This window comes from Salvia hispanica, chromosome 2 (genome assembly GCF_029641045.1).
Source record: "Salvia hispanica isolate PSC_SH4W2 chromosome 2, Shi_PSC_v1, whole genome shotgun sequence".
Lineage (NCBI taxonomy): Eukaryota > Viridiplantae > Streptophyta > Magnoliopsida > Lamiales > Lamiaceae > Salvia > Salvia hispanica.
Window position 1 is genome coordinate 49,805,509 of NC_142693.1, and position 144,179 is coordinate 49,949,687.

The following is a 144,179-nucleotide window of genomic DNA, read 5'->3' on the forward strand; positions in this document are numbered from 1 at the left end:
AACTTGAAAAGAATATTATCTCAACAGTACAATAACTCAAAAGAAAGATAACTACTCAGCGGAAGCATTCGAGAGAAGGAATATGCCACGTGTGAAGACATGACACATTCTGAACACTTATATTTCCTGCACATTTTTAAAACATATGCAGGGCTGAGTACCTGATGTACCCAGTGAACACGTGCCAAAATAATTCAACAAAATATTGTGTCAGCATTTAAAAGTGAACTCGGTGTTTTACAAAAGACCAAGTCACCAAAACATTTCTTGCTCAAAAGTATGGCTGAAGCCCATTTTTCTCTCTCCTCATACCATATCTGAACCTCATATGTGAAACGAGAACGTGGCCACATTCTCGATCACCGCACCGGCCAACTCGAAAGCTAGCTCACGATCCCCTCTGTTTACACTAGCTTGAATAGGGACTCACTCCCCAGACAAACCCGAATTCGATTAAACTCAAAACTTCTAGTAGGGACTCACTCCCCACTAGGGCGATCAGATAACTCATACTCGAAAGATATTGCGTAAATTTAAAAGTTAGCCTACACAATAATGTAGGATAGAAAGGCCACCTCGTTCTCTTAATATTCTTAACTTGAAAATTCTCACTCTGCCTTAACTCGTTTGCGAAAATAAACCCTGCAGAAAAATCTTGGTCTCTACTCACGGCTTTCTCCCTACTCCTCTATTTTCTCTCTCTCATATTTGAATGTGATGAAACGTGAAATCGTGTGGAGAGTATATATATATAAAACGGATTGCTATTGTTGGGGGAAAGATATATCAAAAAGATCCGATTTTTAGTTGGAGATATTTAAGGCGGTGGGATAAGGATGAAGTCGTTTAGAATTGGGAGTGGAAGAAAGATTTGAAGGAAATTTGGGCTTCTCCCAGATACACTCAAAAGGATTGGGCTCGGATGTATTACTAAAATAAAAGAAGATAGGCCCTAAATTTTATTCTTTGACCACTCTTTTTATATTTGAGAAAAAAATATAATTTCTAATTTCTCCTCAAGAATCGTGTATCATTCCTCGATAAAAGTAAACAAAGGTGCAAAAATTTCCCAGTGCTCAAACGACATCCCTTTAAGAACAAAAAGAAAGGTGGAAAAAGTCGGGGTGTTACAATCTACCCATCTTAACAAAAATTTCATTCCGAAATTTGGTTACGTCCTTCGAATAGCATTATTCTCCATCATCTTGTCTTTCCATTTCCAAGCAGCATCCTCGTATTGATAAAACTAATAACTATAGTTAAAGGTTGTATCTTCATAATATTTTTGTAATGTCACAAATGTCATTCTCGTAGAATATTTTAATCATCCCCGTGCATGCTCTAAAGGTTCCCTCTGTCGTGTCGCCACTTTTAGCAAATTACACAAGATTAGCCTATACAAATTTAAATCGCGAGTACGATCTCTCGTCGTTGCATGGTTACATCACTTGGCATCTCCTCTTGTCTCACACTCTTTCTCGTCTGATTTTTTTTTTCATTTTGAACTTCTTTTCTTCTTGAACTCCTTATCACACGCAACATCGTTTTGTATTCTCCTTGTTTTTAAGGTTCAGGGAAAATGATAGGAAATTGTAACTACCCATCTTAACTCGAGCTCAACTACAGATTTTAGTTAATCTTATCACTCAGGAAAGTGGGGTTGCAGCTGAAACTTCTTAACAAAATTCGAGCATGTTCATCGTAGCCTATCTCTTAGTTACTCTATGTTCGCACGCAAAGCTCATTGTCTCATACTTCACTTCCATCAACAATTTCATAATCTACCTCATACCTCAACATCTACAAACCATTACATGAAAACGTCATTCATATCTCACATAATTAAACATGCATAAACACATAACACCTCGCATCCTATGTCGCAGCACCTTCGCGTTTCTCGTCCACTTCCACAATCCAAGCTCTTCGAAAGAAACAAAAGTTACTCGTTTTCTCTTGAAACTCAAAATATATTTGAAACTCACACATTTTCTCCAAACTCAAAAGCCTTTACTCTCAAACTTTAAAAGGTTTTGACTCGAAACAAACATCATCATAAAACTCTCAACTTATCTTAAAAAAAATTGAACTGTCTCTCTCACTTTCAAACTCAAAATTCAAACTCAACCCAAACTCAAACTCAAACTCATCATTCCTCTTCAAAACTCGCTCTTTTCTTAAACATAGCAAATACTCTTCTCAGTTTGAAATCAGTCCCTCACGGAAAGATTTTACTTCCTCATTCTTACAAAAATTTTCTCTTCTTTCTTTCTCAAAAATTTTCTACTTCCTTTTCTCATTAAAATAAATTACCTCTTTCTCGGTTGAGCGTGGTGAGCCTTCAATACTAAAACTGTTTAGTCTAGTGAAACGAAACTAGACTAACGCTGAAAAAGACTCTCGGGTCCAGAGCGGAAAGAAAAATTGCTCTGATACCAATTTGTCACGACCGCATTTTCTAAGGATAGAAAACACGGTTGAATCGCGACTAGGGGAGGATTAAAGAAGAGGGGAAGAAAGGGGAAAACAACGAAACTCGACCATAGCTCGAAATAAATGGGAATAGCTCGAATAAAATCAGAGTGTCTCAACAATCAACAACTTGAAAAGAATATTATCTCAACAGTACAATAACTCAAAAGAAAGATAACTACTCAGCGGAAGCATTCGAGAGAAGGAATATGCCACGTGTGAAGACATGACACATTCTGAACACTTATATTTCCTGCACATTTTTAAAACATATGCAGGGCTGAGTACCTGATGTACCCAGTGAACACGTGCCAAAATAATTCAACAAAATATTGTGTCAGCATTTAAAAGTGAACTCGGTGTTTTACAAAAGACCAAGTCACCAAAACATTTCTTGCTCAAAAGTATGGCTGAAGCCCATTTTTCTCTCTCCTCATACCATATCTGAACCTCATATGTGAAACGAGAACGTGGCCACATTCTCGATCACCGCACCAGCCAACTCGAAAGCTAGCGCACGATCCCCTCTGTTTACACTAGCTTGAATAGGGACTCACTCCCCAGACAAACCCGAATTCGATTAAACTCAAAACTTCTAGTAGGGACTCACTCCCCACTAGGGCGATCAGATAACTCATACTCGAAAGATATTGCGTAAATTTAAAAGTTAGCCTACACAATAATGTAGGATAGAAAGGCCACCTCGTTCTCTTAATATTCTTAACTTGAAAATTCTCACTCTGCCTTAACTCGTTTGCGAAAATAAACCTTGCAGAAAAATCTTGGTCTCTACTCACGGCTTTCTCCCTACTCCTCTATTTTCTCTCTCTCATATTTGAATGTGATGAAACGTGAAATCGTGTGGAGAGTATATATATATAAAACGGATTGCTATTGTTGGGGGAAAGATATATCAAAAAGATCCGATTTTTAGTTGGAGATATTTAAGGCGGTGGGATAAGGATGAAGTCGTTTAGAATTGGGAGTGGAAGAAAGATTTGAAGGAAATTTGGGCTTCTCCCAGATACACTCAAAAGGATTGGGCTCGGATGTATTACTAAAATAAAAGAAGATAGGCCCTAAATTTTATTCTTTGACCACTCTTTTTATATTTGAGAAAAAAATATAATTTCTAATTTCTCCTCAAGAATCGTGTATCATTCCTCGATAAAAGTAAACAAAGGTGCAAAAATTTCCCAGTGCTCAAACGACATCCCTTTAAGAACAAAAAGAAAGGTGGAAAAAGTCGGGGTGTTACAATCTACCCATCTTAACAAAAATTTCATTCCGAAATTTGGTTACGTCCTTCGAATAGCATTATTCTCCATCATCTTGTCTTTCCATTTCCAAGCAGCATCCTCGTATTGATAAAACTAATAACTATAGTTAAAGGTTGTATCTTCATAATATTTTTGTAATGTCACAAATGTCATTCTCGTAGAATATTTTAATCATCCCCGTGCATGCTCTAAAGGTTCCCTCTGTCGTGTCGCCACTTTTAGCAAATTACACAAGATTAGCCTATACAAATTTAAATCGCGAGTACGATCTCTCGTCGTTGCATGGTTACATCACTTGGCATCTCCTCTTGTCTCACACTCTTTCTCGTCTGAATTTTTTTTTCATTTTGAACTTCTTTTCTTCTTGAACTCCTTATCACACGCAACATCGTTTTGTATTCTCCTTGTTTTTAAGGTTCAGGGAAAATGATAGGAAATTGTAACTACCCATCTTAACTCGAGCTCAACTACAGATTTTAGTTAATCTTATCACTCAGGAAAGTGGGGTTGCAGCTGAAACTTCTTAACAAAATTCGAGCATGTTCATCCTAGCCTATCTCTTAGTTACTCTATGTTCGCACGCAAAGCTCATTGTCTCATACTTCACTTCCATCAACAATTTCATAATCTACCTCATACCTCAACATCTACAAACCATTACATGAAAACGTCATTCATATCTCACATAATTAAACATGCATAAACACATAACACCTCGCATCCTATGTCGCAGCACCTTCGCGTTTCTCGTCCACTTCCACAATCCAAGCTCTTCGAAAGAAACAAAAGTTACTCGTTTTCTCTTGAAACTCAAAATATATTTGAAACTCACACATTTTCTCCAAACTCAAAAGCCTTTACTTTCAAACTTTAAAAGGTTTTGACTCGAAACAAACATCATCATAAAACTCTCAACTTATCTTAAAAAAAATTGAACTGTCTCTCTCACTTTCAAACTCAAAATTCAAACTCAACCCAAACTCAAACTCAAACTCATCATTCCTCTTCAAAACTCGCTCTTTTCTTAAACATAGCAAATACTCTTCTCAGTTTGAAATCAGTCCCTCACGGAAAGATTTTACTTCCTCATTCTTACAAAAATTTTCTCTTCTTTCTTTCTCAAAAATTTTCTACTTCCTTTTCTCATTAAAATAAATTACCTCTTTCTCGGTTGAGCGTGGTGAGCCTTCAATACTAAAACTGTTTAGTCTAGTGAAACGAAACTAGACTAACGCTGAAAAAGACTCTCGGGTCCAGAGCGGAAAGAAAAATTGCTCTGATACCAATTTGTCACGACCGCATTTTCTAAGGATAGAAAACACGGTTGAATCGCGACTAGGGGAGGATTAAAGAAGAGGGGAAGAAAGGGGAAAACAACGAAACTCGACCATAGCTCGAAATAAATGGGAATAGCTCGAATAAAATCAGAGTGTCTCAACAATCAACAACTTGAAAAGAATATTATCTCAACAGTACAAGAACTCAAAAGAAAGATAACTATTCAGCGGAAGCATTCGAGAGAAGGAATATGCCACGTGTGAAGACATGACACATTCTGAACACTTATATTTCCTGCACATTTTTAAAACATATGCAGGGCTGAGTACCTGATGTACCCAGTGAACACGTGCCAAAATAATTCAACAAAATATTGTGTCAGCATTTAAAAGTGAACTCGGTGTTTTACAAAAGACCAAGTCACCAAAACATTTCTCGCTCAAAAGTATGGCTGAAGCCCATTCTTCTCTCTCCTCATACCATATCTGAACCTCATATGTGAAACGAGAACGTGGCCACATTCTCGATCACCGCATCGGCCAACTCGAAAGCTAGCGCACGATCCCCTCTGTTTACACTAGCTTGAATAGGGACTCACTCCCCAGACAAACCCGAATTCGATTAAACTCAAAACTTCTAGTAGGGACTCACTCCCCACTAGGGCGATCAGATAGTGGCACATCCTTAAAAACAAAATACGGCATGACACAACATATTTGAATTTTAAGCACATAACTCATACTCGAAAGATATTGCGTAAATTTAAAAGTTAGCCTACACATAATGTAGGATAGAAAGGCCACCTCGTTCTCTTAATATTCTTAACTTGAAAATTCTCACTCTGCCTTAACTCGCTTGCAAAAATAAACCCTGCAGAAAAATCTTGGTCTCTACTCACGGCTTTCTCCCTACTCCTCTATTTTCTCTCTCTCAGATTTGAATGTGATGAAACGTGAAATCGTGTGGAGAGTATATATATATAAAACGGATTGCTATTGTTGGGGGAAAGATATATCAAAAAGATTCGATTTTTAGTTGGAGATATTTAAGGCGGTGGGATAAGGATGAAGCCGTTTAGAATTGGGAGTGGAAGAAAGATTTGAAGGAAATTTGGGCTTCTCCCAGAATACACTCAAAAGGATTGGGCTCGGATGTATTACTAAAATAAACAAAGATAGGCCCTAAATTTTATTCTTTGACCACTCATTTATATTTGAGAAAAAAATATAATTTCTAATTTCTCCTCAAGAATCGTGTATCATTCCTCGATAAAAGTAAACAAAGGTGCAAAAATTTCCCGTTGCTCAAACGACATCCCTTTAAGAACAAAAAGAAAGGTGGAAAAAGTCGGGGTGTTACAATCTACCCATCTTAACAAAAATTTCATCCCGAAATTTGGTTACGTCCTTCGAATTGCATTATTCTCCATCATCTTGTCTTTCCATTTCCAAGCAGCTTCCTCGTATTGATAAAACTAATAACTATAGTTAAAGGTTGTATCTTCATAATATTTTTGTAATGTCACAAATGTCATTCTCGTAGAATATTTTAATCATCCCCGTGCATGCTCTAAAGGTTCCCTCTGTCGTGTCGCCACTTTTAGCAAATTACGCAAGATTAGCCTATACAAATTTAAATCACGAGTACGATCTCTCGTCGTTGCATGGTTACATCACTTGGCATCTCCTCTTGTCTCACACTCTTTCTCGTCTGAAATTTTTTTTCATTTTGAACTTCTTTTCTTCTTGAACTCCTTATCACACGCAACATCGTTTTGTATTCTCCTTGTTTTTAAGGTTCAGGGAAAATGATAGGAAATTGTAACTACCCATCTTAACTCGAGCTCAACTACAGATTTTAGTTAATCTTATCACTCAGGAAAGTGGGGTTGCAGCTGAAACTTCTTAACAAAATTCGAGCATGTTCATCCTAGCCTATCTCTTAGTTACTCTATGTTCGCACGCAAAGCTCATTGTCTCATACTTCACTTCCATCAACAATTTCATAATCTACCTCATACCTCAACATCTACAAACCATTACATGAAAACGTCATTCATATCTCACATAATTAAACATGCATAAACACATAACACCTCGCATCCTATGTCGCAGCACCTTCGCGTTTCTCGTCCACTTCCACAATCCAAGCTCTTCGAAAGAAACAAAAGTTACTCGTTTTCTCTTAAAACTCAAAATATATTTGAAACTCACACATTTTCTCCAAACTCAAAAGCCTTTACTTTCAAACTTTAAAAGGTTTTGACTCGAAACAAACATCATCATAAAACTCTCAACTTATCTTAAAAAAAATTGAACTGTCTCTCTCACTTTCAAACTCAAAATTCAAACTCAACCCAAACTCAAACTCAAACTCATCATTCCTCTTCAAAACTCGCTCTTTACTTAAACATAGCAAATACTCTTCTCAGTTTGAAATCAGTCCCTCACGGAAAGATTTTACTTCCTCATTCTTACAAAAATTTTCTCTTCTTTCTTTCTCAAAAATTTTCTACTTCCTTTTCTCATTAAAATAAATTACCTCTTTCTCGGTTGAGCGTGGTGAGCCTTCAATACTAAAACTGTTTAGTCTAGTGAAACGAAACTAGACTAACGCTGAAAAAGACTCTCGGGTCCAGAGCGGAAAGAAAAATTGCTCTGATACCAATTTGTCACGACCGCATTTTCTAAGGATAGAAAACACGGTTGAATCGCGACTAGGGGAGGATTAAAGAAGAGGGGAAGAAAGGGGAAAACAACGAAACTCGACCATAGCTCGAAATAAATGGGAATAGCTCGAATAAAATTAGAGTGTCTCAACAATCAACAATTTGAAAAGAATATTATCTCAACAGTACAAGAACTCAAAAGAAAGATAACTACTCAGCAGAAGCATTCGAGAGAAGGAATATGCCACGTGTGAAGACATGACACATTCTGAACACTTATATTTCCTGCACATTTTTAAAACATATGCAGGGCTGAGTACCTGATGTACCCAGTGAACACGTGCCAAAATAATTCAACAAAATATTGTGTCAGCATTTAAAAGTGAACTCGGTGGTTTACAAAAGACCAAGTCACCAAAACATTTCTCGCTCAAAAGTATGGCTGAAGCCCATTCTTCTCTCTCCTCATACCATATCTGAACCTCATATGTGAAACGAGAACGTGGCCACATTCTCGATCACCGCACCGGCCAACTCGAAAGCTAGCGCACGATCCCCTCTGTTTACACTAGCTTGAATAGGGACTCACTCCCTAGACAAACCCGAATTCGATTAAACTCAAAACTTCTAGTAGGGACTCACTCCCCACTAGGGCGATCAGATAGTGGCACATCCTTAAAAACAAAATACGGCATGACACAACATATTTGAATTTTAAGCACATAACTCATACTCGAAAGATAGTGCGTAAATTTAAAAGTTAGCCTACACATAATGTAGGATAGAAAGGCCACCTCGTTCTCTTTATATTCTTAACTTGAAAATTCTCACTCTGCCTTAACTCGCTTGCGAAAATAAACCCTGCAGAAAAATCTTGGTCTCTACTCACGGCTTTCTCCCTACTCCTCTATTTTCTCTCTCTCAGATTTGAATGTGATGAAACGTGAAATCGTGTGGAGAGTATATATATATAAAACGGATTGCTATTGTTGGGGGAAAGATATATCAAAAAGATCCGATTTTTAGTTGGAGATATTTAAGGCGGTGGGATAAGGATGAAACCGTTTAGAATTGGGAGTGGAAGAAAGATTTGAAGGAAATTTGGGCTTCTCCCAGAATACACTCAAAAGGATTGGGCTCGGATGTATTACTAAAATAAACAAAGATAGGCCCTAAATTTTATTCTTTGACCACTCATTTATATTTGAGAAAAAAATATAATTTCTAATTTCTCCTCAAGAATCGTGTATCATTCCTCGATAAAAGTAAACAAAGGTGCAAAAATTTCCCGGTGCTCAAACGACATCCCTTTAAGAACAAAAAGAAAGGTGGAAAAAGTCGGGGTGTTACAATCTACCCATCTTAACAAAAATTTCATCCCGAAATTTGGTTACGTCCTTCGAATTGCATTATTCTCCATCATCTTGTCTTTCCATTTCCAAGCAGCTTCCTCGTATTGATAAAACTAATAACTATAGTTAAAGGTTGTATCTTCATAATATTTTTGTAATGTCACAAATGTCATTCTCGTAGAATATTTTAATCATCCCCGTGCATGCTCTAAAGGTTCCCTCTGTCTTGTCGCCACTTTTAGCAAATTACGCAAGATTAGCCTATACAAATTTAAATCACGAGTACGATCTCTCGTCGTTGCATGGTTACATCACTTGGCATCTCCTCTTGTCTCACACTCTTTCTCGTCTGAAATTTTTTTTCATTTTGAACTTCTTTTCTTCTTGAACTCCTTATCACACGCAACATCGTTTTGTATTCTCCTTGTTTTTAAGGTTCAGGGAAAATGATAGGAAATTGTAACTACCCATCTTAACTCGAGCTCAACTACAGATTTTAGTTAATCTTATCACTCAGGAAAGTGGGGTTGCAGCTGAAACTTCTTAACAAAATTCGAGCATGTTCATCCTAGCCTATCTCTTAGTTACTCTATGTTCGCACGCAAAGCTCATTGTCTCATACTTCACTTCCATCAACAATTTCATAATCTACCTCATACCTCAACATCTACAAACCATTACATGAAAACGTCATTCATATCTCACATAATTAAACATGCATAAACACATAACACCTCGCATCCTATGTCGCAGCACCTTCGCGTTTTTCGTCCACTTCCACAATCCAAGCTCTTCGAAAGAAACAAAAGTTACTCGTTTTCTCTTGAAACTCAAAATATATTTGAAACTCACACATTTTCTCCAAACTCAAAAGCCTTTACTTTCAAACTTTAAAAGGTTTTGACTCGAAACAAACATCATCATAAAACTCTCAACTTATCTTAAAAAAAATTGAACTGTCTCTCTCACTTTCAAACTCAAAATTCAAACTCAACCCAAACTCAAACTCAAACTCATCATTCCTCTTCAAAACTCGCTCTTTTCTTAAACATAGCAAATACTCTTCTCAGTTTGAAATCAGTCCCTCACGGAAAGATTTTACTTCCTCATTCTTACAAAAATTTTCTCTTCTTTCTTTCTCAAAAATTTTCTACTTCCTTTTCTCATTAAAATAAATTACCTCTTTCTCGGTTGAGCGTGGTGAGCCTTCAATACTAAAACTGTTTAGTCTAGTGAAACGAAACTAGACTAACGCTGAAAAAGACTCTCGGGTCCAGAGCGGAAAGAAAAATTGCTCTGATACCAATTTGTCACGACCGCATTTTCTAAGGATAGAAAACACGGTTGAATCGCGACTAGGGGAGGATTAAAGAAGAGGGGAAGAAAGGGGAAAACAACGAAACTCGACCATAGCTCGAAATAAATGGGAATAGCTCGAATAAAATCAGAGTGTCTCAACAATCAACAACTTGAAAAGAATATTATCTCAACAGTACAAGAACTCAAAAGAAAGATAACTACTCAGCGGAAGCATTCGAGAGAAGGAATATGCCACGTGTGAAGACATGACACATTCTGAACACTTATATTTCCTGCACATTTTTAAAACATATGCAGGGCTGAGTACCTGATGTACCCAGTGAACACATGCCAAAATAATTCAACAAAATATTGTGTCAGCATTTAAAAGTGAACTCGGTGTTTTACAAAAGACCAAGTCACCAAAACATTTCTCGCTCAAAAGTATGGCTGAAGCCCATTCTTCTCTCTCCTCATACCATATCTGAACCTCATATGTGAAACGAGAACGTGGCCACATTCTCGATCACTGCACCGGCCAACTCGAAAGCTAGCGCACGATCCCCTCTGTTTACACTAGCTTGAATAGGGACTCACTCCCTAGACAAACCCGAATTCGATTAAACTCAAAACTTCTAGTAGGGACTCACTCCCCACTAGGGCGATCAGATAGTGGCACATCCTTAAAAACAAAATACGGCATGACACAACATATTTGAATTTTAAGCACATAACTCATACTCGAAAGATATTGCGTAAATTTAAAAGTTAGCCTACACATAATGTAGGATAGAAAGGCCACCTCGTTCTCTTAATATTCTTAACTTGAAAATTCTCACTCTGCCTTAACTCGCTTGCGAAAATAAACCCTGCAGAAAAATCTTGGTCTCTACTCACGGCTTTCTCCCTACTCCTCTATTTTCTCTCTCTCAGATTTGAATGTGATGAAACGTGAAATCGTGTGGAGAGTATATATATATAAAACGGATTGCTATTGTTGGGGGAAAGATATATCAAAAAGATTCGATTTTTAGTTGGAGATATTTAAGGCGGTGGGATAAGGATGAAGCCGTTTAGAATTGGGAGTGGAAGAAAGATTTGAAGGAAATTTGGGCTTCTCCCAGAATACACTCAAAAGGATTGGGCTCGGATGTATTACTAAAATAAACAAAGATAGGCCCTAAATTTTATTCTTTGACCACTCATTTATATTTGAGAAAAAAATATAATTTCTAATTTCTCCTCAAGAATCGTGTATCATTCCTCGATAAAAGTAAACAAAGGTGCAAAAATTTCCCGGTGCTCAAACGACATCCCTTTAAGAACAAAAAGAAAGGTGGAAAAAGTCGGGGTGTTACAATCTACCCATCTTAACAAAAATTTCATCCCGAAATTTGGTTACGTCCTTCGAATTGCATTATTCTCCATCATCTTGTCTTTCCATTTCCAAGCAGCTTCCTCGTATTGATAAAACTAATAACTATAGTTAAAGGTTGTATCTTCATAATATTTTTGTAATGTCACAAATGTCATTCTCGTAGAATATTTTAATCATCCCCGTGCATGCTCTAAAGGTTCCCTCTGTCGTGTCGCCACTTTTAGCAAATTACGCAAGATTAGCCTATACAAATTTAAATCACGAGTACGATCTCTCGTCGTTGCATGGTTACATCACTTGGCATCTCCTCTTGTCTCACACTCTTTCTCGTCTGAAATTTTTTTTCATTTTGAACTTCTTTTCTTCTTGAACTCCTTATCACACGCAACATCGTTTTGTATTCTCCTTGTTTTTAAGGTTCAGGGAAAATGATAGGAAATTGTAACTACCCATCTTAACTCGAGCTCAACTACAGATTTTAGTTAATCTTATCACTCAGGAAAGTGGGGTTGCAGCTGAAACTTCTTAACAAAATTCGAGCATGTTCATCCTAGCCTATCTCTTAGTTACTCTATGTTCGCACGCAAAGCTCATTGTCTCATACTTCACTTCCATCAACAATTTCATAATCTACCTCATACCTCAACATCTACAAACCATTACATGAAAACGTCATTCATATCTCACATAATTAAACATGCATAAACACATAACACCTCGCATCCTATGTCGCAGCACCTTCGCGTTTTTCGTCCACTTCCACAATCCAAGCTCTTCGAAAGAAACAAAAGTTACTCGTTTTCTCTTGAAACTCAAAATATATTTGAAACTCACACATTTTCTCCAAACTCAAAAGCCTTTACTTTCAAACTTTAAAAGGTTTTGACTCGAAACAAACATCATCATAAAACTCTCAACTTATCTTAAAAAAAATTGAACTGTCTCTCTCACTTTCAAACTCAAAATTCAAACTCAACCCAAACTCAAACTCAAACTCATCATTCCTCTTCAAAACTCGCTCTTTTCTTAAACATAGCAAATACTCTTCTCAGTTTGAAATCAGTCCCTCACGGAAAGATTTTACTTCCTCATTCTTACAAAAATTTTCTCTTCTTTCTTTCTCAAAAATTTTCTACTTCCTTTTCTCATTAAAATAAATTACCTCTTTCTCGGTTGAGCGTGGTGAGCCTTCAATACTAAAACTGTTTAGTCTAGTGAAACGAAACTAGACTAACGCTGAAAAAGACTCTCGGGTCCAGAGCGGAAAGAAAAATTGCTCTGATACCAATTTGTCACGACCGCATTTTCTAAGGATAGAAAACACGGTTGAATCGCGACTAGGGGAGGATTAAAGAAGAGGGGAAGAAAGGGGAAAACAACGAAACTCGACCATAGCTCGAAATAAATGGGAATAGCTCGAATAAAATCAGAGTGTCTCAACAATCAACAACTTGAAAAGAATATTATCTCAACAGTACAAGAACTCAAAAGAAAGATAACTACTCAGCGGAAGCATTCGAGAGAAGGAATATGCCACGTGTGAAGACATGACACATTCTGAACACTTATATTTCCTGCACATTTTTAAAACATATGCAGGGCTGAGTACCTGATGTACCCAGTGAACACGTGCCAAAATAATTCAACAAAATATTGTGTCAGCATTTAAAAGTGAACTCGGTGTTTTACAAAAGACCAAGTCACCAAAACATTTCTCGCTCAAAAGTATGGCTGAAGCCCATTCTTCTCTCTCCTCATACCATATCTGAACCTCATATGTGAAACGAGAACGTGGCCACATTCTCGATCACTGCACCGGCCAACTCGAAAGCTAGCGCACGATCCCCTCTGTTTACACTAGCTTGAATAGGGACTCACTCCCTAGACAAACCCGAATTCGATTAAACTCAAAACTTCTAGTAGGGACTCACTCCCCACTAGGGCGATCAGATAGTGGCACATCCTTAAAAACAAAATACGGCATGACACAACATATTTGAATTTTAAGCACATAACTCATACTCGAAAGATATTGCGTAAATTTAAAAGTTAGCCTACACATAATGTAGGATAGAAAGGCCACCTCGTTCTCTTAATATTCTTAACTTGAAAATTCTCACTCTGCCTTAACTCGCTTGCGAAAATAAACCCTGCAGAAAAATCTTGGTCTCTACTCACGGCTTTCTCCCTACTCCTCTATTTTCTCTCTCTCAGATTTGAATGTGATGAAACGTGAAATCGTGTGGAGAGTATATATATATAAAACGGATTGCTATTGTTGGGGGAAAGATATATCAAAAAGATTCGATTTTTAGTTGGAGATATTTAAGGCGGTGGGATAAGGATGAAGCCGTTTAGAATTGGGAGTGGAAGAAAGATTTGAAGGAAATTTGGGCTTCTCCCAGAATACACTCAAAAGGATTGGGCTCGGATGTATTACTAAAATAAACAAAGATAGGCCCTAAATTTTATTCTTTGACCACTCATTTATATTTGAGAAAAAAATATAATTTCTAATTTCTCCTCAAGAATCGTGTATCATTCCTCGATAAAAGTAAACAAAGGTGCAAAAATTTCCCGGTGCTCAAACGACATCCCTATAAGAACAAAAAGAAAGGTGGAAAAAGTCGGGGTGTTACAATCTACCCATCTTAACAAAAATTTCATCCCGAAATTTGGTTACGTCCTTCGAATTGCATTATTCTCCATCATCTTGTCTTTCCATTTCCAAGCAGCTTCCTCGTATTGATAAAACTAATAACTATAGTTAAAGGTTGTATCTTCATAATATTTTTGTAATGTCACAAATGTCATTCTCGTAGAATATTTTAATCATCCCCGTGCATGCTCTAAAGGTTCCCTCTGTCGTGTCGCCACTTTTAGCAAATTACGCAAGATTAGCCTATACAAATTTAAATCACGAGTACGATCTCTCGTCGTTGCATGGTTACATCACTTGGCATCTCCTCTTGTCTCACACTCTTTCTCGTCTGAAATTTTTTTTCATTTTGAACTTCTTTTCTTCTTGAACTCCTTATCACACGCAACATCGTTTTGTATTCTCCTTGTTTTTAAGGTTCAGGGAAAATGATAGGAAATTGTAACTACCCATCTTAACTCGAGCTCAACTACAGATTTTAGTTAATCTTATCACTCAGGAAAGTGGGGTTGCAGCTGAAACTTCTTAACAAAATTCGAGCATGTTCATCCTAGCCTATCTCTTAGTTACTCTATGTTCGCACGCAAAGCTCATTGTCTCATACTTCACTTCCATCAACAATTTCATAATCTACCTCATACCTCAACATCTACAAACCATTACATGAAAACGTCATTCATATCTCACATAATTAAACATGCATAAACACATAACACCTCGCATCCTATGTCGCAGCACCTTCGCGTTTTTCGTCCACTTCCACAATCCAAGCTCTTCGAAAGAAACAAAAGTTACTCGTTTTCTCTTGAAACTCAAAATATATTTGAAACTCACACATTTTCTCCAATCTCAAAAGCCTTTACTTTCAAACTTTAAAAGGTTTTGACTCGAAACAAACATCATCATAAAACTCTCAACTTATCTTAAAAAAAATTGAACTGTCTCTCTCACTTTCAAACTCAAAATTCAAACTCAACCCAAACTCAAACTCAAACTCATCATTCCTCTTCAAAACTCGCTCTTTTCTTAAACATAGCAAATACTCTTCTCAGTTTGAAATCAGTCCCTCACGGAAAGATTTTACTTCCTCATTCTTACAAAAATTTTCTCTTCTTTCTTTCTCAAAAATTTTCTACTTCCTTTTCTCATTAAAATAAATTACCTCTTTCTCGGTTGAGCGTGGTGAGCCTTCAATACTAAAACTGTTTAGTCTAGTGAAACGAAACTAGACTAACGCTGAAAAAGACTCTCGGGTCCAGAGCGGAAAGAAAAATTGCTCTGATACCAATTTGTCACGACCGCATTTTCTAAGGATAGAAAACACGGTTGAATCGCGACTAGGGGAGGATTAAAGAAGAGGGGAAGAAAGGGGAAAACAACGAAACTCGACCATAGCTCGAAATAAATGGGAATAGCTCGAATAAAATCAGAGTGTCTCAACAATCAACAACTTGAAAAGAATATTATCTCAACAGTACAAGAACTCAAAAGAAAGATAACTACTCAGCGGAAGCATTCGAGAGAAGGAATATGCCACGTGTGAAGACATGACACATTCTGAACACTTATATTTCCTGCACATTTTTAAAACATATGCAGGGCTGAGTACCTGATGTACCCAGTGAACACGTGCCAAAATAATTCAACAAAATATTGTGTCAGCATTTAAAAGTGAACTCGGTGTTTTACAAAAGACCAAGTCACCAAAACATTTCTCGCTCAAAAGTATGGCTGAAGCCCATTCTTCTCTCTCCTCATACCATATCTGAACCTCATATGTGAAACGAGAACGTGGCCACATTCTCGATCACTGCACCGGCCAACTCGAAAGCTAGCGCACGATCCCCTCTGTTTACACTAGCTTGAATAGGGACTCACTCCCTAGACAAACCCGAATTCGATTAAACTCAAAACTTCTAGTAGGGACTCACTCCCCACTAGGGCGATCAGATAGTGGCACATCCTTAAAAACAAAATACGGCATGACACAACATATTTGAATTTTAAGCACATAACTCATACTCGAAAGATATTGCGTAAATTTAAAAGTTAGCCTACACATAATGTAGGATAGAAAGGCCACCTCGTTCTCTTAATATTCTTAACTTGAAAATTCTCACTCTGCCTTAACTCGCTTGCGAAAATAAACCCTGCAGAAAAATCTTGGTCTCTACTCACGGCTTTCTCCCTACTCCTCTATTTTCTCTCTCTCAGATTTGAATGTGATGAAACGTGAAATCGTGTGGAGAGTATATATATATATAAAACGGATTGCTATTGTTGGGGGAAAGATATATCAAAAAGATTCGATTTTTAGTTGGAGATATTTAAGGCGGTGGGATAAGGATGAAGCCGTTTAGAATTGGGAGTGGAAGAAAGATTTGAAGGAAATTTGGGCTTCTCCCAGAATACACTCAAAAGGATTGGGCTCGGATGTATTACTAAAATAAACAAAGATAGGCCCTAAATTTTATTCTTTGACCACTCATTTATATTTGAGAAAAAAATATAATTTCTAATTTCTCCTCAAGAATCGTGTATCATTCCTCGATAAAAGTAAACAAAGGTGCAAAAATTTCCCGGTGCTCAAACGACATCCCTTTAAGAACAAAAAGAAAGGTGGAAAAAGTCGGGGTGTTACAATCTACCCATCTTAACAAAAATTTCATCCCGAAATTTGGTTACGTCCTTCGAATTGCATTATTCTCCATCATCTTGTCTTTCCATTTCCAAGCAGCTTCCTCGTATTGATAAAACTAATAACTATAGTTAAAGGTTGTATCTTCATAATATTTTTGTAATGTCACAAATGTCATTCTCGTAGAATATTTTAATCATCCCCGTGCATGCTCTAAAGGTTCCCTCTGTCTTGTCGCCACTTTTAGCAAATTACGCAAGATTAGCCTATACAAATTTAAATCACGAGTACGATCTCTCGTCGTTGCATGGTTACATCACTTGGCATCTCCTCTTGTCTCACACTCTTTCTCGTCTGAAATTTTTTTTCATTTTGAACTTCTTTTCTTCTTGAACTCCTTATCACACGCAACATCGTTTTGTATTCTCCTTGTTTTTAAGGTTCAGGGAAAATGATAGGAAATTGTAACTACCCATCTTAACTCGAGCTCAACTACAGATTTTAGTTAATCTTATCACTCAGGAAAGTGGGGTTGCAGCTGAAACTTCTTAACAAAATTCGAGCATGTTCATCCTCGCCTATCTCTTAGTTACTCTATGTTCGCACGCAAAGCTCATTGTCTCATACTTCACTTCCATCAACAATTTCATAATCTACCTCATACCTCAACATCTACAAACCATTACATGAAAACGTCATTCATATCTCACATAATTAAACATGCATAAACACATAACACCTCGCATCCTATGTCGCAGCACCTTCGCGTTTCCCGTCCACTTCCACAATCCAAGCTCTTCGAAAGAAACAAAAGTTACTCGTTTTCTCTTGAAACTCAAAATATATTTGAAACTCACACATTTTCTCCAAACTCAAAAGCCTTTACTTTCAAACTTTAAAAGGTTTTGACTCGAAACAAACATCATCATAAAACTCTCAACTTATCTTAAAAAAAATTGAACTGTCTCTCTCACTTTCAAACTCAAAATTCAAACTCAACCCAAACTCAAACTCAAACTCATCATTCCTCTTCAAAACTCGCTCTTTTCTTAAACATAGCAAATACTCTTCTCAGTTTGAAATCAGTCCCTCACGGAAAGATTTTACTTCCTCATTCTTACAAAAATTTTCTCTTCTTTCTTTCTCAAAAATTTTCTGCTTCCTTTTCTCATTAAAATAAATTACCTCTTTCTCGGTTGAGCGTGGTGAGCCTTCAATACTAAAACTGTTTAGTCTAGTGAAACGAAACTAGACTAACGCTGAAAAAGACTCTCGGGTCCAGAGCGGAAAGAAAAATTGCTCTGATACCAATTTGTCACGACCGCATTTTCTAAGGATAGAAAACACGGTTGAATCGCGACTAGGGGAGGATTAAAGAAGAGGGGAAGAAAGGGGAAAACAACGAAACTCGACCATAGCTCGAAATAAATGGGAATAGCTCGAATAAAATCAGAGTGTCTCAACAATCAACAACTTGAAAAGAATATTATCTCAACAGTACAAGAACTCAAAAGAAAGATAACTACTCAGCGGAAGCATTCGAGAGAAGGAATATGCCACGTGTGAAGACATGACACATTCTGAACACTTATATTTCCTGCACATTTTTAAAACATATGCAGGGCTGAGTACCTGATGTACCCAGTGAACACGTGCCAAAATAATTCAACAAAATATTGTGTCAGCATTTAAAAGTGAACTCAGTGTTTTACAAAAGACCAAGTCACCAAAACATTTCTCGCTCAAAAGTATGGCTGAAGCCCATTTTTCTCTCTCCTCATACCATATCTGAACCTCATATGTGAAACGAGAACGTGGCCACATTCTCGATCACCGCACCGGCCAACTCGAAAGCTAGCGCACGATCCCCTCTGTTTACACTAGCTTGAATAGGGACTCACTCCCCAGACAAACCCGAATTCGATTAAACTCAAAACTTCTAGTAGGGACTCACTCCCCACTAGGGCGATCAGATAACTCATACTCGAAAGATATTGCGTAAATTTAAAAGTTAGCCTACACAATAATGTAGGATAGAAAGGCCACCTCGTTCTCTTAATATTCTTAACTTGAAAATTCTCACTCTGCCTTAACTCGTTTGCGAAAATAAACCCTGCAGAAAAATCTTGGTCTCTACTCACGGCTTTCTCCCTACTCCTCTATTTTCTCTCTCTCAGATTTTAATGTGATGAAACGTGAAATCGTGTGGAGAGTATATATATATAAAACGGATTGCTATTGTTGGGGGAAAGATATATCAAAAAGATCCGATTTTTAGTTGGAGATATTTAAGGCGGTGGGATAAGGATGAAACCGTTTAGAATTGGGAGTGGAAGAAAGATTTGAAGGAAATTTGGGCTTCTCCCAGAATACACTCAAAAGGATTGGGCTCGGATGTATTACTAAAATAAACAAAGATAGGCCCTAAATTTTATTCTTTGACCACTCATTTATATTTGAGAAAAAAATATAATTTCTAATTTCTCCTCAAGAATCGTGTATCATTCCTCGATAAAAGTAAACAAAGGTGCAAAAATTTCCCGGTGCTCAAACGACATCCCTTTAAGAACAAAAAGAAAGGTGGAAAAAGTCGGGGTGTTACAATCTACCCATCTTAACAAAAATTTCATCCCGAAATTTGGTTACGTCCTTCGAATTGCATTATTCTCCATCATCTTGTCTTTCCATTTCCAAGCAGCTTCCTCGTATTGATAAAACTAATAACTATAGTTAAAGGTTGTATCTTCATAATATTTTTGTAATGTCACAAATGTCATTCTCGTAGAATATTTTAATCATCCCCGTGCATGCTCTAAAGGTTCCCTCTGTCTTGTCGCCACTTTTAGCAAATTACGCAAGATTAGCCTATACAAATTTAAATCACGAGTACGATCTCTCGTCGTTGCATGGTTACATCACTTGGCATCTCCTCTTGTCTCACACTCTTTCTCGTCTGAAATTTTTTTTCATTTTGAACTTCTTTTCTTCTTGAACTCCTTATCACACGCAACATCGTTTTGTATTCTCCTTGTTTTTAAGGTTCAGGGAAAATGATAGGAAATTGTAACTACCCATCTTAACTCGAGCTCAACTACAGATTTTAGTTAATCTTATCACTCAGGAAAGTGGGGTTGCAGCTGAAACTTCTTAACAAAATTCGAGCATGTTCATCCTCGCCTATCTCTTAGTTACTCTATGTTCGCACGCAAAGCTCATTGTCTCATACTTCACTTCCATCAACAATTTCATAATCTACCTCATACCTCAACATCTACAAACCATTACATGAAAACGTCATTCATATCTCACATAATTAAACATGCATAAACACATAACACCTCGCATCCTATGTCGCAGCACCTTCGCGTTTCCCGTCCACTTCCACAATCCAAGCTCTTCGAAAGAAACAAAAGTTACTCGTTTTCTCTTGAAACTCAAAATATATTTGAAACTCACACATTTTCTCCAAACTCAAAAGCCTTTACTTTCAAACTTTAAAAGGTTTTGACTCGAAACAAACATCATCATAAAACTCTCAACTTATCTTAAAAAAAATTGAACTGTCTCTCTCACTTTCAAACTCAAAATTCAAACTCAACCCAAACTCAAACTCAAACTCATCATTCCTCTTCAAAACTCGCTCTTTTCTTAAACATAGCAAATACTCTTCTCAGTTTGAAATCAGTCCCTCACGGAAAGATTTTACTTCCTCATTCTTACAAAAATTTTCTCTTCTTTCTTTCTCAAAAATTTTCTGCTTCCTTTTCTCATTAAAATAAATTACCTCTTTCTCGGTTGAGCGTGGTGAGCCTTCAATACTAAAACTGTTTAGTCTAGTGAAACGAAACTAGACTAACGCTGAAAAAGACTCTCGGGTCCAGAGCGGAAAGAAAAATTGCTCTGATACCAATTTGTCACGACCGCATTTTCTAAGGATAGAAAACACGGTTGAATCGCGACTAGGGGAGGATTAAAGAAGAGGGGAAGAAAGGGGAAAACAACGAAACTCGACCATAGCTCGAAATAAATGGGAATAGCTCGAATAAAATCAGAGTGTCTCAACAATCAACAACTTGAAAAGAATATTATCTCAACAGTACAAGAACTCAAAAGAAAGATAACTACTCAGCGGAAGCATTCGAGAGAAGGAATATGCCACGTGTGAAGACATGACACATTCTGAACACTTATATTTCCTGCACATTTTTAAAACATATGCAGGGCTGAGTACCTGATGTACCCAGTGAACACGTGCCAAAATAATTCAACAAAATATTGTGTCAGCATTTAAAAGTGAACTCAGTGTTTTACAAAAGACCAAGTCACCAAAACATTTCTCGCTCAAAAGTATGGCTGAAGCCCATTTTTCTCTCTCCTCATACCATATCTGAACCTCATATGTGAAACGAGAACGTGGCCACATTCTCGATCACCGCACCGGCCAACTCGAAAGCTAGCGCACGATCCCCTCTGTTTACACTAGCTTGAATAGGGACTCACTCCCCAGACAAACCCGAATTCGATTAAACTCAAAACTTCTAGTAGGGACTCACTCCCCACTAGGGCGATCAGATAACTCATACTCGAAAGATATTGCGTAAATTTAAAAGTTAGCCTACACAATAATGTAGGATAGAAAGGCCACCTCGTTCTCTTAATATTCTTAACTTGAAAATTCTCACTCTGCCTTAACTCGTTTGCGAAAATAAACCCTGCAGAAAAATCTTGGTCTCTACTCACGGCTTTCTCCCTACTCCTCTATTTTCTCTCTCTCAGATTTTAATGTGATGAAACGTGAAATCGTGTGGAGAGTATATATATATAAAACGGATTGCTATTGTTGGGGGAAAGATATATCAAAAAGATCCGATTTTTAGTTGGAGATATTTAAGGCGGTGGGATAAGGATGAAACCGTTTAGAATTGGGAGTGGAAGAAAGATTTGAAGGAAATTTGGGCTTCTCCCAGAATACACTCAAAAGGATTGGGCTCGGATGTATTACTAAAATAAACAAAGATAGGCCCTAAATTTTATTCTTTGACCACTCATTTATATTTGAGAAAAAAATATAATTTCTAATTTCTCCTCAAGAATCGTGTATCATTCCTCGATAAAAGTAAACAAAGGTGCAAAAATTTCCCGGTGCTCAAACGACATCCCTTTAAGAACAAAAAGAAAGGTGGAAAAAGTCGGGGTGTTACAATCTACCCATCTTAACAAAAATTTCATCCCGAAATTTGGTTACGTCCTTCGAATTGCATTATTCTCCATCATCTTGTCTTTCCATTTCCAAGCAGCTTCCTCGTATTGATAAAACTAATAACTATAGTTAAAGGTTGTATCTTCATAATATTTTTGTAATGTCACAAATGTCATTCTCGTAGAATATTTTAATCATCCCCGTGCATGCTCTAAAGGTTCCCTCTGTCTTGTCGCCACTTTTAGCAAATTACGCAAGATTAGCCTATACAAATTTAAATCACGAGTACGATCTCTCGTCGTTGCATGGTTACATCACTTGGCATCTCCTCTTGTCTCACACTCTTTCTCGTCTGAAATTTTTTTTCATTTTGAACTTCTTTTCTTCTTGAACTCCTTATCACACGCAACATCGTTTTGTATTCTCCTTGTTTTTAAGGTTCAGGGAAAATGATAGGAAATTGTAACTACCCATCTTAACTCGAGCTCAACTACAGATTTTAGTTAATCTTATCACTCAGGAAAGTGGGGTTGCAGCTGAAACTTCTTAACAAAATTCGAGCATGTTCATCCTAGCCTATCTCTTAGTTACTCTATGTTCGCACGCAAAGCTCATTGTCTCATACTTCACTTCCATCAACAATTTCATAATCTACCTCATACCTCAACATCTACAAACCATTACATGAAAACGTCATTCATATCTCACATAATTAAACATGCATAAACACATAACACCTCGCATCCTATGTCGCAGCACCTTCGCGTTTTTCGTCCACTTCCACAATCCAAGCTCTTCGAAAGAAACAAAAGTTACTCGTTTTCTCTTGAAACTCAAAATATATTTGAAACTCACACATTTTCTCCAAACTCAAAAGCCTTTACTTTCAAACTTTAAAAGGTTTTGACTCGAAACAAACATCATCATAAAACTCTCAACTTATCTTAAAAAAAATTGAACTGTCTCTCTCACTTTCAAACTCAAAATTCAAACTCAACCCAAACTCAAACTCAAACTCATCATTCCTCTTCAAAACTCGCTCTTTTCTTAAACATAGCAAATACTCTTCTCAGTTTGAAATCAGTCCCTCACGGAAAGATTTTACTTCCTCATTCTTACAAAAATTTTCTCTTCTTTCTTTCTCAAAAATTTTCTACTTCCTTTTCTCATTAAAATAAATTACCTCTTTCTCGGTTGAGCGTGGTGAGCCTTCAATACTAAAACTGTTTAGTCTAGTGAAACGAAACTAGACTAACGCTGAAAAAGACTCTCGGGTCCAGAGCGGAAAGAAAAATTGCTCTGATACCAATTTGTCACGACCGCATTTTCTAAGGATAGAAAACACGGTTGAATCGCGACTAGGGGAGGATTAAAGAAGAGGGGAAGAAAGGGGAAAACAACGAAACTCGACCATAGCTCGAAATAAATGGGAATAGCTCGAATAAAATCAGAGTGTCTCAACAATCAACAACTTGAAAAGAATATTATCTCAACAGTACAAGAACTCAAAAGAAAGATAACTACTCAGCGGAAGCATTCGAGAGAAGGAATATGCCACGTGTGAAGACATGACACATTCTGAACACTTATATTTCCTGCACATTTTTAAAACATATGCAGGGCTGAGTACCTGATGTACCCAGTGAACACGTGCCAAAATAATTCAACAAAATATTGTGTCAGCATTTAAAAGTGAACTCGGTGTTTTACAAAAGACCAAGTCACCAAAACATTTCTCGCTCAAAAGTATGGCTGAAGCCCATTCTTCTCTCTCCTCATACCATATCTGAACCTCATATGTGAAACGAGAACGTGGCCACATTCTCGATCACCGCACCGGCCAACTCGAAAGCTAGCGCACGATCCCCTCTGTTTACACTAGCTTGAATAGGGACTCACTCCCTAGACAAACCCGAATTCGATTAAACTCAAAACTTCTAGTAGGGACTCACTCCCCACTAGGGCGATCAGATAGTGGCACATCCTTAAAAACAAAATACGGCATGACACAACATATTTGAATTTTAAGCACATAACTCATACTCGAAAGATATTGCGTAAATTTAAAAGTTAGCCTACACATAATGTAGGATAGAAAGGCCACCTCGTTCTCTTAATATTCTTAACTTGAAAATTCTCACTCTGCCTTAACTCGCTTGCGAAAATAAACCCTGCAGAAAAATCTTGGTCTCTACTCACGGCTTTCTCCCTACTCCTCTATTTTCTCTCTCTCAGATTTGAATGTGATGAAACGTGAAATCGTGTGGAGAGTATATATATATAAAACGGATTGCTATTGTTGGGGGAAAGATATATCAAAAAGATCCGATTTTTAGTTGGAGATATTTAAGGCGGTGGGATAAGGATGAAGCCGTTTCGAATTGGGAGCGGAAGAAAGATTTGAAGGAAATTTGGGCTTCTCCCAGAATACACTCAAAAGGATTGGGCTCGGATGTATTACTAAAATAAACAAAGATAGGCCCTAAATTTTATTCTTTGACCACTCATTTATATTTGAGAATAAAATATAATTTCTAATTTCTCCTCAAGAATCGTGTATCATTCCTCGATAAAAGTAAACAAAGGTGCAAAAATTTCCCGGTGCTCAAACGACATCCCTTTAAGAACAAAAAGAAAGGTGGAAAAAGTCGGGGTTTACAATCTACCCATCTTAACAAAAATTTCATCCCGAAATTTGGTTACGTCCTTCGAATTGCATTATTCTCCATCATCTTGTCTTTCCATTTCCAAGCAGCTTCCTCGTATTGATAAAACTAATAACTATAGTTAAAGGTTGTATCTTCATAATATTTTTGTAATGTCACAAATGTCATTCTCGTAGAATATTTTTATCATCCCCGTGCATGCTCTAAAGGTTCCCTCTGTCGTGTCGCCACTTTTAGCAAATTACGCAAGATTAGCCTATACAAATTTAAATCACGAGTACGATCTCTCGTCGTTGCATGGTTACATCACTTGGCATCTCCTCTTGTCTCACACTCTTTCTCGTCTGAAATTTTTTTTCATTTTGAACTTCTTTTCTTCTTGAACTCCTTATCACACGCAACATCGTTTTGTATTCTCCTTGTTTTTAAGGTTCAGGGAAAATGATAGGAAATTGTAACTACCCATCTTAACTCGAGCTCAACTACAGATTTTAGTTAATCTTATCACTCAGGAAAGTGGGGTTGCAGCTGAAACTTCTTAACAAAATTCGAGCATGTTCATCCTCGCCTATCTCTTAGTTACTCTATGTTCGCACGCAAAGCTCATTGTCTCATACTTCACTTCCATCAACAATTTCATAATCTACCTCATACCTCAACATCTACAAACCATTACATGAAAACGTCATTCATATCTCACATAATTAAACATGCATAAACACATAACACCTCGCATCCTATGTCGCAGCACCTTCGCGTTTCCCGTCCACTTCCACAATCCAAGCTCTTCGAAAGAAACAAAAGTTACTCGTTTTCTCTTGAAACTCAAAATATATTTGAAACTCACACATTTTCTCCAAACTCAAAAGCCTTTACTTTCAAACTTTAAAAGGTTTTGACTCGAAACAAACATCATCATAAAACTCTCAACTTATCTTAAAAAAAATTGAACTGTCTCTCTCACTTTCAAACTCAAAATTCAAACTCAACCCAAACTCAAACTCAAACTCATCATTCCTCTTCAAAACTCGCTCTTTTCTTAAACATAGCAAATACTCTTCTCAGTTTGAAATCAGTCCCTCACGGAAAGATTTTACTTCCTCATTCTTACAAAAATTTTCTCTTCTTTCTTTCTCAAAAATTTTCTGCTTCCTTTTCTCATTAAAATAAATTACCTCTTTCTCGGTTGAGCGTGGTGAGCCTTCAATACTAAAACTGTTTAGTCTAGTGAAACGAAACTAGACTAACGCTGAAAAAGACTCTCGGGTCCAGAGCGGAAAGAAAAATTGCTCTGATACCAATTTGTCACGACCGCATTTTCTAAGGATAGAAAACACGGTTGAATCGCGACTAGGGGAGGATTAAAGAAGAGGGGAAGAAAGGGGAAAACAACGAAACTCGACCATAGCTCGAAATAAATGGGAATAGCTCGAATAAAATCAGAGTGTCTCAACAATCAACAACTTGAAAAGAATATTATCTCAACAGTACAAGAACTCAAAAGAAAGATAACTACTCAGCGGAAGCATTCGAGAGAAGGAATATGCCACGTGTGAAGACATGACACATTCTGAACACTTATATTTCCTGCACATTTTTAAAACATATGCAGGGCTGAGTACCTGATGTACCCAGTGAACACGTGCCAAAATAATTCAACAAAATATTGTGTCAGCATTTAAAAGTGAACTCAGTGTTTTACAAAAGACCAAGTCACCAAAACATTTCTCGCTCAAAAGTATGGCTGAAGCCCATTTTTCTCTCTCCTCATACCATATCTGAACCTCATATGTGAAACGAGAACGTGGCCACATTCTCGATCACCGCACCGGCCAACTCGAAAGCTAGCGCACGATCCCCTCTGTTTACACTAGCTTGAATAGGGACTCACTCCCCAGACAAACCCGAATTCGATTAAACTCAAAACTTCTAGTAGGGACTCACTCCCCACTAGGGCGATCAGATAACTCATACTCGAAAGATATTGCGTAAATTTAAAAGTTAGCCTACACAATAATGTAGGATAGAAAGGCCACCTCGTTCTCTTAATATTCTTAACTTGAAAATTCTCACTCTGCCTTAACTCGTTTGCGAAAATAAACCCTGCAGAAAAATCTTGGTCTCTACTCACGGCTTTCTCCCTACTCCTCTATTTTCTCTCTCTCAGATTTTAATGTGATGAAACGTGAAATCGTGTGGAGAGTATATATATATAAAACGGATTGCTATTGTTGGGGGAAAGATATATCAAAAAGATCCGATTTTTAGTTGGAGATATTTAAGGCGGTGGGATAAGGATGAAACCGTTTAGAATTGGGAGTGGAAGAAAGATTTGAAGGAAATTTGGGCTTCTCCCAGAATACACTCAAAAGGATTGGGCTCGGATGTATTACTAAAATAAACAAAGATAGGCCCTAAATTTTATTCTTTGACCACTCATTTATATTTGAGAAAAAAATATAATTTCTAATTTCTCCTCAAGAATCGTGTATCATTCCTCGATAAAAGTAAACAAAGGTGCAAAAATTTCCCGGTGCTCAAACGACATCCCTTTAAGAACAAAAAGAAAGGTGGAAAAAGTCGGGGTGTTACAATCTACCCATCTTAACAAAAATTTCATCCCGAAATTTGGTTACGTCCTTCGAATTGCATTATTCTCCATCATCTTGTCTTTCCATTTCCAAGCAGCTTCCTCGTATTGATAAAACTAATAACTATAGTTAAAGGTTGTATCTTCATAATATTTTTGTAATGTCACAAATGTCATTCTCGTAGAATATTTTAATCATCCCCGTGCATGCTCTAAAGGTTCCCTCTGTCTTGTCGCCACTTTTAGCAAATTACGCAAGATTAGCCTATACAAATTTAAATCACGAGTACGATCTCTCGTCGTTGCATGGTTACATCACTTGGCATCTCCTCTTGTCTCACACTCTTTCTCGTCTGAAATTTTTTTTCATTTTGAACTTCTTTTCTTCTTGAACTCCTTATCACACGCAACATCGTTTTGTATTCTCCTTGTTTTTAAGGTTCAGGGAAAATGATAGGAAATTGTAACTACCCATCTTAACTCGAGCTCAACTACAGATTTTAGTTAATCTTATCACTCAGGAAAGTGGGGTTGCAGCTGAAACTTCTTAACAAAATTCGAGCATGTTCATCCTAGCCTATCTCTTAGTTACTCTATGTTCGCACGCAAAGCTCATTGTCTCATACTTCACTTCCATCAACAATTTCATAATCTACCTCATACCTCAACATCTACAAACCATTACATGAAAACGTCATTCATATCTCACATAATTAAACATGCATAAACACATAACACCTCGCATCCTATGTCGCAGCACCTTCGCGTTTTTCGTCCACTTCCACAATCCAAGCTCTTCGAAAGAAACAAAAGTTACTCGTTTTCTCTTGAAACTCAAAATATATTTGAAACTCACACATTTTCTCCAAACTCAAAAGCCTTTACTTTCAAACTTTAAAAGGTTTTGACTCGAAACAAACATCATCATAAAACTCTCAACTTATCTTAAAAAAAATTGAACTGTCTCTCTCACTTTCAAACTCAAAATTCAAACTCAACCCAAACTCAAACTCAAACTCATCATTCCTCTTCAAAACTCGCTCTTTTCTTAAACATAGCAAATACTCTTCTCAGTTTGAAATCAGTCCCTCACGGAAAGATTTTACTTCCTCATTCTTACAAAAATTTTCTCTTCTTTCTTTCTCAAAAATTTTCTACTTCCTTTTCTCATTAAAATAAATTACCTCTTTCTCGGTTGAGCGTGGTGAGCCTTCAATACTAAAACTGTTTAGTCTAGTGAAACGAAACTAGACTAACGCTGAAAAAGACTCTCGGGTCCAGAGCGGAAAGAAAAATTGCTCTGATACCAATTTGTCACGACCGCATTTTCTAAGGATAGAAAACACGGTTGAATCGCGACTAGGGGAGGATTAAAGAAGAGGGGAAGAAAGGGGAAAACAACGAAACTCGACCATAGCTCGAAATAAATGGGAATAGCTCGAATAAAATCAGAGTGTCTCAACAATCAACAACTTGAAAAGAATATTATCTCAACAGTACAAGAACTCAAAAGAAAGATAACTACTCAGCGGAAGCATTCGAGAGAAGGAATATGCCACGTGTGAAGACATGACACATTCTGAACACTTATATTTCCTGCACATTTTTAAAACATATGCAGGGCTGAGTACCTGATGTACCCAGTGAACACGTGCCAAAATAATTCAACAAAATATTGTGTCAGCATTTAAAAGTGAACTCGGTGTTTTACAAAAGACCAAGTCACCAAAACATTTCTCGCTCAAAAGTATGGCTGAAGCCCATTCTTCTCTCTCCTCATACCATATCTGAACCTCATATGTGAAACGAGAACGTGGCCACATTCTCGATCACCGCACCGGCCAACTCGAAAGCTAGCGCACGATCCCCTCTGTTTACACTAGCTTGAATAGGGACTCACTCCCTAGACAAACCCGAATTCGATTAAACTCAAAACTTCTAGTAGGGACTCACTCCCCACTAGGGCGATCAGATAGTGGCACATCCTTAAAAACAAAATACGGCATGACACAACATATTTGAATTTTAAGCACATAACTCATACTCGAAAGATATTGCGTAAATTTAAAAGTTAGCCTACACATAATGTAGGATAGAAAGGCCACCTCGTTCTCTTAATATTCTTAACTTGAAAATTCTCACTCTACCTTAACTCGCTTGCGAAAATAAACCCTGCAGAAAAATCTTGGTCTCTACTCACGGCTTTCTCCCTACTCCTCTATTTTCTCTCTCTCAGATTTGAATGTGATGAAACGTGAAATCGTGTGGAGAGTATATATATATAAAACGGATTGCTATTGTTGGGGGAAAGATATATCAAAAAGATCCGATTTTTAGTTGGAGATATTTAAGGCGGTGGGATAAGGATGAAGCCGTTTCGAATTGGGAGCGGAAGAAAGATTTGAAGGAAATTTGGGCTTCTCCCAGAATACACTCAAAAGGATTGGGCTCGGATGTATTACTAAAATAAACAAAGATAGGCCCTAAATTTTATTCTTTGACCACTCATTTATATTTGAGAATAAAATATAATTTCTAATTTCTCCTCAAGAATCGTGTATCATTCCTCGATAAAAGTAAACAAAGGTGCAAAAATTTCCCGGTGCTCAAACGACATCCCTTTAAGAACAAAAAGAAAGGTGGAAAAAGTCTGGGTGTTACAATCTACCCATCTTAACAAAAATTTCATCCCGAAATTTGGTTACGTCCTTCGAATAGCATTATTCTCCATCATCTTGTCTTTCCATTTCCAAGCAGCTTCCTCGTATTGATAAAACTAATAACTGTAGTTAAAGGTTGTATCTTCATAATATTTTTGTAATGTCACAAATGTCATTCTCGTAGAATATTTTAATCATCCCCGTGCATGCTCTAAAGGTTCCCTCTGTCGTGTCGCCACTTTTAGCAAATTAAGCAAGATTAGCCTATACAAATTTAAATCGCGAGTACGATCTCTCGTCGTTGCATGGTTACATCACTTGGCATCTCCTCTTGTCTCACACTCTTTCTCGTCTGAAATTTTTTTTCATTTTGAACTTCTTTTCTTCTTGAACTCCTTATCACACGCAACATCGTTTTGTATTCTCCTTGTTTTTAAGGTTCGGGGAAAATGATAGGAAATTGTAACTACCCATCTTAACTCGAGCTCAACTACAGATTTTAGTTAATCTTGTCACTCAGGAAAGTGGGGTTGCAGCTGAAACTTCTTAACAAAATTCGAGCATGTTCATCCTAGCCTATCTCTTAGTTACTCTATGTTCGCACGCAAAGCTCATTGTCTCATACTTCACTTCCATCAACAATATCATAATCTACCTCATACCTCAACATCTACAAACCATTACATAAAAACGTCATTCATATCTCACATAATTAAACATGCATAAACACATAGCACCTCGCATCCTATGTCGCAGCACCTTCGCGTTTCCCGTCCACTTCCACAATCCAAGCTCTTCGAAAGAAACAAAAGTTACTCGTTTTCTCTTGAAACTCAAAATATATTTGAAACTCACACATTTTCTCCAAAATCAAAAGCCTTTACTTTCAAACTTTAAAAGGTTTTGACTCGAAACAAACATCATCATAAAACTCTCAACTTATCTTAAAAAAAATTGAACTGTCTCTCTCACTTTCAAACTCAAAATTCAAACTCAACCCAAACTCAAACTCAAACTCATCATTCCTCTTCAAAACTCGCTCTTTTCTTAAACATAGCAAATACTCTTCTCAGTTTGAAATCAGTCCCTCACGGAAAGATTTTACTTCCTCATTCTTACAAAAATTTTCTCTTCTTTCTTTCTCAAAAATTTTCTACTTCCTTTTCTCATTAAAATAAATTACCTCTTTCTCGGTTGAGCGTGGTGAGCCTTCAATACTAAAACTGTTTAGTCTAGTGAAACGAAACTAGACTAACGCTGAAAAAGACTCTCGGGTCCAGAGCGGAAAGAAAAATTGCTCTGATACCAATTTGTCACGACCGCATTTTCTAAGGATAGAAAACACGGTTGAATCGCGACTAGGGGAGGATTAAAGAAGAGGGGAAGAAAGGGGAAAACAATGAAACTCGACCATAGCTCGAAATAAATGGGAATAGCTCGAATAAAATCAGAGTGTCTCAACAATCAACAACTTGAAAAGAATATTATCTCAACAGTACAAGAACTCAAAAGAAAGATAACTACAAAGCGGAAGCATTCGAGAGAAGGAATATGCCACGTGTGAAGACATGACACATTCTGAACACTTATATTTCCTGCACATTTTTAAAACATATGCCTGATGTACCCAGTGAACACGTGCCAAAATAATTCAACAAAATATTGTGTCAGCATTTAAAAGTGAACTCGGTGTTTTACAAAAGACCAAGTCACCAAAACATTTCTCGCTCAAAAGTATGGCTGAAGCCCATTTTTCTCTCTCCTCATACCATATCTGAACCTCATATGTGAAACGAGAACGTGGCCACATTCTCGATCACCGCACCGGCCAACTCGAAAGCTAGCGCACGATCCCCTCTGTTTACACTAGCTTAAATAGGGACTCACTCCCTAGACAAACCCGAATTCGATTAAACTCAAAACTTCTAGTAGGGACTCACTCCCCACTAGGGCGATCGGATAGTGGCACATCCTTAAAAACAAAATACGGCATGACACAACATATTTGAATTTTAAGCACATAACTCATACTCGAAAGATATTGCGTAAATTTAAAAGTTAGCCGACACAATAATGTAGGATAGAAAGGCCACCTCGTTCTCTTAATATTCTTAACTTGAAAATTCTCACTCTGCCTTAACTCGCTTGCGAAAATAAACCCTGCAGAAAAATCTTGGTCTCTACTCACGGCTTTCTCCCTACTCCTCTATTTTCTCTCTCTCAGATTTGAATGTGATGAAACGTGAAATCGTGTGGAGAGTATATATATATAAAACGGATTGCTATTGTTGGGGGAAAGATATATCAAAAAGATCCGATTTTTAGTTGGAGATATTTAAGGCGGTGGGATAAGGATGAAGCCGTTTAGAATTGGGAGTGGAAGAAAGATTTGAAGGAAATTTGGGCTTCTCCCAGAATACACTCAAAAGGATTTGGCTCGGATGTATTACTAAAATAAACCAAGATAGGCCCTAAATTTTATTCTTTGACCACTCATTTATATTTGAGAAAAAAATATAATTTCTAATTTCTCCTCAAGAATCGTGTATCATTCCTCGATAAAAGTAAACAAAGGTGCAAAAATTTCCCGGTGCTCAAACGACATCCCTTTAAGAACAAAAAGAAAGGTGGAAAAAGTCTGGGTGTTACAATCTACCCATCTTAACAAAAATTTCATCCCGAAATTTGGTTACGTCCTTCGAATAGCATTATTCTCCATCATCTTGTCTTTCCATTTCCAAGCAGCTTCCTCGTATTGATAAAACTAATAACTGTAGTTAAAGGTTGTATCTTCATAATATTTTTGTAATGTCACAAATGTCATTCTCGTAGAATATTTTAATCATCCCCGTGCATGCTCTAAAGGTTCCCTCTGTCGTGTCGCCACTTTTAGCAAATTACGCAAGATTAGCCTATACAAATTTAAATCGCGAGTACGATCTCTCGTCGTTGCATGGTTACATCACTTGGCATCTCCTCTTGTCTCACACTCTTTCTCGTCTGAAATTTTTTTTCATTTTGAACTTCTTTTCTTCTTGAACTCCTTATCACACGCAACATCGTTTTGTATTCTCCTTGTTTTTAAGGTTCGGGGAAAATGATAGGAAATTGTAACTACCCATCTTAACTCGAGCTCAACTACAGATTTTAGTTAATCTTGTCACTCAGGAAAGTGGGGTTGCAGCTGAAACTTCTTAACAAAATTCGAGCATGTTCATCCTAGCCTATCTCTTAGTTACTCTATGTTCGCACGCAAAGCTCATTGTCTCATACTTCACTTCCATCAACAATTTCATAATCTACCTCATACCTCAACATCTACAAACCATTACATAAAAAACGTCATTCATATCTCACATAATTAAACATGCATAAACACATAGCACCTCGCATCCTATGTCGCAGCACCTTCGCGTTTCCCGTCCACTTCCACAATCCAAGCTCTTCGAAAGAAACAAAAGTTACTCGTTTTCTCTTGAAACTCAAAATATATTTGAAACTCACACATTTTCTCCAAAATCAAAAGCCTTTACTTTCAAACTTTAAAAGGTTTTGACTCGAAACAAACATCATCATAAAACTCTCAACTTATCTTAAAAAAAATTGAACTGTCTCTCTCACTTTCAAACTCAAAATTCAAACTCAACCCAAACTCAAACTCAAACTCATCATTCCTCTTCAAAACTCGCTCTTTTCTTAAACATAGCAAATACTCTTCTCAGTTTGAAATCAGTCCCTCACGGAAAGATTTTACTTCCTCATTCTTACAAAAATTTTCTCTTCTTTCTTTCTCAAAAATTTTCTACTTCCTTTTCTCATTAAAATAAATTACCTCTTTCTCGGTTGAGCGTGGTGAGCCTTCAATACTAAAACTGTTTAGTCTAGTGAAACGAAACTAGACTAACGCTGAAAAAGACTCTCGGGTCCAGAGCGGAAAGAAAAATTGCTCTGATACCAATTTGTCACGACCGCATTTTCTAAGGATAGAAAACACGGTTGAATCGCGACTAGGGGAGGATTAAAGAAGAGGGGAAGAAAGGGGAAAACAATGAAACTCGACCATAGCTCGAAATAAATGGGAATAGCTCGAATAAAATCAGAGTGTCTCAACAATCAACAACTTGAAAAGAATATTATCTCAACAGTACAAGAACTCAAAAGAAAGATAACTACAAAGCGGAAGCATTCGAGAGAAGGAATATGCCACGTGTGAAGACATGACACATTCTGAACACTTATATTTCCTGCACATTTTTAAAACATATGCCTGATGTACCCAGTGAACACGTGCCAAAATAATTCAACAAAATATTGTGTCAGCATTTAAAAGTGAACTCGGTGTTTTACAAAAGACCAAGTCACCAAAACATTTCTCGCTCAAAAGTATGGCTGAAGCCCATTTTTCTCTCTCCTCATACCATATCTGAACCTCATATGTGAAACGAGAACGTGGCCACATTCTCGATCACCGCACCGGCCAACTCGAAAGCTAGCGCACGATCCCCTCTGTTTACACTAGCTTAAATAGGGACTCACTCCCTAGACAAACCCGAATTCGATTAAACTCAAAACTTCTAGTAGGGACTCACTCCCCACTAGGGCGATCGGATAGTGGCACATCCTTAAAAACAAAATACGGCATGACACAACATATTTGAATTTTAAGCACATAACTCATACTCGAAAGATATTGCGTAAATTTAAAAGTTAGCCGACACAATAATGTAGGATAGAAAGGCCACCTCGTTCTCTTAATATTCTTAACTTGAAAATTCTCACTCTGCCTTAACTCGCTTGCGAAAATAAACCCTGCAGAAAAATCTTGGTCTCTACTCACGGCTTTCTCCCTACTCCTCTATTTTCTCTCTCTCAGATTTGAATGTGATGAAACGTGAAATCGTGTGGAGAGTATATATATATAAAACGGATTGCTATTGTTGGGGGAAAGATATATCAAAAAGATCCGATTTTTAGTTGGAGATATTTAAGGCGGTGGGATAAGGATGAAGCCGTTTAGAATTGGGAGTGGAAGAAAGATTTGAAGGAAATTTGGGCTTCTCCCAGAATACACTCAAAAGGATTTGGCTCGGATGTATTACTAAAATAAACCAAGATAGGCCCTAAATTTTATTCTTTGACCACTCATTTATATTTGAGAAAAAAATATAATTTCTAATTTCTCCTCAAGAATCGTGTATCATTCCTCGATAAAAGTAAACAAAGGTGCAAAAATTTCCCGGTGCTCAAACGACATCCCTTTAAGAACAAAAAGAAAGGTGGAAAAAGTCTGGGTGTTACAATCTACCCATCTTAACAAAAATTTCATCCCGAAATTTGGTTACGTCCTTCGAATAGCATTATTCTCCATCATCTTGTCTTTCCATTTCCAAGCAGCTTCCTCGTATTGATAAAACTAATAACTGTAGTTAAAGGTTGTATCTTCATAATATTTTTGTAATGTCACAAATGTCATTCTCGTAGAATATTTTAATCATCCCCGTGCATGCTCTAAAGGTTCCCTCTGTCGTGTCGCCACTTTTAGCAAATTACGCAAGATTAGCCTATACAAATTTAAATCGCGAGTACGATCTCTCGTCGTTGCATGGTTACATCACTTGGCATCTCCTCTTGTCTCACACTCTTTCTCGTCTGAAATTTTTTTTCATTTTGAACTTCTTTTCTTCTTGAACTCCTTATCACACGCAACATCGTTTTGTATTCTCCTTGTTTTTAAGGTTCGGGGAAAATGATAGGAAATTGTAACTACCCATCTTAACTCGAGCTCAACTACAGATTTTAGTTAATCTTGTCACTCAGGAAAGTGGGGTTGCAGCTGAAACTTCTTAACAAAATTCGAGCATGTTCATCCTAGCCTATCTCTTAGTTACTCTATGTTCGCACGCAAAGCTCATTGTCTCATACTTCACTTCCATCAACAATTTCATAATCTACCTCATACCTCAACATCTACAAACCATTACATAAAAAACGTCATTCATATCTCACATAATTAAACATGCATAAACACATAGCACCTCGCATCCTATGTCGCAGCACCTTCGCGTTTCCCGTCCACTTCCACAATCCAAGCTCTTCGAAAGAAACAAAAGTTACTCGTTTTCTCTTGAAACTCAAAATATATTTGAAACTCACACATTTTCTCCAAAATCAAAAGCCTTTACTTTCAAACTTTAAAAGGTTTTGACTCGAAACAAACATCATCATAAAACTCTCAACTTATCTTAAAAAAAATTGAACTGTCTCTCTCACTTTCAAACTCAAAATTCAAACTCAACCCAAACTCAAACTCAAACTCATCATTCCTCTTCAAAACTCGCTCTTTTCTTAAACATAGCAAATACTCTTCTCAGTTTGAAATCAGTCCCTCACGGAAAGATTTTACTTCCTCATTCTTACAAAAATTTTCTCTTCTTTCTTTCTCAAAAATTTTCTACTTCCTTTTCTCATTAAAATAAATTACCTCTTTCTCGGTTGAGCGTGGTGAGCCTTCAATACTAAAACTGTTTAGTCTAGTGAAACGAAACTAGACTAACGCTGAAAAAGACTCTCGGGTCCAGAGCGGAAAGAAAAATTGCTCTGATACCAATTTGTCACGACCGCATTTTCTAAGGATAGAAAACACGGTTGAATCGCGACTAGGGGAGGATTAAAGAAGAGGGGAAGAAAGGGGAAAACAACGAAACTCGACCATAGCTCGAAATAAATGGGAATAGCTCGAATAAAATCAGAGTGTCTCAACAATCAACAACTTGAAAAGAATATTATCTCAACAGTACAAGAACTCAAAAGAAAGATAACTACAAAGCGGAAGCATTCGAGAGAAGGAATATGCCACGTGTGAAGACATGACACATTCTGAACACTTATATTTCCTGCACATTTTTAAAACATATGCCTGATGTACCCAGTGAACACGTGCCAAAATAATTCAACAAAATATTGTGTCAGCATTTAAAAGTGAACTCGGTGTTTTACAAAAGACCAAGTCACCAAAACATTTCTCGCTCAAAAGTATGGCTGAAGCCCATTTTTCTCTCTCCTCATACCATATCTGAACCTCATATGTGAAACGAGAACGTGGCCACATTCTCGATCACCGCACCGGCCAACTCGAAAGCTAGCGCACGATCCCCTCTGTTTACACTAGCTTGAATAGGGACTCACTCCCTAGACAAACCCGAATTCGATTAAACTCAAAACTTCTAGTAGGGACTCACTCCCCACTAGGGCGATCGGATAGTGGCACATCCTTAAAAATAAAATACGGCATGACACAACATATTTGAATTTTAAGCACATAACTCATACTCGAAAGATATTGCGTAAATTTAAAAGTTAGCCTACACAATAATGTAGGATAGAAAGGCCACCTCGTTCTCTTAATATTCTTAACTTGAAAATTCTCACTCTGCCTTAACTCGCTTGCGAAAATAAACCCTGCAGAAAAATCTTGGTCTCTACTCGCGGCTTTCACCCTACTCCTCTATTTTCTCTCTCTCAGATTTGAATGTGATGAAACGTGAAATCGTGTGGAGAGTATATATATATAAAACGGATTGCTATTGTTGGGGGAAAGATATATCAAAAAGATCCGATTTTTAGTTGGAGATATTTAAGGCGGTGGGATAAGGATGAAGCCGTTTAGAATTGGGAGTGGAAGAAAGATTTGAAGGAAATTTGGGCTTCTCCCAGAATACACTCAAAAGGATTGGGCTCGGATGTATTACTAAAATAAACCAAGATAGGCCCTAAATTTTATTCTTTGACCACTCATTTATATTTGAGAAAAAAATATAATTTCTAATTTCTCCTCAAGAATCGTGTATCATTCCTCGATAAAAGTAAACAAAGGTGCAAAAATTTCCCGGTGCTCAAACGACATCCCTTTAAGAACAAAAAGAAAGGTGGAAAAAGTCTGGGTGTTACAATCTACCCATCTTAACAAAAATTTCATCCCGAAATTTGGTTACGTCCTTCGAATAGCATTATTCTCCATCATCTTGTCTTTCCATTTCCAAGCAGCTTCCTCGTATTGATAAAACTAATAACTGTAGTTAAAGGTTGTATCTTCATAATATTTTTGTAATGTCACAAATGTCATTCTCGTAGAATATTTTAATCATCCCCGTGCATGCTCTAAAGGTTCCCTCTGTCGTGTCGCCACTTTTAGCAAATTACGCAAGATTAGCCTATACAAATTTAAATCGCGAGTACGATCTCTCGTCGTTGCATGGTTACATCACTTGGCATCTCCTCTTGTCTCACACTCTTTCTCGTCTGAAATTTTTTTTCATTTTGAACTTCTTTTCTTCTTGAACTCCTTATCACACGCAACATCGTTTTGTATTCTCCTTGTTTTTAAGGTTCGGGGAAAATGATAGGAAATTGTAACTACCCATCTTAACTCGAGCTCAACTACAGATTTTAGTTAATCTTGTCACTCAGGAAAGTGGGGTTGCAGCTGAAACTTCTTAACAAAATTCGAGCATGTTCATCCTAGCCTATCTCTTAGTTACTCTATGTTCGCACGCAAAGCTCATTGTCTCATACTTCACTTCCATCAACAATTTCATAATCTACCTCATACCTCAACATCTACAAACCATTACATAAAAAACGTCATTCATATCTCACATAATTAAACATGCATAAACACATAGCACCTCGCATCCTATGTCGCAGCACCTTCGCGTTTCCCGTCCACTTCCACAATCCAAGCTCTTCGAAAGAAACAAAAGTTACTCGTTTTCTCTTGAAACTCAAAATATATTTGAAACTCACACATTTTCTCCAAACTCAAAAGCCTTTACTCTCAAACTTTAAAAGGTTTTGACTCGAAACAAACATCATCATAAAACTCTCAACTTATCTTAAAAAAAATTGAACTGTCTCTCTCACTTTCAAACTCAAAATTCAAACTCAACCCAAACTCAAACTCAAACTCATCATTCCTCTTCAAAACTCGCTCTTTTCTTAAACATAGCAAATACTCTTCTCAGTTTGAAATCAGTCCCTCACGGAAAGATTTTACTTCCTCATTCTTACAAAAATTTTCTCTTCTTTCTTTCTCAAAAATTTTCTACTTCCTTTTCTCATTAAAATAAATTACCTCTTTCTCGGTTGAGCGTGGTGAGCCTTCAATACTAAAACTGTTTAGTCTAGTGAAACGAAACTAGACTAACGCTGAAAAAGACTCTCGGGTCCAGAGCGGAAAGAAAAATTGCTCTGATACCAATTTGTCACGACCGCATTTTCTAAGGATAGAAAACACGGTTGAATCGCGACTAGGGGAGGATTAAAGAAGAGGGGAAGAAAGGGGAAAACAACGAAACTCGACCATAGCTCGAAATAAATGGGAATAGCTCGAATAAAATCAGAGTGTCTCAACAATCAACAACTTGAAAAGAATATTATCTCAACAGTACAAGAACTCAAAAGAAAGATAACTACAAAGCGGAAGCATTCGAGAGAAGGAATATGCCACGTGTGAAGACATGACACATTCTGAACACTTATATTTCCTGCACATTTTTAAAACATATGCCTGATGTACCCAGTGAACACGTGCCAAAATAATTCAACAAAATATTGTGTCAGCATTTAAAAGTGAACTCGGTGTTTTACAAAAGACCAAGTCACCAAAACATTTCTCGCTCAAAAGTATGGCTGAAGCCCATTTTTCTCTCTCCTCATACCATATCTGAACCTCATATGTGAAACGAGAACGTGGCCACATTCTCGATCACCGCACCGGCCAACTCGAAAGCTAGCGCACGATCCCCTCTGTTTACACTAGCTTGAATAGGGACTCACTCCCTAGACAAACCCGAATTCGATTAAACTCAAAACTTCTAGTAGGGACTCACTCCCCACTAGGGCGATCGGATAGTGGCACATTGAAGAGTTGATTTTCTTGCTTGCTGTATCCTATCAATTTCTAATTACACACTTCCTAGATCCAGTAAATCAACTAGATCACAAGGTCTAGAGACTCACAAGACTGGAAGTCTGGTCGTTGGTACGCAAGCAAACCTTCAAAACCCTCAACCACAGATACTAAACTAGCACAGGGAAGTAGGGATCGATCCCACAGAGATGGACTCGTAAAATACATGCGTAGAGATTTGGAAACTATTTTTGGGTTGGCTGCTGCCACGCATATTTTGGGTTGAGGAATTTAACTAAGTGAATTTGGAAATAAAGTATGCTATGCTAACTGCTAGATCTAGGCAAAAAATGAATTATGTATAAGAACTAAATCAAATCAACTACTAGATCTGGGACTTCTACGAACATCTCTAGACCAAGGAGATTAAAACAAGTGGGGACCAAACTCTGAAAAAGGTAAGTACGGACAGAATCGAATCTGCAGCCTAACTAACTAAAGCACCAACTGAAAATGACTTCATCTTCTTCAACAAACACAAATAAATGCAGAGATCGAGAAAAACAAACTCAGATGTAGATCGGAGGCATAATTTTAACGGTAAACGAAACAACGACGGAAATCACACTACTAGACGAAGCAAACCAAGCAGAACAAAATCCCCATAATTTCATGCAGAAATTCACCTCCCCTGTTCAGATCCATACTTCGGATGCTAAATCCACTCCGGATCCAAGCATCAGAACAACAAACCAACCAAACACAACTCCATAGCCATGATTCTCAAATCTATTAAGATATTCAGCAACAAATTCAAGATAGCATCTCAAATAAACACTCCGAAATAGCAAGCATCATAATAATCAACACGAAATCTAACTTCATCAAAGCAAATCAAATGTAAACAGAACGGATAAACTGATTCAGCAACAAAACAACAAGCTCGACTTCCAAACGTGAAGTTCGAGACGGAACAGAGTAGTAAACAGAAATTAAGAGAACAATTGTTTCTTCGCCCTCAAGGGACGGTGGTGCACTGATACGTAATTCACGAAAACGAAAACCACCCCAAATTTCCCATATCCCTAGTGTGTGTGCTGAGAGCGTGACTGTGTGTGGAGTGTAACCGATCTGTCATTCTTGTTGCGCACTCCTTTATTTATAAGCTTCGAGGTGGGGCCCAGCGAGGTATTGATTGACTTGATTGCCCTCAGCTTTTGGCTTCCTTCCTCTAGCTTTTCCTCGTGATTCCGTTCCTGCTCCTCGCTAGATATCCTCCTCCAGCATCTCCTGGATCTAGCGCTACACACACACCTGGCTTAACAAAACTTGTTAGATCCAGCAGAAATGTGATGTTTTTCACTACATAACCAATGCATGAAATTAGCCTTATCACACATCCTTAAAAATAAAATACGGCATGACACAACATATTTGAATTTTAAGCACATAACTCATACTCGAAAGATATTGCGTAAATTTAAAAGTTAGCCTACACAATAATGTAGGATAGAAAGGCCACCTCGTTCTCTTAATATTCTTAACTTGAAAATTCTCACTCTGCCTTAACTCGCTTGCGAAAATAAACCCTGCAGAAAAATCTTGGTCTCTACTCGCGGCTTTCACCCTACTCCTCTATTTTCTCTCTCTCAGATTTGAATGTGATGAAACGTGAAATCGTGTGGAGAGTATATATATATAAAACGGATTGCTATTGTTGGGGGAAAGATATATCAAAAAGATCCGATTTTTAGTTGGAGATATTTAAGGCGGTGGGATAAGGATGAAGCCGTTTAGAATTGGGAGTGGAAGAAAGATTTGAAGGAAATTTGGGCTTCTCCCAGAATACACTCAAAAGGATTGGGCTCGGATGTATTACTAAAATAAACCAAGATAGGCCCTAAATTTTATTCTTTGACCACTCATTTATATTTGAGAAAAAAATATAATTTCTAATTTCTCCTCAAGAATCGTGTATCATTCCTCGATAAAAGTAAACAAAGGTGCAAAAATTTCCCGGTGCTCAAACGACATCCCTTTAAGAACAAAAAGAAAGGTGGAAAAAGTCTGGGTGTTACAATCTACCCATCTTAACAAAAATTTCATCCCGAAATTTGGTTACGTCCTTCGAATAGCATTATTCTCCATCATCTTGTCTTTCCATTTCCAAGCAGCTTCCTCGTATTGATAAAACTAATAACTGTAGTTAAAGGTTGTATCTTCATAATATTTTTGTAATGTCACAAATGTCATTCTCGTAGAATATTTTAATCATCCCCGTGCATGCTCTAAAGGTTCCCTCTGTCGTGTCGCCACTTTTAGCAAATTACGCAAGATTAGCCTATACAAATTTAAATCGCGAGTACGATCTCTCGTCGTTGCATGGTTACATCACTTGGCATCTCCTCTTGTCTCACACTCTTTCTCGTCTGAAATTTTTTTTCATTTTGAACTTCTTTTCTTCTTGAACTCCTTATCACACGCAACATCGTTTTGTATTCTCCTTGTTTTTAAGGTTCGGGGAAAATGATAGGAAATTGTAACTACCCATCTTAACTCGAGCTCAACTACAGATTTTAGTTAATCTTGTCACTCAGGAAAGTGGGGTTGCAGCTGAAACTTCTTAACAAAATTCGAGCATGTTCATCCTAGCCTATCTCTTAGTTACTCTATGTTCGCACGCAAAGCTCATTGTCTCATACTTCACTTCCATCAACAATTTCATAATCTACCTCATACCTCAACATCTACAAACCATTACATAAAAACGTCATTCATATCTCACATAATTAAACATGCATAAACACATAGCACCTCGCATCCTATGTCGCAGCACCTTCGCGTTTCCCGTCCACTTCCACAATCCAAGCTCTTCGAAAGAAACAAAAGTTACTCGTTTTCTCTTGAAACTCAAAATATATTTGAAACTCACACATTTTCTCCAAAATCAAAAGCCTTTACTTTCAAACTTTAAAAGGTTTTGACTCGAAACAAACATCATCATAAAACTCTCAACTTATCTTAAAAAAAATTGAACTGTCTCTCTCACTTTCAAACTCAAAATTCAAACTCAACCCAAACTCAAACTCAAACTCATCATTCCTCTTCAAAACTCGCTCTTTTCTTAAACATAGCAAATACTCTTCTCAGTTTGAAATCAGTCCCTCACGGAAAGATTTTACTTCCTCATTCTTACAAAAATTTTCTCTTCTTTCTTTCTCAAAAATTTTCTACTTCCTTTTCTCATTAAAATAAATTACCTCTTTCTCGGTTGAGCGTGGTGAGCCTTCAATACTAAAACTGTTTAGTCTAGTGAAACGAAACTAGACTAACGCTGAAAAAGACTCTCGGGTCCAGAGCGGAAAGAAAAATTGCTCTGATACCAATTTGTCACGGCCGCATTTTCTAAGGATAGAAAACACGGTTGAATCGCGACTAGGGGAGGATTAAAGAAGAGGGGAAGAAAGGGGAAAACAACGAAACTCGACCATAGCTCGAAATAAATGGGAATAGCTCGAATAAAATCAGAGTGTCTCAACAATCAACAACTTGAAAAGAATATTATCTCAACAGTACAAGAACTCAAAAGAAAGATAACTACAAAGCGGAAGCATTCGAGAGAAGGAATATGCCACGTGTGAAGACATGACACATTCTGAACACTTATATTTCCTGCACATTTTTAAAACATATGCCTGATGTACCCAGTGAACACGTGCCAAAATAATTCAACAAAATATTGTGTCAGCATTTAAAAGTGAACTCGGTGTTTTACAAAAGACCAAGTCACCAAAACATTTCTCGCTCAAAAGTATGGCTGAAGCCCATTTTTCTCTCTCCTCATACCATATCTGAACCTCATATGTGAAACGAGAACGTGGCCACATTCTCGATCACCGCACCGGCCAACTCGAAAGCTAGCGCACGACCCCCTCTGTTTACACTAGCTTGAATAGGGACTCACTCCCTAGACAAACCCGAATTCGATTAAACTCAAAACTTCTAGTAGGGACTCACTCCCCACTAGGGCGATCGGATAGTGGCACATCCTTAAAAATAAAATACGGCATGACACAACATATTTGAATTTTAAGCACATAACTCATACTCGAAAGATATTGCGTAAATTTAAAAGTTAGCCTACACAATAATGTAGGATAGAAAGGCCACCTCGTTCTCTTAATATTCTTAACTTGAAAATTCTCACTCTGCCTTAACTCGCTTGCGAAAATAAACCCTGCAGAAAAATCTTGGTCTCTACTCGCGGCTTTCACCCTACTCCTCTATTTTCTCTCTCTCAGATTTGAATGTGATGAAACGTGAAATCGTGTGGAGAGTATATATATATAAAACGGATTGCTATTGTTGGGGGAAAGATATATCAAAAAGATCCGATTTTTAGTTGGAGATATTTAAGGCGGTGGGATAAGGATGAAGCCGTTTAGAATTGGGAGTGGAAGAAAGATTTGAAGGAAATTTGGGCTTCTCCCAGAATACACTCAAAAGGATTGGGCTCGGATGTATTACTAAAATAAACCAAGATAGGCCCTAAATTTTATTCTTTGACCACTCATTTATATTTGAGAAAAAAATATAATTTCTAATTTCTCCTCAAGAATCGTGTATCATTCCTCGATAAAAGTAAACAAAGGTGCAAAAATTTCCCGGTGCTCAAACGACATCCCTTTAAGAACAAAAAGAAAGGTGGAAAAAGTCTGGGTGTTACAATCTACCCATCTTAACAAAAATTTCATCCCGAAATTTGGTTACGTCCTTCGAATAGCATTATTCTCCATCATCTTGTCTTTCCATTTCCAAGCAGCTTCCTCGTATTGATAAAACTAATAACTGTAGTTAAAGGTTGTATCTTCATAATATTTTTGTAATGTCACAAATGTCATTCTCGTAGAATATTTTAATCATCCCCGTGCATGCTCTAAAGGTTCCCTCTGTCGTGTCGCCACTTTTAGCAAATTACGCAAGATTAGCCTATACAAATTTAAATCGCGAGTACGATCTCTCGTCGTTGCATGGTTACATCACTTGGCATCTCCTCTTGTCTCACACTCTTTCTCGTCTGAAATTTTTTTTCATTTTGAACTTCTTTTCTTCTTGAACTCCTTATCACACGCAACATCGTTTTGTATTCTCCTTGTTTTTAAGGTTCGGGGAAAATGATAGGAAATTGTAACTACCCATCTTAACTCGAGCTCAACTACAGATTTTAGTTAATCTTGTCACTCAGGAAAGTGGGGTTGCAGCTGAAACTTCTTAACAAAATTCGAGCATGTTCATCCTAGCCTATCTCTTAGTTACTCTATGTTCGCACGCAAAGCTCATTGTCTCATACTTCACTTCCATCAACAATTTCATAATCTACCTCATACCTCAACATCTACAAACCATTACATAAAAACGTCATTCATATCTCACATAATTAAACATGCATAAACACATAGCACCTCGCATCCTATGTCGCAGCACCTTCGCGTTTCCCGTCCACTTCCACAATCCAAGCTCTTCGAAAGAAACAAAAGTTACTCGTTTTCTCTTGAAACTCAAAATATATTTGAAACTCACACATTTTCTCCAAAATCAAAAGCCTTTACTTTCAAACTTTAAAAGGTTTTGACTCGAAACAAACATCATCATAAAACTCTCAACTTATCTTAAAAAAAATTGAACTGTCTCTCTCACTTTCAAACTCAAAATTCAAACTCAACCCAAACTCAAACTCAAACTCATCATTCCTCTTCAAAACTCGCTCTTTTCTTAAACATAGCAAATACTCTTCTCAGTTTGAAATCAGTCCCTCACGGAAAGATTTTACTTCCTCATTCTTACAAAAATTTTCTCTTCTTTCTTTCTCAAAAATTTTCTACTTCCTTTTCTCATTAAAATAAATTACCTCTTTCTCGGTTGAGCGTGGTGAGCCTTCAATACTAAAACTGTTTAGTCTAGTGAAACGAAACTAGACTAACGCTGAAAAAGACTCTCGGGTCCAGAGCGGAAAGAAAAATTGCTCTGATACCAATTTGTCACGGCCGCATTTTCTAAGGATAGAAAACACGGTTGAATCGCGACTAGGGGAGGATTAAAGAAGAGGGGAAGAAAGGGGAAAACAACGAAACTCGACCATAGCTCGAAATAAATGGGAATAGCTCGAATAAAATCAGAGTGTCTCAACAATCAACAACTTGAAAAGAATATTATCTCAACAGTACAAGAACTCAAAAGAAAGATAACTACAAAGCGGAAGCATTCGAGAGAAGGAATATGCCACGTGTGAAGACATGACACATTCTGAACACTTATATTTCCTGCACATTTTTAAAACATATGCCTGATGTACCCAGTGAACACGTGCCAAAATAATTCAACAAAATATTGTGTCAGCATTTAAAAGTGAACTCGGTGTTTTACAAAAGACCAAGTCACCAAAACATTTCTCGCTCAAAAGTATGGCTGAAGCCCATTTTTCTCTCTCCTCATACCATATCTGAACCTCATATGTGAAACGAGAACGTGGCCACATTCTCGATCACCGCACCGGCCAACTCGAAAGCTAGCGCACGATCCCCTCTGTTTACACTAGCTTGAATAGGGACTCACTCCCTAGACAAACCCGAATTCGATTAAACTCAAAACTTCTAGTAGGGACTCACTCCCCACTAGGGCGATCGGATAGTGGCACATCCTTAAAAATAAAATACGGCATGACACAACATATTTGAATTTTAAGCACATAACTCATACTCGAAAGATATTGCGTAAATTTAAAAGTTAGCCTACACAATAATGTAGGATAGAAAGGCCACCTCGTTCTCTTAATATTCTTAACTTGAAAATTCTCACTCTGCCTTAACTCGCTTGCGAAAATAAACCCTGCAGAAAAATCTTGGTCTCTACTCGCGGCTTTCTCCCTACTCCTCTATTTTCTCTCTCTCAGATTTGAATGTGATGAAACGTGAAATCGTGTGGAGAGTATATATATATAAAACGGATTGCTATTGTTGGGGGAAAGATATATCAAAAAGATCCGATTTTTAGTTGGAGATATTTAAGGCGGTGGGATAAGGATGAAGCCGTTTAGAATTGGGAGTGGAAGAAAGATTTGAAGGAAATTTGGGCTTCTCCCAGAATACACTCAAAAGGATTGGGCTCGGATGTATTACTAAAATAAACCAAGATAGGCCCTAAATTTTATTCTTTGACCACTCATTTATATTTGAGAAAAAAATATAATTTCTAATTTCTCCTCAAGAATCGTGTATCATTCCTCGATAAAAGTAAACAAAGGTGCAAAAATTTCCCGGTGCTCAAACGACATCCCTTTAAGAACAAAAAGAAAGGTGGAAAAAGTCGGGGTGTTACAATCTACCCATCTTAACAAAAATTTCATCCCGAAATTTGGTTACGTCCTTCGAATAGCATTATTCTCCATCATCTTGTCTTTCCATTTCCAAGCAGCTTCCTCGTATTGATAAAACTAATAACTGTAGTTAAAGGTTGTATCCTCATAATATTTTTGTAATGTCACAAATGTCATTCTCGTAGAATATTTTAATCATCCCCGTGCATGCTCTAAAGGTTCCCTCTGTCGTGTCGCCACTTTTAGCAAATTACGCAAGATTAGCCTATACAAATTTAAATCGCGAGTACGATCTCTCGTCGTTGCATGGTTACATCACTTGGCATCTCCTCTTGTCTCACACTCTTTCTCGTCTGAAATTTTTTTTCATTTTGAACTTCTTTTCTTCTTGAACTCCTTATCACACGCAACATCGTTTTGTATTCTCCTTGTTTTTAAGGTTCGGGGAAAATGATAGGAAATTGTAACTACCCATCTTAACTCGAGCTCAACTACAGATTTTAGTTAATCTTGTCACTCAGGAAAGTGGGGTTGCAGCTGAAACTTCTTAACAAAATTCGAGCATGTTCATCCTAGCCTATCTCTTAGTTACTCTATGTTCGCACGCAAAGCTCATTGTCTCATACTTCACTTCCATCAACAATTTCATAATCTACCTCATACCTCAACATCTACAAACCATTACATAAAAACGTCATTCATATCTCACATAATTAAACATGCATAAACACATAGCACCTCGCATCCTATGTCGCAGCACCTTCGCGTTTCCCGTCCACTTCCACAATCCAAGCTCATCGAAAGAAACAAAAGTTACTCGTTTTCTCTTGAAACTCAAAATATATTTGAAACTCACACATTTTCTCCAAACTCAAAAGCCTTTACTCTCAAACTTTAAAAGGTTTTGACTCGAAACAAACATCATCATAAAACTCTCAACTTATCTTAAAAAAAATTGAACTGTCTCTCTCACTTTCAAACTCAAAATTCAAACTCAACCCAAACTCAAACTCAAACTCATCATTCCTCTTCAAAACTCGCTCTTTTCTTAAACATAGCAAATACTCTTCTCAGTTTGAAATCAGTCCCTCACGGAAAGATTTTACTTCCTCATTCTTACAAAAATTTTCTCTTCTTTCTTTCTCAAAAATTTTCTACTTCCTTTTCTCATTAAAATAAATTACCTCTTTCTCGGTTGAGCGTGGTGAGCCTTCAATACTAAAACTGTTTAGTCTAGTGAAACGAAACTAGACTAACGCTGAAAAAGACTCTCGGGTCCAGAGCGGAAAGAAAAATTGCTCTGATACCAATTTGTCACGGCCGCATTTTCTAAGGATAGAAAACACGGTTGAATCGCGACTAGGGGAGGATTAAAGAAGAGGGGAAGAAAGGGGAAAACAACGAAACTCGACCATAGCTCGAAATAAATGGGAATAGCTCGAATAAAATCAGAGTGTCTCAACAATCAACAACTTGAAAAGAATATTATCTCAACAGTACAAGAACTCAAAAGAAAGATAACTACAAAGCGGAAGCATTCGAGAGAAGGAATATGCCACGTGTGAAGACATGACACATTCTGAACACTTATATTTCCTGCACATTTTTAAAACATATGCCTGATGTACCCAGTGAACACGTGCCAAAATAATTCAACAAAATATTGTGTCAGCATTTAAAAGTGAACTCGGTGTTTTACAAAAGACCAAGTCACCAAAACATTTCTCGCTCAAAAGTATGGCTGAAGCCCATTTTTCTCTCTCCTCATACCATATCTGAACCTCATATGTGAAACGAGAACGTGGCCACATTCTCGATCACCGCACCGGCCAACTCGAAAGCTAGCGCACGATCCCCTCTGTTTACACTAGCTTGAATAGGGACTCACTCCCTAGACAAACCCGAATTCGATTAAACTCAAAACTTCTAGTAGGGACTCACTCCCCACTAGGGCGATCGGATAGTGGCACATCCTTAAAAATAAAATACGGCATGACACAACATATTTGAATTTTAAGCACATAACTCATACTCGAAAGATATTGCGTAAATTTAAAAGTTAGCCTACACAATAATGTAGGATAGAAAGGCCACCTCGTTCTCTTAATATTCTTAACTTGAAAATTCTCACTCTGCCTTAACTCGCTTGCGAAAATAAACCCTGCAGAAAAATCTTGGTCTCTACTCGCGGCTTTCTCCCTACTCCTCTATTTTCTCTCTCTCAGATTTGAATGTGATGAAACGTGAAATCGTGTGGAGAGTATATATATATAAAACGGATTGCTATTGTTGGGGGAAAGATATATCAAAAAGATCCGATTTTTAGTTGGAGATATTTAAGGCGGTGGGATAAGGATGAAGCCGTTTAGAATTGGGAGTGGAAGAAAGATTTGAAGGAAATTTGGGCTTCTCCCAGAATACACTCAAAAGGATTGGGCTCGGATGTATTACTAAAATAAACCAAGATAGGCCCTAAATTTTATTCTTTGACCACTCATTTATATTTGAGAAAAAAATATAATTTCTAATTTCTCCTCAAGAATCGTGTATCATTCCTCGATAAAAGTAAACAAAGGTGCAAAAATTTCCCGGTGCTCAAACGACATCCCTTTAAGAACAAAAAGAAAGGTGGAAAAAGTCGGGGTGTTACAATCTACCCATCTTAACAAAAATTTCATCCCGAAATTTGGTTACGTCCTTCGAATAGCATTATTCTCCATCATCTTGTCTTTCCATTTCCAAGCAGCTTCCTCGTATTGATAAAACTAATAACTGTAGTTAAAGGTTGTATCCTCATAATATTTTTGTAATGTCACAAATGTCATTCTCGTAGAATATTTTAATCATCCCCGTGCATGCTCTAAAGGTTCCCTCTGTCGTGTCGCCACTTTTAGCAAATTACGCAAGATTAGCCTATACAAATTTAAATCGCGAGTACGATCTCTCGTCGTTGCATGGTTACATCACTTGGCATCTCCTCTTGTCTCACACTCTTTCTCGTCTGAAATTTTTTTTCATTTTGAACTTCTTTTCTTCTTGAACTCCTTATCACACGCAACATCGTTTTGTATTCTCCTTGTTTTTAAGGTTCGGGGAAAATGATAGGAAATTGTAACTACCCATCTTAACTCGAGCTCAACTACAGATTTTAGTTAATCTTGTCACTCAGGAAAGTGGGGTTGCAGCTGAAACTTCTTAACAAAATTCGAGCATGTTCATCCTAGCCTATCTCTTAGTTACTCTATGTTCGCACGCAAAGCTCATTGTCTCATACTTCACTTCCATCAACAATTTCATAATCTACCTCATACCTCAACATCTACAAACCATTACATAAAAACGTCATTCATATCTCACATAATTAAACATGCATAAACACATAGCACCTCGCATCCTATGTCGCAGCACCTTCGCGTTTCCCGTCCACTTCCACAATCCAAGCTCATCGAAAGAAACAAAAGTTACTCGTTTTCTCTTGAAACTCAAAATATATTTGAAACTCACACATTTTCTCCAAACTCAAAAGCCTTTACTCTCAAACTTTAAAAGGTTTTGACTCGAAACAAACATCATCATAAAACTCTCAACTTATCTTAAAAAAAATTGAACTGTCTCTCTCACTTTCAAACTCAAAATTCAAACTCAACCCAAACTCAAACTCAAACTCATCATTCCTCTTCAAAACTCGCTCTTTTCTTAAACATAGCAAATACTCTTCTCAGTTTGAAATCAGTCCCTCACGGAAAGATTTTACTTCCTCATTCTTACAAAAATTTTCTCTTCTTTCTTTCTCAAAAATTTTCTACTTCCTTTTCTCATTAAAATAAATTACCTCTTTCTCGGTTGAGCGTGGTGAGCCTTCAATACTAAAACTGTTTAGTCTAGTGAAACGAAACTAGACTAACGCTGAAAAAGACTCTCGGGTCCAGAGCGGAAAGAAAAATTGCTCTGATACCAATTTGTCACGGCCGCATTTTCTAAGGATAGAAAACACGGTTGAATCGCGACTAGGGGAGGATTAAAGAAGAGGGGAAGAAAGGGGAAAACAACGAAACTCGACCATAGCTCGAAATAAATGGGAATAGCTCGAATAAAATCAGAGTGTCTCAACAATCAACAACTTGAAAAGAATATTATCTCAACAGTACAAGAACTCAAAAGAAAGATAACTACAAAGCGGAAGCATTCGAGAGAAGGAATATGCCACGTGTGAAGACATGACACATTCTGAACACTTATATTTCCTGCACATTTTTAAAACATATGCCTGATGTACCCAGTGAACACGTGCCAAAATAATTCAACAAAATATTGTGTCAGCATTTAAAAGTGAACTCGGTGTTTTACAAAAGACCAAGTCACCAAAACATTTCTCGCTCAAAAGTATGGCTGAAGCCCATTTTTCTCTCTCCTCATACCATATCTGAACCTCATATGTGAAACGAGAACGTGGCCACATTCTCGATCACCGCACCGGCCAACTCGAAAGCTAGCGCACGATCCCCTCTGTTTACACTAGCTTGAATAGGGACTCACTCCCTAGACAAACCCGAATTCGATTAAACTCAAAACTTCTAGTAGGGACTCACTCCCCACTAGGGCGATCGGATAGTGGCACATCCTTAAAAATAAAATACGGCATGACACAACATATTTGAATTTTAAGCACATAACTCATACTCGAAAGATATTGCGTAAATTTAAAAGTTAGCCTACACAATAATGTAGGATAGAAAGGCCACCTCGTTCTCTTAATATTCTTAACTTGAAAATTCTCACTCTGCCTTAACTCGCTTGCGAAAATAAACCCTGCAGAAAAATCTTGGTCTCTACTCGCGGCTTTCTCCCTACTCCTCTATTTTCTCTCTCTCAGATTTGAATGTGATGAAACGTGAAATCGTGTGGAGAGTATATATATATAAAACGGATTGCTATTGTTGGGGGAAAGATATATCAAAAAGATCCGATTTTTAGTTGGAGATATTTAAGGCGGTGGGATAAGGATGAAGCCGTTTAGAATTGGGAGTGGAAGAAAGATTTGAAGGAAATTTGGGCTTCTCCCAGAATACACTCAAAAGGATTGGGCTCGGATGTATTACTAAAATAAACCAAGATAGGCCCTAAATTTTATTCTTTGACCACTCATTTATATTTGAGAAAAAAATATAATTTCTAATTTCTCCTCAAGAATCGTGTATCATTCCTCGATAAAAGTAAACAAAGGTGCAAAAATTTCCCGGTGCTCAAACGACATCCCTTTAAGAACAAAAAGAAAGGTGGAAAAAGTCGGGGTGTTACAATCTACCCATCTTAACAAAAATTTCATCCCGAAATTTGGTTACGTCCTTCGAATAGCATTATTCTCCATCATCTTGTCTTTCCATTTCCAAGCAGCTTCCTCGTATTGATAAAACTAATAACTGTAGTTAAAGGTTGTATCCTCATAATATTTTTGTAATGTCACAAATGTCATTCTCGTAGAATATTTTAATCATCCCCGTGCATGCTCTAAAGGTTCCCTCTGTCGTGTCGCCACTTTTAGCAAATTACGCAAGATTAGCCTATACAAATTTAAATCGCGAGTACGATCTCTCGTCGTTGCATGGTTACATCACTTGGCATCTCCTCTTGTCTCACACTCTTTCTCGTCTGAAATTTTTTTTCATTTTGAACTTCTTTTCTTCTTGAACTCCTTATCACACGCAACATCGTTTTGTATTCTCCTTGTTTTTAAGGTTCGGGGAAAATGATAGGAAATTGTAACTACCCATCTTAACTCGAGCTCAACTACAGATTTTAGTTAATCTTGTCACTCAGGAAAGTGGGGTTGCAGCTGAAACTTCTTAACAAAATTCGAGCATGTTCATCCTAGCCTATCTCTTAGTTACTCTATGTTCGCACGCAAAGCTCATTGTCTCATACTTCACTTCCATCAACAATTTCATAATCTACCTCATACCTCAACATCTACAAACCATTACATAAAAACGTCATTCATATCTCACATAATTAAACATGCATAAACACATAGCACCTCGCATCCTATGTCGCAGCACCTTCGCGTTTCCCGTCCACTTCCACAATCCAAGCTCATCGAAAGAAACAAAAGTTACTCGTTTTCTCTTGAAACTCAAAATATATTTGAAACTCACACATTTTCTCCAAACTCAAAAGCCTTTACTCTCAAACTTTAAAAGGTTTTGACTCGAAACAAACATCATCATAAAACTCTCAACTTATCTTAAAAAAAATTGAACTGTCTCTCTCACTTTCAAACTCAAAATTCAAACTCAACCCAAACTCAAACTCAAACTCATCATTCCTCTTCAAAACTCGCTCTTTTCTTAAACATAGCAAATACTCTTCTCAGTTTGAAATCAGTCCCTCACGGAAAGATTTTACTTCCTCATTCTTACAAAAATTTTCTCTTCTTTCTTTCTCAAAAATTTTCTACTTCCTTTTCTCATTAAAATAAATTACCTCTTTCTCGGTTGAGCGTGGTGAGCCTTCAATACTAAAACTGTTTAGTCTAGTGAAACGAAACTAGACTAACGCTGAAAAAGACTCTCGGGTCCAGAGCGGAAAGAAAAATTGCTCTGATACCAATTTGTCACGGCCGCATTTTCTAAGGATAGAAAACACGGTTGAATCGCGACTAGGGGAGGATTAAAGAAGAGGGGAAGAAAGGGGAAAACAACGAAACTCGACCATAGCTCGAAATAAATGGGAATAGCTCGAATAAAATCAGAGTGTCTCAACAATCAACAACTTGAAAAGAATATTATCTCAACAGTACAAGAACTCAAAAGAAAGATAACTACAAAGCGGAAGCATTCGAGAGAAGGAATATGCCACGTGTGAAGACATGACACATTCTGAACACTTATATTTCCTGCACATTTTTAAAACATATGCCTGATGTACCCAGTGAACACGTGCCAAAATAATTCAACAAAATATTGTGTCAGCATTTAGAAGTGAACTCGGTGTTTTACAAAAGACCAAGTCACCAAAACATTTCTCGCTCAAAAGTATGGCTGAAGCCCATTTTTCTCTCTCCTCATACCATATCTGAACCTCATATGTGAAACGAGAACGTGGCCACATTCTCGATCACCGCACCGGCCAACTCGAAAGCTAGCGCACGATCCCCTCTGTTTACACTAGCTTGAATAGGGACTCACTCCCTAGACAAACCCGAATTCGATTAAACTCAAAACTTCTAGTAGGGACTCACTCCCCACTAGGGCGATCGGATAGTGGCACATCCTTAAAAATAAAATACGGCATGACACAACATATTTGAATTTTAAGCACATAACTCATACTCGAAAGATATTGCGTAAATTTAAAAGTTAGCCTACACAATAATGTAGGATAGAAAGGCCACCTCGTTCTCTTAATATTCTTAACTTGAAAATTCTCACTCTGCCTTAACTCGCTTGCGAAAATAAACCCTGCAGAAAAATCTTGGTCTCTACTCGCGGCTTTCTCCCTACTCCTCTATTTTCTCTCTCTCAGATTTGAATGTGATGAAACGTGAAATCGTGTGGAGAGTATATATATATAAAACGGATTGCTATTGTTGGGGGAAAGATATATCAAAAAGATCCGATTTTTAGTTGGAGATATTTAAGGCGGTGGGATAAGGATGAAGCCGTTTAGAATTGGGAGTGGAAGAAAGATTTGAAGGAAATTTGGGCTTCTCCCAGAATACACTCAAAAGGATTGGGCTCGGATGTATTACTAAAATAAACCAAGATAGGCCCTAAATTTTATTCTTTGACCACTCATTTATATTTGAGAAAAAAATATAATTTCTAATTTCTCCTCAAGAATCGTGTATCATTCCTCGATAAAAGTAAACAAAGGTGCAAAAATTTCCCGGTGCTCAAACGACATCCCTTTAAGAACAAAAAGAAAGGTGGAAAAAGTCGGGGTGTTACAATCTACCCATCTTAACAAAAATTTCATCCCGAAATTTGGTTACGTCCTTCGAATAGCATTATTCTCCATCATCTTGTCTTTCCATTTCCAAGCAGCTTCCTCGTATTGATAAAACTAATAACTGTAGTTAAAGGTTGTATCCTCATAATATTTTTGTAATGTCACAAATGTCATTCTCGTAGAATATTTTAATCATCCCCGTGCATGCTCTAAAGGTTCCCTCTGTCGTGTCGCCACTTTTAGCAAATTACGCAAGATTAGCCTATACAAATTTAAATCGCGAGTACGATCTCTCGTCGTTGCATGGTTACATCACTTGGCATCTCCTCTTGTCTCACACTCTTTCTCGTCTGAAATTTTTTTTCATTTTGAACTTCTTTTCTTCTTGAACTCCTTATCACACGCAACATCGTTTTGTATTCTCCTTGTTTTTAAGGTTCGGGGAAAATGATAGGAAATTGTAACTACCCATCTTAACTCGAGCTCAACTACAGATTTTAGTTAATCTTGTCACTCAGGAAAGTGGGGTTGCAGCTGAAACTTCTTAACAAAATTCGAGCATGTTCATCCTAGCCTATCTCTTAGTTACTCTATGTTCGCACGCAAAGCTCATTGTCTCATACTTCACTTCCATCAACAATTTCATAATCTACCTCATACCTCAACATCTACAAACCATTACATAAAAACGTCATTCATATCTCACATAATTAAACATGCATAAACACATAGCACCTCGCATCCTATGTCGCAGCACCTTCGCGTTTCCCGTCCACTTCCACAATCCAAGCTCATCGAAAGAAACAAAAGTTACTCGTTTTCTCTTGAAACTCAAAATATATTTGAAACTCACACATTTTCTCCAAACTCAAAAGCCTTTACTCTCAAACTTTAAAAGGTTTTGACTCGAAACAAACATCATCATAAAACTCTCAACTTATCTTAAAAAAAATTGAACTGTCTCTCTCACTTTCAAACTCAAAATTCAAACTCAACCCAAACTCAAACTCAAACTCATCATTCCTCTTCAAAACTCGCTCTTTTCTTAAACATAGCAAATACTCTTCTCAGTTTGAAATCAGTCCCTCACGGAAAGATTTTACTTCCTCATTCTTACAAAAATTTTCTCTTCTTTCTTTCTCAAAAATTTTCTACTTCCTTTTCTCATTAAAATAAATTACCTCTTTCTCGGTTGAGCGTGGTGAGCCTTCAATACTAAAACTGTTTAGTCTAGTGAAACGAAACTAGACTAACGCTGAAAAAGACTCTCGGGTCCAGAGCGGAAAGAAAAATTGCTCTGATACCAATTTGTCACGGCCGCATTTTCTAAGGATAGAAAACACGGTTGAATCGCGACTAGGGGAGGATTAAAGAAGAGGGGAAGAAAGGGGAAAACAACGAAACTCGACCATAGCTCGAAATAAATGGGAATAGCTCGAATAAAATCAGAGTGTCTCAACAATCAACAACTTGAAAAGAATATTATCTCAACAGTACAAGAACTCAAAAGAAAGATAACTACAAAGCGGAAGCATTCGAGAGAAGGAATATGCCACGTGTGAAGACATGACACATTCTGAACACTTATATTTCCTGCACATTTTTAAAACATATGCCTGATGTACCCAGTGAACACGTGCCAAAATAATTCAACAAAATATTGTGTCAGCATTTAAAAGTGAACTCGGTGTTTTACAAAAGACCAAGTCACCAAAACATTTCTCGCTCAAAAGTATGGCTGAAGCCCATTTTTCTCTCTCCTCATACCATATCTGAACCTCATATGTGAAACGAGAACGTGGCCACATTCTCGATCACCGCACCGGCCAACTCGAAAGCTAGCGCACGATCCCCTCTGTTTACACTAGCTTGAATAGGGACTCACTCCCTAGACAAACCCGAATTCGATTAAACTCAAAACTTCTAGTAGGGACTCACTCCCCACTAGGGCGATCGGATAGTGGCACATCCTTAAAAATAAAATACGGCATGACACAACATATTTGAATTTTAAGCACATAACTCATACTCGAAAGATATTGCGTAAATTTAAAAGTTAGCCTACACAATAATGTAGGATAGAAAGGCCACCTCGTTCTCTTAATATTCTTAACTTGAAAATTCTCACTCTGCCTTAACTCGCTTGCGAAAATAAACCCTGCAGAAAAATCTTGGTCTCTACTCGCGGCTTTCTCCCTACTCCTCTATTTTCTCTCTCTCAGATTTGAATGTGATGAAACGTGAAATCGTGTGGAGAGTATATATATATAAAACGGATTGCTATTGTTGGGGGAAAGATATATCAAAAAGATCCGATTTTTAGTTGGAGATATTTAAGGCGGTGGGATAAGGATGAAGCCGTTTAGAATTGGGAGTGGAAGAAAGATTTGAAGGAAATTTGGGCTTCTCCCAGAATACACTCAAAAGGATTGGGCTCGGATGTATTACTAAAATAAACCAAGATAGGCCCTAAATTTTATTCTTTGACCACTCATTTATATTTGAGAAAAAAATATAATTTCTAATTTCTCCTCAAGAATCGTGTATCATTCCTCGATAAAAGTAAACAAAGGTGCAAAAATTTCCCGGTGCTCAAACGACATCCCTTTAAGAACAAAAAGAAAGGTGGAAAAAGTCTGGGTGTTACAATCTACCCATCTTAACAAAAATTTCATCCCGAAATTTGGTTACGTCCTTCGAATAGCATTATTCTCCATCATCTTGTCTTTCCATTTCCAAGCAGCTTCCTCGTATTGATAAAACTAATAACTGTAGTTAAAGGTTGTATCCTCATAATATTTTTGTAATGTCACAAATGTCATTCTCGTAGAATATTTTAATCATCCCCGTGCATGCTCTAAAGGTTCCCTCTGTCGTGTCGCCACTTTTAGCAAATTACGCAAGATTAGCCTATACAAATTTAAATCGCGAGTACGATCTCTCGTCGTTGCATGGTTACATCACTTGGCATCTCCTCTTGTCTCACACTCTTTCTCGTCTGAAATTTTTTTTCATTTTGAACTTCTTTTCTTCTTGAACTCCTTATCACACGCAACATCGTTTTGTATTCTCCTTGTTTTTAAGGTTCGGGGAAAATGATAGGAAATTGTAACTACCCATCTTAACTCGAGCTCAACTACAGATTTTAGTTAATCTTGTCACTCAGGAAAGTGGGGTTGCAGCTGAAACTTCTTAACAAAATTCGAGCATGTTCATCCTAGCCTATCTCTTAGTTACTCTATGTTCGCACGCAAAGCTCATTGTCTCATACTTCACTTCCATCAACAATTTCATAATCTACCTCATACCTCAACATCTACAAACCATTACATAAAAACGTCATTCATATCTCACATAATTAAACATGCATAAATACATAGCACCTCGCATCCTATGTCGCAGCACCTTCGCGTTTCCCGTCCACTTCCACAATCCAAGCTCATCGAAAGAAACAAAAGTTACTCGTTTTCTCTTGAAACTCAAAATATATTTGAAACTCACACATTTTCTCCAAACTCAAAAGCCTTTACTCTCAAACTTTAAAAGGTTTTGACTCGAAACAAACATCATCATAAAACTCTCAACTTATCTTAAAAAAAATTGAACTGTCTCTCTCACTTTCAAACTCAAAATTCAAACTCAACCCAAACTCAAACTCAAACTCATCATTCCTCTTCAAAACTCGCTCTTTTCTTAAACATAGCAAATACTCTTCTCAGTTTGAAATCAGTCCCTCACGGAAAGATTTTACTTCCTCATTCTTACAAAAATTTTCTCTTCTTTCTTTCTCAAAAATTTTCTACTTCCTTTTCTCATTAAAATAAATTACCTCTTTCTCGGTTGAGCGTGGTGAGCCTTCAATACTAAAACTGTTTAGTCTAGTGAAACGAAACTAGACTAACGCTGAAAAAGACTCTCGGGTCCAGAGCGGAAAGAAAAATTGCTCTGATACCAATTTGTCACGGCCGCATTTTCTAAGGATAGAAAACACGGTTGAATCGCGACTAGGGGAGGATTAAAGAAGAGGGGAAGAAAGGGGAAAACAACGAAACTCGACCATAGCTCGAAATAAATGGGAATAGCTCGAATAAAATCAGAGTGTCTCAACAATCAACAACTTGAAAAGAATATTATCTCAACAGTACAAGAACTCAAAAGAAAGATAACTACAAAGCGGAAGCATTCGAGAGAAGGAATATGCCACGTGTGAAGACATGACACATTCTGAACACTTATATTTCCTGCACATTTTTAAAACATATGCCTGATGTACCCAGTGAACACGTGCCAAAATAATTCAACAAAATATTGTGTCAGCATTTAAAAGTGAACTCGGTGTTTTACAAAAGACCAAGTCACCAAAACATTTCTCGCTCAAAAGTATGGCTGAAGCCCATTTTTCTCTCTCCTCATACCATATCTGAACCTCATATGTGAAACGAGAACGTGGCCACATTCTCGATCACCGCACCGGCCAACTCGAAAGCTAGCGCACGATCCCCTCTGTTTACACTAGCTTGAATAGGGACTCACTCCCTAGACAAACCCGAATTCGATTAAACTCAAAACTTCTAGTAGGGACTCACTCCCCACTAGGGCGATCGGATAGTGGCACATCCTTAAAAATAAAATACGGCATGACACAACATATTTGAATTTTAAGCACATAACTCATACTCGAAAGATATTGCGTAAATTTAAAAGTTAGCCTACACAATAATGTAGGATAGAAAGGCCACCTCGTTCTCTTAATATTCTTAACTTGAAAATTCTCACTCTGCCTTAACTCGCTTGCGAAAATAAACCCTGCAGAAAAATCTTGGTCTCTACTCGCGGCTTTCTCCCTACTCCTCTATTTTCTCTCTCTCAGATTTGAATGTGATGAAACGTGAAATCGTGTGGAGAGTATATATATATAAAACGGATTGCTATTGTTGGGGGAAAGATATATCAAAAAGATCCGATTTTTAGTTGGAGATATTTAAGGCGGTGGGATAAGGATGAAGCCGTTTAGAATTGGGAGTGGAAGAAAGATTTGAAGGAAATTTGGGCTTCTCCCAGAATACACTCAAAAGGATTGGGCTCGGATGTATTACTAAAATAAACCAAGATAGGCCCTAAATTTTATTCTTTGACCACTCATTTGTATTTGAGAAAAAAATATAATTTCTAATTTCTCCTCAAGAATCGTGTATCATTCCTCGATAAAAGTAAACAAAGGTGAAAAAATTTCCCGGTGCTCAAACGACATCCCTTTAAGAACAAAAAGAAAGGTGGAAAAAGTCTGGGTGTTACAATCTACCCATCTTAACAAAAATTTCATCCCGAAATTTGGTTACGTCCTTCGAATAGCATTATTCTCCATCATCTTGTCTTTCCATTTCCAAGCAGCTTCCTCGTATTGATAAAACTAATAACTGTAGTTAAAGGTTGTATCCTCATAATATTTTTGTAATGTCACAAATGTCATTCTCGTAGAATATTTTAATCATCCCCGTGCATGCTCTAAAGGTTCCCTCTGTCGTGTCGCCACTTTTAGCAAATTACGCAAGATTAGCCTATACAAATTTAAATCGCGAGTACGATCTCTCGTCGTTGCATGGTTACATCACTTGGCATCTCCTCTTGTCTCACACTCTTTCTCGTCTGAAATTTTTTTTCATTTTGAACTTCTTTTCTTCTTGAACTCCTTATCACACGCAACATCGTTTTGTATTCTCCTTGTTTTTAAGGTTCGGGGAAAATGATAGGAAATTGTAACTACCCATCTTAACTCGAGCTCAACTACAGATTTTAGTTAATCTTGTCACTCAGGAAAGTGGGGTTGCAGCTGAAACTTCTTAACAAAATTCGAGCATGTTCATCCTAGCCTATCTCTTAGTTACTCTATGTTCGCACGCAAAGCTCATTGTCTCATACTTCACTTCCATCAACAATTTCATAATCTACCTCATACCTCAACATCTACAAACCATTACATAAAAACGTCATTCATATCTCACATAATTAAACATGCATAAATACATAGCACCTCGCATCCTATGTCGCAGCACCTTCGCGTTTCCCGTCCACTTCCACAATCCAAGCTCATCGAAAGAAACAAAAGTTACTCGTTTTCTCTTGAAACTCAAAATATATTTGAAACTCACACATTTTCTCCAAACTCAAAAGCCTTTACTCTCAAACTTTAAAAGGTTTTGACTCGAAACAAACATCATCATAAAACTCTCAACTTATCTTAAAAAAAATTGAACTGTCTCTCTCACTTTCAAACTCAAAATTCAAACTCAACCCAAACTCAAACTCAAACTCATCATTCCTCTTCAAAACTCGCTCTTTTCTTAAACATAGCAAATACTCTTCTCAGTTTGAAATCAGTCCCTCACGGAAAGATTTTACTTCCTCATTCTTACAAAAATTTTCTCTTCTTTCTTTCTCAAAAATTTTCTACTTCCTTTTCTCATTAAAATAAATTACCTCTTTCTCGGTTGAGCGTGGTGAGCCTTCAATACTAAAACTGTTTAGTCTAGTGAAACGAAACTAGACTAACGCTGAAAAAGACTCTCGGGTCCAGAGCGGAAAGAAAAATTGCTCTGATACCAATTTGTCACGGCCGCATTTTCTAAGGATAGAAAACACGGTTGAATCGCGACTAGGGGAGGATTAAAGAAGAGGGGAAGAAAGGGGAAAACAACGAAACTCGACCATAGCTCGAAATAAATGGGAATAGCTCGAATAAAATCAGAGTGTCTCAACAATCAACAACTTGAAAAGAATATTATCTCAACAGTACAAGAACTCAAAAGAAAGATAACTACAAAGCGGAAGCATTCGAGAGAAGGAATATGCCACGTGTGAAGACATGACACATTCTGAACACTTATATTTCCTGCACATTTTTAAAACATATGCCTGATGTACCCAGTGAACACGTGCCAAAATAATTCAACAAAATATTGTGTCAGCATTTAAAAGTGAACTCGGTGTTTTACAAAAGACCAAGTCACCAAAACATTTCTCGCTCAAAAGTATGGCTGAAGCCCATTTTTCTCTCTCCTCATACCATATCTGAACCTCATATGTGAAACGAGAACGTGGCCACATTCTCGATCACCGCACCGGCCAACTCGAAAGCTAGCGCACGATCCCCTCTGTTTACACTAGCTTGAATAGGGACTCACTCCCTAGACAAACCCGAATTCGATTAAACTCAAAACTTCTAGTAGGGACTCACTCCCCACTAGGGCGATCGGATAGTGGCACATCCTTAAAAATAAAATACGGCATGACACAACATATTTGAATTTTAAGCACATAACTCATACTCGAAAGATATTGCGTAAATTTAAAAGTTAGCCTACACAATAATGTAGGATAGAAAGGCCACCTCGTTCTCTTAATATTCTTAACTTGAAAATTCTCACTCTGCCTTAACTCGCTTGCGAAAATAAACCCTGCAGAAAAATCTTGGTCTCTACTCGCGGCTTTCTCCCTACTCCTCTATTTTCTCTCTCTCAGATTTGAATGTGATGAAACGTGAAATCGTGTGGAGAGTATATATATATAAAACGGATTGCTATTGTTGGGGGAAAGATATATCAAAAAGATCCGATTTTTAGTTGGAGATATTTAAGGCGGTGGGATAAGGATGAAGCCGTTTAGAATTGGGAGTGGAAGAAAGATTTGAAGGAAATTTGGGCTTCTCCCAGAATACACTCAAAAGGATTGGGCTCGGATGTATTACTAAAATAAACCAAGATAGGCCCTAAATTTTATTCTTTGACCACTCATTTATATTTGAGAAAAAAATATAATTTCTAATTTCTCCTCAAGAATCGTGTATCATTCCTCGATAAAAGTAAACAAAGGTGCAAAAATTTCCCGGTGCTCAAACGACATCCCTTTAAGAACAAAAAGAAAGGTGGAAAAAGTCTGGGTGTTACAATCTACCCATCTTAACAAAAATTTCATCCCGAAATTTGGTTACGTCCTTCGAATAGCATTATTCTCCATCATCTTGTCTTTCCATTTCCAAGCAGCTTCCGCGTATTGATAAAACTAATAACTGTAGTTAAAGGTTGTATCCTCATAATATTTTTGTAATGTCACAAATGTCATTCTCGTAGAATATTTTAATCATCCCCGTGCATGCTCTAAAGGTTCCCTCTGTCGTGTCGCCACTTTTAGCAAATTACGCAAGATTAGCCTATACAAATTTAAATCGCGAGTACGATCTCTCGTCGTTGCATGGTTACATCACTTGGCATCTCCTCTTGTCTCACACTCTTTCTCGTCTGAAATTTTTTTTCATTTTGAACTTCTTTTCTTCTTGAACTCCTTATCACACGCAACATCGTTTTGTATTCTCCTTGGTTTTAAGGTTCGGGGAAAATGATAGGAAATTGTAACTACCCATCTTAACTCGAGCTCAACTACAGATTTTAGTTAATCTTGTCACTCAGGAAAGTGGGGTTGCAGCTGAAACTTCTTAACAAAATTCGAGCATGTTCATCCTAGCCTATCTCTTAGTTACTCTATGTTCGCACGCAAAGCTCATTGTCTCATACTTCACTTCCATCAACAATTTCATAATCTACCTCATACCTCAACATCTACAAACCATTACATATAAACGTCATTCATATCTCACATAATTAAACATGCATAAACACATAGCACCTCGCATCCTATGTCGCAGCACCTTCGCGTTTCCCGTCCACTTCCACAATCCAAGCTCTTCGAAAGAAACAAAAGTTACTCGTTTTCTCTTGAAACTCAAAATATATTTGAAACTCACACATTTTCTCCAAAATCAAAAGCCTTTACTTTCAAACTTTAAAAGGTTTTGACTCGAAACAAACATCATCATAAAACTCTCAACTTATCTTAAAAAAAATTGAACTGTCTCTCTCACTTTCAAACTCAAAATTCAAACTCAACCCAAACTCAAACTCAAACTCATCATTCCTCTTCAAAACTCGCTCTTTTCTTAAACATAGCAAATACTCTTCTCAGTTTGAAATCAGTCCCTCACGGAAAGATTTTACTTCCTCATTCTTACAAAAATTTTCTCTTCTTTCTTTCTCAAAAATTTTCTACTTCCTTTTCTCATTAAAATAAATTACCTCTTTCTCGGTTGAGCGTGGTGAGCCTTCAATACTAAAACTGTTTAGTCTAGTGAAACGAAACTAGACTAACGCTGAAAAAGACTCTCGGGTCCAGAGCGGAAAGAAAAATTGCTCTGATACCAATTTGTCACGGCCGCATTTTCTAAGGATAGAAAACACGGTTGAATCGCGACTAGGGGAGGATTAAAGAAGAGGGGAAGAAAGGGGAAAACAACGAACTCGACCATAGCTCGAAATAAATGGGAATAGCTCGAATAAAATCAGAGTGTCTCAACAATCAACAACTTGAAAAGAATATTATCTCAACAGTACAAGAACTCAAAAGAAAGATAACTACAAAGCGGAAGCATTCGAGAGAAGGAATATGCCACGTGTGAAGACATGACACATTCTGAACACTTATATTTCCTGCACATTTTTAAAACATATGCCTGATGTACCCAGTGAACACGTGCCAAAATAATTCAACAAAATATTGTGTCAGCATTTAAAAGTGAACTCGGTGTTTTACAAAAGACCAAGTCACCAAAACATTTCTCGCTCAAAAGTATGGCTGAAGCCCATTTTTCTCTCTCCTCATACCATATCTGAACCTCATATGTGAAACGAGAACGTGGCCACATTCTCGATCACCGCACCGGCCAACTCGAAAGCTAGCGCACGATCCCCTCTGTTTACACTAGCTTGAATAGGGACTCACTCCCTAGACAAACCCGAATTCGATTAAACTCAAAACTTCTAGTAGGGACTCACTCCCCACTAGGGCGATCGGATAGTGGCACATCCTTAAAAATAAAATACGGCATGACACAACATATTTGAATTTTAAGCACATAACTCATACTCGAAAGATATTGCGTAAATTTAAAAGTTAGCCTACACAATAATGTAGGATAGAAAGGCCACCTCGTTCTCTTAATATTCTTAACTTGAAAATTCTCACTCTGCCTTAACTCGCTTGCGAAAATAAACCCTGCAGAAAAATCTTGGTCTCTACTCGCGGCTTTCTCCCTACTCCTCTATTTTCTCTCTCTCAGATTTGAATGTGATGAAACGTGAAATCGTGTGGAGAGTATATATATATAAAACGGATTGCTATTGTTGGGGGAAAGATATATCAAAAAGATCCGATTTTTAGTTGGAGATATTTAAGGCGGTGGGATAAGGATGAAGCCGTTTAGAATTGGGAGTGGAAGAAAGATTTGAAGGAAATTTGGGCTTCTCCCAGAATACACTCAAAAGGATTGGGCTCGGATGTATTACTAAAATAAACCAAGATAGGCCCTAAATTTTATTCTTTGACCACTCATTTATATTTGAGAAAAAAATATAATTTCTAATTTCTCCTCAAGAATCGTGTATCATTCCTCGATAAAAGTAAACAAAGGTGAAAAAATTTCCCGGTGCTCAAACGACATCCCTTTAAGAACAAAAAGAAAGGTGGAAAAAGTCTGGGTGTTACAATCTACCCATCTTAACAAAAATTTCATCCCGAAATTTGGTTACGTCCTTCGAATAGCATTATTCTCCATCATCTTGTCTTTCCATTTCCAAGCAACTTCCTCGTATTGATAAAACTAATAACTGTAGTTAAAGGTTGTATCTTCATAATATTTTTGTAATGTCACAAATGTCATTCTCGTAGAATATTTTAATCATCCCCGTGCATGCTCTAAAGGTTCCATCTGTCGTGTCGCCACTTTTAGCAAATTACGCAAGATTAGCCTATACAAATTTAAATCGCGAGTACGATCTCTCGTCGTTGCATGGTTACATCACTTGGCATCTCCTCTTGTCTCACACTCTTTCTCGTCTGAAATTTTTTTTCATTTTGAACTTCTTTTCTTCTTGAACTCCTTATCACACGCAACATCGTTTTGTATTCTCCTTGTTTTTAAGGTTCAGGGAAAATGATAGGAAATTGTAACTACCCATCTTAACTCGAGCTCAACTACAGATTTTAGTTAATCTTATCACTCAGGAAAGTGGGGTTGCAGCTGAAACTTCTTAACAAAATTCGAGCATGTTCATCCTAGCCTATCTCTCAGTTACTCTATGTTCGCACGCAAAGCTCATTGTCTCATACTTCACTTCCATCAACAATTTCATAATCTACCTCATACCTCAACATCTACAAACCATTACATAAAAACGTCATTCATATCTCACATAATTAAACATGCATAAACACATAGCACCTCGCATCCTTTGTCGCAGCACCTTCGCGTTTCCCGTCCACTCCCACAATCCAAGCTCTTCGAAAGAAACAAAAGTTACTCGTTTTCTCTTGAAACTCAAAATATATTTGAAACTCACACATTTTTTCCAAAATCAAAAGCCTTTACTTTCAAACTTTAAAAGGTTTTGACTCGAAACAAACATCATCATAAAACTCTCAACTTATCTTAAAAAAAATTGAACTGTCTCTCTCACTTTCAAACTCAAAATTCAAACTCAACCCAAACTCAAACTCAAACTCATCATTCCTCTTCAAAACTCGTACTTTTCTTAAACATAGCAAATACTCTTCTCAGTTTGAAATCAGTCCCTCACGGAAAGATTTTACTTCCTCATTCATACAAAAATTTTCTCTTCTTTCTTTCTCAAAAATTTTCTACTTCCTTTTCTCATTAAAATAAATTACCTCTTTCTCGGTTGAGCGTGGTGAGCCTTCAATACTAAAACTGTTTAGTCTAGTGAAACGAAACTAGACTAACGCTGAAAAAGACTCTCGGGTCCAGAGCGGAAAGAAAAATTGCTCTGATACCAATTTGTCACGGCCGCATTTTCTAAGGATAGAAAACACGGTTGAATCGCGACTAGGGGAGGATTAAAGAAGAGGGGAAGAAAGGGGAAAACAACGAAACTCGACCATAGCTCGAAATAAATGGGAATAGCTCGAATAAAATCAGAGTGTCTCAACAATCAACAACTTGAAAAGAATATTATCTCAACAGTACAAGAACTCAAAAGAAAGATAACTACAAAGCGGAAGCATTCGAGAGAAGGAATATGCCACGTGTGAAGACATGACACATTCTGAACACTTATATTTCCTGCACATTTTTAAAACATATGCCTGATGTACCCAGTGAACACGTGCCAAAATAATTCAACAAAATATTGTGTCAGCATTTAAAAGTGATCTCGGTGTTTTACAAAAGACCAAGTCACCAAAACATTTCTCGCTCAAAAGTATGGCTGAAGCCCATTTTTCTCTCTCCTCATACCATATCTGAACCTCATATGTGAACGAGAACGTGGCCATATTCTCGATCACCGCACCGGCCAACTCGAAAGCTAGCGCACGATCCCCTCTGTTTACACTAGCTTGAATAGGGACTCACTCCCTAGACAAACCCGAATTCGATTAAACTCAAAACTTCTAGTAGGGACTCACTCCCCACTAGGGCGATCGGATAGTGGCACATCCTTAAAAACAAAATACGGCATGACACAACATATTTGAATTTTAAGCACATAACTCATACTCGAAAGATATTGCGTAAATTTAAAAGTTAGCCTACACAATAATGTAGGATAGAAAGGCCACCTCGTTCTCTTAATATTCTTAACTTGAAAATTCTCACTCTGCCTTAACTCGCTTGCGAAAATAAACCCTGCAGAAAAATCTTGGTCTCTACTCACGGCTTTCTCCCTACTCCTCTATTTTCTCTCTCTCAGATTTGAATGTGATGAAACGTGAAATCGTGTGGAGAGTATATATATATAAAACAGATTGCTATTGTTGGGGGAAAGATATATCAAAAAGATCCGATTTTTAGTTGGAGATATTTAAGGCGGTGGGATAAGGATGAAGCCGTTTAGAATTGGGAGTGGAAGAAAGATTTGAAGGAAATTTGGGCTTCTCCCAGAATACACTCAAAAGGATTGGGCTCGGATGTATTACTAAAATAAACAAAGATAGGCCCTAAATTTTATTCTTTGACCACTCATTTATATTTGAGAAAAAAATATAATTTCTAATTTCTCCTCAAGAATCGTGTATCATTCCTCGATAAAAGTAAACAAAGGTGCAAAAATTTCCCGGTGCTCAAACGACATCCCTTTAAGAACAAAAAGAAAGGTGGAAAAAGTCTGGGTGTTACAATCTACCCATCTTAACAAAAATTTCATCCCGAAATTTGGTTACGTCCTTCGAATAGCATTATTCTCCATCATCTTGTCTTTCCATTTCCAAGCAGCTTCCTCGTATTGATAAAACTAATAACTGTAGTTAAAGGTTGTATCTTCATAATATTTTTGTCATTCTCGTAGAATATTTTAATCATCCCCGTGCATGCTCTAAAGGTTCCCTCTGTCGTGTCGCCACTTTTAGCAAATTACGCAAGATTAGCCTATACAAATTTAAATCGCGAGTACGATCTCTCGTCGTTGCATGGTTACATCACTTGGCATCTCCTCTTGTCTCACACTCTTTCTCGTCTGAAATTTTTTTTCATTTTGAACTTCTTTTCTTCTTGAACTCCTTATCACACGCAACATCGTTTTGTATTCTCCTTGTTTTTAAGGTTCGGCGAAAATGATAGGAAATTTTAACTACCCATCTTAACTCGAGCTCAACTACAGATTTTAGTTAATCTTATCACTCAGGAAAGTGGGGTTACAGCTGAAACTTCTTAACAAAATTCGAGCATGTTCATCCTAGCCTATCTCTTAGTTACTCTATGTTTGCACGCAAAGCTCATTGTCTCATACTTCACTTCCATCAACAATTTTATAATCTACCTCATACCTCAACATCTACAAACCATTACATAAAAACGTCATTCATATCTCACATAATTAAACATGCATAAACACATAGCACCTCGCATCCTATGTCGCAGCACCTTCGCGTTTCCCGTCCCCTTCCACAATCCAAGCTCTTCGAAAGAAACAAAAGTTACTCGTTTTCTCTTGAAACTCAAAATATATTTGAAACTCACACATTTTCTCCAAAATCAAAAGCCTTTACTTCCAAACTTTAAAAGGTTTTGACTCGAAACAAACATCATCATAAAACTCTCAACTTATCTTAAAAAAAATTGAACTGTCTCTCTCACTTTCAAACTCAAAATTCAAACTCAACCCAAACTCAAACTCAAACTCATCATTCCTCTTCAAAACTCGCTCTTTTCTTAAACATAGCAAATACTCTTCTCAGTTTGAAATCAGTCCCTCACGGAAAGATTTTACTTCCTCATTCTTACAAAAATTTTCTCTTCTTTCTTTCTCAAAAATTTTCTACTTCCTTTTCTCATTAAAATAAATTACCTCTTTCTCGGTTGAGCGTGGTGAGCCTTCAATACTAAAACTGTTTAGTCTAGTGAAACGAAACTAGACTAACGCTGAAAAAGACTCTCGGGTCCAGAGCGGAAAGAAAAATTGCTCTGATACCAATTTGTCACGACCGCATTTTCTAAGGATAGAAAACACGGTTGAATCGCGACTAGGGGAGGATTAAAGAAGAGGGGAAGAAAGGGGAAAACAACGAAACTCGACCATAGCTCGAAATAAATGGGAATAGCTCGAATAAAATCAGAGTGTCTCAACAATCAACAACTTGAAAAGAATATTATCTCAACAGTACAAGGACTCAAAAGAAAGATAACTACAAAGCGGAAGCATTCGAGAGAAGGAATATGCCACGTGTGAAGACATGACACATTCTGAACACTTATATTTCCTCCACATTTTTAAAACATATGCCTGATGTACCCAGTGAACACGTGCCAAAATAATTCAACAAAATATTGTATCAGCATTTAAAAGTGAACTCGGTGTTTTACAAAAGACCAAGTCACCAAAACATTTCTCGATCAAAAGTATGGCTGAAGCCCATTTTTCTCTCTCCTCATACCATATCTGAACCTCATATGTGAAACGAGAACGTGGCCACATTCTCGATCACCGCACCGGCCAACTCGAAAGCTAGCGCACGATCCCCTCTGTTTACACTAGCTTGAATAGGGACTCACTCCCTAGACAAACCCGAATTCGATTAAACTCAAAACTTCTAGTAGGGATTCACTCCCCACTAGGGCGATCGGATAGTGGCACATCCTTAAAAACAAAATACGGCATGACACAACATATTTGAATTTTAAGCACATAACTCATACTCGAAAGATATTGCGTAAATTTAAAAGTTAGCCTACACAATAATGTAGGATAGAAAGGCCACCTCGTTCTCTTAATATTCTTAACTTGAAAATTCTCACTCTGCCTTAACTCGCTTGCGAAAATAAACCCTGCAGAAAAATCTTGGTCTCTACTCACGGCTTTCTCCCTACTCCTCTATTTTCTCTCTCTCAGATTTGAATGTGATGAAACGTGAAATCGTGTGGAGAGTATATATATATAAAACAGATTGCTATTGTTGGGGGAAAGATATATCAAAAAGATCCGATTTTTAGTTGGAGATATTTAAGGCGGTGGGATAAGGATGAAGCCGTTTAGAATTGGGAGTGGAAGAAAGATTTGAAGGAAATTTGGGCTTCTCCCAGAATACACTCAAAAGGATTGGGCTCGGATGTATTACTAAAATAAACAAAGATAGGCCCTAAATTTTATTCTTTGACCACTCATTTATATTTGAGAAAAAAATATAATTTCTAATTTCTCCTCAAGAATCGTGTATCATTCCTCGATAAAAGTAAACAAAGGTGCAAAAATTTCCCGGTGCTCAAACGACATCCCTTTAAGAACAAAAAGAAAGGTGGAAAAAGTCTGGGTGTTACAATCTACCCATCTTAACAAAAATTTCATCCCGAAATTTGGTTACGTCCTTCGAATAGCATTATTCTCCATCATCTTGTCTTTCCATTTCCAAGCAGCTTCCTCGTATTGATAAAACTAATAACTGTAGTTAAAGGTTGTATCTTCATAATATTTTTGTCATTCTCGTAGAATATTTTAATCATCCCCGTGCATGCTCTAAAGGTTCCCTCTGTCGTGTCGCCACTTTTAGCAAATTACGCAAGATTAGCCTATACAAATTTAAATCGCGAGTACGATCTCTCGTCGTTGCATGGTTACATCACTTGGCATCTCCTCTTGTCTCACACTCTTTCTCGTCTGAAATTTTTTTTCATTTTGAACTTCTTTTCTTCTTGAACTCCTTATCACACGCAACATCGTTTTGTATTCTCCTTGTTTTTAAGGTTCGGCGAAAATGATAGGAAATTTTAACTACCCATCTTAACTCGAGCTCAACTACAGATTTTAGTTAATCTTATCACTCAGGAAAGTGGGGTTGCAGCTGAAACTTCTTAACAAAATTCGAGCATGTTCATCCTAGCCTATCTCTTAGTTACTCTATGTTTGCACGCAAAGCTCATTGTCTCATACTTCACTTCCATCAACAATTTTATAATCTACCTCATACCTCAACATCTACAAACCATTACATAAAAACGTCATTCATATCTCACATAATTAAACATGCATAAACACATAGCACCTCGCATCCTATGTCGCAGCACCTTCGCGTTTCCCGTCCCCTTCCACAATCCAAGCTCTTCGAAAGAAACAAAAGTTACTCGTTTTCTCTTGAAACTCAAAATATATTTGAAACTCACACATTTTCTCCAAAATCAAAAGCCTTTACTTCCAAACTTTAAAAGGTTTTGACTCGAAACAAACATCATCATAAAACTCTCAACTTATCTTAAAAAAAATTGAACTGTCTCTCTCACTTTCAAACTCAAAATTCAAACTCAACCCAAACTCAAACTCAAACTCATCATTCCTCTTCAAAACTCGCTCTTTTCTTAAACATAGCAAATACTCTTCTCAGTTTGAAATCAGTCCCTCACGGAAAGATTTTACTTCCTCATTCTTACAAAAATTTTCTCTTCTTTCTTTCTCAAAAATTTTCTACTTCCTTTTCTCATTAAAATAAATTACCTCTTTCTCGGTTGAGCGTGGTGAGCCTTCAATACTAAAACTGTTTAGTCTAGTGAAACGAAACTAGACTAACGCTGAAAAAGACTCTCGGGTCCAGAGCGGAAAGAAAAATTGCTCTGATACCAATTTGTCACGACCGCATTTTCTAAGGATAGAAAACACGGTTGAATCGCGACTAGGGGAGGATTAAAGAAGAGGGGAAGAAAGGGGAAAACAACGAAACTCGACCATAGCTCGAAATAAATGGGAATAGCTCGAATAAAATCAGAGTGTCTCAACAATCAACAACTTGAAAAGAATATTATCTCAACAGTACAAGGACTCAAAAGAAAGATAACTACAAAGCGGAAGCATTCGAGAGAAGGAATATGCCACGTGTGAAGACATGACACATTCTGAACACTTATATTTCCTGCACATTTTTAAAACATATGCCTGATGTACCCAGTGAACACGTGCCAAAATAATTCAACAAAATATTGTATCAGCATTTAAAAGTGAACTCGGTGTTTTACAAAAGACCAAGTCACCAAAACATTTCTCGATCAAAAGTATGGCTGAAGCCCATTTTTCTCTCTCCTCATACCATATCTGAACCTCATATGTGAAACGAGAACGTGGCCACATTCTCGATCACCGCACCGGCCAACTCGAAAGCTAGCGCACGATCCCCTCTGTTTACACTAGCTTGAATAGGGACTCACTCCCTAGACAAACCCGAATTCGATTAAACTCAAAACTTCTAGTAGGGACTCACTCCCCACTAGGGCGATCGGATAGTGGCACATCCTTAAAAACAAAATACGGCATGACACAACATATTTGAATTTTAAGCACATAACTCATACTCGAAAGATATTGCGTAAATTTAAAAGTTAGCCTACACAATAATGTAGGATAGAAAGGCCACCTCGTTCTCTTAATATTCTTAACTTGAAAATTCTCACTCTGCCTTAACTCGCTTGCGAAAATAAACCCTGCAGAAAAATCTTGGTCTCTACTCACGGCTTTCTCCCTACTCCTCTATTTTCTCTCTCTCAGATTTGAATGTGATGAAACGTGAAATCGTGTGGAGAGTATATATATATAAAACAGATTGCTATTGTTGGGGGAAAGATATATCAAAAAGATCCGATTTTTAGTTGGAGATATTTAAGGCGGTGGGATAAGGATGAAGCCGTTTAGAATTGGGAGTGGAAGAAAGATTTGAAGGAAATTTGGGCTTCTCCCAGAATACACTCAAAAGGATTGGGCTCGGATGTATTACTAAAATAAACAAAGATAGGCCCTAAATTTTATTCTTTGACCACTCATTTATATTTGAGAAAAAAATATAATTTCTAATTTCTCCTCAAGAATCGTGTATCATTCCTCGATAAAAGTAAACAAAGGTGCAAAAATTTCCCGGTGCTCAAACGACATCCCTTTAAGAACAAAAAGAAAGGTGGAAAAAGTCTGGGTGTTACAATCTACCCATCTTAACAAAAATTTCATCCCGAAATTTGGTTACGTCCTTCGAATAGCATTATTCTCCATCATCTTGTCTTTCCATTTCCAAGCAGCTTCCTCGTATTGATAAAACTAATAACTGTAGTTAAAGGTTGTATCTTCATAATATTTTTGTCATTCTCGTAGAATATTTTAATCATCCCCGTGCATGCTCTAAAGGTTCCCTCTGTCGTGTCGCCACTTTTAGCAAATTACGCAAGATTAGCCTATACAAATTTAAATCGCGAGTACGATCTCTCGTCGTTGCATGGTTACATCACTTGGCATCTCCTCTTGTCTCACACTCTTTCTCGTCTGAAATTTTTTTTCATTTTGAACTTCTTTTCTTCTTGAACTCCTTATCACACGCAACATCGTTTTGTATTCTCCTTGTTTTTAAGGTTCGGCGAAAATGATAGGAAATTTTAACTACCCATCTTAACTCGAGCTCAACTACAGATTTTAGTTAATCTTATCACTCAGGAAAGTGGGGTTGCAGCTGAAACTTCTTAACAAAATTCGAGCATGTTCATCCTAGCCTATCTCTTAGTTACTCTATGTTTGCACGCAAAGCTCATTGTCTCATACTTCACTTCCATCAACAATTTTATAATCTACCTCATACCTCAACATCTACAAACCATTACATAAAAACGTCATTCATATCTCACATAATTAAACATGCATAAACACATAGCACCTCGCATCCTATGTCGCAGCACCTTCGCGTTTCCCGTCCCCTTCCACAATCCAAGCTCTTCGAAAGAAACAAAAGTTACTCGTTTTCTCTTGAAACTCAAAATATATTTGAAACTCACACATTTTCTCCAAAATCAAAAGCCTTTACTTCCAAACTTTAAAAGGTTTTGACTCGAAACAAACATCATCATAAAACTCTCAACTTATCTTAAAAAAAATTGAACTGTCTCTCTCACTTTCAAACTCAAAATTCAAACTCAACCCAAACTCAAACTCAAACTCATCATTCCTCTTCAAAACTCGCTCTTTTCTTAAACATAGCAAATACTCTTCTCAGTTTGAAATCAGTCCCTCACGGAAAGATTTTACTTCCTCATTCTTACAAAAATTTTCTCTTCTTTCTTTCTCAAAAATTTTCTACTTCCTTTTCTCATTAAAATAAATTACCTCTTTCTCGGTTGAGCGTGGTGAGCCTTCAATACTAAAACTGTTTAGTCTAGTGAAACGAAACTAGACTAACGCTGAAAAAGACTCTCGGGTCCAGAGCGGAAAGAAAAATTGCTCTGATACCAATTTGTCACGACCGCATTTTCTAAGGATAGAAAACACGGTTGAATCGCGACTAGGGGAGGATTAAAGAAGAGGGGAAGAAAGGGGAAAACAACGAAACTCGACCATAGCTCGAAATAAATGGGAATAGCTCGAATAAAATCAGAGTGTCTCAACAATCAACAACTTGAAAAGAATATTATCTCAACAGTACAAGGACTCAAAAGAAAGATAACTACAAAGCGGAAGCATTCGAGAGAAGGAATATGCCACGTGTGAAGACATGACACATTCTGAACACTTATATTTCCTGCACATTTTTAAAACATATGCCTGATGTACCCAGTGAACACGTGCCAAAATAATTCAACAAAATATTGTATCAGCATTTAAAAGTGAACTCGGTGTTTTACAAAAGACCAAGTCACCAAAACATTTCTCGATCAAAAGTATGGCTGAAGCCCATTTTTCTCTCTCCTCATACCATATCTGAACCTCATATGTGAAACGAGAACGTGGCCACATTCTCGATCACCGCACCGGCCAACTCGAAAGCTAGCGCACGATCCCCTCTGTTTACACTAGCTTGAATAGGGACTCACTCCCTAGACAAACCCGAATTCGATTAAACTCAAAACTTCTAGTAGGGACTCACTCCCCACTAGGGCGATCGGATAGTGGCACATCCTTAAAAACAAAATACGGCATGACACAACATATTTGAATTTTAAGCACATAACTCATACTCGAAAGATATTGCGTAAATTTAAAAGTTAGCCTACACAATAATGTAGGATAGAAAGGCCACCTCGTTCTCTTAATATTCTTAACTTGAAAATTCTCACTCTGCCTTAACTCGCTTGCGAAAATAAACCCTGCAGAAAAATCTTGGTCTCTACTCACGGCTTTCTCCCTACTCCTCTATTTTCTCTCTCTCAGATTTGAATGTGATGAAACGTGAAATCGTGTGGAGAGTATATATATATAAAACAGATTGCTATTGTTGGGGGAAAGATATATCAAAAAGATCCGATTTTTAGTTGGAGATATTTAAGGCGGTGGGATAAGGATGAAGCCGTTTAGAATTGGGAGTGGAAGAAAGATTTGAAGGAAATTTGGGCTTCTCCCAGAATACACTCAAAAGGATTGGGCTCGGATTTATTACTAAAATAAACAAAGATAGGCCCTAAATTTTATTCTTTGACCACTCATTTATATTTGAGAAAAAAATATAATTTCTAATTTCTCCTCAAGAATCGTGTATCATTCCTCGATAAAAGTAAACAAAGGTGCAAAAATTTCCCGGTGCTCAAACGACATCCCTTTAAGAACAAAAAGAAAGGTGGAAAAAGTCTGGGTGTTACAATCTACCCATCTTAACAAAAATTTCATCCCGAAATTTGGTTACGTCCTTCGAATAGCATTATTCTCCATCATCTTGTCTTTCCATTTCCAAGCAGCTTCCTCGTATTGATAAAACTAATAACTGTAGTTAAAGGTTGTATCTTCATAATATTTTTGTCATTCTCGTAGAATATTTTAATCATCCCCGTGCATGCTCTAAAGGTTCCCTCTGTCGTGTCGCCACTTTTAGCAAATTACGCAAGATTAGCCTATACAAATTTAAATCGCGAGTACGATCTCTCGTCGTTGCATGGTTACATCACTTGGCATCTCCTCTTGTCTCACACTCTTTCTCGTCTGAAATTTTTTTTCATTTTGAACTTCTTTTCTTCTTGAACTCCTTATCACACGCAACATCGTTTTGTATTCTCCTTGTTTTTAAGGTTCGGCGAAAATGATAGGAAATTTTAACTACCCATCTTAACTCGAGCTCAACTACAGATTTTAGTTAATCTTATCACTCAGGAAAGTGGGGTTGCAGCTGAAACTTCTTAACAAAATTCGAGCATGTTCATCCTAGCCTATCTCTTAGTTACTCTATGTTTGCACGCAAAGCTCATTGTCTCATACTTCACTTCCATCAACAATTTTATAATCTACCTCATACCTCAACATCTACAAACCATTACATAAAAACGTCATTCATATCTCACATAATTAAACATGCATAAACACATAGCACCTCGCATCCTATGTCGCAGCACCTTCGCGTTTCCCGTCCCCTTCCACAATCCAAGCTCTTCGAAAGAAACAAAAGTTACTCGTTTTCTCTTGAAACTCAAAATATATTTGAAACTCACACATTTTCTCCAAAATCAAAAGCCTTTACTTCCAAACTTTAAAAGGTTTTGACTCGAAACAAACATCATCATAAAACTCTCAACTTATCTTAAAAAAAATTGAACTGTCTCTCTCACTTTCAAACTCAAAATTCAAACTCAACCCAAACTCAAACTCAAACTCATCATTCCTCTTCAAAACTCGCTCTTTTCTTAAACATAGCAAATACTCTTCTCAGTTTGAAATCAGTCCCTCACGGAAAGATTTTACTTCCTCATTCTTACAAAAATTTTCTCTTCTTTCTTTCTCAAAAATTTTCTACTTCCTTTTCTCATTAAAATAAATTACCTCTTTCTCGGTTGAGCGTGGTGAGCCTTCAATACTAAAACTGTTTAGTCTAGTGAAACGAAACTAGACTAACGCTGAAAAAGACTCTCGGGTCCAGAGCGGAAAGAAAAATTGCTCTGATACCAATTTGTCACGACCGCATTTTCTAAGGATAGAAAACACGGTTGAATCGCGACTAGGGGAGGATTAAAGAAGAGGGGAAGAAAGGGGAAAACAACGAAACTCGACCATAGCTCGAAATAAATGGGAATAGCTCGAATAAAATCAGAGTGTCTCAACAATCAACAACTTGAAAAGAATATTATCTCAACAGTACAAGGACTCAAAAGAAAGATAACTACAAAGCGGAAGCATTCGAGAGAAGGAATATGCCACGTGTGAAGACATGACACATTCTGAACACTTATATTTCCTGCACATTTTTAAAACATATGCCTGATGTACCCAGTGAACACGTGCCAAAATAATTCAACAAAATATTGTATCAGCATTTAAAAGTGAACTCGGTGTTTTACAAAAGACCAAGTCACCAAAACATTTCTCGATCAAAAGTATGGCTGAAGCCCATTTTTCTCTCTCCTCATACCATATCTGAACCTCATATGTGAAACGAGAACGTGGCCACATTCTCGATCACCGCACCGGCCAACTCGAAAGCTAGCGCACGATCCCCTCTGTTTACACTAGCTTGAATAGGGACTCACTCCCTAGACAAACCCGAATTCGATTAAACTCAAAACTTCTAGTAGGGACTCACTCCCCACTAGGGCGATCGGATAGTGGCACATCCTTAAAAACAAAATACGGCATGACACAACATATTTGAATTTTAAGCACATAACTCATACTCGAAAGATATTGCGTAAATTTAAAAGTTAGCCTACACAATAATGTAGGATAGAAAGGCCACCTCGTTCTCTTAATATTCTTAACTTGAAAATTCTCACTCTGCCTTAACTCGCTTGCGAAAATAAACCCTGCAGAAAAATCTTGGTCTCTACTCACGGCTTTCTCCCTACTCCTCTATTTTCTCTCTCTCAGATTTGAATGTGATGAAACGTGAAATCGTGTGGAGAGTATATATATATAAAACAGATTGCTATTGTTGGGGGAAAGATATATCAAAAAGATCCGATTTTTAGTTGGAGATATTTAAGGCGGTGGGATAAGGATGAAGCCGTTTAGAATTGGGAGTGGAAGAAAGATTTGAAGGAAATTTGGGCTTCTCCCAGAATACACTCAAAAGGATTGGGCTCGGATGTATTACTAAAATAAACAAAGATAGGCCCTAAATTTTATTCTTTGACCACTCATTTATATTTGAGAAAAAAATATAATTTCTAATTTCTCCTCAAGAATCGTGTATCATTCCTCGATAAAAGTAAACAAAGGTGCAAAAATTTCCCGGTGCTCAAACGACATCCCTTTAAGAACAAAAAGAAAGGTGGAAAAAGTCTGGGTGTTACAATCTACCCATCTTAACAAAAATTTCATCCCGAAATTTGGTTACGTCCTTCGAATAGCATTATTCTCCATCATCTTGTCTTTCCATTTCCAAGCAGCTTCCTCGTATTGATAAAACTAATAACTGTAGTTAAAGGTTGTATCTTCATAATATTTTTGTCATTCTCGTAGAATATTTTAATCATCCCCGTGCATGCTCTAAAGGTTCCCTCTGTCGTGTCGCCACTTTTAGCAAATTACGCAAGATTAGCCTATACAAATTTAAATCGCGAGTACGATCTCTCGTCGTTGCATGGTTACATCACTTGGCATCTCCTCTTGTCTCACACTCTTTCTCGTCTGAAATTTTTTTTCATTTTGAACTTCTTTTCTTCTTGAACTCCTTATCACACGCAACATCGTTTTGTATTCTCCTTGTTTTTAAGGTTCGGGGAAAATGATAGGAAATTGTAACTACCCATCTTAACTCGAGCTCAACTACAGATTTTAGTTAATCTTATCACTCAGGAAAGTGGGGTTGCAGCTGAAACTTCTTAACAAAATTCGAGCATGTTCATCCTAGCCTATCTCTTAGTTACTCTATGTTCGCACGCAAAGCTCATTGTCTCATACTTCACTTCCATCAACAATTTCATAATCTACCTCATACCTCAACATCTACAAACCATTACATAAAAACGTCATTCATATCTCACATAATTAAACATGCATAAACACATAGCACCTCGCATCCTATGTCGCAGCACCTTCGCGTTTCCCGTCCACTCCCACAATCCAAGCTCTTCGAAAGAAACAAAAGTTACTCGTTTTCTCTTGAAACTCAAAATATATTTGAAACTCACACATTTTCTCCAAAATCAAAAGCCTTTACTTTCAAACTTTAAAAGGTTTTGACTCGAAACAAACATCATCATAAAACTCTCAACTTATCTTAAAAAAAATTGAACTGTCTCTCTCACTTTCAAACTCAAAATTCAAACTCAACCCAAACTCAAACTCAAACTCATCATTCCTCTTCAAAACTCGCTCTTTTCTTAAACATAGCAAATACTCTTCTCAGTTTGAAATCAGTCCCTCACGGAAAGATTTTACTTCCTCATTCTTACAAAAATTTTCTCTTCTTTCTTTCTCAAAAATTTTCTACTTCCATTTCTCATTAAAATAAATTACCTCTTTCTCGGTTGAGCGTGGTGAGCCTTCAATACTAAAACTGTTTAGTCTAGTGAAACGAAACTAGACTAACGCTGAAAAAGACTCTCGGGTCCAGAGCAGAAAGAAAAATTGGTCTGATACCAATTTGTCACGACCGCATTTTCTAAGGATAGAAAACACGGTTGAATCGCGACTACGGGAGGATTAAAGAAGAGGGGAAGAAAGGGGAAAACAACGAAACTCGACCATAGCTCGAAATAAATGGGAATAGCTCGAATAAAATCAGAGTGTCTCAACAATCAACAACTTGAAAAGAATATTATCTCAACAGTACAAGAACTCAAAAGAAAGATAACTACTCAGCGGAAGCATTCGAGAGAAGGAATATGCCACGTGTGAAGACATGACACATTCTGAACACTTATATTTCCTGCACATTTTTAAAACATATGCAGGGCTGAGTACCTGATGTACCCAGTGAACACGTGCCAAAATAATTCAACAAAATATTGTGTCAGCATTTAAAAGTGAACTCGGTGTTTTACAAAAGACCAAGTCACCTAAACATTTCTCGCTCAAAAGTATGGCTGAAGCCCATTTTTCTCTCTCCTCATACCATATCTGAACCTCATATGTGAAACGAGAACGTGGCCACATTCTCGATCACCGCACCGGCCAACTCGAAAGCTAGCGCACGATCCCCTCTGTTTACACTAGCTTGAATAGGGACTCACTCCCCAGACAAACCCGAATTCGATTAAACTCAAACTTCTAGTAGGGACTCACTCCCCACTAGGGCGATCAGATAACTCATACTCGAAAGATATTGCGTAAATTTAAAAGTTAGCCTACACAATAATGTAGGATAGAAAGGCCACCTCGTTCTCTTAATATTCTTAACTTGAAAATTCTCACTCTGCCTTAACTCGTTTGCGAAAATAAACCCTGCAGAAAAATCTTGGTCTCTACTCACGGCTTTCTCCCTACTCCTCTATTTTCTCTCTCTCAGATTTGAATGTGATGAAACGTGAAATCGTGTGGAGAGTATATATATATAAAACGGATTGCTATTGTTGGGGGAAAGATATATCAAAAAGATCCGATTTTTAGTTGGAGATATTTAAGGCGGTGGGATAAGGATGAAGTCGTTTAGAATTGGGAGTGGAAGAAAGATTTGAAGGAAATTTGGGCTTCTCCCAGATACACTCAAAAGGATTGGGCTCGGATGTATTACTAAAATAAACAAAGATAGGCCCTAAATTTTATTCTTTGACCACTCTTTTTATATTTGAGAAAAAAATATAATTTCTAATTTCTCCTCAAGAATCGTGAATCATTCCTCGATAAAAGTAAACAAAGGTGCAAAAATTTCCCAGTGCTCATACGACATCCCTTTAAGAACAAAAAGAAAGGTGGAAAAAGTCGGGGTGTTACAATCTACCCATCTTAACAAAAATTTCATTCCGAAATTTGGTTACGTCCTTCGAATAGCATTATTCTCCATCATCTTGTCTTTCCATTTCCAAGCAGCTTCCTCGTATTGATAAAACTAATAACTATAGTTAAAGGTTGTATCTTCATAATATTTTTGTAATGTCACAAATGTCATTCTCGTAGAATATTTTAATCATCCCCGTGCATGCTCTAAAGGTTCCCTCTGTCGTGTCGCCACTTTTAGCAAATTACGCAAGATTAGCCTATACAAATTTAAATCGCGAGTACGATCTCTCGTCGTTGCATGGTTACATCACTTGGCATCTCCTCTTGTCTCACACTCTTTCTCGTCTGAATTTTTTTTTCATTTTGAACTTCTTTTCTTCTTGAACTCCTTATCACACGCAACATCGTTTTGTATTCTCCTTGTTTTTAAGGTTCAGGGAAAATGATAGGAAATTGTAACTACCCATCTTAACTCGAGCTCAACTACAGATTTTAGTTAATCTTATCACTCAGGAAAGTGGGGTTGCAGCTGAAACTTCTTAACAAAATTCGAGCATGTTCATCCTAGCCTATCTCTTAGTTACTCTATGTTCGCACGCAAAGCTCATTGTCTCATACTTCACTTCCATCAACAATTTCATAATCTACCTCATACCTCAACATCTACAAACCATTACATGAAAACGTCATTCATATCTCACATAATTAAACATGCATAAACACATAACACCTCGCATCCTATGTCGCAGCACCTTCGCGTTTCTCGTCCACTTCCACAATCCAAGCTCTTCGAAAGAAACAAAAGTTACTCGTTTTCTCTTCAAACTCAAAATATATTTGAAACTCACACATTTTCTCCAAACTCAAAAGCCTTTACTTTCAAACTTTAAAAGGTTTTGACTCGAAACAAACATCATCATAAAACTCTCAACTTATCTTAAAAAAAATTGAACTGTCTCTCTCACTTTCAAACTCAAAATTCAAACTCAACCCAAACTCAAACTCAAACTCATCATTTCTCTTCAAAACTCGCTCTTTTCTTAAACATAGCAAATACTCTTCTCAGTTTGAAATCAGTCCCTCACGGAAAGATTTTACTTCCTCATTCTTACAAAAAATTTCTCTTCTTTCTTTCTCAAAAATTTTCTACTTCCTTTTCTCATTAAAATAAATTACCTCTTTCTCGGTTGAGCGTGGTGATCCTTCAATACTAAAACTGTTTAGTCTAGTGAAACGAAACTAGACTAACGCTGAAAAAGACTCTCGGGTCCAGAGCGGAAAGAAAAATTGCTCTGATACCAATTTGTCACGACCGCATTTTCTAAGGATAGAAAACACGGTTGAATCGCGACTAGGGGAGGATTAAAGAAGAGGGGAAGAAAGGGGAAAACAACGAAACTCGACCATAGCTCGAAATAAATGGGAATAGCTCGAATAAAATCAGAGTGTCTCAACAATCAACAACTTGAAAAGAATATTATCTCAACAGTACAAGAACTCAAAAGAAAGATAACTACTCAGCGGAAGCATTCGAGAGAAGGAATATGCCACGTGTGAAGACATGACACATTCTGAACACTTATATTTCCTGCACATTTTTAAAACATATGCAGGGCTGAGTACCTGATGTACCCAGTGAACACGTGCCAAAATAATTCAACAAAATATTGTGTCAGCATTTAAAAGTGAACTCGGTGTTTTACAAAAGACCAAGTCACCAAAACATTTCTCGCTCAAAAGTATGGCTGAAGCCCATTTTTCTCTCTCCTCATACCATATCTGAACCTCATATGTGAAACGAGAACGTGGCCACATTCTCGATCACCGCACCAGCCAACTCGAAAGCTAGCGCACGATCCCCTCTGTTTACACTAGCTTGAATAGGGACTCACTCCCCAGACTAACCCGAATTCGATTAAACTCAAAACTTCTAGTAGGGACTCACTCCCCACTAGGGCGATCAGATAACTCATACTCGAAAGATATTGCGTAAATTTAAAAGTTAGCCTACACAATAATGTAGGATAGAAAGGCCACCTCGTTCTCTTAATATTCTTAACTTGAAAATTCTCACTCTGCCTTAACTCGTTTGCGAAAATAAACCCTGCAGAAAAATCTTGGTCTCTACTCACGGCTTTCTCCCTACTCCTCTATTTTCTCTCTCTCAGATTTGAATGTGATGAAACGTGAAATCGTGTGGAGAGTATATATATATAAAACGGATTGCTATTGTTGGGGGAAAGATATATCAAAAAGATCCGATTTTTAGTTGGAGATATTTAAGGCGGTGGGATAAGGATGAAGCCGTTTAGAACTGGGAGTGGAAGAAAGATTTGAAGGAAATTTGGGCTTCTCCCAGAATACACTCAAAAGGATTGGGCTCGGATGTATTACTAAAATAAACAAAGATAGGCCCTAAATTTTATTCTTTGACCACTCATTTATATTTGAGAAAAAAATATAATTTCTAATTTCTCCTCAAGAATCGTGTATCATTCCTCGATAAAAGTAAACAAAGGTGCAAAAATTTCCCGGTGCTCAAACGACATCCCTTTAAGAACAAAATGAAAGGTGGAAAAAGTCGGGGTGTTACAATCTACCCATCTTAACAAAAATTTCATCCCGAAATTTGGTTACGTCCTTCGAATTGCATTATTCTCCATCATCTTGTCTTTCCATTTCCAAGCAGCTTCCTCGTATTGATAAAACTAATAACTATAGTTAAAGGTTGTATCTTCATAATATTTTTGTAATGTCACAAATGTCATTCTCGTAGAATATTTTAATCATCCCCGTGCATGCTCTAAAGGTTCCCTCTGTCGTGTCGCCACTTTTAGCAAATTACGCAAGATTAGCCTATACAAATTTAAATCGAGAGTACGATCTCTCGTCGTTGCATGGTTACATCACTTGGCATCTCCTCTTGTCTCACACTCTTTCTCGTCTGAAATTTTTTTTCATTTTGAACTTCTTTTCTTCTTGAACTCCTTATCACACGCAACATCGTTTTGTATTCTCCTTGTTTTTAAGGTTCAGGGAAAATGATAGGAAATTGTAACTACCCATCTTAACTCGAGCTCAACTACAGATTTTAGTTAATCTTATCACTCAGGAAAGTGGGGTTGCAGCTGAAACTTCTTAACAAAATTCGAGCATGTTCATCCTAGCCTATCTCTTAGTTACTCTATGTTCGCACGCAAAGCTCATTGTCTCATACTTCACTTCCATCAACAATTTCATAATCTACCTCATACCTCAACATCTACAAACCATTACATGAAAACGTCATTCATATCTCACATAATTAAACATGCATAAACACATAGCACCTCGCATCCTATGTCGCAGCACCTTCGCGTTTCCCGTCCACTCCCACAATCCAAGCTCTTCGAAAGAAACAAAAGTTACTCGTTTTCTCTTGAAACTCAAAATATATTTGAAACTCACACATTTTCTCCAAAATCAAAAGCCTTTACTTTCAAACTTTAAAAGGTTTTGACTCGAAACAAACATCATCATAAAACTCTCAACTTATCTTAAAAAAAATTGAACTGTCTCTCTCACTTTCAAACTCAAAATTCAAACTCAACCCAAACTCAAACTCAAACTCATCATTCCTCTTCAAAACTCGCTCTTTTCTTAAACATAGCAAATACTCTTCTCAGTTTGAAATCAGTCCCTCACGGAAAGATTTTACTTCCTCATTCTTACAAAAATTTTCTCTTCTTTCTTTCTCAAAAATTTTCTACTTCCTTTTCTCATTAAAATAAATTACCTCTTTCTCGGTTGAGCGTGGTGAGCCTTCAATACTAAAACTGTTTAGTCTAGTGAAACGAAACTAGACTAACGCTGAAAAAGACTCTCGGGTCCAGAGCGGAAAGAAAAATTGCTCTGATACCAATTTGTCACGACCGCATTTTCTAAGGATAGAAAACACGGTTGTATCGCGACTAGGGGAGGATTAAAGAAGAGGGGAAGAAAGGGGAAAACAACGAAACTCGACCATAGCTCGAAATAAATGGGAATAGCTCGAATAAAATCAGAGTGTCTCAACAATCAACAACTTGAAAAGAATATTATCTCAACAGTACAAGAACTCAAACGAAAGATAACTACTCAGCGGAAGCATTCGAGAGAAGGAATATGCCACGTGTGAAGACATGACACATTCTGAACACTTATATTTCCTGCACATTTTTAAAACATATGCAGGGCTGAGTACCTGATGTACCCAGTGAACACGTGCCAAAATAATTCAACAAAATATTGTGTCAGCATTTAAAAGTGAACTCGGTGTTTTACAAAAGACCAAGTCACCTAAACATTTCTCGCTCAAAAGTATGGCTGAAGCCCATTTTTCTCTCTCCTCATACCATATCTGAACCTCATATGTGAAACGAGAACGTGGCCACATTCTCGATCACCGCACCGGCCAACTCGAAAGCTAGCGCACGATCCCCTCTGTTTACACTAGCTTGAATAGGGACTCACTCCCCAGACAAACCCGAATTCGATTAAACTCAAACTTCTAGTAGGGACTCACTCCCCACTAGGGCGATCAGATAACTCATACTCGAAAGATATTGCGTAAATTTAAAAGTTAGCCTACACAATAATGTAGGATAGAAAGGCCACCTCGTTCTCTTAATATTCTTAACTTGAAAATTCTCACTCTGCCTTAACTCGTTTGCGAAAATAAACCCTGCAGAAAAATCTTGGTCTCTACTCACGGCTTTCTCCCTACTCCTCTATTTTCTCTCTCTCAGATTTGAATGTGATGAAACGTGAAATCGTGTGGAGAGTATATATATATAAAACGGATTGCTATTGTTGGGGGAAAGATATATCAAAAAGATCCGATTTTTAGTTGGAGATATTTAAGGCGGTGGGATAAGGATGAAGTCGTTTAGAATTGGGAGTGGAAGAAAGATTTGAAGGAAATTTGGGCTTCTCCCAGATACACTCAAAAGGATTGGGCTCGGATGTATTACTAAAATAAACAAAGATAGGCCCTAAATTTTATTCTTTGACCACTCTTTTTATATTTGAGAAAAAAATATAATTTCTAATTTCTCCTCAAGAATCGTGAATCATTCCTCGATAAAAGTAAACAAAGGTGCAAAAATTTCCCAGTGCTCATACGACATCCCTTTAAGAACAAAAAGAAAGGTGGAAAAAGTCGGGGTGTTACAATCTACCCATCTTAACAAAAATTTCATTCCGAAATTTGGTTACGTCCTTCGAATAGCATTATTCTCCATCATCTTGTCTTTCCATTTCCAAGCAGCTTCCTCGTATTGATAAAACTAATAACTATAGTTAAAGGTTGTATCTTCATAATATTTTTGTAATGTCACAAATGTCATTCTCGTAGAATATTTTAATCATCCCCGTGCATGCTCTAAAGGTTCCCTCTGTCGTGTCGCCACTTTTAGCAAATTACGCAAGATTAGCCTATACAAATTTAAATCGCGAGTACGATCTCTCGTCGTTGCATGGTTACATCACTTGGCATCTCCTCTTGTCTCACACTCTTTCTCGTCTGAATTTTTTTTTCATTTTGAACTTCTTTTCTTCTTGAACTCCTTATCACACGCAACATCGTTTTGTATTCTCCTTGTTTTTAAGGTTCAGGGAAAATGATAGGAAATTGTAACTACCCATCTTAACTCGAGCTCAACTACAGATTTTAGTTAATCTTATCACTCAGGAAAGTGGGGTTGCAGCTGAAACTTCTTAACAAAATTCGAGCATGTTCATCCTAGCCTATCTCTTAGTTACTCTATGTTCGCACGCAAAGCTCATTGTCTCATACTTCACTTCCATCAACAATTTCATAATCTACCTCATACCTCAACATCTACAAACCATTACATGAAAACGTCATTCATATCTCACATAATTAAACATGCATAAACACATAACACCTCGCATCCTATGTCGCAGCACCTTCGCGTTTCTCGTCCACTTCCACAATCCAAGCTCTTCGAAAGAAACAAAAGTTACTCGTTTTCTCTTCAAACTCAAAATATATTTGAAACTCACACATTTTCTCCAAACTCAAAAGCCTTTACTTTCAAACTTTAAAAGGTTTTGACTCGAAACAAACATCATCATAAAACTCTCAACTTATCTTAAAAAAAATTGAACTGTCTCTCTCACTTTCAAACTCAAAATTCAAACTCAACCCAAACTCAAACTCAAACTCATCATTTCTCTTCAAAACTCGCTCTTTTCTTAAACATAGCAAATACTCTTCTCAGTTTGAAATCAGTCCCTCACGGAAAGATTTTACTTCCTCATTCTTACAAAAAATTTCTCTTCTTTCTTTCTCAAAAATTTTCTACTTCCTTTTCTCATTAAAATAAATTACCTCTTTCTCGGTTGAGCGTGGTGATCCTTCAATACTAAAACTGTTTAGTCTAGTGAAACGAAACTAGACTAACGCTGAAAAAGACTCTCGGGTCCAGAGCGGAAAGAAAAATTGCTCTGATACCAATTTGTCACGACCGCATTTTCTAAGGATAGAAAACACGGTTGAATCGCGACTAGGGGAGGATTAAAGAAGAGGGGAAGAAAGGGGAAAACAACGAAACTCGACCATAGCTCGAAATAAATGGGAATAGCTCGAATAAAATCAGAGTGTCTCAACAATCAACAACTTGAAAAGAATATTATCTCAACAGTACAAGAACTCAAAAGAAAGATAACTACTCAGCGGAAGCATTCGAGAGAAGGAATATGCCACGTGTGAAGACATGACACATTCTGAACACTTATATTTCCTGCACATTTTTAAAACATATGCAGGGCTGAGTACCTGATGTACCCAGTGAACACGTGCCAAAATAATTCAACAAAATATTGTGTCAGCATTTAAAAGTGAACTCGGTGTTTTACAAAAGACCAAGTCACCAAAACATTTCTCGCTCAAAAGTATGGCTGAAGCCCATTTTTCTCTCTCCTCATACCATATCTGAACCTCATATGTGAAACGAGAACGTGGCCACATTCTCGATCACCGCACCAGCCAACTCGAAAGCTAGCGCACGATCCCCTCTGTTTACACTAGCTTGAATAGGGACTCACTCCCCAGACTAACCCGAATTCGATTAAACTCAAAACTTCTAGTAGGGACTCACTCCCCACTAGGGCGATCAGATAACTCATACTCGAAAGATATTGCGTAAATTTAAAAGTTAGCCTACACAATAATGTAGGATAGAAAGGCCACCTCGTTCTCTTAATATTCTTAACTTGAAAATTCTCACTCTGCCTTAACTCGTTTGCGAAAATAAACCCTGCAGAAAAATCTTGGTCTCTACTCACGGCTTTCTCCCTACTCCTCTATTTTCTCTCTCTCAGATTTGAATGTGATGAAACGTGAAATCGTGTGGAGAGTATATATATATAAAACGGATTGCTATTGTTGGGGGAAAGATATATCAAAAAGATCCGATTTTTAGTTGGAGATATTTAAGGCGGTGGGATAAGGATGAAGCCGTTTAGAACTGGGAGTGGAAGAAAGATTTGAAGGAAATTTGGGCTTCTCCCAGAATACACTCAAAAGGATTGGGCTCGGATGTATTACTAAAATAAACAAAGATAGGCCCTAAATTTTATTCTTTGACCACTCATTTATATTTGAGAAAAAAATATAATTTCTAATTTCTCCTCAAGAATCGTGTATCATTCCTCGATAAAAGTAAACAAAGGTGCAAAAATTTCCCGGTGCTCAAACGACATCCCTTTAAGAACAAAATGAAAGGTGGAAAAAGTCGGGGTGTTACAATCTACCCATCTTAACAAAAATTTCATCCCGAAATTTGGTTACGTCCTTCGAATTGCATTATTCTCCATCATCTTGTCTTTCCATTTCCAAGCAGCTTCCTCGTATTGATAAAACTAATAACTATAGTTAAAGGTTGTATCTTCATAATATTTTTGTAATGTCACAAATGTCATTCTCGTAGAATATTTTAATCATCCCCGTGCATGCTCTAAAGGTTCCCTCTGTCGTGTCGCCACTTTTAGCAAATTACGCAAGATTAGCCTATACAAATTTAAATCGAGAGTACGATCTCTCGTCGTTGCATGGTTACATCACTTGGCATCTCCTCTTGTCTCACACTCTTTCTCGTCTGAAATTTTTTTTCATTTTGAACTTCTTTTCTTCTTGAACTCCTTATCACACGCAACATCGTTTTGTATTCTCCTTGTTTTTAAGGTTCAGGGAAAATGATAGGAAATTGTAACTACCCATCTTAACTCGAGCTCAACTACAGATTTTAGTTAATCTTATCACTCAGGAAAGTGGGGTTGCAGCTGAAACTTCTTAACAAAATTCGAGCATGTTCATCCTAGCCTATCTCTTAGTTACTCTATGTTCGCACGCAAAGCTCATTGTCTCATACTTCACTTCCATCAACAATTTCATAATCTACCTCATACCTCAACATCTACAAACCATTACATGAAAACGTCATTCATATCTCACATAATTAAACATGCATAAACACATAGCACCTCGCATCCTATGTCGCAGCACCTTCGCGTTTCCCGTCCACTTCCACAATCCAAGCTCTTCGAAAGAAACAAAAGTTACTCGTTTTCTCTTGAAACTCAAAATATATTTGAAACTCACACATTTTCTCCAAAATCAAAAGCCTTTACTTTCAAACTTTAAAAGGTTTTGACTCGAAACAAACATCATCATAAAACTCTCAACTTATCTTAAAAAAAATTGAACTGTCTCTCTCACTTTCAAACTCAAAATTCAAACTCAACCCAAACTCAAACTCAAACTCATCATTCCTCTTCAAAACTCGCTCTTTTCTTAAACATAGCAAATACTCTTCTCAGTTTGAAATCAGTCCCTCACGGAAAGATTTTACTTCCTCATTCTTACAAAAATTTTCTCTTCTTTCTTTCTCAAAAATTTTCTACTTCCTTTTCTCATTAAAATAAATTACCTCTTTCTCGGTTGAGCGTGGTGAGCCTTCAATACTAAAACTGTTTAGTCTAGTGAAACGAAACTAGACTAACGCTGAAAAAGACTCTCGGGTCCAGAGCGGAAAGAAAAATTGCTCTGATACCAATTTGTCACGACCGCATTTTCTAAGGATAGAAAACACGGTTGTATCGCGACTAGGGGAGGATTAAAGAAGAGGGGAAGAAAGGGGAAAACAACGAAACTCGACCATAGCTCGAAATAAATGGGAATAGCTCGAATAAAATCAGAGTGTCTCAACAATCAACAACTTGAAAAGAATATTATCTCAACAGTACAAGAACTCAAACGAAAGATAACTACTCAGCGGAAGCATTCGAGAGAAGGAATATGCCACGTGTGAAGACATGACACATTCTGAACACTTATATTTCCTGCACATTTTTAAAACATATGCAGGGCTGAGTACCTGATGTACCCAGTGAACACGTGCCAAAATAATTCAACAAAATATTGTGTCAGCATTTAAAAGTGAACTCGGTGTTTTACAAAAGACCAAGTCACCAAAACATTTCTCGCTCAAAAGTATGGCTGAAGCCCATTTTTCTCTCTCCTCATACCATATCTGAACCTCATGTGTGAAACGAGAACGTGGCCACATTCTCGATCACCGCACCGGCCAACTCGAAAGCTAGCGCACGATCCCCTCTGTTTACACTAGCTTGAATAGGGACTCACTCCCTAGACAAACCCGAATTCGATTAAACTCAAAACTTCTAGTAGGGACTCACTCCCCACTAGGGCGATCAGATAGTGGCACATCCTTAAAAACAAAATACGGCATGACACAACATATTTGAATTTTAAGCACATAACTCATACTCGAAAGATATTGCGTAAATTTAAAAGTTAGCCTACACATAATGGAGGATAGAAAGGCCACCTCGTTCTCTTAATATTCTTAACTTGAAAATTCTCACTCTGCCTTAACTCGCTTGCGAAAATAAACCCTGCAGAAAAATCTTGGTCTCTACTCACGGCTTTCTCCCTACTCCTCTATTTTCTCTCTCTCAGATTTGAATGTGATGAAACGTGAAATCGTGTGGAGAGTATATATATATAAAACGGATTGCTATTGTTGGGGGAAAGATATATCAAAAAGATCCGATTTTTAGTTGGAGATATTTAAGGCGGTGGGATAAGGATGAAGCCGTTTAGAACTGGGAGTGGAAGAAAGATTTGAAGGAAATTTGGGCTTCTCCCAGAATACACTCAAAAGGATTGGGCTCGGATGTATTACTAAAATAAACAAAGATAGGCCCTAAATTTTATTCTTTGACCACTCATTTATATTTGAGAAAAAAATATAATTTCTAATTTCTCCTCAAGAATCGTGTATCATTCCTCGATAAAAGTAAACAAAGGTGCAAAAATTTCCCGGTGCTCAAACGACATCCCTTTAAGAACAAAAAGAAAGGTGGAAAAAGTCGGGGTGTTACAATCTACCCATCTTAACAAAAATTTCATCCCGAAATTTGGTTACGTCCTTCGAATTGCATTATTCTCCATCATCTTGTCTTTCCATTTCCAAGCAGCTTCCTCGTATTGATAAAACTAATAACTATAGTTAAAGGTTGTATCTTCATAATATTTTTGTAATGTCACAAATGTCATTCTCGTAGAATATTTTAATCATCCCCGTGCATGCTCTAAAGGTTCCCTCTGTCGTGTCGCCACTTTTAGCAAATTACGCAAGATTAGCCTATACAAATTTAAATCGCGAGTACGATCTCTCGTCGTTGCATGGTTACATCACTTGGCATCTCCTCTTGTCTCACACTCTTTCTCGTCTGAAATTTTTTTTCATTTTGAACTTCTTTTCTTCTTGAACTCCTTATCACACGCAACATCGTTTTGTATTCTCCTTGTTTTTAAGGTTCAGGGAAAATGATAGGAAATTGTAACTACCCATCTTAACTCGAGCTCAACTACAGATATTAGTTAATCTTATCACTCAGGAAAGTGGGGTTGCAGCTGAAACTTCTTAACAAAATTCGAGCATGTTCATCCTAGCCTATCTCTTAGTTACTCTATGTTCGCACGCAAAGCTCATTGTCTCATACTTCACTTCCATCAACAATTTCATAATCTACCTCATACCTCAACATCTACAAACCATTACATAAAAACTTCATTCATATCTCACATAATTAAACATGCATAAACACATAGCACCTCGCATCCTATGTCGCAGCACCTTCGCGTTTCCCGTCCACTTCCACAATCCAAGCTCTTCGAAAGAAACAAAAGTTACTCGTTTTCTCTTGAAACTCAAAATATATTTGAAACTCACACATTTTCTCCAAAATCAAAAGCCTTTACTTTCAAACTTTAAAAGGTTTTGACTCGAAACAAACATCATCATAAAACTCTCAACTTATCTTAAAAAAAATTGAACTGTCTCTCTCACTTTCAAACTCAAAATTCAAACTCAACCCAAACTCAAACTCAAACTCATCATTCCTCTTCAAAACTCGCTCTTTTCTTAAACATAGCAAATACTCTTCTCAGTTTGAAATCAGTCCCTCACGGAAAGATTTTACTTCCTCATTCTTACAAAAATTTTCTCTTCTTTCTTTCTCAAAAATTTTCTACTTCCTTTTCTCATTAAAATAAATTACCTCTTTCTCGGTTGAGCGTGGTGAGCCTTCAATACTAAAACTGTTTAGTCTAGTGAAACGAAACTAGACTAACGCTGAAAAAGACTCTCGGGTCCAGAGCGGAAAGAAAAATTGCTCTGATACCAATTTGTCACGACCGCATTTTCTAAGGATAGAAAACACGGTTGAATCGCGACTAGGGGAGGATTAAAGAAGAGGGGAAGAAAGGGGAAAACAACGAAACTCGACCATAGCTCGAAATAAATGGGAATAGCTCGAATAAAATCAGAGTGTCTCAACAATCAACAACTTAGAAAAGAATATTATCTCAACAATACAAGAACTGAAAAGAAAGATAACTACTCAGCGGAAGCATTCGAGAGAAGGAATATGCCACGTGTGAAGACATGACACATTCTGAACACTTATATTTCCTGCACATTTTTAAAACATATGCAGGGCTGAGTACCTGATGTACCCAGTGAACACGTGCCAAAATAATTCAACAAAATATTGTGTCAGCATTTAAAAGTGAACTCGGTGTTTTACAAAAGACCAAGTCACCAAAACATTTCTCGCTCAAAAGTATGGCTGAAGCCCATTTTTCTCTCTCCTCATACCATATCTGAACCTCATGTGTGAAACGAGAACGTGGCCACATTCTCGATCACCGCACCGGCCAACTCGAAAGCTAGCGCACGATCCCCTCTGTTTACACTAGCTTGAATAGGGACTCACTCCCTAGACAAACCCGAATTCGATTAAACTCAAAACTTCTAGTAGGGACTCACTCCCCACTAGGGCGATCAGATAGTGGCACATCCTTAAAAACAAAATACGGCATGACACAACATATTTGAATTTTAAGCACATAACTCATACTCGAAAGATATTGCGTAAATTTAAAAGTTAGCCTACACATAATGGAGGATAGAAAGGCCACCTCGTTCTCTTAATATTCTTAACTTGAAAATTCTCACTCTGCCTTAACTCGCTTGCGAAAATAAACCCTGCAGAAAAATCTTGGTCTCTACTCACGGCTTTCTCCCTACTCCTCTATTTTCTCTCTCTCAGATTTGAATGTGATGAAACGTGAAATCGTGTGGAGAGTATATATATATAAAACGGATTGCTATTGTTGGGGGAAAGATATATCAAAAAGATCCGATTTTTAGTTGGAGATATTTAAGGCGGTGGGATAAGGATGAAGCCGTTTAGAACTGGGAGTGGAAGAAAGATTTGAAGGAAATTTGGGCTTCTCCCAGAATACACTCAAAAGGATTGGGCTCGGATGTATTACTAAAATAAACAAAGATAGGCCCTAAATTTTATTCTTTGACCACTCATTTATATTTGAGAAAAAAATATAATTTCTAATTTCTCCTCAAGAATCGTGTATCATTCCTCGATAAAAGTAAACAAAGGTGCAAAAATTTCCCGGTGCTCAAACGACATCCCTTTAAGAACAAAAAGAAAGGTGGAAAAAGTCGGGGTGTTACAATCTACCCATCTTAACAAAAATTTCATCCCGAAATTTGGTTACGTCCTTCGAATTGCATTATTCTCCATCATCTTGTCTTTCCATTTCCAAGCAGCTTCCTCGTATTGATAAAACTAATAACTATAGTTAAAGGTTGTATCTTCATAATATTTTTGTAATGTCACAAATGTCATTCTCGTAGAATATTTTAATCATCCCCGTGCATGCTCTAAAGGTTCCCTCTGTCGTGTCGCCACTTTTAGCAAATTACGCAAGATTAGCCTATACAAATTTAAATCGCGAGTACGATCTCTCGTCGTTGCATGGTTACATCACTTGGCATCTCCTCTTGTCTCACACTCTTTCTCGTCTGAAATTTTTTTTCATTTTGAACTTCTTTTCTTCTTGAACTCCTTATCACACGCAACATCGTTTTGTATTCTCCTTGTTTTTAAGGTTCAGGGAAAATGATAGGAAATTGTAACTACCCATCTTAACTCGAGCTCAACTACAGATTTTAGTTAATCTTATCACTCAGGAAAGTGGGGTTGCAGCTGAAACTTCTTAACAAAATTCGAGCATGTTCATCCTAGCCTATCTCTTAGTTACTCTATGTTCGCACGCAAAGCTCATTGTCTCATACTTCACTTCCATCAACAATTTCATAATCTACCTCATACCTCAACATCTACAAACCATTACATAAAAACTTCATTCATATCTCACATAATTAAACATGCATAAACACATAGCACCTCGCATCCTATGTCGCAGCACCTTCGCGTTTCCCGTCCACTTCCACAATCCAAGCTCTTCGAAAGAAACAAAAGTTACTCGTTTTCTCTTGAAACTCAAAATATATTTGAAACTCACACATTTTCTCCAAAATCAAAAGCCTTTACTTTCAAACTTTAAAAGGTTTTGACTCGAAACAAACATCATCATAAAACTCTCAACTTATCTTAAAAAAAATTGAACTGTCTCTCTCACTTTCAAACTCAAAATTCAAACTCAACCCAAACTCAAACTCAAACTCATCATTCCTCTTCAAAACTCGCTCTTTTCTTAAACATAGCAAATACTCTTCTCAGTTTGAAATCAGTCCCTCACGGAAAGATTTTACTTCCTCATTCTTACAAAAATTTTCTCTTCTTTCTTTCTCAAAAATTTTCTACTTCCTTTTCTCATTAAAATAAATTACCTCTTTCTCGGTTGAGCGTGGTGAGCCTTCAATACTAAAACTGTTTAGTCTAGTGAAACGAAACTAGACTAACGCTGAAAAAGACTCTCGGGTCCAGAGCGGAAAGAAAAATTGCTCTGATACCAATTTGTCACGACCGCATTTTCTAAGGATAGAAAACACGGTTGAATCGCGACTAGGGGAGGATTAAAGAAGAGGGGAAGAAAGGGGAAAACAACGAAACTCGACCATAGCTCGAAATAAATGGGAATAGCTCGAATAAAATCAGAGTGTCTCAACAATCAACAACTTAGAAAAGAATATTATCTCAACAATACAAGAACTGAAAAGAAAGATAACTACTCAGCGGAAGCATTCGAGAGAAGGAATATGCCACGTGTGAAGACATGACACATTCTGAACACTTATATTTCCTGCACATTTTTAAAACATATGCAGGGCTGAGTACCTGATGTACCCAGTGAACACGTGCCAAAATAATTCAACAAAATATTGTGTCAGCATTTAAAAGTGAACTCGGTGTTTTACAAAAGACCAAGTCACCAAAACATTTCTCGCTCAAAAGTATGGCTGAAGCCCATTTTTCTCTCTCCTCATACCATATCTGAACCTCATGTGTGAAACGAGAACGTGGCCACATTCTCGATCACCGCACCGGCCAACTCGAAAGCTAGCGCACGATCCCCTCTGTTTACACTAGCTTGAATAGGGACTCACTCCCTAGACAAACCCGAATTCGATTAAACTCAAAACTTCTAGTAGGGACTCACTCCCCACTAGGGCGATCAGATAGTGGCACATCCTTAAAAACAAAATACGGCATGACACAACATATTTGAATTTTAAGCACATAACTCATACTCGAAAGATATTGCGTAAATTTAAAAGTTAGCCTACACATAATGGAGGATAGAAAGGCCACCTCGTTCTCTTAATATTCTTAACTTGAAAATTCTCACTCTGCCTTAACTCGCTTGCGAAAATAAACCCTGCAGAAAAATCTTGGTCTCTACTCACGGCTTTCTCCCTACTCCTCTATTTTCTCTCTCTCAGATTTGAATGTGATGAAACGTGAAATCGTGTGGAGAGTATATATATATAAAACGGATTGCTATTGTTGGGGGAAAGATATATCAAAAAGATCCGATTTTTAGTTGGAGATATTTAAGGCGGTGGGATAAGGATGAAGCCGTTTAGAACTGGGAGTGGAAGAAAGATTTGAAGGAAATTTGGGCTTCTCCCAGAATACACTCAAAAGGATTGGGCTCGGATGTATTACTAAAATAAACAAAGATAGGCCCTAAATTTTATTCTTTGACCACTCATTTATATTTGAGAAAAAAATATAATTTCTAATTTCTCCTCAAGAATCGTGTATCATTCCTCGATAAAAGTAAACAAAGGTGCAAAAATTTCCCGGTGCTCAAACGACATCCCTTTAAGAACAAAAAGAAAGGTGGAAAAAGTCGGGGTGTTACAATCTACCCATCTTAACAAAAATTTCATCCCGAAATTTGGTTACGTCCTTCGAATTGCATTATTCTCCATCATCTTGTCTTTCCATTTCCAAGCAGCTTCCTCGTATTGATAAAACTAATAACTATAGTTAAAGGTTGTATCTTCATAATATTTTTGTAATGTCACAAATGTCATTCTCGTAGAATATTTTAATCATCCCCGTGCATGCTCTAAAGGTTCCCTCTGTCGTGTCGCCACTTTTAGCAAATTACGCAAGATTAGCCTATACAAATTTAAATCGCGAGTACGATCTCTCGTCGTTGCATGGTTACATCACTTGGCATCTCCTCTTGTCTCACACTCTTTCTCGTCTGAAATTTTTTTTCATTTTGAACTTCTTTTCTTCTTGAACTCCTTATCACACGCAACATCGTTTTGTATTCTCCTTGTTTTTAAGGTTCAGGGAAAATGATAGGAAATTGTAACTACCCATCTTAACTCGAGCTCAACTACAGATTTTAGTTAATCTTATCACTCAGGAAAGTGGGGTTGCAGCTGAAACTTCTTAACAAAATTCGAGCATGTTCATCCTAGCCTATCTCTTAGTTACTCTATGTTCGCACGCAAAGCTCATTGTCTCATACTTCACTTCCATCAACAATTTCATAATCTACCTCATACCTCAACATCTACAAACCATTACATAAAAACTTCATTCATATCTCACATAATTAAACATGCATAAACACATAGCACCTCGCATCCTATGTCGCAGCACCTTCGCGTTTCCCGTCCACTTCCACAATCCAAGCTCTTCGAAAGAAACAAAAGTTACTCGTTTTCTCTTGAAACTCAAAATATATTTGAAACTCACACATTTTCTCCAAAATCAAAAGCCTTTACTTTCAAACTTTAAAAGGTTTTGACTCGAAACAAACATCATCATAAAACTCTCAACTTATCTTAAAAAAAATTGAACTGTCTCTCTCACTTTCAAACTCAAAATTCAAACTCAACCCAAACTCAAACTCAAACTCATCATTCCTCTTCAAAACTCGCTCTTTTCTTAAACATAGCAAATACTCTTCTCAGTTTGAAATCAGTCCCTCACGGAAAGATTTTACTTCCTCATTCTTACAAAAATTTTCTCTTCTTTCTTTCTCAAAAATTTTCTCCTTCCATTTCTCATTAAAATAAATTACCTCTTTCTCGGTTGAGCGTGGTGAGCCTTCAATACTAAAACTGTTTAGTCTAGTGAAACGAAACTAGACTAACGCTGAAAAAGACTCTCGGGTCCAGAGCGGAAAGAAAAATTGGTCTGATACCAATTTGTCACGACCGCATTTTCTAAGGATAGAAAACACGGTTGAATCGCGACTACGGGAGGATTAAAGAAGAGGGGAAGAAAGGGGAAAACAACGAAACTCGACCATAGCTCGAAATAAATGGGAATAGCTCGAATAAAATCAGAGTGTCTCAACAATCATCAACTTGAAAAGAATATTATCTCAACAGTACAAGAACTCAAAAGAAAGATAACTACTCAGCGGAAGCATTCGAGAGAAGGAATATGCCACGTGTGAAGACATGACACATTCTGAACACTTATATTTCCTGCACATTTTTAAAACATATGCAGGGCTGAGTACCTGATGTACCCAGTAAACACGTGCCATAATAATTCAACAAAATATTGTGTCAGCATTTAAAAGTGAACTCGGTGTTTTACAAAAGACCAAGTCACCAAAACATTTCTCGCTCAAAAGTATGGCTGAAGCCCATTTTTCTCTCTCCTCATACCATATCTGAACCTCATATGTGAAACGAGAACGTGGCCACATTCTCGATCACCGCACCGGCCAACTCGAAAGCTAGCGCACGATCCCTTCTGTTTACACTAGCTTGAATAGGGACTCACTCCCCAGACAAACCCGAATTCGATTAAACTCAAAACTTCTAGTAGGGACTCACTCCCCACTAGGGCGATCAGATAGTGGCACATCCTTAAAAACAAAATACGGCATGACACAACATATTTGAATTTTAAGCACATAACTCATACTCGAAAGATATTGCGTAAATTTAAAAGTTAGCCTACACATAATGGAGGATAGAAAGGCCACCTCGTTCTCTTAATATTCTTAACTTGAAAATTCTCACTCTGCCTTAACTCGCTTGCGAAAATAAACCCTGCAGAAAAATCTTGGTCTCTACTCACGGCTTTCTCCCTACTCCTCTATTTTCTCTCTCTCAGATTTGAATGTGATGAAACGTGAAATCGTGTGGAGAGTATATATATATAAAACGGATTGCTATTGTTGGGGGAAAGATATATCAAAAAGATCCGATTTTTAGTTGGAGATATTTAAGGCGGTGGGATAAGGATGAAGCCGTTTAGAACTGGGAGTGGAAGAAAGATTTGAAGGAAATTTGGGCTTCTCCCAGAATACACTCAAAAGGATTGGGCTCGGATGTATTACTAAAATAAACAAAGATAGGCCCTAAATTTTATTCTTTGACCACTCATTTATATTTGAGAAAAAAATATAATTTCTAATTTCTCCTCAAGAATCGTGTATCATTCCTCGATAAAAGTAAACAAAGGTGCAAAAATTTCCCGGTGCTCAAACGACATCCCTTTAAGAACAAAAAGAAAGGTGGAAAAAGTCGGGGTGTTACAATCTACCCATCTTAACAAAAATTTCATCCCGAAATTTGGTTACGTCCTTCGAATTGCATTATTCTCCATCATCTTGTCTTTCCATTTCCAAGCAGCTTCCTCGTATTGATAAAACTAATAACTATAGTTAAAGGTTGTATCTTCATAATATTTTTGTAATGTCACAAATGTCATTCTCGTAGAATATTTTAATCATCCCCGTGCATGCTCTAAAGGTTCCCTCTGTCGTGTCGCCACTTTTAGCAAATTACGCAAGATTAGCCTATACAAATTTAAATCGCGAGTACGATCTCTCGTCGTTGCATGGTTACATCACTTGGCATCTCCTCTTGTCTCACACTCTTTCTCGTCTGAAATTTTTTTTCATTTTGAACTTCTTTTCTTCTTGAACTCCTTATCACACGCAACATCGTTTTGTATTCTCCTTGTTTTTAAGGTTCAGGGAAAATGATAGGAAATTGTAACTACCCATCTTAACTCGAGCTCAACTACAGATTTTAGTTAATCTTATCACTCAGGAAAGTGGGGTTGCAGCTGAAACTTCTTAACAAAATTCGAGCATGTTCATCCTAGCCTATCTCTTAGTTACTCTATGTTCGCACGCAAAGCTCATTGTCTCATACTTCACTTCCATCAACAATTTCATAATCTACCTCATACCTCAACATCTACAAACCATTACATAAAAACATCATTCATATCTCACATAATTAAACATGCATAAACACATAGCACCTCGCATCCTATGTCGCAGCACCTTCGCGTTTCCCGTCCACTTCCACAATCCAAGCTCTTCGAAAGAAACAAAAGTTACTCGTTTTCTCTTGAAACTCAAAATATATTTGAAACTCACACATTTTCTCCAAAATCAAAAGCCTTTACTTTCAAACTTTAAAAGGTTTTGACTCGAAACAAACATCATCATAAAACTCTCAACTTATCTTAAAAAAAATTGAACTGTCTCTCTCACTTTCAAACTCAAAATTCAAACTCAACCCAAACTCAAACTCAAACTCATCATTCCTCTTCAAAACTCGCTCTTTTCTTAAACATAGCAAATACTCTTCTCAGTTTGAAATCAGTCCCTCACGGAAAGATTTTACTTCCTCATTCTTACGAAAATTTTCTCTTCTTTCTTTCTCAAAAATTTTCTACTTCCTTTTCTCATTAAAATAAATTACCTCTTTCTCGGTTGAGCGTGGTGAGCCTTCAATACTAAAACTGTTTAGTCTAGTGAAACGAAACTAGACTAACGCTGAAAAAGACTCTCGGGTCCAGAGCGGAAAGAAAAATTGCTCTGATACCAATTTGTCACGACCGCATTTTCTAAGGATAGAAAACACGGTTGAATCGCGACTAGGGGAGGATTAAAGAAGAGGGGAAGAAAGGGGAAAACAACGAAACTCGACCATAGCTCGAAATAAATGGGAATAGCTCGAATAAAATCAGAGTGTCTCAACAATCAACAACTTGAAAAGAATATTATCTCAACAGTACAAGAACTCAAAAGAAAGATAACTACTCACCGGAAGCATTCGAGAGAAGGAATATGCCACGTGTGAAGACATGACACATTCTGAACACTTATATTTCCTGCACATTTTTAAAACATATGCAGGGCTGAGTACCTGATGTACCCAGTGAACACGTGCCAAAATAATTCAACAAAATATTGTGTCAGCATTTAAAAGTGAACTCGGTGTTTTACAAAAGACCAAGTCACCAAAACATTTCTCGCTCAAAAGTATGGCTGAAGCCCATTTTTCTCTCTCCTCATACCATATCTGAACCTCATATGTGAAACGAGAACGTGGCCACATTCTCGATCACCGCACCGGCCAACTCGAAAGCTAGCGCACGATCCCCTCTGTTTACACTACCTTGAATAGGGACTCACTCCCTAGACAAACCCGAATTCGATTAAACTCAAAACTTCTAGTAGGGACTCACTCCCCACTAGGGCGATCAGATAGTGGCACATCCTTAAAAACAAAATACGGCATGACACAACATATTTGAATTTTAAGCACATAACTCATACTCGAAACATATTGCGTAAATTTAAAAGTTAGCCTACACATAATGGAGGATAGAAAGGCCACCTCGTTCTCTTACTATTCTTAACTTGAAAATTCTCACTCTGCCTTAACTCGCTTGCGAAAATAAACCCTGCAGAAAAATCTTGGTCTCTACTCACGGCTTTCTCCCTACTCCTCTATTTTCTCTCTCTCAGATTTGAATGTGATGAAACGTGAAATCGTGTGGAGAGTATATATATATAAAACGGATTGCTATTGTTGGGGGAAAGATATGTCAAAAAGATCCGATTTTTAGTTGGAGATATTTAAGGCGGTGGGATAAGGATGAAGCCGTTTAGAACTGGGAGTGGAAGAAAGATTTGAAGGAAATTTGGGCTTCTCCCAGAATACACTCAAAAGGATTGGGCTCGGATGTATTACTAAAATAAACAAAGATAGGCCCTAAATTTTATTCTTTGACCACTCATTTATATTTGAGAAAAAAATATAATTTCTAATTTCTCCTCAAGAATCGTGTATCATTCCTCGATAAAAGTAAACAAAGGTGCAAAAATTTCCCGGTGCTCAACGACATCCCTTTAAGAACAAAAAGAAAGGTGGAAAAAGTCGGGGTGTTACAATCTACCCATCTTAACAAAAATTTCATCCCGAAATTTGGTTACGTCCTTCGAATTGCATTATTCTCCATCATCTTGTCTTTCCATTTCCAAGCAGCTTCCTCGTATTGATAAAACTAATAACTATAGTTAAAGGTTGTATCTTCATAATATTTTTGTAATGTCACAAATGTCATTCTCGTAGAATATTTTAATCATCCCCGTGCATGCTCTAAAGGTTCCCTCTGTCGTGTCGCCACTTTTAGCAAATTACGCAAGATTAGCCTATACAAATTTAAATCGCGAGTACGATCTCTCGTCGTTGCATGGTTACATCACTTGGCATCTCCTCTTGTCTCACACTCTTTCTCGTCTGAAATTTTTTTTCATTTTGAACTTCTTTTCTTCTTGAACTCCTTATCACACGCAACATCGTTTTGTATTCTCCTTGTTTTTAAGGTTCAGGGAAAATGATAGGAAATTGTAACTACCCATCTTAACTCGAGCTCAACTACAGATTTTAGTTAATCTTATCACTCAGGAAAGTGGGGTTGCAGCTGAAACTTCTTAACAAAATTCGAGCATGTTCATCCTAGCCTATCTCTTAGTTACTCTATGTTCGCACGCAAAGCTCATTGTCTCATACTTCACTTCCATCAACAATTTCATAATCTACCTCATACCTCAACATCTACAAACCATTACATAAAAACGTCATTCATATCTCACATAATTAAACATGCATAAACACATAGCACCTCGCATCCTATGTCGCAGCACCTTCGCGTTTCCCGTCCACTTCCACAATCCAAGCTCTTCGAAAGAAACAAAAGTTACTCGTTTTCTCTTGAAACTCAAAATATATTTGAAACTCACACATTTTCTCCAAAATCAAAAGCCTTTACTTTCAAACTTTAAAAGGTTTTGACTCGAAACAAACATCATCATAAAACTCTCAACTTATCTTAAAAAAAATTGAACTGTCTCTCTCACTTTCAAACTCAAAATTCAAACTCAACCCAAACTCAAACTCAAACTCATCATTCCTCTTCAAAACTCGCTCTTTTCTTAAACATAGCAAATACTCTTCTCAGTTTGAAATCAGTCCCTCACGGAAAGATTTTACTTCCTCATTCTTACGAAAATTTTCTCTTCTTTCTTTCTCAAAAATTTTCTACTTCCTTTTCTCATTAAAATAAATTACCTCTTTCTCGGTTGAGCGTGGTGAGCCTTCAATACTAAAACTGTTTAGTCTAGTGAAACGAAACTAGACTAACGCTGAAAAAGACTCTCGGGTCCAGAGCGGAAAGAAAAATTGCTCTGATACCAATTTGTCACGACCGCATTTTCTAAGGATAGAAAACACGGTTGAATCGCGACTAGGGGAGGATTAAAGAAGAGGGGAAGAAAGGGGAAAACAACGAAACTCGACCATAGCTCGAAATAAATGGGAATAGCTCGAATAAAATCAGAGTGTCTCAACAATCAACAACTTGAAAAGAATATTATCTCAACAGTACAAGAACTCAAAAGAAAGATAACTACTCACCGGAAGCATTCGAGAGAAGGAATATGCCACGTGTGAAGACATGACACATTCTGAACACTTATATTTCCTGCACATTTTTAAAACATATGCAGGGCTGAGTACCTGATGTACCCAGTGAACACGTGCCAAAATAATTCAACAAAATATTGTGTCAGCATTTAAAAGTGAACTCGGTGTTTTACAAAAGACCAAGTCACCAAAACATTTCTCGCTCAAAAGTATGGCTGAAGCCCATTTTTCTCTCTCCTCATACCATATCTGAACCTCATATGTGAAACGAGAACGTGGCCACATTCTCGATCACCGCACCGGCCAACTCGAAAGCTAGCGCACGATCCCCTCTGTTTACACTACCTTGAATAGGGACTCACTCCCTAGACAAACCCGAATTCGATTAAACTCAAAACTTCTAGTAGGGACTCACTCCCCACTAGGGCGATCAGATAGTGGCACATCCTTAAAAACAAAATACGGCATGACACAACATATTTGAATTTTAAGCACATAACTCATACTCGAAACATATTGCGTAAATTTAAAAGTTAGCCTACACATAATGGAGGATAGAAAGGCCACCTCGTTCTCTTACTATTCTTAACTTGAAAATTCTCACTCTGCCTTAACTCGCTTGCGAAAATAAACCCTGCAGAAAAATCTTGGTCTCTACTCACGGCTTTCTCCCTACTCCTCTATTTTCTCTCTCTCAGATTTGAATGTGATGAAACGTGAAATCGTGTGGAGAGTATATATATATAAAACGGATTGCTATTGTTGGGGGAAAGATATGTCAAAAAGATCCGATTTTTAGTTGGAGATATTTAAGGCGGTGGGATAAGGATGAAGCCGTTTAGAACTGGGAGTGGAAGAAAGATTTGAAGGAAATTTGGGCTTCTCCCAGAATACACTCAAAAGGATTGGGCTCGGATGTATTACTAAAATAAACAAAGATAGGCCCTAAATTTTATTCTTTGACCACTCATTTATATTTGAGAAAAAAATATAATTTCTAATTTCTCCTCAAGAATCGTGTATCATTCCTCGATAAAAGTAAACAAAGGTGCAAAAATTTCCCGGTGCTCAACGACATCCCTTTAAGAACAAAAAGAAAGGTGGAAAAAGTCGGGGTGTTACAATCTACCCATCTTAACAAAAATTTCATCCCGAAATTTGGTTACGTCCTTCGAATTGCATTATTCTCCATCATCTTGTCTTTCCATTTCCAAGCAGCTTCCTCGTATTGATAAAACTAATAACTATAGTTAAAGGTTGTATCTTCATAATATTTTTGTAATGTCACAAATGTCATTCTCGTAGAATATTTTAATCATCCCCGTGCATGCTCTAAAGGTTCCCTCTGTCGTGTCGCCACTTTTAGCAAATTACGCAAGATTAGCCTATACAAATTTAAATCGCGAGTACGATCTCTCGTCGTTGCATGGTTACATCACTTGGCATCTCCTCTTGTCTCACACTCTTTCTCGTCTGAATTTTTTTTTCATTTTGAACTTCTTTTCTTCTTGAACTCCTTATCACACGCAACATCGTTTTGTATTCTCCTTGTTTTTAAGGTTCAGGGAAAATGATAGGAAATTGTAACTACCCATCTTAACTCGAGCTCAACTACAGATTTTAGTTAATCTTATCACTCAGGAAAGTGGGGTTGCAGCTGAAACTTCTTAACAAAATTCGAGCATGTTCATCCTAGCCTATCTCTTAGTTACTCTATGTTCGCACGCAAAGCTCATTGTCTCATACTTCACTTCCATCAACAATTTCATAATCTACCTCATACCTCAACATCTACAAACCATTACATAAAAACTTCATTCATATCTCACATAATTAAACATGCATAAACACATAGAACCTCGCATCCTATGTCGCAGCACCTTCGCGTTTCCCGTCCACTTCCACAATCCAAGCTCTTCGAAAGAAACAAAAGTTACTCGTTTTCTCTTGAAACTCAAAATATATTTGAAACTCACACATTTTCTCCAAAATCAAAAGCCTTTACTTTCAAACTTTAAAAGGTTTTGACTCGAAACAAACATCATCATAAAACTCTCAACTTATCTTAAAAAAAATTGAACTGTCTCTCTCACTTTCAAACTCAAAATTCAAACTCAACCCAAACTCAAACTCAAACTCATCATTCCTCTTCAAAACTCGCTCTTTTCTTAAACATAGCAAATACTCTTCTCAGTTTGAAATCAGTCCCTCACGGAAAGATTTTACTTCCTCATTCTTACGAAAATTTTCTCTTCTTTCTTTCTCAAAAATTTTCTACTTCCTTTTCTCATTAAAATAAATTACCTCTTTCTCGGTTGAGCGTGGTGAGCCTTCAATACTAAAACTGTTTAGTCTAGTGAAACGAAACTAGACTAACGCTGAAAAAGACTCTCGGGTCCAGAGCGGAAAGAAAAATTGCTCTGATACCAATTTGTCACGACCGCATTTTCTAAGGATAGAAAACACGGTTGAATCGCGACTAGGGGAGGATTAAAGAAGAGGGGAAGAAAGGGGAAAACAACGAAACTCGACCATAGCTCGAAATAAATGGGAATAGCTCGAATAAAATCAGAGTGTCTCAACAATCAACAACTTAGAAAAGAATATTATCTCAACAATACAAGAACTCAAAAGAAAGATAACTACTCAGCGGAAGCATTCGAGAGAAGGAATATGCCACGTGTGAAGACATGACACATTCTGAACACTTATATTTCCTGCACATTTTTAAAACATATGCAGGGCTGAGTACCTGATGTACCCAGTGAACACGTGCCAAAATAATTCAACAAAATATTGTGTCAGCATTTAAAAGTGAACTCGGTGTTTTACAAAAGACCAAGTCACCAAAACATTTCTCGCTCAAAAGTATGGCTGAAGCCCATTTTTCTCTCTCCTCATACCATATCTGAACCTCATATGTGAAACGAGAACGTGGCCACATTCTCGATCACCGCACCGACCAACTCGAAAGCTAGCGCACGATCCCCTCTGTTTACACTAGCTTGAATAGGGACTCACTCCCTAGACAAACCCGAATTCGATTAAACTCAAAACTTCTAGTAGGGACTCACTCCCCACTAGGGCGATCAGATAGTGGCACATCCTTAAAAATAAAATACGGCATGACACAACATATTTGAATTTTAAGCACATAACTCATACTCGAAACATATTGCGTAAATTTAAAAGTTAGCCTACACATAATGGAGGATAGAAAGGCCACCTCGTTCTCTTAATATTCTTAACTTGAAAATTCTCACTCTGCCTTAACTCGCTTGCGAAAATAAACCCTGCAGAAAAATCTTGGTCTCTACTCACGGCTTTCTCCCTACTCCTCTATTTTCTCTCTCTCAGATTTGAATGTGATGAAACGTGAAATCGTGTGGAGAGTATATATATATAAAACGGATTGCTATTGTTGGGGGAAAGATATGTCAAAAAGATCCGATTTTTAGTTGGAGATATTTAAGGCGGTGGGATAAGGATGAAGCCGTTTAGAACTGGGAGTGGAAGAAAGATTTGAAGGAAATTTGGGCTTCTCCCAGAATACACTCAAAAGGATTGGGCTCGGATGTATTACTAAAATAAACAAAGATAGGCCCTAAATTTTATTCTTTGACCACTCATTTATATTTGAGAAAAAAAATATAATTTCTAATTTCTCCTCAAGAATCGTGTATCATTCCTCGATAAAAGTAAACAAAGGTGCAAAAATTTCCCGGTGCTCAACGACATCCCTTTAAGAACAAAAAGAAAGGTGGAAAAAGTCGGGATGTTACAATCTACCCATCTTAACAAAAATTTCATCCCGAAATTTGGTTACGTCCTTCGAATTGCATTATTCTCCATCATCTTGTCTTTCCATTTCCAAGCAGCTTCCTCGTATTGATAAAACTAATAACTATAGTTAAAGGTTGTATCTTCATAATATTTTTGTAATGTCACAAATGTCATTCTCGTAGAATATTTTAATCATCCCCGTGCATGCTCTAAAGGTTCCCTCTGTCGTGTCGCCACTTTTAGCAAATTACGCAAGATTAGCCTATACAAATTTAAATCGCGAGTACGATCTCTCGTCGTTGCATGGTTACATCACTTGGCATCTCCTCTTGTCTCACACTCTTTCTCGTCTGAATTTTTTTTTCATTTTGAACTTCTTTTCTTCTTGAACTCCTTATCACACGCAACATCGTTTTGTATTCTCCTTGTTTTTAAGGTTCAGGGAAAATGATAGGAAATTGTAACTACCCATCTTAACTCGAGCTCAACTACAGATTTTAGTTAATCTTATCACTCAGGAAAGTGGGGTTGCAGCTGAAACTTCTTAACAAAATTCGAGCATGTTCATCCTAGCCTATCTCTTAGTTACTCTATGTTCGCACGCAAAGCTCATTGTCTCATACTTCACTTCCATCAACAATTTCATAATCTACCTCATACCTCAACATCTACAAACCATTACATAAAAACTTCATTCATATCTCACATAATTAAACATGCATAAACACATAGAACCTCGCATCCTATGTCGCAGCACCTTCGCGTTTCCCGTCCACTTCCACAATCCAAGCTCTTCGAAAGAAACAAAAGTTACTCGTTTTCTCTTGAAACTCAAAATATATTTGAAACTCACACATTTTCTCCAAAATCAAAAGCCTTTACTTTCAAACTTTAAAAGGTTTTGACTCGAAACAAACATCATCATAAAACTCTCAACTTATCTTAAAAAAAATTGAACTGTCTCTCTCACTTTCAAACTCAAAATTCAAACTCAACCCAAACTCAAACTCAAACTCATCATTCCTCTTCAAAACTCGCTCTTTTCTTAAACATAGCAAATACTCTTCTCAGTTTGAAATCAGTCCCTCACGGAAAGATTTTACTTCCTCATTCTTACGAAAATTTTCTCTTCTTTCTTTCTCAAAAATTTTCTACTTCCTTTTCTCATTAAAATAAATTACCTCTTTCTCGGTTGAGCGTGGTGAGCCTTCAATACTAAAACTGTTTAGTCTAGTGAAACGAAACTAGACTAACGCTGAAAAAGACTCTCGGGTCCAGAGCGGAAAGAAAAATTGCTCTGATACCAATTTGTCACGACCGCATTTTCTAAGGATAGAAAACACGGTTGAATCGCGACTAGGGGAGGATTAAAGAAGAGGGGAAGAAAGGGGAAAACAACGAAACTCGACCATAGCTCGAAATAAATGGGAATAGCTCGAATAAAATCAGAGTGTCTCAACAATCAACAACTTAGAAAAGAATATTATCTCAACAATACAAGAACTCAAAAGAAAGATAACTACTCAGCGGAAGCATTCGAGAGAAGGAATATGCCACGTGTGAAGACATGACACATTCTGAACACTTATATTTCCTGCACATTTTTAAAACATATGCAGGGCTGAGTACCTGATGTACCCAGTGAACACGTGCCAAAATAATTCAACAAAATATTGTGTCAGCATTTAAAAGTGAACTCGGTGTTTTACAAAAGACCAAGTCACCAAAACATTTCTCGCTCAAAAGTATGGCTGAAGCCCATTTTTCTCTCTCCTCATACCATATCTGAACCTCATATGTGAAACGAGAACGTGGCCACATTCTCGATCACCGCACCGACCAACTCGAAAGCTAGCGCACGATCCCCTCTGTTTACACTAGCTTGAATAGGGACTCACTCCCTAGACAAACCCGAATTCGATTAAACTCAAAACTTCTAGTAGGGACTCACTCCCCACTAGGGCGATCAGATAGTGGCACATCCTTAAAAACAAAATACGGCATGACACAACATATTTGAATTTTAAGCACATAACTCATACTCGAAACATATTGCGTAAATTTAAAAGTTAGCCTACACATAATGGAGGATAGAAAGGCCACCTCGTTCTCTTAATATTCTTAACTTGAAAATTCTCACTCTGCCTTAACTCGCTTGCGAAAATAAACCCTGCAGAAAAATCTTGGTCTCTACTCACGGCTTTCTCCCTACTCCTCTATTTTCTCTCTCTCAGATTTGAATGTGATGAAACGTGAAATCGTGTGGAGAGTATATATATATAAAACGGATTGCTATTGTTGGGGGAAAGATATGTCAAAAAGATCCGATTTTTAGTTGGAGATATTTAAGGCGGTGGGATAAGGATGAAGCCGTTTAGAATTGGGAGTGGAAGAAAGATTTGAAGGAAATTTGGGCTTCTCCCAGAATACACTCAAAAGGATTGGGCTCGGATGTATTACTAAAATAAACAAAGATAGGCCCTAAATTTTATTCTTTGACCACTCATTTATATTTGAGAAAAAAATATAATTTCTAATTTCTCCTCAAGAATCGTGTATCATTCCTCGATAAAAGTAAACAAAGGTGCAAAAATTTCCCGGTGCTCAACGACATCCCTTTAAGAACAAAAAGAAAGGTGGAAAAAGTCGGGGTGTTACAATCTACCCATCTTAACAAAAATTTCAACCCGAAATTTGGTTACGTCCTTCGAATTGCATTATTCTCCATCATCTTGTCTTTCCATTTCCAAGCAGCTTCCTCGTATTGATAAAACTAATAACTATAGTTAAAGGTTGTATCTTCATAATATTTTTGTAATGTCACAAATGTCATTCTCGTAGAATATTTTAATCATCCCCGTGCATGCTCTAAAGGTTCCCTCTGTCGTGTCGCCACTTTTAGCAAATTACGCAAGATTAGCCTATACAAATTTAAATCGCGAGTACGATCTCTCGTCGTTGCATGGTTACATCACTTGGCATCTCCTCTTGTCTCACACTCTTTCTCGTCTGAAATTTTTTTTCATTTTGAACTTCTTTTCTTCTTGAACTCCTTATCACACGCAACATCGTTTTGTATTCTCCTTGTTTTTAAGGTTCAGGGAAAATGATAGGAAATTGTAACTACCCATCTTAACTCGAGCTCAACTACAGATTTTAGTTAATCTTATCACTCAGGAAAGTGGGGTTGCAGCTGAAACTTCTTAACAAAATTCGAGCATGTTCATCCTAGCCTATCTCTTAGTTACTCTATGTTCGCACGCAAAGCTCATTGTCTCATACTTCACTTCCATCAACAATTTCATAATCTACCTCATACCTCAACATCTACAAACCATTACATAAAAACGTCATTCATATCTCACATAATTAAACATGCATAAACACATAGCACCTCGCATCCTATGTCGCAGCACCTTCGCGTTTCCCGTCCACTTCCACAATCCAAGCTCTTCGAAAGAAACAAAAGTTACTCGTTTTCTCTTGAAACTCAAAATATATTTGAAACTCACACATTTTCTCCAAAATCAAAAGCCTTTACTTTCAAACTTTAAAAGGTTTTGACTCGAAACAAACATCATCATAAAACTCTCAACTTATCTTAAAAAAAATTGAACTGTCTCTCTCACTTTCAAACTCAAAATTTAAACTCAACCCAAACTCAAACTCAAACTCATCATTCCTCTTCAAAACTCGCTCTTTTCTTAAACATAGCAAATACTCTTCTCAGTTTGAAATCAGTCCCTCACGGAAAGATTTTACTTCCTCATTCTTACAAAAATTTTCTCTTCTTTCTTTCTCAAAAATTTTCTACTTCCTTTTCTCATTAAAATAAATTACCTCTTTCTCGGTTGAGCGTGGTGAGCCTTCAATACTAAAACTGTTTAGTCTAGTGAAACGAAACTAGACTAACGCTGAAAAAGACTCTCGGGTCCAGAGCGGAAAGAAAAATTGCTCTGATACCAATTTGTCACGACCGCATTTTCTAAGGATAGAAAACACGGTTGAATCGCGACTAGGGGAGGATTAAAGAAGAGGGGAAGAAAGGGGAAAACAACGAAACTCGACCATAGCTCGAAATAAATGGGAATAGCTCGAATAAAATCAGAGTGTCTCAACAATCAACAACTTGAAAAGAATATTATCTCAACAGTACAAGAACTCAAAAGAAAGATAACTACAAAGCGGAAGCATTCGAGAGAAGGAATATGCCACGTGTGAAGACATGACACATTCTGAACACTTATATTTCCTGCACATTTTTAAAACATATGCAGGGCTGAGTACCTGATGTACCCAGTGAACACGTGCCAAAATAATTCAACAAAATATTGTGTCAGCATTTAAAAGTGAACTCGGTGTTTTACAAAAGACCAAGTCACCAAAACATTTCTCGCTCAAAAGTATGGCTGAAGCCCATTTTTCTCTCTCCTCATACCATATCTGAACCTCATATGTGAAACGAGAACGTGGCCACATTCTCGATCACCGCACCGACCAACTCGAAAGCTAGCGCACGATCCCCTCTGTTTACACTAGCTTGAATAGGGACTCACTCCCTAGACAAACCCGAATTCGATTAAACTCAAAACTTCTAGTAGGGACTCACTCCCCACTAGGGCGATCAGATAGTGGCACATCCTTAAAAACAAAATACGGCATGACACAACATATTTGAATTTTAAGCACATAACTCATACTCGAAAGATATTGCGTAAATTTAAAAGTTAGCCTACACATAATGGAGGATAGAAAGGCCACCTCGTTCTCTTAATATTCTTAACTTGAAAATTCTCACTCTGCCTTAACTCGCTTGCGAAAATAAACCCTGCAGAAAAATCTTGGTCTCTACTCACGGCTTTCTCCCTACTCCTCTATTTTCTCTCTCTCAGATTTGAATGTGATGAAACGTGAAATCGTGTGGAGAGTATATATATATAAAACGGATTGCTATTGTTGGGGGAAAGATATGTCAAAAAGATCCGATTTTTAGTTGGAGATATTTAAGGCGGTGGGATAAGGATGAAGCCGTTTAGAACTGGGAGTGGAAGAAAGATTTGAAGGAAATTTGGGCTTCTCCCAGAATACACTCAAAAGGATTGGGCTCGGATGTATTACTAAAATAAACAAAGATAGGCCCTAAATTTTATTCTTTGACCACTCATTTATATTTGAGAAAAAAATATAATTTCTAATTTCTCCTCAAGAATCGTGTATCATTCCTCGATAAAAGTAAACAAAGGTGCAAAAATTTCCCGGTGCTCAACGACATCCATTTAAGAACAAAAAGAAAGGTGGAAAAAGTCGGGGTGTTACAATCTACCCATCTTAACAAAAATTTCATCCCAAAATTTGGTTACGTCCTTCGAATTGCATTATTCTCCATCATCTTGTCTTTCCATTTCCAAGCAGCTTCCTCGTATTGATAAAACTAATAACTATAGTTAAAGGTTGTATCTTCATAATATTTTTGTAATGTCACAAATGTCATTCTCGTAGAATATTTTAATCATCCCCGTGCATGCTCTAAAGGTTCCCTCTGTCGTGTCGCCACTTTTAGCAAATTACGCAAGATTAGCCTATACAAATTTAAATCGCGAGTACGATCTCTCGTCGTTGCATGGTTACATCACTTGGCATCTCCTCTTGTCTCACACTCTTTCTCGTCTGAAATTTTTTTTCATTTTGAACTTCTTTTCTTCTTGAACTCCTTATCACACGCAACATCGTTTTGTATTCTCCTTGTTTTTAAGGTTCAGGGAAAATGATAGGAAATTGTAACTACCCATCTTAACTCGAGCTCAACTACAGATTTTAGTTAATCTTATCACTCAGGAAAGTGGGGTTGCAGCTGAAACTTCTTAACAAAATTCGAGCATGTTCATCCTAGCCTATCTCTTAGTTACTCTATGTTCGCACGCAAAGCTCATTGTCTCATACTTCACTTCCATCAACAATTTCATAATCTACCTCATACCTCAACATCTACAAACCATTACATAAAAACGTCATTCATATCTCACATAATTAAACATGCATAAACACATAGCACCTCGCATCCTATGTCGCAGCACCTTCGCGTTTCCCGTCCACTTCCACAATCCAAGCTCTTCGAAAGAAACAAAAGTTACTCGTTTTCTCTTGAAACTCAAAATATATTTGAAACTCACACATTTTCTCCAAAATCAAAAGCCTTTACTTTCAAACTTTAAAAGGTTTTGACTCGAAACAAACATCATCATAAAACTCTCAACTTATCTTAAAAAAAATTGAACTGTCTCTCTCACTTTCAAACTCAAAATTCAAACTCAACCCAAACTCAAACTCAAACTCATCATTCCTCTTCAAAACTCGCTCTTTTCTTAAACATAGCAAATACTCTTCTCAGTTTGAAATCAGTCCCTCACGGAAAGATTTTACTTCCTCATTCTTACAAAAATTTTCTCTTCTTTCTTTCTCAAAAATTTTCTACTTCCTTTTCTCATTAAAATAAATTACCTCTTTCTCGGTTGAGCGTGGTGAGCCTTCAATACTAAAACTGTTTAGTCTAGTGAAACGAAACTAGACTAACGCTGAAAAAGACTCTCGGGTCCAGAGCGGAAAGAAAAATTGCTCTGATACCAATTTGTCACGACCGCATTTTCTAAGGATAGAAAACACGGTTGAATCGCGACTAGGGGAGGATTAAAGAAGAGGGGAAGAAAGGGGAAAACAACGAAACTCGACCATAGCTCGAAATAAATGGGAATAGCTCGAATAAAATCAGAGTGTCTCAACAATCAACAACTTGAAAAGAATATTATCTCAACAGTACAAGAACTCAAAAGAAAGATAACTACTCAGCGGAAGCATTCGAGAGAAGGAATATGCCACGTGTGAAGACATGACACATTCTGAACACTTATATTTCCTGCACATTTTTAAAACATATGCAGGGCTGAGTACCTGATGTACCCAGTGAACACGTGCCAAAATAATTCAACAAAATATTGTGTCAGCATTTAAAAGTGAACTCGGTGTTTTACAAAAGACCAAGTCACCAAAACATTTCTCGCTCAAAAGTATGGCTGAAGCCCATTTTTCTCTCTCCTCATACCATATCTGAACTTCATATGTGAAACGAGAACGTGGCCACATTCTCGATCACTGCACCGGCCAACTCGAAAGCTAGCGCACGATCACCTCTGTTTACACTAGCTTGAATAGGGACTCACTCCCTAGACAAACCCGAATTCGATTAAACTCAAAACTTCTAGTAGGGACTCACTCCCCACTAGGACGATCAGATAGTGGCACATCCTTAAAAACAAAATACGGCATGACACAACATATTTGAATTTTAAGCACATAACTCATACTCGAAACATATTGCGTAATTTTAAAAGTTAGCCTACACATAATGGAGGATAGAAAGGCCACCTCGTTCTCTTAATATTCTTAACTTGAAAATTCTCACTCTGCCTTAACTCGCTTGCGAAAATAAACCCTGCAGAAAAATCTTGGTCTCTACTCACGGCTTTCTCCCTACTCCTCTATTTTCTCTCTCTCAGATTTGAATGTGATGAAACGTGAAATCGTGTGGAGAGTATATATATATAAAACGGATTGCTATTGTTGGGGGAAAGATATGTCAAAAAGATCCGATTTTTAGTTGGAGATATTTAAGGCGGTGGGATAAGGATGAAGCCGTTTAGAACTGGGAGTGGAAGAAAGATTTGAAGGAAATTTGGGCTTCTCCCAGAATACACTCAAAAGGATTGGGCTCGGATGTATTACTAAAATAAACAAAGATAGGCCCTAAATTTTATTCTTTGACCACTCATTTATATTTGAGAAAAATATATAATTTCTAATTTCTCCTCAAGAATCGTGTATCATTCCTCGATAAAAGTAAACAAAGGTGCAAAAATTTCCCGGTGCTCAACGACATCCCTTTAAGAACAAAAAGAAAGGTGGAAAAAGTCGGGGTGTTACAATCTACCCATCTTAACAAAAATTTCATCCCGAAATTTGGTTACGTCCTTCGAATTGCATTATTCTCCATCATCTTGTCTTTCCATTTCCAAGCAGCTTCCTCGTATTGATAAAACTAATAACTATAGTTAAAGGTTGTATCTTCATAATATTTTTGTAATGTCACAAATGTCATTCTCGTAGAATATTTTAATCATCCCCGTGCATGCTCTAAAGGTTCCCTCTGTCGTGTCGCCACTTTTAGCAAATTACGCAAGATTAGCCTATACAAATTTAAATCGCGAGTACGATCTCTCGTCGTTGCATGGTTACATCACTTGGCATCTCCTCTTGTCTCACACTCTTTCTCGTCTGAAATTTTTTTTCATTTTGAACTTCTTTTCTTCTTGAACTCCTTATCACACGCAACATCGTTTTGTATTCTCCTTGTTTTTAAGGTTCAGGGAAAATGATAGGAAATTGTAACTACCCATCTTAACTCGAGCTCAACTACAGATTTTAGTTAATCTTATCACTCAGGAAAGTGGGGTTGCAGCTGAAACTTCTTAACAAAATTCGAGCATGTTCATCCTAGCCTATCTCTTAGTTACTCTATGTTCGCACGCAAAGCTCATTGTCTCATACTTCACTTCCATCAACAATTTCATAATCTACCTCATACCTCAACATCTACAAACCATTACATAAAAACTTCATTCATATCTCACATAATTAAACATGCATAAACACATAGCACCTCGCATCCTATGTCGCAGCACCTTCGCGTTTCCCGTCCACTTCCACAATCCAAGCTCTTCGAAAGAAACAAAAGTTACTCGTTTTCTCTTGAAACTCAAAATATATTTGAAACTCACACATTTTCTCCAAAATCAAAAGCCTTTACTTTCAAACTTTAAAAGGTTTTGACTCGAAACAAACATCATCATAAAACTCTCAACTTATCTTAAAAAAAATTGAACTGTCTCTCTCACTTTCAAACTCAAAATTCAAACTCAACCCAAACTCAAACTCAAACTCATCATTCCTCTTCAAAACTCGCTCTTTTCTTAAACATAGCAAATACTCTTCTCAGTTTGAAATCAGTCCCTCACGGAAAGATTTTACTTCCTCATTCTTACGAAAATTTTCTCTTCTTTCTTTCTCAAAAATTTTCTACTTCCTTTTCTCATTAAAATAAATTACCTCTTTCTCGGTTGAGCGTGGTGAGCCTTCAATACTAAAACTGTTTAGTCTAGTGAAACGAAACTAGACTAACGCTGAAAAAGACTCTCGGGTCCAGAGCGGAAAGAAAAATTGCTCTGATACCAATTTGTCACGACCGCATTTTCTAAGTATAGAAAACACGGTTGAATCGCGACTAGGGGAGGATTAAAGAAGAGGGGAAGAAAGGGGAAAACAACGAAACTCGACCATAGCTCGAAATAAATGGGAATAGCTCGAATAAAATCAGAGTGTCTCAACAATCAACAACTTGAAAAGAATATTATCTCAACAGTACAAGAACTCAAAAGAAAGATAACTACAAAGCGGAAGCATTCGAGAGAAGGAATATGCCACGTGTGAAGACATGACACATTCTGAACACTTATATTTCCTGCACATTTTTAAAACATATGCAGGGCTGAGTACCTGATGTACCCAGTGAACACGTGCCAAAATAATTCAACAAAATATTGTGTCAGCATTTAAAAGTGAACTCGGTGTTTTACAAAAGACCAAGTCACCAAAACATTTCTCGCTCAAAAGTATGGCTGAAGCCCATTTTTCTCTCTCCTCATACCATATCTGAACCTCATATGTGAAACGAGAACGTGGCCACATTCTCGATCACCGCACCGACCAACTCGAAAGCTAGCGCACGATCCCCTCTGTTTACACTAGCTTGAATAGGGACTCACTCCCTAGACAAACCCGAATTCGATTAAACTCAAAACTTCTAGTAGGGACTCACTCCCCACTAGGGCGATCAGATAGTGGCACATCCTTAAAAACAAAATACGGCATGACACAACATATTTGAATTTTAAGCACATAACTCATACTCGAAAGATATTGCGTAAATTTAAAAGTTAGCCTACACATAATGGAGGATAGAAAGGCCACCTCGTTCTCTTAATATTCTTAACTTGAAAATTCTCACTCTGCCTTAACTCGCTTGCGAAAATAAACCCTGCAGAAAAATCTTGGTCTCTACTCACGGCTTTCTCCCTACTCCTCTATTTTCTCTCTCTCAGATTTGAATGTGATGAAACGTGAAATCGTGTGGAGAGTATATATATATAAAACGGATTGCTATTGTTGGGGGAAAGATATGTCAAAAAGATCCGATTTTTAATTGGAGATATTTAAGGCGGTGGGATAAGGATGAAGCCGTTTAGAACTGGGAGTGGAAGAAAGATTTGAAGGAAATTTGGGCTTCTCCCAGAATACACTCAAAAGGATTGGGCTCGGATGTATTACTAAAATAAACAAAGATAGGCCCTAAATTTTATTCTTTGACCACTCATTTATATTTGAGAAAAAAATATAATTTCTAATTTCTCCTCAAGAATCGTGTATCATTCCTCGATAAAAGTAAACAAAGGTGCAAAAATTTCCCGGTGCTCAACGACATCCCTTTAAGAACAAAAAGAAAGGTGGAAAAAGTCGGGGTGTTACAATCTACCCATCTTAACAAAAATTTCATCCCAAAATTTGGTTACGTCCTTCGAATTGCATTATTCTCCATCATCTTGTCTTTCCATTTCCAAGCAGCTTCCTCGTATTGATAAAACTAATAACTATAGTTAAAGGTTGTATCTTCATAATATTTTTGTAATGTCACAAATGTCATTCTCGTAGAATATTTTAATCATCCCCGTGCATGCTCTAAAGGTTCCCTCTGTCGTGTCGCCACTTTTAGCAAATTACGCAAGATTAGCCTATACAAATTTAAATCGCGAGTACGATCTCTCGTCGTTGCATGGTTACATCACTTGGCATCTCCTCTTGTCTCACACTCTTTCTCGTCTGAAATTTTTTTTCATTTTGAACTTCTTTTCTTCTTGAACTCCTTATCACACGCAACATCGTTTTGTATTCTCCTTGTTTTTAAGGTTCAGGGAAAATGATAGGAAATTGTAACTACCCATCTTAACTCGAGCTCAACTACAGATTTTAGTTAATCTTATCACTCAGGAAAGTGGGGTTGCAGCTGAAACTTCTTAACAAAATTCGAGCATGTTCATCCTAGCCTATCTCTTAGTTACTCTATGTTCGCACGCAAAGCTCATTGTCTCATACTTCACTTCCATCAACAATTTCATAATCTACCTCATACCTCAACATCTACAAACCATTACATAAAAACGTCATTCATATCTCACATAATTAAACATGCATAAACACATAGCACCTCGCATCCTATGTCGCAGCACCTTCGCGTTTCCCGTCCACTTCCACAATCCAAGCTCTTCGAAAGAAACAAAAGTTACTCGTTTTCTCTTGAAACTCAAAATATATTTGAAACTCACACATTTTCTCCAAAATCAAAAGCCTTTACTTTCAAACTTTAAAAGGTTTTGACTCGAAACAAACATCATCATAAAACTCTCAACTTATCTTAAAAAAAATTGAACTGTCTCTCTCACTTTCAAACTCAAAATTCAAACTCAACCCAAACTCAAACTCAAACTCATCATTCCTCTTCAAAACTCGCTCTTTTCTTAAACATAGCAAATACTCTTCTCAGTTTGAAATCAGTCCCTCACGGAAAGATTTTACTTCCTCATTCTTACAAAAATTTTCTCTTCTTTCTTTCTCAAAAATTTTCTACTTCCTTTTCTCATTAAAATAAATTACCTCTTTCTCGGTTGAGCGTGGTGAGCCTTCAATACTAAAACTGTTTAGTCTAGTGAAACGAAACTAGACTAACGCTGAAAAAGACTCTCGGGTCCAGAGCGGAAAGAAAAATTGCTCTGATACCAATTTGTCACGACCGCATTTTCTAAGGATAGAAAACACGGTTGAATCGCGACTAGGGGAGGATTAAAGAAGAGGGGAAGAAAGGGGAAAACAACGAAACTCGACCATAGCTCGAAATAAATGGGAATAGCTCGAATAAAATCAGAGTGTCTCAACAATCAACAACTTGAAAAGAATATTATCTCAACAGTACAAGAACTCAAAAGAAAGATAACTACTCAGCGGAAGCATTCGAGAGAAGGAATATGCCACGTGTGAAGACATGACACATTCTGAACACTTATATTTCCTGCACATTTTTAAAACATATGCAGGGCTGAGTACCTGATGTACCCAGTGAACACGTGCCAAAATAATTCAACAAAATATTGTGTCAGCATTTAAAAGTGAACTCGGTGTTTTACAAAAGACCAAGTCACCAAAACATTTCTCGCTCAAAAGTATGGCTGAAGCCCATTTTTCTCTCTCCTCATACCATATCTGAACCTCATATGTGAAACGAGAACGTGGCCACATTCTCGATCACTGCACCGGCCAACTCGAAAGCTAGCGCACGATCACCTCTGTTTACACTAGCTTGAATAGGGACTCACTCCCTAGACAAACCCGAATTCGATTAAACTCAAAACTTCTAGTAGGGACTCACTCCCCACTAGGACGATCAGATAGTGGCACATCCTTAAAAACAAAATACGGCATGACACAACATATTTGAATTTTAAGCACATAACTCATACTCGAAAGATATTGCGTAAATTTAAAAGTTAGCCTACACATAATGGAGGATAGAAAGGCCACCTCGTTCTCTTAATATTCTTAACTTGAAAATTCTCACTCTGCCTTAACTCGCTTGCGAAAATAAACCCTGCAGAAAAATCTTGGTCTCTACTCACGGCTTTCTCCCTACTCCTCTATTTTCTCTCTCTCAGATTTGAATGTGATGAAACGTGAAATCGTGTGGAGAGTATATATATATAAAACGGATTGCTATTGTTGGGGGAAAGATATGTCAAAAAGATCCGATTTTTAGTTGGAGATATTTAAGGCGGTGGGATAAGGATGAAGCCGTTTAGAACTGGGAGTGGAAGAAAGATTTGAAGGAAATTTGGGCTTCTCCCAGAATACACTCAAAAGGATTGGGCTCGGATGTATTACTAAAATAAACAAAGATAGGCCCTAAATTTTATTCTTTGACCACTCATTTATATTTGAGAAAAAAATATAATTTCTAATTTCTCCTCAAGAATCGTGTATCATTCCTCGATAAAAGTAAACAAAGGTGCAAAAATTTCCCGGTGCTCAACGACATCCATTTAAGAACAAAAAGAAAGGTGGAAAAAGTCGGGGTGTTACAATCTACCCATCTTAACAAAAATTTCATCCCAAAATTTGGTTACGTCCTTCGAATTGCATTATTCTCCATCATCTTGTCTTTCCATTTCCAAGCAGCTTCCTCGTATTGATAAAACTAATAACTATAGTTAAAGGTTGTATCTTCATAATATTTTTGTAATGTCACAAATGTCATTCTCGTAGAATATTTTAATCATCCCCGTGCATGCTCTAAAGGTTCCCTCTGTCGTGTCGCCACTTTTAGCAAATTACGCAAGATTAGCCTATACAAATTTAAATCGCGAGTACGATCTCTCGTCGTTGCATGGTTACATCACTTGGCATCTCCTCTTGTCTCACACTCTTTCTCGTCTGAAATTTTTTTTCATTTTGAACTTCTTTTCTTCTTGAACTCCTTATCACACGCAACATCGTTTTGTATTCTCCTTGTTTTTAAGGTTCAGGGAAAATGATAGGAAATTGTAACTACCCATCTTAACTCGAGCTCAACTACAGATTTTAGTTAATCTTATCACTCAGGAAAGTGGGGTTGCAGCTGAAACTTCTTAACAAAATTCGAGCATGTTCATCCTAGCCTATCTCTTAGTTACTCTATGTTCGCACGCAAAGCTCATTGTCTCATACTTCACTTCCATCAACAATTTCATAATCTACCTCATACCTCAACATCTACAAACCATTACATAAAAACGTCATTCATATCTCACATAATTAAACATGCATAAACACATAGCACCTCGCATCCTATGTCGCAGCACCTTCGCGTTTCCCGTCCACTTCCACAATCCAAGCTCTTCGAAAGAAACAAAAGTTACTCGTTTTCTCTTGAAACTCAAAATATATTTGAAACTCACACATTTTCTCCAAAATCAAAAGCCTTTACTTTCAAACTTTAAAAGGTTTTGACTCGAAACAAACATCATCATAAAACTCTCAACTTATCTTAAAAAAAATTGAACTGTCTCTCTCACTTTCAAACTCAAAATTCAAACTCAACCCAAACTCAAACTCAAACTCATCATTCCTCTTCAAAACTCGCTCTTTTCTTAAACATAGCAAATACTCTTCTCAGTTTGAAATCAGTCCCTCACGGAAAGATTTTACTTCCTCATTCTTACAAAAATTTTCTCTTCTTTCTTTCTCAAAAATTTTCTACTTCCTTTTCTCATTAAAATAAATTACCTCTTTCTCGGTTGAGCGTGGTGAGCCTTCAATACTAAAACTGTTTAGTCTAGTGAAACGAAACTAGACTAACGCTGAAAAAGACTCTCGGGTCCAGAGCGGAAAGAAAAATTGCTCTGATACCAATTTGTCACGACCGCATTTTCTAAGGATAGAAAACACGGTTGAATCGCGACTAGGGGAGGATTAAAGAAGAGGGGAAGAAAGGGGAAAACAACGAAACTCGACCATAGCTCGAAATAAATGGGAATAGCTCGAATAAAATCAGAGTGTCTCAACAATCAACAACTTGAAAAGAATATTATCTCAACAGTACAAGAACTCAAAAGAAAGATAACTACTCAGCGGAAGCATTCGAGAGAAGGAATATGCCACGTGTGAAGACATGACACATTCTGAACACTTATATTTCCTGCACATTTTTAAAACATATGCAGGGCTGAGTACCTGATGTACCCAGTGAACACGTGCCAAAATAATTCAACAAAATATTGTGTCAGCATTTAAAAGTGAACTCGGTGTTTTACAAAAGACCAAGTCACCAAAACATTTCTCGCTCAAAAGTATGGCTGAAGCCCATTTTTCTCTCTCCTCATACCATATCTGAACTTCATATGTGAAACGAGAACGTGGCCACATTCTCGATCACTGCACCGGCCAACTCGAAAGCTAGCGCACGATCACCTCTGTTTACACTAGCTTGAATAGGGACTCACTCCCTAGACAAACCCGAATTCGATTAAACTCAAAACTTCTAGTAGGGACTCACTCCCCACTAGGACGATCAGATAGTGGCACATCCTTAAAAACAAAATACGGCATGACACAACATATTTGAATTTTAAGCACATAACTCATACTCGAAACATATTGCGTAATTTTAAAAGTTAGCCTACACATAATGGAGGATAGAAAGGCCACCTCGTTCTCTTAATATTCTTAACTTGAAAATTCTCACTCTGCCTTAACTCGCTTGCGAAAATAAACCCTGCAGAAAAATCTTGGTCTCTACTCACGGCTTTCTCCCTACTCCTCTATTTTCTCTCTCTCAGATTTGAATGTGATGAAACGTGAAATCGTGTGGAGAGTATATATATATAAAACGGATTGCTATTGTTGGGGGAAAGATATGTCAAAAAGATCCGATTTTTAGTTGGAGATATTTAAGGCGGTGGGATAAGGATGAAGCCGTTTAGAACTGGGAGTGGAAGAAAGATTTGAAGGAAATTTGGGCTTCTCCCAGAATACACTCAAAAGGATTGGGCTCGGATGTATTACTAAAATAAACAAAGATAGGCCCTAAATTTTATTCTTTGACCACTCATTTATATTTGAGAAAAATATATAATTTCTAATTTCTCCTCAAGAATCGTGTATCATTCCTCGATAAAAGTAAACAAAGGTGCAAAAATTTCCCGGTGCTCAACGACATCCCTTTAAGAACAAAAAGAAAGGTGGAAAAAGTCGGGGTGTTACAATCTACCCATCTTAACAAAAATTTCATCCCGAAATTTGGTTACGTCCTTCGAATTGCATTATTCTCCATCATCTTGTCTTTCCATTTCCAAGCAGCTTCCTCGTATTGATAAAACTAATAACTATAGTTAAAGGTTGTATCTTCATAATATTTTTGTAATGTCACAAATGTCATTCTCGTAGAATATTTTAATCATCCCCGTGCATGCTCTAAAGGTTCCCTCTGTCGTGTCGCCACTTTTAGCAAATTACGCAAGATTAGCCTATACAAATTTAAATCGCGAGTACGATCTCTCGTCGTTGCATGGTTACATCACTTGGCATCTCCTCTTGTCTCACACTCTTTCTCGTCTGAAATTTTTTTTCATTTTGAACTTCTTTTCTTCTTGAACTCCTTATCACACGCAACATCGTTTTGTATTCTCCTTGTTTTTAAGGTTCAGGGAAAATGATAGGAAATTGTAACTACCCATCTTAACTCGAGCTCAACTACAGATTTTAGTTAATCTTATCACTCAGGAAAGTGGGGTTGCAGCTGAAACTTCTTAACAAAATTCGAGCATGTTCATCCTAGCCTATCTCTTAGTTACTCTATGTTCGCACGCAAAGCTCATTGTCTCATACTTCACTTCCATCAACAATTTCATAATCTACCTCATACCTCAACATCTACAAACCATTACATAAAAACTTCATTCATATCTCACATAATTAAACATGCATAAACACATAGCACCTCGCATCCTATGTCGCAGCACCTTCGCGTTTCCCGTCCACTTCCACAATCCAAGCTCTTCGAAAGAAACAAAAGTTACTCGTTTTCTCTTGAAACTCAAAATATATTTGAAACTCACACATTTTCTCCAAAATCAAAAGCCTTTACTTTCAAACTTTAAAAGGTTTTGACTCGAAACAAACATCATCATAAAACTCTCAACTTATCTTAAAAAAAATTGAACTGTCTCTCTCACTTTCAAACTCAAAATTCAAACTCAACCCAAACTCAAACTCAAACTCATCATTCCTCTTCAAAACTCGCTCTTTTCTTAAACATAGCAAATACTCTTCTCAGTTTGAAATCAGTCCCTCACGGAAAGATTTTACTTCCTCATTCTTACGAAAATTTTCTCTTCTTTCTTTCTCAAAAATTTTCTACTTCCTTTTCTCATTAAAATAAATTACCTCTTTCTCGGTTGAGCGTGGTGAGCCTTCAATACTAAAACTGTTTAGTCTAGTGAAACGAAACTAGACTAACGCTGAAAAAGACTCTCGGGTCCAGAGCGGAAAGAAAAATTGCTCTGATACCAATTTGTCACGACCGCATTTTCTAAGTATAGAAAACACGGTTGAATCGCGACTAGGGGAGGATTAAAGAAGAGGGGAAGAAAGGGGAAAACAACGAAACTCGACCATAGCTCGAAATAAATGGGAATAGCTCGAATAAAATCAGAGTGTCTCAACAATCAACAACTTGAAAAGAATATTATCTCAACAGTACAAGAACTCAAAAGAAAGATAACTACAAAGCGGAAGCATTCGAGAGAAGGAATATGCCACGTGTGAAGACATGACACATTCTGAACACTTATATTTCCTGCACATTTTTAAAACATATGCAGGGCTGAGTACCTGATGTACCCAGTGAACACGTGCCAAAATAATTCAACAAAATATTGTGTCAGCATTTAAAAGTGAACTCGGTGTTTTACAAAAGACCAAGTCACCAAAACATTTCTCGCTCAAAAGTATGGCTGAAGCCCATTTTTCTCTCTCCTCATACCATATCTGAACCTCATATGTGAAACGAGAACGTGGCCACATTCTCGATCACCGCACCGACCAACTCGAAAGCTAGCGCACGATCCCCTCTGTTTACACTAGCTTGAATAGGGACTCACTCCCTAGACAAACCCGAATTCGATTAAACTCAAAACTTCTAGTAGGGACTCACTCCCCACTAGGGCGATCAGATAGTGGCACATCCTTAAAAACAAAATACGGCATGACACAACATATTTGAATTTTAAGCACATAACTCATACTCGAAAGATATTGCGTAAATTTAAAAGTTAGCCTACACATAATGGAGGATAGAAAGGCCACCTCGTTCTCTTAATATTCTTAACTTGAAAATTCTCACTCTGCCTTAACTCGCTTGCGAAAATAAACCCTGCAGAAAAATCTTGGTCTCTACTCACGGCTTTCTCCCTACTCCTCTATTTTCTCTCTCTCAGATTTGAATGTGATGAAACGTGAAATCGTGTGGAGAGTATATATATATAAAACGGATTGCTATTGTTGGGGGAAAGATATGTCAAAAAGATCCGATTTTTAATTGGAGATATTTAAGGCGGTGGGATAAGGATGAAGCCGTTTAGAACTGGGAGTGGAAGAAAGATTTGAAGGAAATTTGGGCTTCTCCCAGAATACACTCAAAAGGATTGGGCTCGGATGTATTACTAAAATAAACAAAGATAGGCCCTAAATTTTATTCTTTGACCACTCATTTATATTTGAGAAAAAAATATAATTTCTAATTTCTCCTCAAGAATCGTGTATCATTCCTCGATAAAAGTAAACAAAGGTGCAAAAATTTCCCGGTGCTCAACGACATCCCTTTAAGAACAAAAAGAAAGGTGGAAAAAGTCGGGGTGTTACAATCTACCCATCTTAACAAAAATTTCATCCCAAAATTTGGTTACGTCCTTCGAATTGCATTATTCTCCATCATCTTGTCTTTCCATTTCCAAGCAGCTTCCTCGTATTGATAAAACTAATAACTATAGTTAAAGGTTGTATCTTCATAATATTTTTGTAATGTCACAAATGTCATTCTCGTAGAATATTTTAATCATCCCCGTGCATGCTCTAAAGGTTCCCTCTGTCGTGTCGCCACTTTTAGCAAATTACGCAAGATTAGCCTATACAAATTTAAATCGCGAGTACGATCTCTCGTCGTTGCATGGTTACATCACTTGGCATCTCCTCTTGTCTCACACTCTTTCTCGTCTGAAATTTTTTTTCATTTTGAACTTCTTTTCTTCTTGAACTCCTTATCACACGCAACATCGTTTTGTATTCTCCTTGTTTTTAAGGTTCAGGGAAAATGATAGGAAATTGTAACTACCCATCTTAACTCGAGCTCAACTACAGATTTTAGTTAATCTTATCACTCAGGAAAGTGGGGTTGCAGCTGAAACTTCTTAACAAAATTCGAGCATGTTCATCCTAGCCTATCTCTTAGTTACTCTATGTTCGCACGCAAAGCTCATTGTCTCATACTTCACTTCCATCAACAATTTCATAATCTACCTCATACCTCAACATCTACAAACCATTACATAAAAACGTCATTCATATCTCACATAATTAAACATGCATAAACACATAGCACCTCGCATCCTATGTCGCAGCACCTTCGCGTTTCCCGTCCACTTCCACAATCCAAGCTCTTCGAAAGAAACAAAAGTTACTCGTTTTCTCTTGAAACTCAAAATATATTTGAAACTCACACATTTTCTCCAAAATCAAAAGCCTTTACTTTCAAACTTTAAAAGGTTTTGACTCGAAACAAACATCATCATAAAACTCTCAACTTATCTTAAAAAAAATTGAACTGTCTCTCTCACTTTCAAACTCAAAATTCAAACTCAACCCAAACTCAAACTCAAACTCATCATTCCTCTTCAAAACTCGCTCTTTTCTTAAACATAGCAAATACTCTTCTCAGTTTGAAATCAGTCCCTCACGGAAAGATTTTACTTCCTCATTCTTACAAAAATTTTCTCTTCTTTCTTTCTCAAAAATTTTCTACTTCCTTTTCTCATTAAAATAAATTACCTCTTTCTCGGTTGAGCGTGGTGAGCCTTCAATACTAAAACTGTTTAGTCTAGTGAAACGAAACTAGACTAACGCTGAAAAAGACTCTCGGGTCCAGAGCGGAAAGAAAAATTGCTCTGATACCAATTTGTCACGACCGCATTTTCTAAGGATAGAAAACACGGTTGAATCGCGACTAGGGGAGGATTAAAGAAGAGGGGAAGAAAGGGGAAAACAACGAAACTCGACCATAGCTCGAAATAAATGGGAATAGCTCGAATAAAATCAGAGTGTCTCAACAATCAACAACTTGAAAAGAATATTATCTCAACAGTACAAGAACTCAAAAGAAAGATAACTACTCAGCGGAAGCATTCGAGAGAAGGAATATGCCACGTGTGAAGACATGACACATTCTGAACACTTATATTTCCTGCACATTTTTAAAACATATGCAGGGCTGAGTACCTGATGTACCCAGTGAACACGTGCCAAAATAATTCAACAAAATATTGTGTCAGCATTTAAAAGTGAACTCGGTGTTTTACAAAAGACCAAGTCACCAAAACATTTCTCGCTCAAAAGTATGGCTGAAGCCCATTTTTCTCTCTCCTCATACCATATCTGAACCTCATATGTGAAACGAGAACGTGGCCACATTCTCGATCACTGCACCGGCCAACTCGAAAGCTAGCGCACGATCACCTCTGTTTACACTAGCTTGAATAGGGACTCACTCCCTAGACAAACCCGAATTCGATTAAACTCAAAACTTCTAGTAGGGACTCACTCCCCACTAGGACGATCAGATAGTGGCACATCCTTAAAAACAAAATACGGCATGACACAACATATTTGAATTTTAAGCACATAACTCATACTCGAAACATATTGCGTAATTTTAAAAGTTAGACTACACATAATGGAGGATAGAAAGGCCACCTCGTTCTCTTAATATTCTTAACTTGAAAATTCTCACTCTGCCTTAACTCGCTTGCGAAAATAAACCCTGCAGAAAAATCTTGGTCTCTACTCACGGCTTTCTCCCTACTCCTCTATTTTCTCTCTCTCAGATTTGAATGTGATGAAACGTGAAATCGTGTGGAGAGTATATATATATAAAACGGATTGCTATTGTTGGGGGAAAGATATGTCAAAAAGATCCGATTTTTAGTTGGAGATATTTAAGGCGGTGGGATAAGGATGAAGCCGTTTAGAACTGGGAGTGGAAGAAAGATTTGAAGGAAATTTGGGCTTCTCCCAGAATACACTCAAAAGGATTGGGCTCGGATGTATTACTAAAATAAACAAAGATAGGCCCTAAATTTTATTCTTTGACCACTCATTTATATTTGAGAAAAAAATATAATTTCTAATTTCTCCTCAAGAATCGTGTATCATTCCTCGATAAAAGTAAACAAAGGTGCAAAAATTTCCCGGTGCTCAACGACATCCCTTTAAGAACAAAAAGAAAGGTGGAAAAAGTCGGGGTGTTACAATCTACCCATCTTAACAAAAATTTCATCCCAAAATTTGGTTACGTCCTTCGAATTGCATTATTCTCCATCATCTTGTCTTTCCATTTCCAAGCAGCTTCCTCGTATTGATAAAACTAATAACTATAGTTAAAGGTTGTATCTTCATAATATTTTTGTAATGTCACAAATGTCATTCTCGTAGAATATTTTAATCATCCCCGTGCATGCTCTAAAGGTTCCCTCTGTCGTGTCGCCACTTTTAGCAAATTACGCAAGATTAGCCTATACAAATTTAAATCGCGAGTACGATCTCTCGTCGTTGCATGGTTACATCACTTGGCATCTCCTCTTGTCTCACACTCTTTCTCGTCTGAAATTTTTTTTCATTTTGAACTTCTTTTCTTCTTGAACTCCTTATCACACGCAACATCGTTTTGTATTCTCCTTGTTTTTAAGGTTCAGGGAAAATGATAGGAAATTGTAACTACCCATCTTAACTCGAGCTCAACTACAGATTTTAGTTAATCTTATCACTCAGGAAAGTGGGGTTGCAGCTGAAACTTCTTAACAAAATTCGAGCATGTTCATCCTAGCCTATCTCTTAGTTACTCTATGTTCGCACGCAAAGCTCATTGTCTCATACTTCACTTCCATCAACAATTTCATAATCTACCTCATACCTCAACATCTACAAACCATTACATAAAAACGTCATTCATATCTCACATAATTAAACATGCATAAACACATAGCACCTCGCATCCTATGTCGCAGCACCTTCGCGTTTCCCGTCCACTTCCACAATCCAAGCTCTTCGAAAGAAACAAAAGTTACTCGTTTTCTCTTGAAACTCAAAATATATTTGAAACTCACACATTTTCTCCAAAATCAAAAGCCTTTACTTTCAAACTTTAAAAGGTTTTGACTCGAAACAAACATCATCATAAAACTCTCAACTTATCTTAAAAAAAATTGAACTGTCTCTCTCACTTTCAAACTCAAAATTCAAACTCAACCCAAACTCAAACTCAAACTCATCATTCCTCTTCAAAACTCGCTCTTTTCTTAAACATAGCAAATACTCTTCTCAGTTTGAAATCAGTCCCTCACGGAAAGATTTTACTTCCTCATTCTTACAAAAATTTTCTCTTCTTTCTTTCTCAAAAATTTTCTACTTCCTTTTCTCATTAAAATAAATTACCTCTTTCTCGGTTGAGCGTGGTGAGCCTTCAATACTAAAACTGTTTAGTCTAGTGAAACGAAACTAGACTAACGCTGAAAAAGACTCTCGGGTCCAGAGCGGAAAGAAAAATTGCTCTGATACCAATTTGTCACGACCGCATTTTCTAAGGATAGAAAACACGGTTGAATCGCGACTAGGGGAGGATTAAAGAAGAGGGGAAGAAAGGGGAAAACAACGAAACTCGACCATAGCTCGAAATAAATGGGAATAGCTCGAATAAAATCAGAGTGTCTCAACAATCAACAACTTGAAAAGAATATTATCTCAACAGTACAAGAACTCAAAAGAAAGATAACTACTCAGCGGAAGCATTCGAGAGAAGGAATATGCCACGTGTGAAGACATGACACATTCTGAACACTTATATTTCCTGCACATTTTTAAAACATATGCAGGGCTGAGTACCTGATGTACCCAGTGAACACGTGCCAAAATAATTCAACAAAATATTGTGTCAGCATTTAAAAGTGAACTCGGTGTTTTACAAAAGACCAAGTCACCAAAACATTTCTCGCTCAAAAGTATGGCTGAAGCCCATTTTTCTCTCTCCTCATACCATATCTGAACCTCATATGTGAAACGAGAACGTGGCCACATTCTCGATCACTGCACCGGCCAACTCGAAAGCTAGCGCACGATCACCTCTGTTTACACTAGCTTGAATAGGGACTCACTCCCTAGACAAACCCGAATTCGATTAAACTCAAAACTTCTAGTAGGGACTCACTCCCCACTAGGACGATCAGATAGTGGCACATCCTTAAAAACAAAATACGGCATGACACAACATATTTGAATTTTAAGCACATAACTCATACTCGAAACATATTGCGTAATTTTAAAAGTTAGACTACACATAATGGAGGATAGAAAGGCCACCTCGTTCTCTTAATATTCTTAACTTGAAAATTCTCACTCTGCCTTAACTCGCTTGCGAAAATAAACCCTGCAGAAAAATCTTGGTCTCTACTCACGGCTTTCTCCCTACTCCTCTATTTTCTCTCTCTCAGATTTGAATGTGATGAAACGTGAAATCGTGTGGAGAGTATATATATATAAAACGGATTGCTATTGTTGGGGGAAAGATATGTCAAAAAGATCCGATTTTTAGTTGGAGATATTTAAGGCGGTGGGATAAGGATGAAGCCGTTTAGAACTGGGAGTGGAAGAAAGATTTGAAGGAAATTTGGGCTTCTCCCAGAATACACTCAAAAGGATTGGGCTCGGATGTATTACTAAAATAAACAAAGATAGGCCCTAAATTTTATTCTTTGACCACTCATTTATATTTGAGAAAAAAATATAATTTCTAATTTCTCCTCAAGAATCGTGTATCATTCCTCGATAAAAGTAAACAAAGGTGCAAAAATTTCCCGGTGCTCAACGACATCCCTTTAAGAACAAAAAGAAAGGTGGAAAAAGTCGGGGTGTTACAATCTACCCATCTTAACAAAAATTTCATCCCAAAATTTGGTTACGTCCTTCGAATTGCATTATTCTCCATCATCTTGTCTTTCCATTTCCAAGCAGCTTCCTCGTATTGATAAAACTAATAACTATAGTTAAAGGTTGTATCTTCATAATATTTTTGTAATGTCACAAATGTCATTCTCGTAGAATATTTTAATCATCCCCGTGCATGCTCTAAAGGTTCCCTCTGTCGTGTCGCCACTTTTAGCAAATTACGCAAGATTAGCCTATACAAATTTAAATCGCGAGTACGATCTCTCGTCGTTGCATGGTTACATCACTTGGCATCTCCTCTTGTCTCACACTCTTTCTCGTCTGAAATTTTTTTTCATTTTGAACTTCTTTTCTTCTTGAACTCCTTATCACACGCAACATCGTTTTGTATTCTCCTTGTTTTTAAGGTTCAGGGAAAATGATAGGAAATTGTAACTACCCATCTTAACTCGAGCTCAACTACAGATTTTAGTTAATCTTATCACTCAGGAAAGTGGGGTTGCAGCTGAAACTTCTTAACAAAATTCGAGCATGTTCATCCTAGCCTATCTCTTAGTTACTCTATGTTCGCACGCAAAGCTCATTGTCTCATACTTCACTTCCATCAACAATTTCATAATCTACCTCATACCTCAACATCTACAAACCATTACATAAAAACGTCATTCATATCTCACATAATTAAACATGCATAAACACATAGCACCTCGCATCCTATGTCGCAGCACCTTCGCGTTTCCCGTCCACTTCCACAATCCAAGCTCTTCGAAAGAAACAAAAGTTACTCGTTTTCTCTTGAAACTCAAAATATATTTGAAACTCACACATTTTCTCCAAAATCAAAAGCCTTTACTTTCAAACTTTAAAAGGTTTTGACTCGAAACAAACATCATCATAAAACTCTCAACTTATCTTAAAAAAAATTGAACTGTCTCTCTCACTTTCAAACTCAAAATTCAAACTCAACCCAAACTCAAACTCAAACTCATCATTCCTCTTCAAAACTCGCTCTTTTCTTAAACATAGCAAATACTCTTCTCAGTTTGAAATCAGTCCCTCACGGAAAGATTTTACTTCCTCATTCTTACAAAAATTTTCTCTTCTTTCTTTCTCAAAAATTTTCTACTTCCTTTTCTCATTAAAATAAATTACCTCTTTCTCGGTTGAGCGTGGTGAGCCTTCAATACTAAAACTGTTTAGTCTAGTGAAACGAAACTAGACTAACGCTGAAAAAGACTCTCGGGTCCAGAGCGGAAAGAAAAATTGCTCTGATACCAATTTGTCACGACCGCATTTTCTAAGGATAGAAAACACGGTTGAATCGCGACTAGGGGAGGATTAAAGAAGAGGGGAAGAAAGGGGAAAACAACGAAACTCGACCATAGCTCGAAATAAATGGGAATAGCTCGAATAAAATCAGAGTGTCTCAACAATCAACAACTTGAAAAGAATATTATCTCAACAGTACAAGAACTCAAAAGAAAGATAACTACTCAGCGGAAGCATTCGAGAGAAGGAATATGCCACGTGTGAAGACATGACACATTCTGAACACTTATATTTCCTGCACATTTTTAAAACATATGCAGGGCTGAGTACCTGATGTACCCAGTGAACACGTGCCAAAATAATTCAACAAAATATTGTGTCAGCATTTAAAAGTGAACTCGGTGTTTTACAAAAGACCAAGTCACCAAAACATTTCTCGCTCAAAAGTATGGCTGAAGCCCATTTTTCTCTCTCCTCATACCATATCTGAACCTCATATGTGAAACGAGAACGTGGCCACATTCTCGATCACTGCACCGGCCAACTCGAAAGCTAGCGCACGATCACCTCTGTTTACACTAGCTTGAATAGGGACTCACTCCCTAGACAAACCCGAATTCGATTAAACTCAAAACTTCTAGTAGGGACTCACTCCCCACTAGGACGATCAGATAGTGGCACATCCTTAAAAACAAAATACGGCATGACACAACATATTTGAATTTTAAGCACATAACTCATACTCGAAACATATTGCGTAATTTTAAAAGTTAGACTACACATAATGGAGGATAGAAAGGCCACCTCGTTCTCTTAATATTCTTAACTTGAAAATTCTCACTCTGCCTTAACTCGCTTGCGAAAATAAACCCTGCAGAAAAATCTTGGTCTCTACTCACGGCTTTCTCCCTACTCCTCTATTTTCTCTCTCTCAGATTTGAATGTGATGAAACGTGAAATCGTGTGGAGAGTATATATATATAAAACGGATTGCTATTGTTGGGGGAAAGATATGTCAAAAAGATCCGATTTTTAGTTGGAGATATTTAAGGCGGTGGGATAAGGATGAAGCCGTTTAGAACTGGGAGTGGAAGAAAGATTTGAAGGAAATTTGGGCTTCTCCCAGAATACATTCAAAAGGATTGGGCTCGGATGTATTACTAAAATAAACAAAGATAGGCCCTAAATTTTATTCTTTGACCACTCATTTATATTTGAGAAAAAAATATAATTTCTAATTTCTCCTCAAGAATCGTGTATCATTCCTCGATAAAAGTAAACAAAGGTGCAAAAATTTCCCGGTGCTCAACGACATCCCTTTAAGAACAAAAAGAAAGGTGGAAAAAGTCGGGGTGTTACAATCTACCCATCTTAACAAAAATTTCATCCCAAAATTTGGTTACGTCCTTCGAATTGCATTATTCTCCATCATCTTGTCTTTCCATTTCCAAGCAGCTTCCTCGTATTGATAAAACTAATAACTATAGTTAAAGGTTGTATCTTCATAATATTTTTGTAATGTCACAAATGTCATTCTCGTAGAATATTTTAATCATCCCCGTGCATGCTCTAAAGGTTCCCTCTGTCGTGTCGCCACTTTTAGCAAATTACGCAAGATTAGCCTATACAAATTTAAATCGCGAGTACGATCTCTCGTCGTTGCATGGTTACATCACTTGGCATCTCCTCTTGTCTCACACTCTTTCTCGTCTGAAATTTTTTTTCATTTTGAACTTCTTTTCTTCTTGAACTCCTTATCACACGCAACATCGTTTTGTATTCTCCTTGTTTTTAAGGTTCAGGGAAAATGATAGGAAATTGTAACTACCCATCTTAACTCGAGCTCAACTACAGATTTTAGTTAATCTTATCACTCAGGAAAGTGGGGTTGCAGCTGAAACTTCTTAACAAAATTCGAGCATGTTCATCCTAGCCTATCTCTTAGTTACTCTATGTTCGCACGCAAAGCTCATTGTCTCATACTTCACTTCCATCAACAATTTCATAATCTACCTCATACCTCAACATCTACAAACCATTACATAAAAACTTCATTCATATCTCACATAATTAAACATGCATAAACACATAGAACCTCACATCCTATGTCGCAGCACCTTCGCGTTTCCCGTCCACTTCCACAATCCAAGCTCTTCGAAAGAAACAAAAGTTACTCGTTTTCTCTTGAAACTCAAAATATATTTGAAACTCACACATTTTCTCCAAAATCAAAAGCCTTTACTTTCAAACTTTAAAAGGTTTTGACTCGAAACAAACATCATCATAAAACTCTCAACTTATCTTAAAAAAAATTGAACTGTCTCTCTCACTTTCAAACTCAAAATTCAAACTCAACCCAAACTCAAACTCAAACTCATCATTCCTCTTCAAAACTCGCTCTTTTCTTAAACATAGCAAATACTCTTCTCAGTTTGAAATCAGTCCCTCACGGAAAGATTTTACTTCCTCATTCTTACGAAAATTTTCTCTTCTTTCTTTCTCAAAAATTTTCTACTTCCTTTTCTCATTAAAATAAATTACCTCTTTCTCGGTTGAGCGTGGTGAGCCTTCAATACTAAAACTGTTTAGTCTAGTGAAACGAAACTAGACTAACGCTGAAAAAGACTCTCGGGTCCAGAGCGGAAAGAAAAATTGCTCTGATACCAATTTGTCACGACCGCATTTTCTAAGGATAGAAAACACGGTTGAATCGCGACTAGGGGAGGATTAAAGAAGAGGGGAAGAAAGGGGAAAACAACGAAACTCGACCATAGCTCGAAATAAATGGGAATAGCTCGAATAAAATCAGAGTGTCTCAACAATCAACAACTTGAAAAGAATATTATCTCAACAGTACAAGAACTCAAAAGAAAGATAACTACAAAGCGGAAGCATTCGAGAGAAGGAATATGCCACGTGTGAAGACATGACACATTCTGAACACTTATATTTCCTGCACATTTTTAAAACATATGCAGGGCTGAGTACCTGATGTACCCAGTGAACATGTGCCAAAATAATTCAACAAAATATTGTGTCAGCATTTAAAAGTGAACTCGGTGTTTTACAAAAGACCAAGTCACCAAAACATTTCTCGCTCAAAAGTATGGCTGAAGCCCATTTTTCTCTCTCCTCATACCATATCTGAACCTCATATGTGAAACGAGAACGTGGCCACATTCTCGATCACCGCACCGACCAACTCGAAAGCTAGCGCACGATCCCCTCTGTTTACACTAGCTTGAATAGGGACTCACTCCCTAGACAAACCCGAATTCGATTAAACTCAAAACTTCTAGTAGGGACTCACTCCCCACTAGGGCGATCAGATAGTGGCACATCCTTAAAAACAAAATACGGCATGACACAACATATTTGAATTTTAAGCACATAACTCATACTCGAAAGATATTGCGTAAATTTAAAAGTTAGCCTACACATAATGGAGGATAGAAAGGCCACCTCGTTCTCTTAATATTCTTAACTTGAAAATTCTCACTCTGCCTTAACTCGCTTGCGAAAATAAACCCTGCAGAAAAATCTTGGTCTCTACTCACGGCTTTCTCCCTACTCCTCTATTTTCTCTCTCTCAGATTTGAATGTGATGAAACGTGAAATCGTGTGGAGAGTATATATATATAAAACGGATTGCTATTGTTGGGGGAAAGATATGTCAAAAAGATCCGATTTTTAGTTGGAGATATTTAAGGCGGTGGGATAAGGATGAAGCCGTTTAGAACTGGGAGTGGAAGAAAGATTTGAAGGAAATTTGGGCTTCTCCCAGAATACACTCAAAAGGATTGGGCTCGGATGTATTACTAAAATAAACAAAGATAGGCCCTAAATTTTATTCTTTGACCACTCATTTATATTTGAGAAAAAAATATAATTTCTAATTTCTCCTCAAGAATCGTGTATCATTCCTCGATAAAAGTAAACAAAGGTGCAAAAATTTCCCGGTGCTCAACGACATCCCTTTAAGAACAAAAAGAAAGGTGGAAAAAGTCGGGGTGTTACAATCTACCCATCTTAACAAAAATTTCATCCCAAAATTTGGTTACGTCCTTCGAATTGCATTATTCTCCATCATCTTGTCTTTCCATTTCCAAGCAGCTTCCTCGTATTGATAAAACTAATAACTATAGTTAAAGGTTGTATCTTCATAATATTTTTGTAATGTCACAAATGTCATTCTCGTAGAATATTTTAATCATCCCCGTGCATGCTCTAAAGGTTCCCTCTGTCGTGTCGCCACTTTTAGCAAATTACGCAAGATTAGCCTATACAAATTTAAATCGCGAGTACGATCTCTCGTCGTTGCATGGTTACATCACTTGGCATCTCCTCTTGTCTCACACTCTTTCTCGTCTGAAATTTTTTTTCATTTCGAACTTCTTTTCTTCTTGAACTCCTTATCACACTCAACATCGTTTTGTATTCTCCTTGTTTTTAAGGTTCAGGGAAAATGATAGGAAATTGTAACTACCCATCTTAACTCGAGCTCAACTACAGATTTTAGTTAATCTTATCACTCAGGAAAGTGGGGTTGCAGCTGAAACTTCTTAACAAAATTCGAGCATGTTCATCCTAGCCTATCTTTTAGTTACTCTATGTTCGCACGCAAAGCTCATTGTCTCATACTTCACTTCCATCAACAATTTCATAATCTACCTCATACCTCAACATCTACTTACCATTACATAAAAACGTCATTCATATCTCACATAATTAAACATGCATAAACACATAGCACCTCGCATCCTATGTCGCAGCACCTTCGCGTTTCCCGTCCACTTCCACAATCCAAGCTCTTCGAAAGAAACAAAAGTTACTCGTTTTCTCTTGAAACTCAAAATATATTTGAAACTCACACATTTTCTCCAAAATCAAAAGCCTTTACTTTCAAACTTTAAAAGGTTTTGACTCGAAACAAACATCATCATAAAACTCTCAACTTATCTTAAAAAAAATTGAACTGTCTCTCTCACTTTCAAACTCAAAATTCAAACTCAACCCAAATTCAAACTCAAACTCATCATTCCTCTTCAAAACTCGCTCTTTTCTTAAACATAGCAAATACTCTTCTCAGTTTGAAATCAGTCCCTCACGGAAAGATTTTACTTCCTCATTCTTACAAAAATTTTCTCTTCTTTCTTTCTCAAAAATTTTCTACTTCCTTTTCTCATTAAAATAAATTACCTCTTTCTCGGTTGAGCGTGGTGAGCCTTCAATACTAAAACTGTTTAGTCTAGTGAAACGAAACTAGACTAACGCTGAAAAAGACTCTCGGGTCCAGAGCGGAAAGAAAAATTGCTCTGATACCAATTTGTCACGACCGCATTTTCTAAGGATAGAAAACACGGTTGAATCGCGACTAGGGGAGGATTAAAGAAGAGGGGAAGAAAGGGGAAAACAACGAAACTCGACCATAGCTCGAAATAAATGGGAATAGCTCGAATAAAATCAGAGTGTCTCAACAATCAACAACTTGAAAAGAATATTATCTCAACAGTACAAGAAGTCAAAAGAAAGATAACTACAAAGCGGAAGCATTCGAGAGAAGGAATATGCCACGTGTGAAGACATGACACATTCTGAACACTTATATTTCCTGCACATTTTTAAAACATATGCAGGGCTGAGTACCTGATGTACCCAGTGAACACGTGCCAAAATAATTCAACAAAATATTGTGTCAGCATTTAAAAGTGAACTCGGTGTTTTACAAAAGACCAAGTCACCAAAACATTTCTCGCTCAAAAGTATGGCTGAAGCCCATTTTTCTCTCTCCTCATACCATATCTGAACCTCATATGTGAAACGAGAACGTGGCCACATTCTCGATCACCGCACCGGCCAACTCGAAAGCTAGCGCACGATCCCCTCTGTTTACACTAGCTTGAATAGGGACTCACTCCCTAGACAAACCCGAATTCGATTAAACTCAAAACTTCTAGTAGGGACTCACTCCCCACTAGGGCGATCAGATAGTGGCACATCCTTAAAAACAAAATACGGCATGACACAACATATTTGAATTTTAAGCACATAACTCATACTCGAAACATATTGCGTAAATTTAAAAGTTAGCCTACACATAATGTAGGATAGAAAGGCCACCTCGTTCTCTTAATATTTTTAACTTGAAAATTCTCACTCTGCCTTAACTCGCTTGCGAAAATAAACCCTGCAGAAAAATCTTGGTCTCTACTCACGGCTTTCTCCCTACTCCTCTATTTTCTCTCTCTCAGATTTGAATGTGATGAAACGTGAAATCGTGTGGAGAGTATATATATATAAAACGGATTGCTATTGTTGGGGGAAAGATATATCAAAAAGATCCGATTTTTAGTTGGAGATATTTAAGGCGGTGGGATAAGGATGAAGCCGTTTAGAACTGGGAGTGGAAGAAAGATTTGAAGGAAATTTGGGCTTCTCCCAGAATACACTCAAAAGGATTGGGCTCGGATGTATTACTAAAATAAACAAAGATAGGCCCTAAATTTTATTCTTTGACCACTCATTTATATTTGAGAAAAAAATATAATTTCTAATTTCTCCTCAAGAATCGTGTATCATTCCTCGATAAAAGTAAACAAAGGTGCAAAAATTTCCCGGTGCTCAAACGACATCCCTTTAAGAACAAAAAGAAAGGTGGAAAAAGTCGGGGTGTTACAATCTACCCATCTTAACAAAAATTTCATCCCGAAATTTGGTTACGTCCTTCGAATTGCATTATTCTCCATCATCTTGTCTTTCCATTTCCAAGCAGCTTCCTCGTATTGATAAAACTAATAACTATAGTTAAAGGTTGTATCTTCATAATATTTTTGTAATGTCACAAATGTCATTCTCGTAGAATATTTTAATCATCCCCGTGCATGCTCTAAAGGTTCCCTCTGTCGTGTCGCCACTTTTAGCAAATTACGCAAGATTAGCCTATACAAATTTAAATCGCGAGTACGATCTCTCGTTGTTGCATGGTTACATCACTTGGCATCTCCTCTTGTCTCACACTCTTTCTCGTCTGAAATTTTTTTTCATTTTGAACTTCTTTTCTTCTTGAACTCCTTATCACACGCAACATCGTTTTGTATTCTCCTTGTTTTTAAGGTTCAGGGAAAATGATAGGAAATGGTAACTACCCATCTTAACTCGAGCTCAACTACAGATTTTAGTTAATCTTATCACTCAGGAAAGTGGGGTTGCAGCTGAAACTTCTTAACAAAATTCGAGCATGTTCATCCTAGCCTATCTCTTAGTTACTCTATGTTCGCACGCAAAGCTCATTGTCTCATACTTCACTTCCATCAACAATTTCAAAATCTACCTCATACCTCAACATCTACAAACCATTACATAAAAACGTCATTCATATCTCACATAATTAAACATGCCTAAACACATAGCACCCGCATCCTATGTCGCAGCACCTTCGCGTTTCCCGTCCACTTCCACAATCCAAGCTCTTCGAAAGAAACAAAAGTTACTCGTTTTCTCTTGAAACTCAAAATATATTTGAAACTCACACATTTTCTCCAAAATCAAAAGCCTTTACTTTCAAACTTTAAAAGGTTTTGACTCGAAACAAACATCATCATAAAACTCTCAACTTATCTTAAAAAAAATTGAACTGTCTCTCTCACTTTCAAACTCAAAATTCAAACTCAACCCAAACTCAAACTCAAACTCATCATTCCTCTTCAAAACTCGCTCTTTTCTTAAACATAGCAAATACTCTTCTTAGTTTGAAATCAGTGCCTCACGGAAAGATTTTACTTCCTCATTCTTACAAAAATTTTCTCTTCTTTCTTTCTCAAAAATTTTCTACTTCCTTTTCTCATTAAAATAAATTACCTCTTTCTCGGTTGAGCGTGGTGAGCCTTCAATACTAAAACTGTTTAGTCTAGTGAAATAACGCTGAAAAAGACTCTCGGGTCCAGAGCGGAAAGAAAAATTGCTCTGATACCAATTTGTCACGACCGCATTTTCTAAGGATAGAAAACACGGTTGAATCGCGACTAGGGGAGGATTAAAGAAGAGGGGAAGAAAGGGGAAAACAACGAAACTCGACCATAGCTCGAAATAAATGGGAATAGCTCGAATAAAATCAGAGTGTCTCAACAATCAACAACTTGAAAAGAATATTATCTCAACAGTACAAGAACTCAAAAGAAAGATAACTACTCAGCGGAAGCATTCGAGAGAAGGAATATGCCACGTGTGAAGACATGACACATTCTGAACACTTATATTTCCTGCACATTTTTAAAACATATGCAGGGCTGAGTACCTGATGTACCCAGTGAACACGTGCCAAAATAATTCAACAAAATATTGTGTCAGCATTTAAAAGTGAACTCGGTGTTTTACAAAAGACCAAGTCACCAAAACATTTCTCGCTCAAAAGTATGGCTGAAGCCCATTTTTCTCTCTCCTCATACCATATCTGAACCTCATATGTGAAACGAGAACGTGGCCACATTCTCGATCACCGCACCGGCCAACTCGAAAGCTAGCGCACGATCCCCTCTGTTTACACTAGCTTGAATAGGGACTCACTCCCTAGACAAACCCGAATTCGATTAAACTCAAAACTTCTAGTAGGGACTCACTCCCCACTAGGGCGATCAGATAGTGGCACATCCTTAAAAACAAAATACGGCATGACACAACATATTTGAATTTTAAGCACATAACTCATACTCGAAAGATATTGCGTAAATTTAAAAGTTAGCCTACACATAATGTAGGATAGAAAGGCCACCTCGTTCTCTTAATATTCTTAACTTGAAAATTCTCACTCTGCCTTAACTCGCTTGCGAAAATAAACCCTGCAGAAAAATCTTGGTCTCTACTCACGGCTTTCTCCCTACTCCTCTATTTTCTCTCTCTCAGATTTGAATGTGATGAAACGTGAAATCGTGTGGAGAGTATATATATATAAAACGGATTGCTATTGTTGGGGGAAAGATATGTCAAAAAGATCCGATTTTTAGTTGGAGATATTTAAGGCGGTGGGATAAGGATGAAGCCGTTTAGAACTGGGAGTGGAAGAAAGATTTGAAGGAAATTTGGGCTTCTCCCAGAATACACTCAAAAGGATTGGGCTCGGATGTATTACTAAAATAAACAAAGATAGGCCCTAAATTTTATTCTTTGACCACTCATTTATATTTGAGAAAAAAATATAATTTCTAATTTCTCCTCAAGAATCGTGTATCATTCCTCGATAAAAGTAAACAAAGGTGCAAAAATTTCCCGGTGCTCAACGACATCCCTTTAAGAACAAAAAGAAAGGTGGAAAAAGTCGGGGTGTTACAATCTACCCATCTTAACAAAAATTTCATCCCAAAATTTGGTTACGTCCTTCGAATTGCATTATTCTCCATCATCTTGTCTTTCCATTTCCAAGCAGCTTCCTCGTATTGATAAAACTAATAACTATAGTTAAAGGTTGTATCTTCATAATATTTTTGTAATGTCACAAATGTCATTCTCGTAGAATATTTTAATCATCCCCGTGCATGCTCTAAAGGTTCCCTCTGTCGTGTCGCCACTTTTAGCAAATTACGCAAGATTAGCCTATACAAATTTAAATCGCGAGTACGATCTCTCGTCGTTGCATGGTTACATCACTTGGCATCTCCTCTTGTCTCACACTCTTTCTCGTCTGAAATTTTTTTTCATTTCGAACTTCTTTTCTTCTTGAACTCCTTATCACACGCAACATCGTTTTGTATTCTCCTTGTTTTTAAGGTTCAGGGAAAATGATAGGAAATTGTAACTACCCATCTTAACTCGAGCTCAACTACAGATTTTAGTTAATCTTATCACTCAGGAAAGTGGGGTTGCAGCTGAAACTTCTTAACAAAATTCGAGCATGTTCATCCTAGCCTATCTCTTAGTTACTCTATGTTCGCACGCAAAGCTCATTGTCTCATACTTCACTTCCATCAACAATTTCATAATCTACCTCATACCTCAACATCTACAAACCATTACATAAAAACGTCATTCATATCTCACATAATTAAACATGCATAAACACATAGCACCTCGCATCCTATGTCGCAGCACCTTCGCGTTTCCCGTCCACTTCCACAATCCAAGCTCTTCGAAAGAAACAAAAGTTACTCGTTTTCTCTTGAAACTCAAAATATATTTGAAACTCACACATTTTCTCCAAAATCAAAAGCCTTTACTTTCAAACTTTAAAAGGTTTTGACTCGAAACAAACATCATCATAAAACTCTCAACTTATCTTAAAAAAAATTGAACTGTCTCTCTCACTTTCAAACTCAAAATTCAAACTCAACCCAAACTCAAACTCAAACTCATCATTCCTCTTCAAAACTCGCTCTTTTCTTAAACATAGCAAATACTCTTCTCAGTTTGAAATCAGTCCCTCACGGAAAGATTTTACTTCCTCATTCTTACAAAAATTTTCTCTTCTTTCTTTCTCAAAAATTTTCTACTTCCTTTTCTCATTAAAATAAATTACCTCTTTCTCGGTTGAGCGTGGTGAGCCTTCAATACTAAAACTGTTTAGTCTAGTGAAACGAAACTAGACTAACGCTGAAAAAGACTCTCGGGTCCAGAGCGGAAAGAAAAATTGCTCTGATACCAATTTGTCACGACCGCATTTTCTAAGGATAGAAAACACGGTTGAATCGCGACTAGGGGAGGATTAAAGAAGAGGGGAAGAAAGGGGAAAACAACGAAACTCGACCATAGCTCGAAATAAATGGGAATAGCTCGAATAAAATCAGAGTGTCTCAACAATCAACAACTTGAAAAGAATATTATCTCAACAGTACAAGA